General features: G+C 34.6%; 1 protein-coding gene and 1 pseudogene across 4 annotated transcripts; one reads left to right on the forward strand and one right to left on the reverse strand.

Annotated features, from left to right (window-relative positions):
• Window positions 1-29,282: 29,282 nt before the first annotated feature.
• On the reverse strand, window positions 29,283-95,199 carry LOC145261283 (annexin A13-like). 4 transcript variants are annotated; one of them, XM_080119773.1, is made up of 9 exons: window positions 95,039-95,199; window positions 71,350-71,425; window positions 69,697-69,791; window positions 66,034-66,147; window positions 62,879-62,969; window positions 42,864-43,012; window positions 42,445-42,622; window positions 34,144-34,256; window positions 29,283-30,582 (listed from the first exon to the last, which is right to left on the reverse strand). In XM_080119773.1, exons 2-9 carry the CDS (start codon window positions 71,360-71,362, stop codon window positions 30,448-30,450), a joined length of 888 nt encoding a protein of 295 aa, XP_079975899.1. In that variant the 5' UTR covers window positions 71,363-71,425; window positions 95,039-95,199; the 3' UTR covers window positions 29,283-30,447. The 4 variants fall into 4 exon arrangements, with proteins under 4 accessions (XP_079975899.1, XP_079975898.1, XP_079975896.1 ...); XM_080119772.1 differs by lacking the exon at window positions 95,039-95,199 and adding an exon at window positions 85,190-85,422; XM_080119770.1 differs by lacking the exon at window positions 95,039-95,199 and adding an exon at window positions 84,639-84,937.
• LOC145261299 (5S ribosomal RNA) lies at window positions 89,606-89,723 on the forward strand (annotated as a pseudogene).
• Window positions 95,200-107,500: the final 12,301 nt, after the last annotated feature.

The following is a 107,500-nucleotide window of genomic DNA, read 5'->3' on the forward strand; positions in this document are numbered from 1 at the left end:
AACAATTTAATATTTTCGTTTATTTACTTTCAAAATTACAACACTTTTAAAACGTAGTTTTTTAATACTATTTTTTTTTTATCTCTACTGGTCAACGCCGGAATATTTCTTATTCTATGAATTGTTACACCGACGTTTGAATATATATAGAATTTAAAAGAATTTAAATTTCCGATCCCAAACTTTTACTATATATATATATATATATATATATATATATATATATATATATATATATATATATATATATATATATATATATATAGATAGATAGATAGATAGATAGATAGATAGATAGATAGATATGTAATCACACACACACACACACATAGTAAGTTATAAAATATATATGGCAATTAAGCTACACAGAATATTCTGTGTTTAATTCTCGTGGGAATTCGCCAGGCTTATGCCTGTGTAGCTTAATTGGCATATATATTTTTATAACTTACTACCTAGCTCTACCCATGCATTCAGCACTGTTGAAGTAAATACTGAAACTTTACGCATAAAATTATATCTTCATATATTAATTTATGTGATAAAATTAATGAAAGATATATATATATAATTATATATATATATATATATATATATATATATATATATATATATATATATATATATATATAGTTGTGCAGTGTTTAAGAGGAATAATCAGAGGGCTCAAATATATTTATTATGGGTAATCATACACAATGTAAATTCAGTTAGTCTCTGTATACCGGCGGTTTCGAAATGTTTGATAAATCTTATTTGATGGGCTAAGAACGTTACCTTATCATTATTTTCCGTCAGCAGTTCCTAATCTTAGAAGTCAGATTTCCCACACTTTAAAACCGCTGGTATCAATGTGGTAATCTAGTTTTTATTATACAATATTATATATATAATAAATACACACACACACACGCACACACACACGCGCACACAGACGCACGCACACACGCGCACACACACGCACACGCGCGCACACACACACACACATGTATGTATATATATATATATATATATATATATATATATATATATATAATTTTCAGTGTACTGTCTGAAATAAAAGAAAGAATTATGATTTGTCTGTTTGCGAAAAAATAATATTTGTCCTTCAGATTTTCTAATATCTGACGAAGCTGTTTATAAGTGTAAATAGAACGATTAAAAGAAATAAAAACATTTTCAAATGGAGTTTTTAAACAATTAACAAAAATATGCAAGAGCCATCATTAAAATGAAAAGAAACACTGAACTTTAAAAAAAAAATTGTTGAACTCAATGATGCCTGGAAAAAACGAAAAAAATTTATATTCTCTGTTAAAACAAAAAAAAAATCAACAAAATATAACACGGTACTGTTACAGAAAAACAACTCCGTGAAATATTACGAAGTACAGAAGCTTCATCGTTAATTCTCGGTAATTTTCGTTATATCCGAAAGCAAAAATTACGACGCTTAATTTTAAACAAATAAATACATAAATTATCTTTCTCAGATCTTTATGATTACTATATGACTTCCTACAAAATTAATATTCGACTAACGGGAACTGTGGAACGTAGACCCAACGATATGAATTGATCACCTTTGTTAAAACTGAAAAAATATACTTATGTAAATACTCTGATAAATGTGGTTTCAAAATATAATTAATTATGAGAAACTATCTCCGAAATTCTCGTTTGTAACACTTGTCCATTCTATGTACGCCCGATGCGAACGAAAAAATGCACATATATCTGTGAACAGAACAAATAGCACACTTTGATCATAGCCTGAAAGTCAATAAAATGTATTTTAGTTCGAGCTTCATGTTCAATACAATAGAGACACCATGAAATTTATGAAAAAGTATTTTTATTGTATATTTAGCGATCAGGCGATTTCATTTATTAAACAAGAGGTTGAAGGATTATAACGTACATACAACGTGAAATTGTCTTGGCGTGTTATTAATATTTAATTCTGTTTTGTTAATTTATTTATTGAAACATTGCATCTTGATCTTAAAAATTTTTCAATCTCAATTCAATTTGCTTTTTTGTTTTTTTTCAATTTCAATCTAATTTGTTTGAAAAACTAATTAAATTACTTCAAAAATTGTATCCATATAAGGATAGAATTGGGGGGTATTTTTCTACTACTGAATGTGTACTCATACGAACACTCTTTACACCTATATATTAAACTTTACTAACAATCCTATCACTAAGGTTACTACTACTAAAAGCTTCTAACAAATAATTACATTATTGGTTATAGCGTACATGATTATTTAGTCATGTTCCTCATCTAAAACATTAAGTAAATAGATATTGAGGGTACATTTTATTAGCTCTATATTAATAAAATAAAGTCATCACTTCTCCTGAATGTATGTATGTTTCCCGTAATTATGTGACTTACGTATTATATTTTATTTATGTTTACTGTTGATCAATTCAAAAATATTTAAAAACTAAAAATTTTGTAATCGATTTACGTCTACTCATCTTATGACGAGATTTTAACCACATGGACTAAAATAATATTAGTTTTAATACTTTAATGAATAGACAGTATAAATTTAAATTTCATAATCATATTTAAATACAATATAATTTTTTGTAAAAAAAACAAAAAAAACACCATACCTTAAAAAATATTTTTAATGGAAATAAAACCGAAATTAAAAAGATTCCCGACCAACGTCAGGTAAGGACAGGTATTATATCATAGAAGCAGCTAATTCTTATTCCTAGAAAAAAATTCTTTCAATATATATATATATATATATATATATATATATATAATTTGGTATTGACAAAATATATTTCTCTTAAAATAATGCGTCTATGTAAGTTTTTATTCTATAAAGTATAACGTCGTGTGAATAACATCTAAGGTGAGAATAGTAGTCTGAATAATGTTTTAATACGAATGCTGAAGCTTCTTAATGTCGTATTTTTCATGGAGTGTGTTACATCTACATGTACACAAAAACCTCAGAGAATGATGTCAGATAAAAAGAACAAAAGAAAGTCTGTTTGAAACAATGCAAGTACGATAACAACAACGACAATATTTATCTGATAGACATTGGTTACACTAATTCAGAAGACGAACTATTGAAAAAACACACATCTTGAAGATGATTCGAGGTGATTTCTCAGTGATGTCCTATTTTTATCGCTTGTTTTGAGTGTTTCAACATGATAATCTTTCAACCAGAAACCCAACTTTGCTTTGAAACAAACGTATCCTGCTTTGGAACTGAAACCATAGCTGGCTGCTTTACAAACCTTTATAAATACAATGTCAAACTTTATTTTTTAAAAATATGAAACAGAATGACAGAGCTCTACAATAACATTAACCTATATTAAAAATTAGCGTAAAAACAAAAAAAGACAACAAAAAACATTGACTGTAAATATAAAAAAAAACATTTTGCGTACATTTTTATTTAATTCTTAATTTCAGCATAAGAATTGATAAAACAGATTTTAAGTAAAAAGAAAATTGATTTTTTTTTTCATTTTTAAACATTGAATAATTAAAAGAAAACATTGATTTGAATAAGAATGCTGGACATTTATCAGTATCTTAACAATGTATTACTTTTTTACTATCTGCAAATGCTTGGAACTTCTACGCTATCTATTTATCCATGACCACATGGAATGTTTACATCAGCGGTGATTACAAAAGAACAAAAAATAAATAAGTGAAAATTAAAACAATTAAAATATGATGCAATCACACACCAACACAGAAAAAAAAAGAATGAAAAAATAAGAGATTAAAAAAATTAAAAAACAAATATTGAACCAGAATTTTTTTATTTATGAAATCCTGTATTTATTTCTTTTATGTATAGGATCGTCTTAATGTCTTGCTCTGTTTTGCTTTCCTCCCTATAAGAGCAGTTTGAACAAAAGATTGTTTTTTTAATATAGGGAGAATTAACTATCCAAAAAAGGATATTCTGAATTAGAACAATATTAAAAATTGTTTTGATCTAGAAGAATTTCTCGTTCACTGAGGGCAAAAATGATTAAGTGTAGAACAGATACTAGTTTCCTCCGAGACAAAAGAATCAAATTATTTATCCATTAATAATTTAATAACATTTACAAATATTTTACAAAAATTTCACAAAATAGACTGCATAAAGTAAAATATAGATGTTGCACATAACCAAATTGTCTGTGTGTAGTGGAGGTTGTATGTCATTCTTTTTGTCTATTCTTTTAAACTAGTTTTAATCATCACAATACCGCATTCACATTGTGGGTAATCCTGTTTATACCCTGATTTTAACGATTTTATTTACCACAAATAATAATATACAATGTCAATTTCATCACTTGAATAACCCTGATTTTAACGATTTTATTTACTACAAATAATAATATACAATGTCAATTTCATCACTTGAATAACCCTGATTTTAACGATTTTATTTACTACAAATAATAATATACAATGTCAATTTCATCAGTTGAATAAAAAGAACAACAGTATTAGCAAAAGAAAAAGAACAAAAATTTAAATGCTTAGTAAGATCCTCTCAAATAAATTTGGATAGAAATGAGAAATAACTGTTTTCTGTGGGTCTTTCGACCACGATAAACAAGGGAGACAATTCCTAGGTGACGAAGAGAACTAATGAGGTATACAAAAAAAGGTACATTGGAAGGGTGATGTCTTCCGAGATTGTTGCAAGGTCTGAGGCATTTTGGAGGAACTCTAATAAAACAAGAAAGAATGTGGGCCACCGATCATTAATATCACTATCCAAAATGGTTCATCAATATACCATTAGCATCATATCGTATGATTCCAAGATTCTATTATTGCCATTGGTTTCCTCTTAGTTTTCTAGTCAGAATTATTTATAGAAAGGCATTAGGGACTTACGAAATCGACCTTGTGAAGGTTGCCAACATCCTAAGTAAACGTGATTTTTTGTGAAAAGAACTACAGGGTGGTAAAAAAGTCAGGTAACATTTTAAAGAAAAACGATATTAGCAATACACGTATATTTAAGTACCATACATTGAAATATAAAATAAAACAAACATGAAATATGTTTATTTTGTTAATTGTCGGCCATTTCTCTCTATCAATCGCTGGAAGCGATTAACCACTGATTGTGTAACACGTGTAATCATGTCAACTGATATCCGCGCAATCTCCTCTTCAATAAATAACTTTAAAGACGCTATTGTATCAGGCTTCTTGCCATAAACGCTATCCTTTACATAGCCCCAAAGCCAGAAATCAGGAGGGGTAGTTTATATATTACACTCAAATATTTAAACAAATAATATTAAACGAATAGAGATTATAATGGATCATATTGTTTTTTCTACCTTTAACATGTTACCTGACTTTTTGACCACCCTGTAGATTCGAACTTGGGACAGTGAAGTCGTCAGTCTGTGTCGTTATTCACTGAACCACCGTCACTTCTATAGCAAAAAGTAAGCGTAATAGAAGAACAAGTAACACAGCAATACAAAACACATGTGGATTTAGTGTATTCAATTTCATTAACAGTGAGACCACATAACAATTGAGTCATCACTTATCAAAGTCAATCTCCACTCGAGGATATAGGGGAAAGAGGTGAAATGATTGTCAGCAGAGGGATGACGGTACTAATATTGATCAAATGTGTGAACTTTGTATGGCGTTTTATGACAAGAATTTGTTTACATAGGACTTGAAAACGATACGGTTATAATCAACAGAGAAAAACTACTATGGAAATGTGTTCCACGGGAAAATTAGCTTTATCCATGGAAATTCTGCCTCAGGCTAAGGACATGTAGAGAGAATGAAATGTTGCTTTTCATACTGGATAATTTCTTGATGCAAATATCTTACAAGGAAGAAATCAGAGATTGTTGCTAAGTCGAGCATCTCTATGGAGATAAGGATAGAGTATAAATTAACTAGTAATATCTCATTTGTGATAAAAGTGTTGTAAGCAAGGACCAGAGATAAACCCTCACAGTAGATTTTGAAGTCAAGTTTGTACGTTGTCAAGGCACCTACCAAAATATGATGAAAATATTCCATCTTAGGGAATATCTGATTCTCATATGGAGTCAGATAATTTCTGAAATGGTATAATGATCCAGCCAATTTCATAGTGATGTTAGTAACGTCTCCCATTTAAGGTCTGACATAAAAAGCAGTTTAAAAGCTTATGAAAACGGGGAATTATTCAGGAAAATAATTTCTTATCTTTTTTATATAGATTTAATACTATTATTTGTTTTGTATATATATTTAAGAAAATTGAAGATGAAAATAAAAATTGAATATATTACAATATTTATTTTCATCATCAATTTTCTTAAATATATGTGTGTATTTATATATATATATATATATATATATATATATATATATATATAAAGAGAGAGACAGACAGACAGACAGACAGACAGAGACAGACAGAGTTGTAAGCCATTTTAGTTTTAGAAGAGAAATGTTGTTCCAAACAAAATGCCAGTATCAATCCAGAGAAACTTTGAATCGTAAAAGTTTGCAGACGAAGACGAAGAGTTTCCAGTAGGTAGCCGATCCGAAGAAGTGTTGAGACGCAAAGCAGAGTTCCTTTCCGTCTAAAGGCGAAAAGTGATGTGCAGGAATTCTAAAAGATTCATTATATTTTATGGAGTGATTCCGGTTTCTGATTGATCGGTAGAAGAGAATGGTTTCACCTGATTGGTCAGTTCTTATCACTCCTGTCTATAAATAGAACCTTCCAATTTTTTAATCATATCCTTACAATTATACTAAAAAATGTTGCAACAACCCTTTTTTGGTATAATAGAAAAAGTCCTTTGAGTTTCAATTTTGTTTAAAGAATATTTGTAAAAAAAATATAAACAAATTAAAACAAACAAAAAATTAAAACAGGAAAGTAAGTTTTGTTTTAATTTGTTGACATAGATACGAAAGTATGTGTGCGTAAAAAGGTAAAAGTAAAACGAAATCATTTTTCTATTTATATCTTAAGAAGGTGTGCATGTAAAAAACGAAGTTATTTTCATTTTTTCAAAAAATAAATATATACATATTATATGTATTTGTAAAGAAAAGAAGAAAAAAGTATTTTTTAAAAAATGATTTTTGTGAAGTAAAAGTTTTAACATGTGTTACGTATGTAGTATGTTAATAAAAAAGTGTTAAGACAAAAATGGATGTAGTTTTATGTCTTACCCAGGACCATTTATTTATCTTTTGTTCTTAATTAGTGTGGATTCGACTTATTATCTGGACTTCTGAAAATAAAGTGTTTTTAAAGTCCAACTCCAACAAGTTCAGGAACAAAATGTTTTAATTTGATTTTTGTCGCCGGTTCGTAAATATATAGGCTATATTTTCTTCTGATTCTACGTAGTATTCAGTTATGGATTCTTTTTTATTTAATTTCTTATATTTAATATTTATATGCTTCGATCTTAGGTGAATTGCTGGATTTTGTGTCAAGACTATGCTTGCCTGGTTATCGCAATTAAATACTTACGGGACTTCTTAGACTTCCATGGGATAATATGTTCGTCTTTTAATAATCTAAAACGTCCAGTTATACTTTTGCGATATTAACCCTTTGCCTAATCTGAATCTGAACACCCCCCTACTTTTAGGGATATGTAGATTTTCTGATACTAAAGATTGTTCCTTAGTCCCTTTTAGATAACGAAGAATTTGTTTAGCTGGATTTAAATACTTAATTGTCAGTCTTGATGATTTTTTGATAGTTTTGTTTCAAACATATATCAAGCTTTGTGATGGTCATTTAATATGTAAGACTCCCTATGATCTCTTGATATAGTTTATCGACAATTATTTCAGATTCTGTGTCTGTATTTATATTTATATCATTCCAAATGGTGTAGTGCATTTCAATGATATGGTTTTGTCAATGTACCTCGATTGATTCATCTTAATAATTTCTTTTTTATAATTAAATTGTATACTCAGAAACCATGATGTTTGACTAAGATCAGGCATTTTGAATTTTTTACTCCATTCTTAACATCACAATTTGATACGACTAAAATCTCATCAACCCACAAGGCTAAAATCCGTAACTTATTGGTTAAATCTTTAGGGCACAGACAGGATCCACCAAACATTGAAGTTTTGTACAATTAAATAATTATGAAACATATAATTTCAATTTATTCGACTTTGCTTTAACCTATACTGTGAATTGTTACGCTTCCACACTCAAATTTAATTTTTCATTTTGAATCCTTCCAGGGGGATATTTCACAGTTTATAGGTGTATTTAAACAAGCATTTTTACATCCATTTGATTGATGTATAGGTTATACTGCGACGAATAAAATTCTGATTCTGGTTAAATTTGCCGTTAGCGAAAAGGTTGAAAAATATTCTATCCTATAAATTTGAGATGATCCTTTCTCAACAAGTCTTGCTTCATACTGTTTAACGCCTTACACTGTAGTCTTTTTTTGTAAAGACTCATCTGGTAGAAATTACATTTCTACTCTTTTTTTTTGTTTTTACAAGATGGTCACAACTTATCAAGGCCCAGAAGCCACTCGGGGGTAAGGGTTATTGCGTGTACAGTACGTTAGTGTTGAAATTTTATAAAGTGTCTTACTTAAGGGGGCGGTTCATCAGGAATTTGTTTATGCTGGACTTGAAGACATCCAGGTTGTAGTCAGTTGGGAAAAAGGCAGGCGGAACAGAATTCCAAAGGTGTGCACTTCTAAGAGAGAAGCTTTGTTCATGGAATCTACGTTTTGGTTTTGGCACAGATAAAGAGTCGGGAAAATTTTTGACAGTGGTTTCAGCTAGACGGGTGCTCCTCGTGAAAGATTGGCGAAGGGGGACCAGAGATTGGAGCTCAGACGAGCACTTGCCATGGAAGTAACGATTAAAAAAAGACAGGCTCCCAACGTCTCTCCTGTGGGAGAGAGGTTGCAGGGAAGAGAAAAGGGCATCCAACACTAAGCCACGAAGCCTATTTTGTACTCTGCCAAGGCAAGATAGGCTGTTTTTAGCAGCTCCTGCCCAGATGTGGCAACAGTACTCCATCCTTGGACGTACTTGGCTTTTATATGGATAAAGAATTGTATCAGCAGTGAGATATCTTCTGGAGCGGTAAAAGGATCGTACCATTTTTCCAGCGACCTTGGCAATAGACTTGATGTACGCGTTCCATTTCAGGTCAGGAGTAAAGGTCAAGCCCAGAAGCTTATCAAAACATGGAGCTTCCCCTAGTTGAGAGCCATCCATTTCAATTGATGCCAGATGGTAGAAGCACCAACGCATACGTGTTATTTTCTTTTAAAATTTCAATTTTATTTTTCATTACCGCTTTCTACTGTTGGCAATTTTCTGAATTAATTGTGTTAATGAAACTTTTTTTGCCGTACTTTTCATGAAATATCAACAATCTACTTGATAATTCTCGAACTTTCAACCACTAAAATGTTTTACGTTTTCCTATTTCTGGTTGGATACCATTCTGACGTGTTTTCGTCTTTAACATCAGAATCATCATTGTCATCACTATATTTTTGTCTGCATCAGCATTGAAGGTGCTGATTCTTGATGTATGAATTTGAGGAAATATTAATTCGTCTTCTTCGTATAATTAATTTTCGTTTTTCTTTTGGGGGGTGAATTACATGTGTCAGTAAATTTTACACATCGGATTCGTGTTATTGTACTTTTAACTGGGAAAATAATAGATAGGTTGGACTATCTTTATCATAGCCTAATAATATATCCTGTTCAGATTTAATATTTAATTTGCTTTTCTTACCTGTAAATGCAAAGCAAGTTCAACCGAATATGTGCATTCTGCTCAAATTCGTTTTTGTTTTTTATCGAACACGCTTCATGTAAGGTGTTGCTTAGTCTATTATTAAAAGTTCTATTGCGTATATATGTAGCCGCCATTATTGAATATGTCTATAAGTTTTGGGAGAGTTTGGATTTGCCATTTCAGAAACGGTTCGCCACAATCTTTCAGCGGTCCCATTTTGGTGTAGTGAATGAGGCGCTGATTTCTCATTCGATACTATATTAATTAATAAAAATTCAAAGTCTCTATTAGTAAATTCCATTTCATTGTCAGAGGAAATACGCTATACTATTCCATAAGGGGCAATATCGGCTAACTATATTTTTGTTGCTAGCCGAGAATCCGATTTGTTCTTTAAAACAATTATTAAACCAGAATAATTGTCTACAAAATTCAATGTATAACTGATGTTTTCTCTGCCCATCGGTTCCATGGGAGCATTTAAGTCAAAATGCACCAGTGAGAGGATTTTGGTGTCCTTTGTGTCTGGCATCTTGTTTTGATATTTTGCCATTTCCTTGTGTACAAACGTCGCAGTTTGTGAAGTTCTTAGATTTTATATTCAATTCGTCAACCACTATATTTTATGGAGTGATTCCAGTTTCTTATTGCTCGCTTGAAGAGCATGGTTCCATCAAATTGGTCAGTTCTTATCACCTTTGTCTATAAATAAAACCTTTGTGGTTTGTAATTACACCCTCATATTTATGCCCAAAATATTGCATATATATATATATATATATATATATATATATATATATATATATACATATATATATATATATATATATATATATATATATATATATATATATATATATATATATATATATATAAAATGGGGAAGTTAAAGGAAGAAAATAAAATCACTTCTTTAAGAGGAGACTTATCGGGATAATATAAAGCTCAACAAATTATTTTGGAGCTTATACAGGGGTCAGTAAAACAAGAAAATGAAGGTATAAAAACTATATTGCAATATATATATAGAGATTTATTCATTTATTCAATATTTAATAATCAATTATGGGTTTGGGGGTAAAAAGGAACTCTTTATACCATGGTATTTCGAAGCCTAATGCTTTTCATCAGAAGAGTAGAGAATATGTTATGTAACATAATGGGGATGCGACGTCTAGCGATAGTGTCATTAGGAGCGAAATAAATTATTGACGTTGTCTGAGGGAGTTATATTGATCTCTGTGATAAAAGAGGAGTATAATTTGTAATATATAAATATGAGAACATTAGGCTTCGAAATACTATGGTATAAAGAGTTCCTTTTTACCTAAAACCCTCTTGATGTATACCCTTATTAAATAAATGAATAAATCTCTACAGGGGGGGGAATAAATGAATAAATCTCTACAGGGAGGAAAGCTCTACAGTTTAGCTAGCTTATTTAGATGACAGAAAAACTTTATTTAACTATGATACTTAATATAATCAGCCATGCTAAGGCGCTAAAAAACTAATAAATAAAAAAATCTAAAAAAAAAACAGATAAAATTTTAAAAAATAGAAAAAAAATTAAATTAATAAATAAAATCTAAAGTGACCCCCCCTCGCACATTGCCATCTCCTTGTGTTTTCCTAGTTATAAAGCCTATGCTTTTGATCTGTCACTTCATCGAAACACCAGGAAGAGGGGCTCATATATCTTAGTCAGCAATTCATCAATTTTACAATGGTCTGTAAGCTGATATTGTTAAATAATTAGATAAACTCTGTCCATTGCAACAACCTTACACGCTTCTTGTCAAATTAGCCAACCGCATTACAAACGGATTTCCTTTTACGATAGAGGGCAGAACTAAAGCAGTATACTTAATATGTACAATTCGTACATATTAAACTATGACCCTCTTGCTACCTATATCTAATCGCCTATACTGGATCCTCATCAGCTCACAACTTACTTTCAGTATCCTTGTACTGTTAATTCCTCAAATCTTATATCACTAAGGCATTTTCTGAATAGATACAAAATTTTTCCCGGTCAGCTCAACATCCAGTGATCGTACATCTAATCCTCATCTAATTCCTTATATCACTTTGAATTTTACCTTAAATTTTCATTCTATCCCTAAGCTAAGATGAACACCTCACAATACTTTATTCAACTACTTTTAAAAAATTAGATAGACACAATTACAATATCAAAGACTCCCTTGAAGTGCTCTGTGCCTGACCTTGTCTACAGACTAAAACAATAAACCACGACACTATGTACCTATAATTTCTCTCAAAACCGTAAAAATACGGCTGTTAGTATGCTACGTATATCCTATAGATACTTTACCTCCAAGACGACTGCCTTTGTCTGTTTTGCATGACAAATTTTTTTTTAACTCTGCCCTAAACTCTATACCCTAAGGTGTAATTCTACTGTACCCTTATTCAAATCCTTTCTTCTGATCACTAACAAACCAACTGCTCTATTTCCCAAGTTGCCATTAATTCTAATTCCTTGCACGTAATATAGAGGGGTCCTAGCTCTCAACCCTTAATCTTAGTAGACTGACTTTTCGTAATCGATACACATTAACACCGAAAGATTTCTAAGGAATGCTTTAGATTATACTCTTATTCCATAACTAAGCTTTTAAATAAATACTTATTAGCCATAGTTTTATACATAGATTTTAAGTGATCTCTAATGAACAGCAACCCTTCATATCTTTCCTTTTGATAGGAGACAGTATTGAAATAATTAATGCACACTGAACCTATACTCATTGTTACACAAACTTCCGGATTTTAAAAGAAAAGCGAAGCCATCTTCTTCGTTAGAAGTCTGAAGACAACATACTCAATGTCTAAAATTCCATACATTCGTATATACTGAAAACATGCCACTTATCCATCCATCTATATTTAATTATACTTACAGAATATGCCATAACTTATATCTTTCAGGTATACCTGTACTGAACTGTACTCCAAATCAAATGTCTCTTGTATATATATTGAGTATATATCTTATCTTTCAATCATATTAAATACTCAGTTTGGGCACCAAATCTTAATTCCTAATATCAAGTAAATCATACTTTAACATGTTATCCTCTCCTAAACTAACAAAACTATACATAACCATACATTAACTCCTCTCTCTCAAACCAATCCTGTTACAAATTTAGTTGCTTCCACTGCATGAATTTTTACTCATCCCGTCTCCCATTAACAATGAAAATGGAAAGCATAGTAATGTCCTTTTTAATCACTTCGAGGAGTGTAATTTTTCAGTAGATATTAACCTATTTAACCGATTAATATTAACTACCCATGCGAGGTCGCAGAAATACTTTGTTTAGAACCCAGGCGAGGGGCGAACCCTCTCAGTGCTGATGGACCATAGATATTCCCAGGTCATCCGTCTAGTAGAAGGAAAACTCTGAAGCTAAACTTGGGGGAGGGAGGTCTCTTCAGTCCCGGACGACAACCTTCCTAGAGCTGGTAACTCAAACAAATTACTGGTTGGCAAACCTAAACTGCGCTTAAGGAGGAGATAGACTCTGTCTATCACCCAGCTTTCATACTCCTTCTTTGCCTATTAGCCAGGCGTAAAAGTGCTATCACATGTCATAATTCCGGAGGAGAATGCAGATTCCTGATGTCGACATAAGAGAGATCAATATGCGTGCTGAACCCATTCCCGACGCCAAGATCCAGAAGCATTAAAGGGCGACTTGGATATATATATATATATATATATATATATATATATATATATATATATATATATATATATGAGAAATCCCAACTGTAACTCGAATGAGGTGAGAGGAAGTCCTCAGTTGATCAAATTCTTACAAGGTGCTGAACTGTGAATTGCCAGAGTGACATTTATAAATGTTGAATTTTTTTTAGTTATTATTGTAAATTGCAGAAAATATAACTTTCATAATGCATGATGAAAAGAAGAAGAGACTTAATAATCCTAAATAAAGCCATGGACTTCTAATTTTTATCATTTTGATTGACTTTTTTGTTAACTCTTGTATGAAAGAAAGGGAGAACCCTCATTGGAGGGTGGCTATCAGACTATGTGCATACTATCTTTCTTGACAGGTGAAACAACGATGGAATGGGGAATCTGGCGAGCATAGAGAATCTAACTATGCGAGGAGGAAGCGGTGTGTTTGGCTTAGACCTATTGGCCCCGTGGGGAACAATATGCCTAAGGGGGGGGGGAATGTGACGTCACCGTTTAGAGGAGCGATGTGGCTCCCCATTGGTGAGGTTGAGGTCCCCTAAAAATTCTGAGTAAGACCTGGTAAATATGCTGAGATTGTCCGCTAAATGTTTATCAAATCCTGGACAACGGCAGGTGACCTATAAAAAAGGGACGAGTTATTGTGTTTGATAAAAATATAGACAGATATTTTTATTGTTTAAAACAATGACAGGAAATGTCAAAATACTGTAGAAACGAGATTATGTACTTGTTGGCCTGAGGAACCTCGGCTGAGACGTTCTGGGTTTCTGAGCGGAGAAATTGACATGGTTGACCTTTGGGATCGTCTGAACGTGTAGTTGACTTTGGTCCTAGAATCGCCCATTACAAACGACCGATCAAATACACACGTGCAAAGAAGTCGAGTATTCTCTGTTTGACGTGGCTGGCCCTGATTGGTTCAGCAAATCGCCAGACTCAACCCATGACCTTACTATAAGAGCACATACTCGGATCGGAAGAGACAGATTGAAGCCAAATATGGAGAAGGACACATGTTCCAAGAACGCCCCAGACCCCCCACCCTCCATCATGACCGCCATTCAGAGAATGAAGGATAAGATTTTGTGAGAACTTTCATGTTTTGGTGAACTGACGATGTACATATGTAAAAACCTGTAAATTTGTGAAATTCACTTTTTCGTAGTTGGAAACCCTGAGTCTGTCTGTCTTTCTTTCCGGTGCGCATGCGAAGCTTTATTTTTGCTTTTCAACAGAAATCAACACAAAGCTGAGATGCTGAGTATTTTATGTGAAGATTACGAGCCACAGTTTTCGATGAGGTTAGAGGCCAGTTGCTGACCTGAGCGGGAGATCATTTCACATATTTCCTTTATGTTAAGTTTGCTAGTAAGCCAATCAGGTTGTCTGTTTTTCACATCGTACATTTATCAGGAACAGATTAGCTCTTTTCTGTATTTGTTTTTTGAGGGGATAGGTCTTTCCTTTTCTTTATATTAGAAATTGACCGCGTTTTAATCTGGACGTTTTTCGCTTATATTTTAGTTTATATTTGTTCTATTTATATGTTAATTTATTTATTTATATATTATGATAAATCTTCCGAGTCCGAGACAAGCGCTGTATTTATAACACCAGATGATGATCGGTGTTTCACTTTTTTCTCACCCGTCTTGATTGTCCCCATTCTCTAATCCCCCCCACTTTATGACCGCAATACCGGTGTTTTGTAGTCACTTGTTGGGAAAGTTTTGGGTAGTTGTGAGTTGGTCCTCCCAGTTGTAAGGATAATGGTCTTGGTGGTCGTGTTACTCTCATGTCCATAGCTTCTTCCCTAGAACAGCTAGACTTTGAAATTATTTTCCTATTGCTGCTTCTCAAACTGTACTGATAGGCAGAAGGTCAAATGCAACGTAAACCAATATCTTAATCTTAAGCATGGTTCCAATTAGTAGTCCCTTACGTCCAAGAGGCAATATGCCTTGTTTGGGGTGAAGGTGTTAAAAAAAAGTGTTTCTTATCCATGACGTGGTCTTTCCACCATGTAAACCATATGGTCGATTCTGTTTGTGATCATTCTGTGGCCCCATAAAGTCCTATTATCCTTGTTCATCTGGAAGAATATTTTTTCTCACGGCATGTATTTCTTCATTGGAACAGTTGGCTTTGCCTGTTTGGGTTTACCTGTTTTTGGCACTAATTTGTCAAAGACTGGCTGTATTTTTCTAGCGAACATCACTTCTGCAAGAGATATCTGGGATGGTGTAGTCTCGTTAAGAGTTATACGGTACACTTGCAAAAATTGTTGCAAAGCTTTTTCAGATGTAGTAGCCTTTGCCTTTTTCAAAATGCTCTTCAACGTGTCCACGAACCTTTTGGCCTGTCCATATGATGGTGTGTTGGAGTTGTGATATTGTCCACTTGAAAGAACTCTATGAACTCTTTAAAGTCTCCAGATGTAAACTGGGTGCCATTATCTTCCATTATCTGACACTAAGCAGTCGACCACCTCAAACCGTGCAAATAACTCATGAAGATTTTGTATAGGAAAGTCAGTAGTTGGGCTTTTACACCTTAAGGTCTCTGGCGAAGAAACTGTCCACTACTAGGAGATAGTAATATCCATCAAGTGGTCCCGCATAATCCATATGTATCCATGACCATCTGAGGTCCATCTCATTGAAAAATCGTTGTGGAGCCAATCTTTGCATTTTCAAAGAAGGTAGAAAAATATGTTTGTCGTTAATCCATAAGAGATCCTTGTGGGTTTTTTCTAAATTCTTTCGTTGCTAATGTTGTGATCTGGTTTAAGGGGTCGCAATTATAAGATGAAAGAGTCTTGGAGTTCACTACGAGCGATTAAACTACGAGTGTACTCTCTGCTTTGAGTTAGAAATGTCTGGCATTATATAAGCCAGACGAATTGTTCATGGATATATGGGTATTGACTACCCCCTAACAGTTATCCATCTCGCTATCTGTGCCGGATGTGTCGTCTACCATCATTACATCATTATCCGTCTTTTCCACGTCCATCATCTCGTGTATGTCATGCGGGGATACACTGTATAGAGAGGTTATCCCTTATTGTTCGATTATATAACATTTCTGCTGGTGATAATCCGAGGTCCTGGTGGGGTGTGTTCCCATATGTCATCATCGCCAGTACTGCCCGATCATGGCATAGGTGGCCGTAGCCATATATGCAATCCGTGGACATTCTTTTGGCTGTTTTTATGGCCAGTTCGGCTAGGCCATTACTTTGAGGATAATATGTGTATGATATATGTTTCTTTACGACCCAGTCTCCCAGAAACGATTTATACTCCAGTAAGTCAAATGGTGGCTGCCTATCGGATGCTATCTCTGTTGGTCCACCATATGTGCAGAACCAACCCCTCAACACACTGCATACTGCCACAGCCTTCCTTTATGTTTGCGATACAATCTCAATCCAGTTAGTGTATCGATCCGCATATACTATGTAACTATTTCCATGCATATCCACTAGGTCCTTGAAATGTGAACTCTGGGTTTGAGGGTTGGGTTAGTGGTTCTCTCGGTTGGAACAGGGCGATCGAACTGCATTTTTGACATTGTGCCCTTGTTTGACAGATACTAGCGTGTAGACCTGGTCAAAATAATCATTGTCTAGCATTATCCATTCAGCCCTTGATGGGCTGAGTGCAGTGTTTCTAGTACTTCAGCTCTAAGCTGCTTTGGTATCAAAATTTTAACCTCTTTTATGGGTACGCCTTCCAGACAATATAGTTGGTCTACCATGAGCCAAAATTGCCGGACTTTCTAGCGTTATAATCAGGATTCGGTTCTGGGGTTCGGGAAGGAGTGAGTCACTTTCTCGACAACAGCACGTTTCTGCCCTATTCTTTTCCAATCGACCACACCTGGCCTCTCGCCACTAATGTCACACCGCACAATCCGAACGTCAGCAATACGAAATTCTTCTCTCTGCCCTCCTCCAGGGAATTTTTCCCTGCTTTTATATCCTCCTATCTAGAAAAAAAAAGAGACAAGAAAAATAATAGCTTCTCCCAACATGCTCTGCCTTCCCAAGATGCCCTTTGTGTATACAAATGCGCTAGTCATCCTTTCCTTCTTCTTTCCCAAAGAGCGATGCAGATACGCCCGGTACGTTTCTTTTTTTTTTTTTTTCTTTTCTAATCATATACCCCACAGTTTAGAGTAACATCCCAATAGAATTTGTAGTCCTTTGTGCGAAACAATTCTCAAAAGAAGAACAAGCCCGCAAATTCGACTTCGTCGCCTGAAAACTGAAACTTATCAGGATTGAAGACGATTCCATTTCTGCTATAATAGGTGATATAGTCCACTGTGTGCCAGAAAGCAGATTCCATAGTTTTATCCCAGAAAAGTGTATCATCGATGCAACGAGTCTTTCGGGGCATGTTTATCATAATGTTGTTGAACCGGCAAGTGCACCCGTTCCCAGAGACATGGAAATTTTGGAGTGCTTTTGGGGCACTCTGTTATGAATATGGTTGCATCTCGAGCCGTTGGGGAGAGCAGTAAAATATGATATTCGTTCCATGCAGCTAAAACTGTTTTCTGAGTTTGGACGAGCACAACAGATATTTGGTTAAATGGGGACGGAGTGTGATGGGTTTCCCTCATCGTTGCGGCATTCAATTTTTGTAGGTCTATCATCCTTTTTGGTGATCCGTGCTTCTTTGGTACGACCGCCATCCTTGAACACCAGATCGTAGGCGTGCCTGTTGGCACTGGCTCGATGATGACCAATGCAACATCCCTATCTAAATCCTCGTTCGCCTTCTTTTTTCCAATGATGAGAGACAGGAATGGGTGTGTGCACAGTTGATTGTTTCGCTCCCGGGGCGAGCATTATATACAGTGGTCTCCTTGACATCAGTTGTAACAGTTGATGGGGACAGGTATTAAATGTATATGATTTGAAGTGGCCCTGTAACCATTGTTCCAAAGGTTCCCTATTATTTCCGATTCTTGTATTGAGGAAGCGGTAAACAACCCAAATGAAGGAATGACAACTACGAAATTAAGTTTCTATAAAGAAACATGATCTTTTGCCTGTCTAATTACTTATGACACGTTAGAGTGAAAAATGTAACTGTCTCGACACCACAATTATTTAAATCATATAAATTAACTTGTATATTTGTTCACAGACTGTTAATTTGATCATGTAGACGTATATTATATTGAAATAAATAAGCAAACAAATAAATAAATGAGTGAAAATGAGCAATAAACGTATTATCAAAACAAGCAAGAATAAAATGAATAAGTAAATAAATAGCGATGAGTAGCTGGGCAGCGGCTTGGTTTCCATCAGTTTTGGGAAATAACAAACAGGGTCCTGAATAAAATTGTGTGCTCTATCCCAATCATCATCAAAGGACCTAAGGTGATCTCATCAGCATCGGACAACGCCAAACACTTTGCCACAAACTTTGCAGCTGATTCACTCTATGCAATCAAGGCCGCCACCCATATTTCCTCTTGTGTTTGAAATCATCCTATGCAACATACAAATATATGTGCATGATGTTGCGGAGCTAATCTAAACCTTGATTCCAGTAAAGTAACTGGCCCTGACGGCATTCCAATTATAGTGCTCAAAAAGCTTCAACCAGAACTAGCTCCCATACTTGCAAAGCTGTGTAAGCATTTTCTTAAGGAAAATTGTTTCCTAACACCCTGGAAAACCTCATCAGTATGTTCTGTATTTAAATTCAGGTGACTGGTCATCTCCCTCTCAATACAGATCGATCCGTCTCCTGTGTGGCATGAGTAAGTTGCTGGAATTTCTGATAAATAGAGAAGTAGTCAACCCCCTCAGCAAAAATAACCTTTTTAGTGGCATGGAATATGGTTTCCGTTCTGCTAGATCTACAGCAAAGGTGCTGACAGTTATATCCCATAGTATTAGCGAATCTCTCGATGGAGGCTTCCTTTCTAGGGTAATTTCTCTTGACATATCACAGATCTACTCCACAAATTTTCCAGTTAAATTATAGCTGGAAATGTCTTCTCAATTATAAAATCATTTCTCATTGATGGGTTCATAAGAGCAATGGTTGATGTGAGAGTAACATCCAAGATGAGAGCTGTAGTTCGATTAATCAAAATGATACATAGTTCGGACAATTTGTCATTCCCCTATGTTTGACATATGCATCATGATATTGATTCGTGTTCATGGAATGTGCTCTAACAAATTTACTTCATTTGTGCCCCTAAAAATAAATATCCCCAACCCACTCAACTAGTAGCAATATCGCACTTCATTGTAGATTTACCTAGATGCCAGAAGATTTTCTACTCTAACAACTTCTTTCTTCAAATTGCTTAACCTTGGAATTCATTACATGGTTCCTGTTACATTTGACAGTGCCAACATGCAAAAATTTAAATATAATGTGAACACCCACCCAGATTGACTGCCTATAAATCTAACCTCTATCACAGTGAACTCTTCTGCTTCAGTGGCACTAAACCTTGTTTAGGCTGAAAAGAAGGGTAGAACAAGTTGTCATATCAATAAATGTGTCATCTAATGCCATGAGACATATTCTAATAGAACATATCTGTCTGTATTGTATTTCATCTTTTACAGGTTTACTACATTGTGATTTTCAAATAGCACAAGATGCCTCAAAATTAAGGAAAAAAAAAGGTTTGTAATCCATAGCTTCCATTTTGTTTTAATATATTTCAGAAATACTAAGATAAACACTGGGTAACAATTTTTTTACTTTTCGAATATTGTCCAGATTTCTAGAGTTGATTTATGGTATTTTTGCACTGCTAAATAAGGAAATGGCATTCATTTCTCTCCATTATATAAAGATTTTGTTCTAAGTTGATTTGAAAAAGAATCAGTTTTGTGACAAAATTGATTACATTCTTTTGGTATTATCAGCTGATGTTTATCAATGCACATCATCCTAAATCATCTTAAATATGTTTTTAAAAACAATATTATGCCAGCAACATATATTGATTACCTGATAGAAACATAAATTACTGTCAACTGAATGGTGGGTATTGATAAAGGTAAGTATATGTAAATTCCATGTTGCTTCACCATTCAAACTTCAGGGCTTGAACTTCCGTTTTTTCAAACTCCTGGAATGCTCAGCAGCAGGGAGGTCTCTTTTCAGATTACAACAGTATTCAGACATTATGACTGCGTACCCAGTGACCATGATACTTGGTCTTCGATCCTGTATATGACTTTAAACTATATCCGATGGTGAGACCCCAGCTTGCGGGCTTTGGGGAGTGTAGAGCAACCCCTTAATTGCTATTGCCCCCAGGTCCAGTCTGACCCGGAGTGGTAGTACCTGTTAGGGTGCCAACTATGGGTTAAACAGAAACTGACTTTAAAAAAACATATATTCTATTAAAAAATGTTTCTTTCGAATCACTGGATTCAGCATTAAATAACCTGAAAAGGGTTGATATGCCGTAAAACAAAAACAACCAAACCAACCAAACTTAGTTTCCATCCCTTTCAGGTTCTGATGGAATCTCTCATCCTTCTTGTCACTCATTGAACCCTGGTTCTCAGAAAACTGGTCCATATGTGAAAATAGGTAGTGCATCTTGACACTCATGTTGCAGCCCAGGCTTCTGAAAACAGTCAGCATATTGTTGACAAGTTCTGTGTAGTTTCTGACCTTATTGTAACCAAAAAGTTCTTCACTACCAGGACAAATGCCTTGTACGCTTCCAGTTCTGCTTTCTTTACTGTGTTTTTGAACTCTGCATCTCTGAGGAGCTGCCAAATCTGGAAACCATTAAAGATTTCAGCTTTCAATTTCTCCATGGTTAATCTGGAAAAAGCCTAGCACATGTGAGTGAAGCACTCACCGTCCTTATCCAGAGCCTTCATGAACTGCTTGAGTGTCATGTGCAGCAGTGGGAAGAGTATTTTATCTCTATCCATCAGATGGTCGTTAAACACGTTTCTTTCTTTGCAACACACCAATTTCTTCTGCATAGCCCAGTCCATTTTTGTGTATGCCGACACTAATTTTTGGAAGATTTCGAGATGTTATGGCTTCAAACTGATACCTTTTGGACATAATCATCCAGAACTATCGAATGTGAATACTTATTTCAAATCAAAACATGGCATTTTTCCCCACCAACTTCTTCTAAAATTCTTACACATGTGAATAAAAATGTAAAATACGCCATAACTAAAAAAAACTTGACCTGATTGCATAAAAACAATGTGGTTTTTGGATTAAGCCATTCAGATTCGTTCTAAATCAGCTGAATAAATGCAGACAAATTTGTTGTTGATGAGCGTAATCAAAAATACTTTCAAGGCATAAAAGCATATTTTGACAAAGTCATGTACCTTGCAACAAAACCAAGTTTACAAAATGCTCAAACGCATTTTGAAAGTGCTTTTACTTGATACTCAGCATCAAACCAATACACTGTGAAAAGGTCATAGCGTTGCTCAGCTCCTCACATGTAAAACGTGCATTTTACTTCAATGCAACTTTTGAGTTCTTCACAGTTTCTGATTGTGAATAATTCTGGCTTTTAAATTCACAGCATAGCTCAGCTAAGTTAACAGCATTGTTCAGCTCCTCACTTTTGAAATCTATAGCAATGCCTAGGTTCTCATGCATTCCAACTCCTCAGTTTCTTCGATGTCACTTTCAAGTTATTCCAGGTGTCTTGGTTGCTGGTTGTAAATGACTTTAGCTTAGTCCACTAGTGTGAGGTTGAAATAGAGAGGCAACAAACTGCGTGTGTTCTCTCAGAATCACATTTTTCAAATTATATCATGATGTATATATCAAACATAGGGGTAGGGTAAACTGTCTGAATTATGGATTATTTAGATTATTCGAACTATTGTACACATCAGTTAATCATTGAGAGTGGAGTCGGACATATGCATTAAAATGGTCTTATAACCAAGAAATAATAGTCTTTCATTTTCTCCCTATTTTGTCTGAGTGTAAGATTCGAAATAAATAAATGATTTTCTCAAAACTCTCACCTTTCATCTTTCTTGTGATCTGAATGACTGTTGTTGCACTAAAGATGATCTGGTAACCAGCTTTCTCTAGTCCTTTCTTCCGGGCATCCTTTCTTCCTTAGCATTATATTTTTGTAATGGGAATCTCCTCAGATAAGCTTGAAGCCATTTGATGTAAGTAGCTAAAAAATACTAGTTCAAAGTCAAAAACTTGCCAACTATAAGGGTTAGATCAAATAAAATCCGATCCAGAAGACAGCAATTCTTCCCTCTTTGCTAGAAACATTGCTACTGGAATATGAGGACTAAAAAGCAAAATAAAGAAAGCGAGAGTTACATGACTGTTACATTTCATTCATTGCCTGAATCCTTCTTTCCAAAAACTGTTTCATAAAAAATGTTTATACTTTTAATGTTTGCCATAATACACTTTCTGATTTTTATGGATTAAAAGAAACTTTTCCTTCATGTTTAGATTTTGTAATTAAATTTGTTAAAAATAAATAAATAAAAACATAAATAAAAAGTAAAAAAAATCACTTTTTGTCTGATTTTTGCTTACATATATAAAGAAAGCTTGTATTAATTACCTCCTTTTGGTTTAGTGCATGTGTGCTGACCATCTTACGGTTGCAATAACTAACAAAGTGACAAGTTATGACAAAAATTATTAAAAAGAAAACAAAGTGACAAATTTTTCAGAAAATACTTTCTTCACTGTATTACTAATTCTAAATTTGTGTGACAACACCAGCACTCTCCTACAGCCATATAGATGAAAAAAAGAACTACAATAAAATTTTCCTAAGGGTCCTGCTCGTACTTAATTGTAAGTGTATATTATTCAGAAAAGGCTATGTAGATGTTAACTTCCAAATAAAGTGGCCATTTTTGCACAACTAGTTTTGTCGAAAAAACGATGTTGTCTTCTTTAGAAATTTACGTGGACAAATTATTTTTGTGCCTTTCTTTGATACATTTTTTCAGCCATTATTTTTTATTTATTTTTATGAAGGACATCGATTACTGTCTATTGTTAATACATATACATATGAATACACCCAGGTTCTTCCTCACAAGAATATTGTCTGGTGTAAGCCAGAAATATGGACAGGTATAAAAGCCTGAGAGAGACGTCAACACATATGCCAAAAGCCTAAAGCATATTACCAGCTACAACTACAAAAAACTGTTTATTAAGGCAATTTTCGAGATTGTATTACTCAATTTCTGTAGTTAAAAATATATCCATTTTCTAAGACATATCAACAATGTATAAAAAGAAAGTCACTTAACCCTATCACAAATTTTAAGTCCAAGTGACAACACCATCATGTTGCGGACCTATAAAATACCCTGACTCGCTACAAGAAAAAATAATGAAACGAATTGAATGAAGAAAACAAAGAACTCAAATGCTGGAATAAAATAAACATGTCGTTTATTTTCTGTTGAGAAATGAAAGTCTTTGGTGTACACGTGTTCATTCAGCCGTTGACGACTACGTGCGTGGAAGGAAAGGGAATACAATAGGGAAACGTGAAGTGGCAAGCTGTCTGTAGAAAGAAAGGGTTAAGCTCTGTAGAACGTCGCGCACATGTCTGTGTCGATGGGCTAAAGTGAAGGGGAGATAGAGAGAGTAAGTCAATCCAGTTCATGGAGAAGGAAAGCGTATAAAGTATACTTGCGCTTGCCCCACATTACAGTAGCAGGGAAAGTGACGTTAGAACACGTGGTCGGTTCGTCGACTCAACAGGTCGAACGCTGGTCCAGACGAAAAAGAGGGAAGTTGACAGGTTGTGTTGACTTTTATACTGGAGTTAGTGTTCTGACTGCGCATGTCTGGCTTTCACTTTAAAGGAAGTGACGTCACGGCTCGGGGATGTGTGTGTGCGTTAGTGTGTTTGTGTGTATGCGTACGAATGTGTGTGCGCATATGAGGATGTGTATATGCCTGTGTGTGTGCGTGCGTACATGTGGGTGTGTATATGTGTGGGAAAACATGTTTAAACAATCCCCTACCACCCCCAAAACCAACTGAGAAAAAGAGTATCATACGAGGGGCGTGCAATAAGTAATGCCCCTGACCCACTTCCAATTGTCTGATATAGCTGAAATGTTGCATGTGTAATGATTTATATTTCTACAGGTTATGTTTTCCAATTTTCCGGTAATTTTAAGTGTATATAACTTTATTGACGATGTCCTAAAATGCCTAGAAAGGGTCGATTGACAGTTAGTTAAAAAAGAACATGCTGTTGCAGGCCTTGCTTGCTTTAGAAGGAGTGCTACGACTTTGCATCCTTCTCTCACTAGCCACCCTCCCCCCTTGACTTGAATCTGCTGGATTACTTCGTTTGGTCATATGTCAAGACCATTACCAATATGACCACCCACAATACTAAAGCCAGTCTGATCACCGCTATCCGCAGAGTATTAGCCAAGCTCACACCAGAGCTTGTGGAAAAAGCATGCTCCCAGTAACAGACCTGTGTCGAGGGGATGATTAAGGCTGAAGGCGACTACATTGAATAGATCTCGGCTCTACTACAGGGTGGAATGATAAAATTGTCACCATATAAAAGAATACATGATTCTGTTTCAGTTTGAGACAATGTTTAATGAGTGAGAACGGAAATGTGCTGCCACTCTCTACAGATACAAGTATAATCATATGATAGATGTGTAATGTGTTTTAAAGGCAAGCTTGGATCTGATGATCTTAGAAGAAGATAAATCTGGACAATACAGAGAAAAGTGTGCAGAACAGGTGACTTTGTTGGTTTGATTACATTGAAAGAATGGATGAGAATTCTTTGATGAACAGATGTAGAACAGTTGGGAAAACAGAAAGTGTTGATAAAGAAAAGCCAAAAAACCCTGAGAGGAAGTGATTGGTTTAGATTTGAGAGAAAAATAAAGAAAGCACTATGCGCGAGCCTTTTCTAGTCTCATGCAAAAACACACATTCACATTTCAAGCTATATTACTTGTCATATACATACGCACACACAAACATACGCACCCACGTCCACACATGTACATATATTCACGTTCACGTACATACACTCACATTCACATGTATATACACACACGCTAACGTACACACATGTACTCACATACGCGCATACATACGCACACAGATGGACGACGTCACTTCCTTTTAAAGGAAATCCACACATGCGCAAAAGACACACCGGAAAAAACTATAAAAGGAAGAGACAAGCTGTTTCCAGCCCTTTTTTCCGACCTGCCTTTCTGAGGTGGTTGGTCGGCGCACTAGCCACCGCCTTTTTGGCATGCGTGCGCACGCGCGTACCTCATGCCATTTACTACTATGTGGGACAAAAGGCCAACAGACAGTACGTACACTCTTCCTCTCTCTATCTACTACTTGTGCCAGAGAACACCACCGCGTAGCTGATGGCTAACATGGCACACATTTTAACTGATGTCAATCCTCTATCCTTTGTCTTTGTCTACACGCTGGACTATCATTCTCATTTCTACTATATTACTCACTTTTTTCCTACACGCGAACAAACAATAGTGACCCGAACGTGAGATGAAAATACATTTCCTTTTTCCTTCTATAATACCAATCCCGCAACAAATAATGGTTACACCCGCGCGGACATGAACACATGTTATATCTAAAACATTCATTCTTTCAACAGTAAATAAACGACGTTTATCTTATCCCAGCATTTCATTTTTTTGTTCCTCTACTCCATTTCTTTTTCTTGCCACGCACAGCATGAAATGCTGACCCCGTTATTTAAAAATGAAATGGATGCGGTTGAATAAAACACTCATGCACACACTCATTCTCTCTCTATGACAATACACTTTCCTTCTCACCAGTTAACAACGAGAGACGCACGGCAAACTATAAACTCTCCCTCTCACCAGCTAACAACAAGAGACGCACGGCAAACTATAGACTCTTTCGCACCAGTAAACAGTGAGTGACGCACGCCAAACTAAACACGTGTGGTACCCTTTTCTTTCATTTGTTTCTTTCACGAAAGAAATTCCTTTTCGAGACAATTCATTTTCCCTACTTTGTACCACCACCACAAAATGGTGACAAACGAACGCGAGACGAACAAGCATTGCCTCCTATGCCACAAGTCCACAACAAACTGGCGCCTGACTGACACGAAACGAACAAGCATGGCGATCCTACCTTTTTTAAATTAATTGTTTTGAATGAGACGCGCGTTTTATTTGATAAAGAAAAAAACGAATTTTTCAACAAAGAAAAACAAGTTAACCACTACCGACAGGAATAACTACTACAAACAACAATGACGGATCCCTCGTCAGACTCGGAAGAAAACGAACACGGAGCTGTCGACTTCATAGCGAATTTTAAAAAAATTCGAGCTGGACAAACATTTTTCACGGTTTCCTAACATTACCCTGCAACAAACGTGAAGAGCAAAATCACATAGGCCTCTACACATTCTCTCCCGCACAGCAGACACAACAACAAAGAAACAATTACAGGATATCCCTATCAACACATAGGAAGAAGTTGAATCAACAATACGAGTTGAGATGCACCACGCACGCTGATAAACTCACAACTTGGAAGTTTCGTTGACAGCCGGCAACCAGACACTATCGTTCAACCACGAACGAATACACAACAAACGCCCGTACAGACAATGTACACACACTACCGCAGACTCACATGCGAAGACAACGGCAACTGGAAACCCGTTCGACAAGAATGAATGCGCAACTAGCGCCCGTCCAAACAATGCACACACTACCGCAGACTCACATGCGAAGACAATGGCAATTGGACACACGACGTCAACACGAAACAAAAACAATTTTCCTTCCAAACGAACAATTCACTTCTCTGTTCAAGCAACTCGTTGCACATGTCAGCACACAACAAAAACCAAACAAATGTCAGCCTACAAAAAAAAAAAGAGTAAACGCTTTTCCACGTGTAAGTAAATACTTTTTTTAGGAACACACTCCGTTTTTGACATTCCGTTCTTTTTGACGTTTTTCAAACAACCACACCAACAGCAAAAAAAAACAGGACGAAAAGTCAATTGCCGAAAACATTACTTACAAATATATATATATATATATATATATATATATATATATATATATATATATATAAATATATATACACTGCATATATTTTTTTTTCCTAGGAAGGGGAGTATTGCATGAGCCTTTTCTAGTCTGACACAAAAACACACATTCACATTTCAAGCTATATTACTTGTCATATACATACGCACACACAAACATATGCACCCACGTCTACACATGTACATATATTCACGTTCGCATACATACACTCACATTCACATGTATATACACACACACTAACGTACACACGTACTCACACACGCGCACATGTACGCACACAGATGGACGACGTCACTTCCTTTCAAAGGAAATCCACACATGCGCAAAAGACACACCGGGAAAAACTATAAAAGGAAGAGACAAGCTGTTTCCAGCCCTTTTTTCCGACCTGCCTTTCCGAGGTGGTTGGTCGTCGCACTAGCCGCCGCCTTTTTGGCATGCGTGCGCACGCGCGTACCTCATGCCATTTACTACTATGTGGGACAAAAGGCCAACAGACAGTCCGTACACTCTTTCTCTCTCTATCTACTACTTGTGCCAGAGAACACCACCGCGTAGCTGACGGCTAACATAGCACACATTTTAACTGATGTCAATCCTCTATCCTTTGTCTTTGTCTACACGCTGGACTATCATTCTCATTTCTACGCTATTACTCACTTCTTTTCCTACGCGCAAACAAACAATAGTGACCTGAACGTGAGATGAAAACACATTTCCTTTTTCCTTATATAAGACCAATCCCGCAACAAATAATGGTTACACCCGCGCGGACATGAACACATGTTATATCTAAAACATTCATTCTTTCAACAGTAAATAAATGACGTTTATCTTATCCATCAATTGAGTTTTGGTTTCCTTCAATTCCATTCGTTTCATTATTTTTTTTTTTTTTTTTTTTTTTTGTAACGGGATTAGGATTTATATATCCTAGTCCTCTACACCTTACCAGAAATAGGTTAGATTGGAAGTCAATTTATAAAAACCGTTTAATGCGGGCCAGAATGTAAAACAGATGATGATTATCATAAATTGAACAATCCTATTTCAACAATAACATAAAAAAGATATCTTTAAAAATAATTGATTCATTGAAGTGATTATATTCTTCAAATTTCAAAAGGCTCACACTAAAAGAGTATATTTAAGAAAATGACAAAGATTTTTTTTAATATCTATTACTGTATATTTGAACGAAAGTTTGAATGTAAGTTTGAAGAAAAATTATTGAGTAACTAGCGTGTATTCCTTTTTAAAATGTAATCACTATAAAGGGAGCTAACCATGAATTATAATAATTATCTAAGGGGGGTAACTTCATGTTTACCTTGAAAAGCACATGGAGTGACCTCCCTTGATCATTTTTTTTTTTTAATTTCTGTTTCTCCAATGTAAACTTCTTCCCTTATTCCGTAATAACTGGCATCCAAATTTGAAAATAAAAAAATACCGTATTATAGAAATTTTCAAATTTCACATGCGTAATCCTTTTCCATCGGAAGTTTATGAGGATAATTTAGAACAAATAAGACAAATAATTAAAAATGAATTAATTAAATTAAATTAAAAATAATTTAAAAACACATTATTTTAATTAACTTTTTTATTCCATAATGCAACAAAATTATAAATATTTGCAAAGATAAATAAGCCAGTACAAAAAAAACGGACTTAAGCAGATATAAATGGATTATTTTGATATTTTTTAATAATACAAAATGTTGAAATTGGTTTTACATACAGATTCGTCATAAGAATCAAGCAAACATTCTTGATTAACATATTTTTTAAATATTATGCTTTATTAGAAGCATTGTGAAATTTTGCATGATTATATTCGTTCTATATCAGTGCATATTTTGAAAATAAAACCCGTTGAAAAAGTGTCAAATGACTATTATATTCTTCAAACTATATTTCAAGATTACATTCCCTTTCTAAGTAAACAAATCTTTGTTTCTTTATTCATTTTTCTGTATTCACTGTTTCTTAACATTCAACCAAGATCAATATTAAAAATTTTTCTTCAGTTTTATCCGTTTTCTAAATATCATTTAAAAATATAATAATAACCTCTTAACATCATTTTATGGGTTTTAATTTTTAAATTTATTAATACAGCTTTCAAAAAATTAATAAAATTTCGGGCATTTTTTACAATAGTTAACAAACCAAAAAAATGGGGTGAAAAATATACAATAAATAAATGTTACCAAATGCAAAATAAGCTCCTTTTCTGACTGATAGTTTTTTTTTTGTGTTTTAACTTATATTAAAGCGTTTATTTACTTTGAAACAAATGTAGTGTCAGGTCAGTTCAGTTAGAAGAAAAAAATGACGGTTTCATTTCACTCTTTAAATAAACGCTTATTCATTTCACTATTTAAATAAATGCTTAAAATAAGTTAAAGCACAGTACCTTATCATGCCTTTTGTAACATTTATTTGTTGTAAATTTATTTTATTCACCCTTGTTTTATTTGCGATTGGAAAAAATGCCGAAATTTTCCTTTTAATTTAAACAGTTTTTCTCAAAATAAATTTTAAAAGTTAAATATTTTATTTTTAATTTAATTTTTTTTTTTTAACTCAGCATGAAATTGATAAATGGATATTAGGTAAACATATATGAGGAATTATCCACTAGGAACGTTCGGAAAAAGTGTCAGAGTTTTTCAAACTCATTGAAGGGGAATTTTTTCCGATGCTTTATTAGATGGAATTTCGTTTTTGCTTCGGTTTCAAACTCTTTACGATCCCATTCGATGTCCGATCAAGGCCAGCAGAACTTCTTCATAATCTCCCATGGTTTCAGAGCAAATTGCATCAGCAAGAGACGTTTCATATTTCTCTTCATATTCTTGACGCACTTGCACCATATCAATCTGAAAAAATAAAACATTTCAATTTTTTTTTAGTACTGATAATGTATTTGGATTATTTCATCTACTGTTCTCATTTTCATTGGGTAAATATAAACATAGACTGTCTAAACAGAGTGAGATGAAAATTGTCTCTAAACAATAAAAATTGTTTATGTTGCTTATTTTTAATATTATTAAATGAGGAGATATTTCAAGTACAAAATCTATTAAATATTACAGACTTGAAATGCTTAAATATGCTCGAAAAAGCAAGATTTTCACATAATGGAGTTTTACAGAACAGAGAGTGGATTGCTCAATACGAAAAAAGTTTTAAAACATCTTTTTCCCCTATTACTATGTAATACTACATTGATTTTAACTTCAAATCGTTTTTAATGTTATAAACTGTGTGTGTGTGTGTGTGTGTGTGTGTGTGTGTGTGTGTGTGTGTGTGTGTGTGTGTGTGTGTGATATCTTGAGTTGAGCATATTGGGAAATGATAAATAATCTGCCAATAGCATATTAAGCAATGCTCTTTGTGTAACAAATAGAGATTAGGAATTTGGACAATATTTGAATATTGTTAATTCACATACCCATCTTAGCAGCAACCGAGTAGCATAACGGTTAGGAGTTCTGACTATCGCCTAGGCGGTCGAATTTCAAACCTGGCTTGTAGTAGTTGCTAATCTAGCCACATGATACAGTGAAACTACTGTATGTAGATAACTATATATATATATATATATATATATATATATATATATATATAGGTATGTAAATATCGACAGTCTAAATAGTTTCTTTAAAAATTCAGAATAAAATTAGTGTAAAAGTGATAATATATATATATATATATATATATATATATATATATATATATATATATATAGTCATCCACATACAGTACTGTTTCGCTGTTTCACAGCTCATCAGTGCGGCTAGACAGGCAACTACCTCAAGCCAGGATCGAAACCCGACCGTTTATACGGCAGTCAAGGCTTCTAACCATTACGCTATTGGCGGCTGCTTGAACGAGTAGTGAGTTTAACGATGTTTTGATATCGTCCGATATATATATAGTAATTTATAAAATATATATGGCGATTAAGCTACACTGAATATTCGGCGTTTCATCCACTCTAGGATTCCTCAGGCTTATGCGCGAAGTCTGTGGTTGTTTATCGTTTTTATTTGGTCCTCTTCTATTGAGGATTTAGTTAGCCAATCAGTTTTCTAGTATCCATCGTGCCCAATCAGCCAATGGGCATGCATTTTATCGGACAAACTGTCCTGTTTTAAAACTAGGTTAGTGTTTTTTTGTTTTTTTTTTTAAATTAGAATATTTTATTTATTGATCTTTTATCTTCAATTTGTGATATATAAAACTTTGGTACATAAATTAATTATTTAATTTTTAATAGAAATTTCAAAATGGGGAGTTGAATTTAAAAAATAACGTTTGTCTAAAATATTATATTCGGTTTATTAGAAAGCGCATAAAATTTCACATTGACTCTGAAAATATTGAAAAAATTGGACCAATAGAAAAATTTTTATAGATTTTTAAAGTTTAAAAATTGAAAAATATTTAACTCGTAAAATTCAATTGATTTCATTACACAAAAAAAATGGCTGCATGAAGGTGCGTCGGCATTTTGTAAACACTGTTTTTTAAAAAAAAAAAATAATATTTCTATTATTTTTTTAAACAACTTTAATAGTTTATTTTGGAAGTATATTCCATACAGAAAATAAACAATGAACTTTAAAAAGAGAAATTACGAGTTTTTTATATTTTATTCGCAGTTTTCTGTTAGGGGTGTCAAAAATTCCCCCAAATTTCTAATACACCTACCCTAGCACTGCTCTGCGACTTTTAGTTTTGGAAGAGAGAGAGTTTGAAAATATGGAGGCGGACAGACATACTGAGTTTTATAAATTATATTTACAAACACAAAAATCGTGTCACTAGCATCATAAATTCTCATTTTAAAATGAGTTTATTCTCTACTAAGATCGATTTTTAATATAAGGAAAGATTTATTTTATAAACAAAAAAGAGTGGATATTAAAAATATGTATATTTCTAGCAGGGAAGGGGGGGGCGGCTTTGCCCGGTCGTAAAATACACTTTTATATGATATTTTAATTTGTTCAGATTTCGTATATATTATTATAGAGTCGTGATTTTTCAAAAGACTAAGATGAATGTACAAAATTCATAACGAGCTTTTACATTTTGACCCATTTTTGACCTCTTAAAAACTATTTTAACAGGCAAAAGACCCATAAATAATAGGTCATAAAAAACCCAATTTGAGGCCCCTAGAGCCGCTCTGTGACTTTTAGTTTTGGAAGGGATAGAGTTTGAAAATATGGATACAGACAAACAGACAGACAGACATACAGACAAACATATAGCCTTTTACATATTAGACTAAACAAACGAATCTTAATCCTTATTTGTTCACAACAACTCAAGATTATTATGTTTGGTAGCAGTGTACAATCAGAAAAAATCAGTGATTTGTCGTTTTTGACTAGCTTATTTTCTGGGATCCTTGAAATTTAATTGATCAAAATGATTTAATAAAGATTTTAACTCAAAATTCCATATATATTCCAGATAAATTATTAATTAAGCTGAATTTTTAAAAAACTAGATTTTTTTTTTGGGGGGGGGGTGCAGGACAATACAAAATGGGGATGCAGAGATCCACGATTGAAAATAAGACCTTTTAAATCTTCAGTCTGAAACTCGTCTGATATATTGCATGCAGCTGCTTTTATCTCATAATTTGGCAAACACTGTTCTACGTGGTTAATTACTATTAGTGTAACTCCTCCTCTGGATAAATAGAATCCAATTAAAGAAGGAACTGCCCGATTGTGAACAAAGTTAACACTCTTATACAGCCCAACATCACAAGTGCATTTGAGAAGTTTTATCACCATACAAGCTATATAAAATCAATAGTAGGTTCTTTGATAAGACAGGAGCATATTCGAAATGAATGTTTTTATTTAGCACAAGTGGATTATGATACCTGACTTTTGCATTTTAAACTTTAATTCAAGCTATTATATAAAAATAATTTAATAAAATCAACAGGAGGTTCACTACAGTGCAATGTAGACTATAATCCATTGTGGACTAAGTCACTGCAGAGAGACATATAAAGCTTCTTCATATTGCATGACTGTGGGTCCTTGACTAGATCAAGTAATCAATCGATTTAGTTAAAAATTGATTTCACCGATTTTGATGGAAATCACAGGCAACATCGGTTCTCCCTGCTAGTCTTATATAAATAAGAATTAAACGTAGTAAACAAAAATTAGCCTTACAGAATAGTAGAAAATGTGATCTTTCTCATACATATAATTTTAAATTTAAGCTGATGCTTAAAAATGAATCAGAAAATGAAGAGCGTATCTGACACCACATCTACTCTATACGTTAGTACAGATTAGAACACACATGATCTTTTTAATCGATTGCAGTCGAAATCTCTCTCTATTCATATCTTTAAGTTAAAAAGGATTAAGATTTAAAAAATATAAAACAGAGATTACCTCAGATCTGCTGATGAGAATTCGGATCAGGTTAAGGTCCTTGGTTCCAAGACCTTTCATACTTTTATGGGCACGATAAGCAAAATACCCAGGCAGGCTTTTTCCCATTCGAACTAGAAAATAAAAATAAATCACAATTTTTAAAATAATATTTAGATTTGTTTTCAAAGGTAAATAGACAGAAAAATTGAATATATATGCATAAATGCAAAGGTTACTACAGCTATATTATCATCTTAATGCTTCACTGCTATTTAACTTATTACAATAGTCTTGGGAAATATATATTGTTCCAATTTTGTATTAAACTAGCATTTCAGCCCGGCGTTGCCCGGCTGTTTGGAGGTGTATGTTCAGCAAAAAAAAAAGGGGTAGTAGGAAGGCAGGCTCGAACCCGTACTGCAAAGGAGGAAAAGAACAGGGAAAAACTCTGACGTCTTTGCTGTTACAACGACCACCAAACCGGAAGTGATGTACGTTTTAATTAAGGCTAGACAATCTAAAGGAGAAAATGACTTTCGAAAATACAGGCAAAATAAGCGACCCCCGCCTCCTGTAGAAAAGTGTCCAGTTGAAGGCTAAGATATTAATGTTTTTAGTCAATTTTTCGATATTTGGCGTCTGAAGGGTCGAACTTCAAAATGATAATGATCTTGGTAAAATCCGTCGCCTCTATCGAAAGTTTTAGGCACACATGCAAACATACATACATACATTTATATATTGGTAACTAAAAATTTTCGACCGAAACCTATTAAAAAGTTTGCCCTATCTCTAAATACACTTTATGTAAAATTTCAAATGTTTAGACCAGAAATTGTCTGAGTAATTTGATAGAGACCGCAAGGATAAAATTTTTTTAAACTTTGACCCATATTATGACCCGTTAACATTTATTGTTTTGGGCCCAAATCCAGTTATTAAGTTAGATCCATGTCCAAGGGACCTATATCTAAAATTTCAAGTGTTTAGACCCAAAATTGTCGGAGGAGTTTGGTAGAGTTCTCAAAGATACACAGACACACACACAGACACGTTCACTTTTATAGATATACTAGCATTTCAGCCCGGTGTTGCCCGGGTGCTTGGATGTATGTGTTAAGCAAAAAAAAAAAAGTGGTAGTAGGAAGGCAGGCTCGAACCCGCACCATGAAGGAGGAAAAGAATGGGGGAAAACCCTGACGTCTTTGTTGTTACAAATACCGCCAATCCAGAAGTGACTTACGTTTTAATTAAGGCTAGATAATCGAAAAGAGAGGATGACTTTCAAAAATATTGGCGAAAAAAGCTACCCCCTGTAGAAAAGTACCCAGTTGAGAGTGAAGAAATTAATGTTTTTAGCCAATTTTTCGATATTTGTCGTCTGAAGGGTCGAACTTCAAAACGATACTGATCTTGTAAAAATCCGTCGCCTCCATCGAAAGTTTTAGGCAGACATGCAATCATACACACATACATTTATATATTAGTAGCTCAACATTTCGACCCGACCTGATTAAAAAGCTTGCCCTATCTCTGAATACCCTTTATGTAAAATTTCAAATGTTTAGACCAGAAATTGTCTGAATAATTTGGTAGAGACCGCAGAGGTCAAATTTTTTTAACTTTGACCCTATTATAACCCCTTAACATTTATTGTTTTGGGCTCAACTCCAGTTATTAAATTAGATCCATGTCCAAGGAACCTATATCTTAAAATTTCAAGTGTTTGAGGAGTTTGGTAGAGTTCTCAAAGGTCAAATCGTTGAAATTTGACCCTTTAACAGCGAAATTTCTGGTCGAAAACCGATCACATTGATTTTTCCAAATCTCAGTACCCTGTATATCAAATTTCGAGTCTGTAGACTAAAAATTGACAGAGTTATTGCGTAGGGAAATATACACAGACAGACACACACACAGGCACATACACAGACACATTCACTTTTATAGAAAGATAGATAGATAGATAGATAGATAGATAGATACCATCCTGTACAATTTGGCTTTCTTCACTGATCGCACAGCCAGACGTATTCCTTGGTTGGAAATGGATGGAACCAGGATGGCACAAATGGAAATATAGTTCCTCATCTGATGAGTGATTAACCATTGCCAGAGGTTTACCTCAAACTCACACAATGCCAGTGAAAGAATTGTGGATTTCAAAGATGCAGTTGTCATCTGAAGGAACTGAGATGCACCGCCGCTTGTGGTGGTTCTAAGGAAACTTGTCGAAATCCTTTGAATTGTGCCCATGATGACTTAGACTAAATGATATTTTCAAGCTTTTTTGTTATTATAGCATGAGAGTATCTTCAAAATTTTATGATATCATCATAATAAAAAGATCAGTGATTTTGTTATAATTAAGCACTTTCACAATGGTGTTCCTCTTTGATTTGGCTACAAAGTAATAATAGAATCATATTAAATGTATAAAAATAGGGGAATCTATCTGAACTAAGTTCATCATGTATCACATGTGATAATCTTAAACTACAGAAAATTTAATAACATTATCTTAAGTACATATGAAGCTGTGTCATGTTATTATAATTCTGTATTTTCGACAACTGCGCCCATTTTGTTTTTGCTCTAGAAATTTAATAAAAGCCTAATTCAATAGACATCCACCTGAAAAAATTTTTGTGTGGATCACTTTAACAGTTTGAAATGAATGCCAGCTCCTAACATTCTGTAATCCCTAAAGTGATTTTTAGGCCTCTTTTTATATTTTGCCTCTAGTTTATATCAATCTCAGGCATCGCTGACTTGGCATAGAATAAATTCGAAGTCTCCAGAAAGTTGTCCAAAGTTGCCGCAACTGGTATGGCAGTGAGGATGAGATTTCAGTATCCCTAAATAGCTCTTAGATGATCTACATCTCAAATAGTCTCTGACAAACAAGTCCATCTCCTTGCTTGTTTGCATGGCTTAGACATAATCCTGGCAAACTTGCTGCTTGGAATGCAGTCCAGCTAGGGAGATGAAGAAAGAGGAAAGGACAATATTAAAGAAGTAGTTGGATTTATACACTGTTACATAATCAGGGTCATGTAGGAGTTGAAAAGTTTAAAACAATGTGATTTCTGGGCAAAGATTTTTTTCTCTTAGCTGGCAAAAATTCAAAGAGATAGTGTAGATATGGCTGCTTGATCTCCCAAATAGCACAGCAGCACCTTTTTTTTTAATTTATTTAATATTTTCACCCCAAACAAGGCACATTGCCACTTTGATGTAGGAGGCTACTATCAGCATCATAAGCTACAGGGGTACTAGGTGGGGAGTGTGGCAGCAAGATGTCAGTTCATGCTACACTTGACCTTCTGCGTGTCAGTACAGTTGGGGAAGCAGGAACCTGGAAGGGAATTCCAAAGTGTAGCGATTCTGCGGAAGAAAATACTGGAGTAGAAGGCTCTCTTACATCTAGGGATCTCAACTGTGAAGGGGTATTTAAGTTGAGGGGGTACAAGTGCTTGCAGTTTGTCGGAGCATTCACCATTAAAGCACTTGTAGAACAGGCAGAGGGATGCTACATTTTGTCGATGGGACAGAGGTTGAATCTTAGATGATAGTTCAGAACCTATAAGGTTGGCAACTCTCTTTTGAACTTTGTCTAGGAGTGAGAGACTAGTAGCATATGCACCAGCCCAAATGACACACAGAAACTACCACAATACTCCATACATGGGCGAATGGTGGCCTTATAGAGGTACAGTATTGGGTATTAGTAGCTTTCTATAGCACAGTAGAGAGAACCTACCTTTTTAGCAGCAGTCTTGGCAATGCTCTCAATGTAATTGTTCCAACTCATGTTTCCTGTGAACGTTATGCCGAGGAGTTTAAAAGATGTACTTTCAGATAAAGTTTTTGGCCATTGCTATTGGTGGTAGAGAAGGTTTCTTGTAGTCATTGAAGGAAACAAGTTTAGCCTTGGCAGCATTGAATGTGACCATCCATTTTGGTCCCAATTCCACTAGATATTGGAGGTCATCCTCTAGTGTTTCTGCCATTTCTTTAGATATGTGTACATTTGTTTTCCTGTTGTGTCTGTTATAGAGCGTGATGTGATCAGCATATATACCCATCTCACAGACAATTTTGTCAGGGGGGTCATTTATGAATATTAGAAATAATAGAGGTCCAAGGATAGACCCCTGAGGCACTCCCGCATTTATACCATATTGTTTAGATGTATGACCATTGAGAACAACCTGGACTTTTCTCTTATCTAAGAAGGATTTAATTATGTTAAGTATTCTTCCAGTGATACCATATGATCTGATTTTCCTGAGAAAACTTTCATGCTATACCCTGTTAAAAGCCTTAAATATATTTAGAGCTACCGCTCTACCCTCCCCTGCTTTGTCAATTATCATTATCAATTATTTCATTATAGTGATAATGTGATTGGGTTAGGTAAATGTAAGTTTAAAAAACATAAAAGGAGGTAAAAAAATATATATAGTGCTATTTAATCCTATATATAATATTTTGATTGCAGAAATTTCCCTCTGGACCAAATTACAGTAGGTTTGCAATAACAGATGCCACATACAAATTTATTATATCTAAACTTTTACCTACCATCTTATGTAACAGTTGAACGCTGTTACAATTACATTTATTCGTTATAATAAAATCCTCTCTTACTTCCTATGAGTGACAGCACCATAATTGCCAAGATCTATAGACAAAGTAGTTTATATTTTTCCCTCTATCTGAAAAGTCCTCCCACTCTCCCAGTCAAGACTGGGTAAATATATAACTATTATAACTATATTGATCTGACACCCTTATTCACTAGATTAAACACTCATACGCATACAACTACCGTTATACTTCACTAATTGAAAATAATGATTTTTCCCTATGAACATTCTGCCATTTCTCATTGGCTGCAACCATGAAATTCTATTATTTCAGATTATACGTAATCATACAAAAAATGAACACCCTTAATCAGTATGGCCATTCAATTGCCACACATTGTTTTAAATCATTTATACTTTCCTATCGTTGCTTTTCCTCTACTTTACAGACTACTGTTTAGAAAAATTACCATAACACTTACCTTAAAGTTGCACAAACAAAATAGTTTTAACTTTCATATGAATAAGTTAGCACAGCTACCTCAGGTGATGTTTATATCTACTGCAAATACCGTTGAATCAGCGTCATAAATTATGTAATTTTGCATTATTTGGATTAACATTATTTACATATTGTTACATTAAAAAATATGTTGCAGCTTTCTTTTTATCATGTCTGATTTCAGCATCCTAAATTATGCGATGCTAAAATGAAATGATCTCTTAGTAAACGATTACAAACTGTTCTCTGTAACCGAGTATTAACAGAAAAGCAACGAATCTCCAATACTTACATTATATGAAAACATTTTTAAAAAGCGGTACCACGTTTTCCTTTGATTTAGCAGTAAGTGATACAGTACGGTTTTTCAAAACAATTAATGAACCAACAATATTGCCAGCCACTGAAAACATTTACAAAATAAGCTGCGGCAACGATTTCATTTTTTTTTCCTTATACAGTACATGTTATGGTAACGTTTGTAAAACATTTGTCTTCTACATTAATAAAAAAGCAAACATCGTTCCAGTTTTCTTCATTTAATGATTTAATTTAGTAAAACATACTGTTCGATCAAACGTCAAAACTTACGAGATGATAATATGAATGAATCTCTTGCAGACGTTTAGGAAATTACCTCCCTTTAAATTCCACAATTTATACTTTATTAACGTTAGTCTTATCGATTATGAACTTACCTTACAGGTTAATAAATTTCTTACTACTTTTATCGTCAGGGATCAGTTTTCAATTATAACGTTCTACTAAATTGAACATGTACTTTATGACCATCACCGAGAAAAATCCTTGATGATAACTCATAAAATTTTTGTTTTTTTCACTTTTGTTTTTTTTTTTAATCTGAAAGTTAAGTGTGTACTCAATGAGATTAACATGAAAAAGGAAAAACTGTAAATTGTGGAATTTAGAGAGGTGGAGGCAATTTCATAAGTGTCCACCGATTCTTTTAATAAAAGAGAATTGTAGTAGCCCCTACATCAAAGTGGCACCGAGCCTACATTGGGGTAATTAGGCAAAAACAAAAAAATATTTTTCACTTTCGAAATCATAAAAATTATTTCACTATGCACTATGTAGCGATACACCATAGACATTAAAATAAATAAATAAATAACATTCCAGTTATGCACGCATTTTGGTTACACATATATTTGTCATATCCACTCATATAAATTCTGTAGAAGTAAAAAGTAAACTGTGTCTCTTCACATGGACATAGTACAAGACAATACCATGAGACAGGGTTTCCATTTTCTGTCCAATCAATGCTTGAAGACAAACACATTTCTTAAATCTTTTTCTGATGGCTTCGCTCAGAGCTACCCAAAAAGTATAAGAGGACACTGCACACGAAATCCAAACCAGTTCAGAATGCAGTTTTAGGAGTCAACAATACCGCTGCCGACTCCGTCCTTGTGTGTGACGTTAAACCTTCAGCATAACTTTGCACGTCTTTGCCTCTTTTCTCCCTGCAGGCTGACAACAAACCGTTTGGGGGCTTTGGTCCCAGGCTAAGCCACATGGTGGAAACACAAAAGAAAAAATGTTTTTGCAGCTAATATTAACACTCAAACCTCACTGAATTAATTCTCCAAAAAAATAACCTTTTCTCAAATCAGACACATTTAGGGAGAAAAAGTATCACATTACTGGAACTAACTAATGTAACAAATTGTTAATTCTTTTTGTGAAAAAAAAAAGAAGAAACATTTTTCTCTAAAAAGATATGATTTCCTCAGTCGGAGGAGGTTTCTTTTTCCATTTGTTGTTACAATTTTTACTCAAGTTCTATCTGACTCTATGTAAGAAATACATATTAAGTCCTCACACATATGCATCTAACATTTATTTCCAAGAACTTTGAGCATCTTGTAAATCATTTAATGACTTAATCTTTCCATTGCATGTCAACACAGCATGCACATATAAAAAATACACTAAAAAAAGTGATCTTTCCTCCAATAAATTTCTATATTAAATATTGAAACTGGTCTTTATATTGCTAATTACTGACACCTTTTATTTTATTTTTTTGTTGAGGATTGGAAGATGTTTACCTATGCTCACACCACAGCTGTGATACCAGGCATCGGCAGATATCGACCAACCCCCATTAACTGTAATTTACTGTTCTACACACATATGATAAAAAGTGTACTTCTCTTTGCATGACACTGCCATCTATCCCCACTTTTTTTTTGGGGGGGGGGTTTATAGTCTTTGCAGGTGGGTATGCTGACAACATGTATCAAGGTTGAAGTTGGGGCAAATACTTTGATAGTCCGCCCCCACTCAGAAAATTGGGTGTTTATTCATAAAGCCATTCTTACCATGGCGAAGTTGGTCGTGTCTATTCCATATGCTGTTCTTAAAATGAAGAGATTAGAGGTGTCTGTTCCGAAACCTGTACTTAACATTAAGACGTTGGGGTTTGGCCACCAGCAACAACCATAGCTTTTTTGTTTCTTTTGCGAGGAGGGGGCATGCTTACACCGAGCAATGCTGGTTAATGGGTCCTGCTAATATGATATAAAAATGAGTAAAATCACAGATATAATTTGTCTCGCATGCTGATTTAAAATATAGCATAAAAAAAGATAAGAAAATTCTATTCTCTACCCCCCCTTCTGCACCTCATATCCCTAAATTTACACAGAAAGAATACATCAATATCCCAATAAAATAAGACATTTGTAAGAAATAGAGACTTTATATGAATAATGTATAAATAAATATCACTTACATTTGTGTTGGTGGTAGTTTCTGTGTGTCTAGGTGACTGATACCAGAAACGGTTTCTATAGAACAGTGACCAAGATTGGAAAAAGGTCATGCCATTATGGCAAACTGGTTAGACAATATTCTATGGCTTTAAAAGTCCAGCCAAAGAGAGGATAAGATCTCTACCCTAACTTCTGCGCATGTATGGACATGTTTTCTTAACTTTCAATGAGAGCAATACATTTTCCTAACATTAGCCAAGATATAGTTCAAGGGAGATAACTTGGAGATCCGTCAAAGAGAGATCACTCAGAGATTTCTGAGGCAACACTATTAAATTACTGACTCAAAAAATTTCCTATTTAAAATACAACACACTTTTTCACGTAGTTGGAAAGGGACACATAATTGTGGTTCTGGAAATACAGGTGGTCCCTTTAAAAGAAAAAAAATACAAAAAGATAAAAACACTTTGCTATTTACCAATAGCTTTGTAAGCATCACATAAGCAACCACTGGTTTCACTTTCAATTGCTTCTTCAATGTCATGCCCCGCAATCTCATTATACTGAACGCACATTTCCCGCAGATGGAAGAAGCTTCGGGTGCAGAGGATGTTGTTAAATCTTCTTTCACTTGTTCCAAAGCGACCTTCTCCAGCCTGAAGTTAAGGGAGGTGAAACAGAAAAATAGACAAAAATGAATGACCAAATTATTATTTATATTTTTTGTAATAAGAATTCATCCTGTATTAAAAAAAAAATTGTTGTTTAGATATCTCACTGCTGATGCAATTCTCTATCTATATAAGGTTAGTCTCACTTTCATGTCGACAATTTTTTTTATAATTGAGATTCTTTACCTCTCTTATTAGTTTAATCAATTTCATTTAAAACTCTTACCGCATAAAGTTCTTGTGCGTCTTGCCTGGCCAATTCTCTGTTTACTTTGACAGTTGTCTCCCTTTCTCCATTGATCATACATTTTAATAAATCAAGAAAATCGCCGCTTGTATCAGAAGCCAGAGCCATATCCAGGGTTACCTCATACACTAAAATTAAATTGAAAACAGTAGTAAAACGATAACATTCGAATATTGAAATTTTTATTTCATATATTTCCATTGTGGAGACTTTCTCCACTTTGAACAAAACCATCTTGAATAAATATTTTCTTGAGTACGCATGAAAATAAATGAGGAAGAAGACAATGATAAAGAGAATGGTAATGATGAAGAAGTCAACTGTATTTATACAAATAATCATACAGAAATTGGCTTTCGTCTAGAATTCCACCTCTATTAAAAAATAAAACTAAAGAAAAGTCTGGATGATGTATGTACATATGGACAAAACGAAAGTGTCATATTCCAAAAAGTCATATAAAATGATTGAGGAGTCTTATTTTTAAATAAGAAAATCAAATTTTATAAGTAATGGAAGAGTAACTGTTTTGTCCGCCATTTTGAATACGATCTAAAAGAAAACAAAGGGAAGTAACTGAAGAATAATTAAAACTTGAGATTCATGTTGTAACTAGCCTGGGTCTCCGGCGTTGCCCGGGTGTTTGGAGGTGTGTGTTGAGCAAAAAAATAAAAGTGGTATTAGGCAGGCAGACAGGCTTGAACCCCTACCGTGAAGGAGGAAAAGAATGTGAAAAAAAAATGTGACGTTTTTGCTGTTGCGCCCATCGCCAAGCCGGAAGTGACAAATTAAGGCTAGTCAATCGAAAAGAGGATGACTTTCGAAAATATCGGCGGAAAAGGCGACCCCTCCCTGTAGAAATGTGCCCAGTTGAGGGTGAAGGAATTAATGTTTTTGGCCAATTTTTCTATATTTGTCGTCCTAAGGGTTAGACTTCAAAATGTTACAAATCTTGTGAAAATCCATTGCCTCTATCGAAAGTTTTAGGCAGATGTACATACATACATACATGCATACATACATTTAAACAGACAGGTAAGATTTATATTATAGATGAATACAAATTAATTGCTTAAAAAATGATTTTCTTTATAAAAAAGAAAACTACTTGATCAATTTACGTAATTTTTAAAATATGATATTTTCATTTCATAATGGATACATACATAATGCAAATTATTTCCTTCGTTCTTGTTTTTATTTTATATAGAGGGAATTTTGGAAACCACACCAGAAAGTTTATAAATGTACAAGAGACATGAGACACCAAAAAGGGGTGGGCGATTAAATAGATATAATTACTAAGACAAAAGTCTATGTTAACAGTTTCTAACACAAGCAAGAATAGATGTGAATTGCTGGTAAATACACAAGAACTTGAACATAAACTAATGTCTACAGAGAAGCTGTCATGTTGAAATGACTAGACGTCTTGGGATTCGCCATTTTAGTTCTCAGAAGCCATTCTTATCTAGACCAGTGGTGGTCAAATACGGCCTGCCAAAGTTTTTAATCCGGCCCACAGAGCTCTTATGGAAAACATAAAAATATTCATGAAAAATTTAAAAAAATGGAAAAGTGTGAAAATAGTGTGGTGTTTTTCCTTTTTATTCATAAAATGATTATAAGATTGGAGAACCAGTTTCACTAAAAAGTAAAACAATTAAGTAAAACAGTAAAAAACATGTCCAGATATTTTTTTTATTTTGGCCTGCGTAGCTTTAAAGTCAGTAATATGGCGCTCTGTTCGAAAACTTTGGAGACCCTGATCTAGACAATGGGGAGCTAAACGATAGTGTGTAATCAAGTAAAAGTGAACAGTTGAGCTAAATATGTTTGGCCAGCTCAGTAACAGGCTAGAATAAAATAAAGACTTATTTTTCCTTATGAATCAATGTTCTAGCTGGGTAATTTAGTCACAAACTGATCAATTAGCTTGCCAGATGCATTGATTCTATCTATCCTCTGAGGAAGTTCTTTGACCACTTTGCAAAATACAGTTAGTCAGCAGAGAGAACCCAGGCAGTATCAAAAAAAGACATTACTTCTCTCTCTCTCTCTCTCTCTCTCTCTCTCTCTCTCTCTCTCTCTCTCTCTCTCCACTAAATGCTTCAACATTGATGATCTTCACCTGAAGATAACTGTTAGCTGATTTTCAATAGCCCAAAGAACTTTCAACTCTTCATTTTTCTTACTGAGACATCATCCAATGCCACTGAAATAAACCTTTTTGTTTTTGTTTTAAAAGAGGTTTTCTTTTATTTTGCAGGCTATGCTTTTGTGTACTAATAATGTATATATAGGTGCATCTCTCTTTTCTAAAGCTCCAGCCATGGAAAGAAAAAGTCTATCAATATCTCAAACTATGTATGTGCATGACATTTTTGTACTTCAAATCTGAAGATTTATTTCTCACTGTAACCTCATATAGATCAGGGTGATAACTTTAAATTAATTCAAGAGATACCAGTCTGAATATACTGAGCCAGAAAAATTATGCATCCAATGGATTCATGATAATGCTCATTAAAGTATTTAAAGAATCTATGTACTAACGTAGGTATAGTTTAAAGCATAAAATAAGAGTTTATGAGATAGATTAACAGTTAAAATAGCAATTAAAACCATTGTCAGAAACATAGCTTATAGAATGTTAAGACTTGTTGCTTTCTTGGTCGCCATGACCATTGAACAAGTAAAAATAAACTTTTCAAATCAGTTGATAATTTTTGTTGATAAATTTTGAAAAGCTGGTCATGAATGCTAGTGTGCATATTGAATTCTAAATAAAACTCCATGCCATATACTTTCTTATTATATTTATTTCTTGTTAGACTTATATTTTAGTAACAAAGTACAACCACTTGATTATACAGAATAACTTTCCACACAACCCACCGCATTTGGGGGGGTGTTCGTCCGTCGATACGACGAGGACCATCAGATCATCCTGTAGGGTAGGGTAGGGTGGGGGGAGTCATCATCAGTGAGTACGGATATGGCTGATAAGCCGAATCCTTGCTTGAAAAGTTCTATTGCAGTGGGAACAGGGAATCATAGCAGATGTCGAGGGTTTCAAAACATTGTCCTTCCTGTCCTTTCTGCGCTTCTCTGCACTAACCTTTCGGTAGCTTTCATATTTGCAGGCGCCGTCATGAACAGCAGCCTGCCACTTGGCTTTATCTAAAGCTGTCTGCTCCCATGATGACGGATCTATGTTGAAGGCCTTCAGTGATGCCTTTAAATCGTTTTCTTTGACTGCCATGGGAGCGCTTGCCATGTTGGAGCTCAGCAAACAGAAGCTTCTTGGGTAGTCTGTAGTCTGGCATGGGGGCTACATGACCAGCCCAGTGAAGCTGAACCTTCATCAGGATAGTGGGAATGCTTGGGAGTCCAGCACAAGTGAGGACTTCTGTGACTGGTATCCCTTCCTGCCAGCCTATGTCAAGCAGTTTCCTCAGTCTGGTGGTGTGGAAGTGATTTAATTTTCTAGCGTGGCGTTGGTAGACCGTCCATGACTCACATCCATAGAGTAAGGTGGTGAGTATGACAGCTTTATACACTTTGATTTTTGTCATGGAGGTGATACCTCTTCTGTCCCATACATTCTTGTGGAGTCTGGCAAATGCAGCGCTTGCTTTAGCAAGTCTAGTGTTGATTTCATCGTCGGAAGAGCATACTGCCAAGGTAGGTGAACTTGTCAACTGCATTGAGTCTTTGTCCCCCAATTGAAATGTTGGGTTCTGCATATGGTTTTCCCGGAGCAGGCTGATGCATCACCACAGTCTTCTTGGTATTTATTGTGAGGCCAATTTTTCACAAACCTCTGAGAATATATTTGCACTGTGTTGCATGCCTGCTTCAGAGGTAGCGTTAAGGGCACAATCATCGGCATACAGAAGATCATTTACAGTGTCTGATGCAATCCTAGATTTAGCTTGTAGCCTCCTGAGGTTGAAGATTGATCCGTCAAATCTGTACCTGATTCCAATGTCCACATTAGTGTCTCCGAAGGCATCTGTCAGCATTGCAGAGAACATGAGGCTAAACAGGCTGAGAGCCAAAACACACCCCTGTTTCACTCCATTTGTGACTTCAAAAGGGTTAGAGGTCTCCCCACGATCTTGCACTCTGGCTATCATTCCATCATGAAACTGATGTATGATGGCAATGAATTTTCTAGGACACCCATACTTTGCCATTATTCTTCAGAAGCCATTCTCTGCTTACATTGTCAAAGGCTTTGATCAGATCAACAAAGGTGGAGTAAAGGTCTACATCTTGTTCTTGGCACTTTTCTTGGAGCTGCCTGGCAGCAAACACCATATCAGTAGTACCACAATCCTTACGGAATCCACATTGGCTCTCCGGCAAGAGGTTTTTTTCAGATGAACTATGAGCCTGTTCAGCATTACTCTGGGAAGTACCTTGCATACAATGCATGGGATATTCCCCGGTGATTGTCACAGGCCTCATGGTTACCTTTATGCTTGTATAGATGCACGATGGAGGCATCTTTGAAGTCTGAGGGAAGTACCTCCTTCTGCCAGATTATGTGGAAAAGCTGATGGAGTTTTTCAGTCAGGGTCTTGCTGCCCTCTTTATATATCTCAGCTGGGATAGAATCTGAGCCAGGTGCTTTCCCACTGGACAGTAGGTGGATTGATTTCTCAGTCTTTTTGAGGTTTGGGAGTTCATCCAATTCCTTGTTTACAGTAATTTGGGGGAGATGGTCAATAGCCTCATCACTGATGGTAGAGGGATGGTTTAGTACACTTTTAAAATGCTCCGCCCATCTTCTTAGGATCACATCTTTACGAGTGAAGAGAGTGGATCCGTCTGCACTGAGGAGAGGTGATGATTTGGATGAAGTTGGACCATAAATTTCCTTGAGACCATCATAGAAATTCTTCATGTCGTTCCTATCTGCATATATTTGAATTTCTTAGTTTGGAGGATGGATCTTCAATATGGGTTTTGTATGCAGAATGCTTCTCCTCTAGCAACTGGGTAATCTCCATAGCCAGGATATGAGGAAGCTTTACGATGCGCTGAGGGCTGTCTACGGTCCCCAGTCCTCTAGCTCCTCCCCCCTGCTTAGCTCCGATGGAAAAACTGTCTTGAATGACAAAAAGCAAATCCTTGATAGATGGGCGGAGCACTTTAACAGTGTGCTAAACCGACCATCTTCCATCAACGATGAAGCCATCGATCGACTACGCCAGGAGCCTATCAACGAGGAGCTCGACATCCCACCCTCGTCAGAGGAAGTAAGCAAAGCCATCAAGCAACTTTCCTCTGGGAAGGCCCCCGGCCCCGACTCAATTCCAGCAGAAGTATATAAAGCTGGTGGACCTACACTGCTTTTAAGACTAACAGAACTCTTCCAATCCATGTGGGAGAGTGAAGAATTACCGCAAGATTTTCGTGATGCTACTATCGTTCACATTTACAAATGCAAGGGAAATCGTCAGTCATGTGACAACCACCGCGGGATATCCCTTCTTTCCATCGCCGGGAAAATCCTGGCCCGCGTCCTTCTCAACCGCCTGCTGGTGCACCTTGAAGATGGTCTTCTTCCCGAGAGCCAGTGTGGCTTTCGAGCGGGCCGCACGACGACTGATATGATCTTTGCTGCACGCCAACTGCAGGAGAAGTGTGTCGAGCAGCACCGGGGCCTCTACACCACGTTCGTCGACCTGACCAAGGCCTTCGACACTGTTTGCCGAAATGGCCCCTGGCGGATCATGAAAAAATTTGGCTGTCTAGACAGGTTCATCGCCATTGTCAGGCAGTTCCATGAGGGCATCACCGCTCGTGTCCTGGATGATGGCGACCCCTCAGAACCCTTCCCTGTGACCAACGGGGTCAAGCAGGGCTGTGTCTTGGCCCCGACGCTCTTCAGCATGGTTTTCTCTGCCATGCTCCAGGACGCTTTCAAAGACAGTCACTCTGGCATTGTCATCAAGTACAGATGTGACGGGGAATTGTTTAACATCAGGCGAATGCAGGCAGTCACAAAAGTGAGGGAAACCATCATCAGAGACCTTCTCTTTACCGATGACTGTGCCCTTAATGCCCCAAATGAGATAGAGATGCAACGTCAAATGGACGGATTTTCCACCAGTTGTGACAACTTTGGTCTCACCATCAGTACAAAGAAGACAGAAGTTATGTACCAACCCGCCCCAGGAGATGCATACCATGAACCCGGCATCACTGTCAAAGGACAGAAGATCCATGCTGTGGAGCAATTCACCTACCTTGGCAGCACCCTCTCCCGCACCGCCAACATTGACATTGAGGTTAACCATAGGATCTCCACAGCGAGCAGTGCATTTGGAAGACTTAGAGACAATGTGTGGAAGAGGAGAGGCATTACACTCGCAACCAAACTGAAAGTATACCGAGCGGTCGTCCTGACAACCCTACTCTACGCCTGCGAAACTTGGACGCCATATAAAAGACATGAAAAACAGTTGAATGGCTTCCACTTCAGATGCCTCCGTAATCTTCTCAACATCCGCTGGCAAGACAGAATTCCTGACACAGAAGTCTTGAAGCGCACGGGGCTCCATACCATCACCACCATAATCCGCAAAACCCAGCTCCGGTGGGCAGGCCATGTCTATCGCATGCACGACAGCCGAATCCCCAAACAACTTTTCTATGGGGAACTCAGCCAGGGAAAGCGGAATGCAGGGGGCCAAAAGAAACGATATAAAGACTGTCTGAGAACGTCCCTAAAAGACTTTGACATCAGCCCCCAGTCTTGGGAGAGTCGCGCTGCTAAACGTTCGGCCTGGCGTTGTGTCATCAGCCTAGGAGCCGACAGGGCAGAGAATCAACGCATGACACACAACCAGCAGAAGCGCAAGAGGAGGAAGGAGAGAGCTGCCTGTTCACAGCCTGCCGATACCGCCTTCACGTGTCCAGAGTGTGGAAGAGTCTGCCGAGCACGGATTGGCCTCATCAGCCATCTCAGGACCCAAAAACCCCTGACGCCGAATTGATTGATACCTTGGTCATCGTCGATTCCGACGGACGAGCAAGAAGAAGAAAATATTTGAATTTCTTAGTTTGGAGGATGGATCTTCAATATGGGTTTTGTATGCAGAATGCTTCTCCTCTAGCAACTGGGTAATCTCCAGGCAGTTCTCATCAAACCAGTCCTTGTGTTTCCTAGAAACTGGCCCTAGACACTCCATGGCTGTGTTGTACACTGTCATGCTGTTTCCATATCTCGGTTGTTTATTCCAGCAGGTTCAAGGCGCTCAGACAGAGTTTCAGAGAAAGATTTCTGGACAGTTTTTATATTCAATTTGTTGATATTAAATCGTTTTGGAACTCTCTTTACTTGAAGTCTTCTCTTTGATTGGCTATACAGATTGAGCTTAGCCACTATGAGACGGTTGTCTGTCCAGCACTCGGCTCCACACATGGCCCTAATGATACGTATATCTCGTCTGTCCCGTTTCCTGATGATAATATAATCAATTAGATGCCAGTGATTTGAACGAGGGTGCATCCACGATGTCCTTTTGTGAAGAGGGAGGTGAAACACAATGTTTGTTATCAGCAGGTCATGCTCAGAGCAGGTTTGAAGGAGAAGAAGACCATTGCTATTACATTTTCCAGTACCATGTTTTCCTATAACACCTTCCCAAGAAGCACTGTCACAGCCTACTCATGCATTGAAATCACCAAGTATTATAAGTTTGTCTGGAGTTGGTGTTGCACCTATGATGTTATTCAAGTCTTCGTAAAACTTGTCTTTGATGTCATCAGGGTTTGTCATCGTAGGAGCGTATGCACTGACAAGAGCAGCAAACTTCTTTCCATTTGAGAGAGGGAGTCTCAGTGTCATTAGATGGTCATTCACTTCTTTTGGAGGTCCAGCCAGTTTACTCACAAGCGCATTTTTCACTGCAAAGCCAACTCCTGCCTTACGTCTCTCCTCAGGTCCTCTGCCACTCCACAAAAAGGTATAGCCCTGACCACTTTCATTAATTTCACCTTTACCTGCCAGTCTTGTCTCACTTAGAGCAGCAATGTCAATATTGTACCTGGCGAGTTCGCCTGCAATGAGTGCAGTGCATCTTTGTAATCTGTCTAGGTTATTTCTGTCCAAAAGAGTATGAACATTCCATGTCGCAATCTTGATAAGTATTTTTCTTTTTCTTTATTTCAACCACATTATTAGGGTTCCTACTGACCACGGTAAGCCAGCCAGGATATAATGGAGTGGGCAATGTTTGGAGCACCTTTTCTAGCCCGTTCCCCATGCCACGGGGGTGAACAGTGATGTCCTAAAGAGGGCTGCTAAGACACTCAGATGGCTGCCGAACTCCATTTCTGCTCCCGTTAATGAAGAGCGACCCTATGGCCTGAGCTGCCTGTGTTCAGGTTTGCGGTTACAACTTCCAGTGTATCCACACCTATCGCTTTGTTGCTCGCCAAAAGCCACAGGACTTGAAGGAAGTGATGATGGATGATGGATGACATGCACTGGGAGTTTCTATAAAGTGAAGCTGGTTTACGCAGAGCCATTCTCACTCTCTCGTCCCAAACCAGCCTGGTCCAGCGGCAAGACAGGATCGAGACAGCTGGGGGCCAGTTAGAGATGCAGGAGCTGCCAGAAGGAGATGAGCATGTCAGCCAACCATCTACAGGGCTCCACTCCGAGGTCCACGGCCGAAGTCCTCCTCCTTGGTGGTTCGTCCTGCTCATGGATGCATGGAAGTTACTCTAAACAGAGTTCAATCCTGGCTGTTGGTCCAGTCCGGTGAACTCTCCGCCCAACGGTGCTGCACCAGCACCATCCCCTCACAAGGTTTGGCAAGCCTGCTGAGGCCAGTATCCAGGATATAGCTCTTGAGGCTAACATGTGAGAGATTTAGGAGATACGTAAGGGCCAGTGACCCTTATCCGCCCTCTTGGACGCAGTAGCTAGGAATCAAAATGTGCTACCTCTACCAGAGTTCCCTATACCCTGCGGTATCGAATTGGTAAAAGGGAAAATTATTCTCAAGTCCCATTTAGAAAAATGCACTTTTGTATAAATAATTGAATTTATTCAAAACATATCACAAAAACAAAAACAAATAAATAAGATCTATGTAAATCGCGATATATCCAAACAGTTGTGCAAGATGGTCCAGTGGTAGGAGTTTAGGCTTCTTACCATGGGGTCCCAATTACGAATCTCACTAGATTCAGCCACTCTGATGAGTGGTAGATGAAGAAACATGTGCCAGTGGATAATTATATTTTAAAAATAATATATATATATGACCATCCCTCTTGAAAAAGCTTGCATAAATCGGGCGAAACGTTGAGTATTTAGTTCCTTTCAACTCCATTTTATTTCATATATATATATATATATATATATATATATATATATATATATATGTTGCAATAATAACATATTCTAAAGCCACAATAAACGCCAAAAATGAGCTAATCTCGTTATGCAAATGCAGGAAAAAATTCAAGTATAGCCAGTTCAAAATTACTTAAGTCATCCTACTTACACTAGCAATAACAATATGTATGTATATATATATATATATATATATATATATATAAAATAAATTACGTGATTTCCTTGTGCAAATGGAAATTCAATTAATTTTCTTGGAGTTATATTTTTGGATTTTACCGTCATTGGATTATTTACCTTTCACCAGACTATCCATTCACGTGTGATCGCCTTTTTCTTCACCATATTCCCTCTGTTTCACTTTTTGTTATCAAGTAAGATCATTGACTTACTTGCAGTTTCATCAAATACTTTTGTATGCAAAATCCGATCCCGCATTTTGCTAATTCCTACCCTCTGATGAGAAGGAAAGTATTTCTTCGAAACTCCACGGATTAAGGACTATCCACTTATCAAGTGTTTCCTTTTCAGATTAAATATGTTTTTACCTCTTTTTCAAAGTGTTTTTAACATGTTTTATTAACTGTTTGCAGCGTACCATTTGTACATGCAGATATATTGGGAACACACTCCCAATCTAGAGGAAATACTATTAGAAAGACCCAAATAATTACTAATGTATATATATATATATATGTAACTGTGTGGTGCATGCGCGTGGTTATATGTATAGATATGCTTGTGTGTATCTGTGTGTAGTTGCATATATGTATATGTATATATATGCATGTGTATGTATATATATGTATGTATATATATATGAGAACAATAGGAATGGGAAATGAAGTCACAAAACTATATATTGGTGGATATAGATTGGTTCATTAATAAGGGAATACAAACAATTAGTTGGGGGATAGAAGGCACTCTTTATGCCAAGGCATTTCGAAGCCTAATGCTTCTCATCAGAAGAGTAAGAGACATGCTAGGTAATATAGTGGAGATGCAGCGTCTAGCGTGGGATTCATTAGGAACAAAATAGATCAAATAAAATAATAGATGATGTTGGGGGGAGCTTTATCGAATTCTAGATAAAGGAGGTGCGTATTATATATAGTATGATGTAAAAAGGTGTATAGGGTCTTTATCATATTCCTAAATGTATGGAGTATATGTTTTAGGGTTAAAGTAGAGGTATAGCGTGGATGGATGGTAATTCTATTGTAACGGTGTGTAAGGTGCCTATTATCTATGGAGGGGCATTTTTGACAGATGCAATGAAGACGACAAACAGCACTAAAAAGTTGTGTATAATTTTGGGAGGGGTAGTTGTAAGGCTATAATACTGAATTTCAGTATATGTTAGGTAATATGTGGCAATATTTTTAAGTTTTCTTTGTCATTAGATATACAGAGATGGGGTTTGGGTATAAGGCAGAGGTAGAAGGATAAGGTAGCCAAGTCTTTGGATGTGCCTAACAGGACAAAATAGATTTTTGGATGTAGATAATTGGCGCGGTGGAGAAATAGGGGGAAATGTACTATTAACAATAATAATGCTAATAATAACAATAATAATAATAATAGTAATAATACCGATAGCAATAATAACAATAATACCAATGATGATGATAATCACAATAATAATGATGATAATAATAACGATAATAATAGCAATGACGACGATAATAATAATAATAACAATAATAATATTAATTACTAAAAGGTGAATAAAAATGTCAAAAGAACACATGAAATGCATTTAAGAGGTGAAGAGTGAAGTGAAAGAACAAAAAAAATGGAAAAATAAAAATAAAAATAAAAAATAAAAAATAAAGTGTTGCTATATTTTGAACGTATAATGGGGTATGATCCCACACAGTCGGACGATCCTATTTATAAATGATGCTGCTAGGAACTGACGAATCAAATTAATTCACGTTCTGCTACCAACCAATCAGAAACCTTTTATGTACCAATTTCACATGTTTTTTCCGTCTCGACACGATAAGAATATTTTGCTCTATGGAACTGTCTACTGCAAACAAGTCACCTCTCAGGACTTGTGTATAACAACAAACCATCGGAAACTGTTCTGTCTACTCCAAACCAGTCATCTCTCAAAACTTGTTTAGAACAACAAACCATTGGAAACTGTTCTGCCTACTGCAAATCAGTCACCTCTCAAGACTTGTTTAGAACAACGAACCATCTGAAACTGTCCTGAAACTAAACATGGCTTACACCTCTAGAGGTTATGCGCCCAGCGTGCGTCTTTATTTCGATGGATCTGAATCAAAATTTGAATTGTGGCAAATAAAATTTCTAGGATATCTACGAATCCAAAAGCTACACAAAGTACTTCAAACACAATCTGAAAACAGAAACGACCCCGACTTCATTGAAAAGAACGCAACTGTCTTTGCGGAATTAATACAATGTTTAGATGACCGATGTCTATCACTGGTAATGAGAGAAGCCCTGGACGATGGCTGCAAAACATTGACCATATTAAGAGAGCATTATTTATCGAAAGGAAAACCCAAAATTATTTCTTTATACACTGAACTGACCTTTCTAAAACGAATGGAAGCCGAAAATATTACTGATTATATTATAAGAGCCGAAACGACTGCAAATTCTTTAAAAATGTCTGGTGAAGTTATAAGTGACAGTCTGTTAATTTCCATGGTCCTTAAGGGATTACCGAGTGATTTCAAGCCATTTACCACCGTGATAACCCAGAAAGAAAAACCTATGCCTTTTGGCCAATTCAAGGTAGCACTCAGAAGTTACGAAGAAACTGAAAAAATGATCACAGAAAAAAACGAATTCACAAATATCATGAAATTTAAAAATACACACATAAAAACACCAAAATTAAATCATACCCATGCCAGGAATAAAAACCGCAACTTTGCCAAAAACAATTTTTCTCCTAAGAAAAGTACAAAAATTATTTGCTATAATTGTGGACGACCTACTCACAAGAGTTTCCAATGTAGATAAAGGACTCAAAATGGCGACTCCATTAAAAATGTAGAGAGCTCTGTTAGCGAACATACATTTTTATTTTCATGTACGTTTAATGCTTCAACAAACAATAATAATTTTTCTTGTTTATTGTGGGGCCACGGCATATGTGATTACAAAAGAATCTGATTTTATCAATTTTGACCCCACCTTTAAGCCACAAAATCATTTTGTAGAACTAGCTGACGGGAGTCGAGTAAATGATATCGTTTTGAAAAGAGGCAATGCGAAAATCTTGCTAAAAAACAATAAAGGTGAACTATGTTTCTGTATTCTAGAAAACGCTCTTCTAATCCCAAAATTTAAACAAAATATATTTTCTGTACAAGCTGCCACAAAACAAGGTGCAAATATAAACTTTAACCCCAATAAATCAAAACTGGTATACCCGAATGGAACTGTATTCGACATTAAAGAAAATGGAAGACTATATTATTTAAATAGCATAGTCCCATCAAAAACCGCCTGCCATGATCTACAGACATGGCATAAAATTCTTGGACACTGCAATATTCCTGATATCAAAAAGTTGCCGACTGTAGTTGATGGAATGAAAATACAAACATCAAAAAACTTCAACTGCGACGTCTGTACGCAAGGGAAAATGACAAACTATCAAAGCAAGATACCAGACAAAAAGGCCAAAAAAATCTTATCAATGGTGCATTGTGACTTGAATGGTCCTGTGGAACCGATGGCCAGAGGACATTATAGATATGGTTTGAATTTCGTAGATGACTATTCAGGTTTAATAATGGTTTACTTTTTAAAGAACAAATCTGATACCCTGTTAGCAACTAAAAACTGTCTAGCTGACATGGCTCCCTATGGTGAAGTCAAGTGTATTCGCTCTGACAACGGGGAATTCACTAATAAAGACTTTGAACTTTTAATAATTAAAACCTCTGGACGTACACACTTATGGCAGCAGCCTATATACGCAACGCACTATCTAAAACTCCATATGAATCTTTCTGTGGTAAAAAAACAAATTTAAGCAGAATGCATATATTTGGTTCAACTTGCTTCGCATATATAGATAAAAAGAGTAAATTGAATATTAAAACCGACAGAGGTATATTTCTTGGATACAATAAAAACAGTCCAGTCAATTTAGTATTTTTCCAGAAAAAAATAAAATAAAAAGAATCCGATGTGTAAAATTCACAGACTCGTTTAATTTTACAGACAAAACCCTGTGATATGAAGAAGATGAAATTATATTCTCTCAAATAATTAAAACAAACAAAGACAATAAAAATGAGGGAGACAAGAGTGTCCATGATGATGATGATGATAAAGTCAAAAGATATGCCAAAAGAAATAGAAGGTGACCCGATTTTTTGTGGTCGACAATATAAAAGATTATCAAATCGACTATTGCTATTCAATGGAAAATGCGCCAAAAAGCTTTAACAAAGCAATTAATTCAGAACATTGTGATGAATGGAAAATTGCCATAAAAAAAGAAATAGATGCCTTAACCGAAAATGATACCTATACGGTAGTGCCTCTCCCAAAAGATAAACATGCTATTTCTACAAGATGGGTCTTTACAAAAAAGACTACAGCATCAGGCATAGAACAGTACAAAGCTAGATTTTTTGCTAAAGGGTACTCTCAGATTAACGGTATAGAATATTTTTCTACGTTTTCACCGACCACAAACCTAATGACAATCAGAATTTTACTGCAAATCGCATCACAATATGACCTAAACATCCATCAAATGGACGTAAAAAATGCTTATTTGAATGCCCCAATAGACTGTGAAATGTATATTACCCCTTCAGAGGGATTTATAATGAAAAATACAAATAGTATGTGGCGACTTAACAAGTCATTATATGGTCTAAAGCAAAGTGCTCAGTGTTGGAATACATTATTTCATGATTATATTATTAAACAACAATTTAAACAATGCACTGTAGACCCCTGTTTATATACCCAACACAAAGACGATAAACTACTGATTTTGGTTTTGTGGGTCGATGATATTCTAATCGCATCAAATTGTGACATAATGCTAACAAATGTTAAGAACAAATTAAGTAAAAGATTCAAAATGATCGATCTTGGCAAAATATCCTGGTTTCTGGGGATAGAATTTACTCAAAGCAAAGGACTTGTTACGATGACTCAATCGAGATACATCGACAAAATACTATTAAAATTTGGAATGGGAGAGTGCAAGAAACGCTCTACACCGGTCTGAAATGATATTAATTAAAATATACACACAGAATCTGAAATAATAAATGACAAATAATACCGCGGAATTATAGGTAGTCTTGTATATTTAATGACTGCAACCAGGCCCGACATATGCTATACAGTAACAAAACTGTCACAAAAATTATCACGACCGACAATGAAGAATTTAAACAGAGCTAAACAAGTCCTGCGTTATTTAAAAGGAACTAAAGAACAGAAGTTAGTATTTAAAAAATCAAGAAATCCCCTAAAATTAGAAGGTTTTTTGGATTCAGACTGAGGGAATCGACGAAGATCGCAAGAGTATATCTTGATATTGTTTCCGACTCTCAGAAAATGGGTCTATTATTTCATGGAAATCTAAAAAGCAACAGATTGTATTCTCTACGTGTGAAACAGAATTTATCGCGATCACACACACGACACAGGAAGCACTCTACCTTAAAAATACCCTAAAGACTATTTTAGAGCCAGAATTAACTAAAAGCCCTGTAGTAATTAATTGTGATAATCAAGCCAGTATAGTCTTAGCACAGAACACGATAATCAACCAAAGATCTAAGTATATATATATAAAATACCATTTCATAAAAAACGAGGTGAAAAAGGAATCCATTATTTTGAATTACATATCATCAGAACAAAATATCGCTGATGTATTCACAAAACCCGCAACAAGAATAAACGTACAGCGTTTTTTCTCAAAACTTGTTGGGGGATTCGACTGAATAATGTTTTTTATTTTTTCACGGCCCTGTATGTATATAAGTTTCTATATATCAAAAAAAAAAAATTAATCCTGGACAAGACGTTAAACTGTATCCATTTTATTTGTATTAACACCTTAACCTACTAATGCATAACTAATACTTTTGCTGACAAAAAAAAACAAACTCTTTGTAATTTTCCTTTTCGACAAAATACTTTTTGCATGCTTATTTTAAGGTGCGCAGAAATTACAATTGACTTTTATTTTTTTTTGTGCACATTAGATTTTTCTTATTTTTCAAAAATGTCCTATCTTTTTTTGCATTATTTTCATTAATAAAAAAAAAAACCCTCTTTAAACGGGTACATATTGCATGTATGCTTATTTTTATGTATATTTATTTATATGCATGCGTTTTTCTTTTCTTTTCATTTTTTTTTTTTACAAAACTGCATAATTAAATTTAAGAAATGGCTTCTTTTTTCACATACCCACCCCTTTTTAATGTTAAAATACCTTCCATTACTTTTATTTCTCTTCTCTGTACACATATATCTGTTTTGACATTTGAACACAATTAAAAATGGAGTCTTTTTACATGCTAAAATTCTAAGATCCAAATGATTTCTAATTTTTGTTATGTATAATTGAATATAAAAATATATATTTATTTTTGAGCAGAACAAACACAAAGGACTTCAACAATATAAAAAATAGGGAGGATGTTGCAATATTTTGGACGTGTAATGGGGTAGCTATTTATTTGGTGTCTGCCACACCAAAATGTGGCACAAGACCGGAAGGTGGAAATAGGCAAGCTCCCCTAAAGGAGGGGCACTCTTGCCTCATCAAAAATTGCCTGGGCGACAAGCAATTAACTTGCCCCGCCAGAAAGCCCGGTGGCAAGGCCTGGGAGGGTGGACCTCCTAGGTAGTACCCAGGCGGCGTACCTCAGTCCAATAGGTGCTGGGCCGGTTCCCGGCTCCTCACCTGTTGGGCTAAGTGTCAAGAACGAATCCTTGACGAGTACTACTACCCTGTCTCCTTGCAGCCGAAGCCGCTAGGAGACACATCCCATCACACTGGACGTGTAATGGGGTATGATCCCACACAGTCGGATGATTCTATTTATAAACGATGCTGCTAGGAACTGACAAATCGAATTAATTCATGTTCTGCTACCAACCAATCAGAAACCAGAATTGCTCCATAAATATTAAACCTTTTCTGTACCAATTTCACATTTTTTTTTCGTCTCGACACTGTAAGAATATTTTGCTCTGTGGAACTGTCTACTGCAAACAAGTCACCTCTCAGGAATTGTGTATAACAACAAACCATCGGAAACTGTTCTGTCTACTGGCAAACCAGTCACCTCTCAAAACTTGTTTAGAACAACAAATCCTCTGAAACTGTTCTGAAACTAAACATGGCTTACACTTCTAGATAAAGTTTTTTTAAATGGGGGCAAAGTTGGATAACTAGGGTGCATGCACACAAGAAAGTGGTACATGGGATTAGAATAGTATATATGTACCCATACATATACACACGCACATATATATATATATATATATATATATATATAAATATATATATATATATATATATATATATATTTATATATATATGCATACACACACACATACACATATACATATGGAATTAGCTGGCAAAACAAAATAGTTCGGAGAACAATATCCTGCGATGTTTAAAACTCCTTTACAGGAAAATTCTGCAAAAGTCCACAATAAAGTTCTGAATTACCCGATTGCAAGGGCCAGCGATCTATGTTATTTATGCATGAGCAAGAGATAAACAGCAGAATACATACATGCTCGTTTTTAAACGAGGGGCAGGTTTCTTCTTGAATGTTGTTTCGTTGAATAGTCTTATTATTCTTAGAGATATGTTGAGGAAAGCTAATTTACCTCTGTCCGTTAAAGTTTCCATGTTTGTCGTGCAAATTTTCTGTTATATTGTTATGTTGGTATTGCTTAGATGTGCTGGTGAAATGTAGTCTTTATTCCTCCTTTATGCATGGCGAAATCGTTTTTTGTTCAAAGACTGTGACGGATTATCTTGAACTGGGCGCGTTCATCTGTTTTCCATTCTAGTGAAAGAATAAGTTAGTAATGGCAACAAGTAGAGATGATGCTCTCAGCTGGCGTGTGGGGGTGGTTGAATCGACCTTAGCTGACAGTCGTGAGGCATAGATGGGAGATGGGAGTGTGTCTGTGTGGATGGCGGGGGTGGGAGGGGCTATATTGGAGGGGAGTGAAGGTCGAAAATCCTTATCGTAAAGTATTTTTCAGTAAATTTAAATATTTAAATACATATATTTTTGGATTGAAAGGGTTAGTATTATTTTAATTGCAAAAGTTTATATGTGCTGGTTTTTGAATTAGTTTGATTTGGGGGAGGGAGCGTTGCAAGTTGGAGGTGCGGGGGGAGGTATTTAAGGGTTCCTATTTTTGGTTTTAGATTTGAGGCCCAGAGGGGGGGCAGGGGATTTCTAAGTTACTTTTCATTAAGCTTTGACTTTAAATTGGTAGGGGCATATACTTGGTGCAACTGGTGCTAATTGCTAGTTTGGTTGCAGTTTAATAGGTGGTGTTAAGTGTAAGATTTTGCTGGATGAGATTTGGTTAGGAATAATTGTCTGAGAAGCTATGAATAAAGTAGTTATATCGTTAGTAAGATCTTGCCAGGAGGTTTTTTTTGTTTTTTTTTAATTAATGTTATATAATCGTTATATATTAAGAGAGTGTGCTAATAGTTTATATTAAAAAGTTAAAATTTTTTGTGGCGATCACAGCAGATAAAAAAGGCTTAGTGGCGATTGCAGAGGAGGGGAAAAAAAGTTTTAAATTTGGGGTATTAGCCATTAGCCCTTGTCTAGGGGAGAGGGTCAGCGAGGGAGAGTGTTACATTTTTTTCATGGTTAGTGTTAAAAGTGCTAAAATATTAGTTCTTGTCTGGTGGTGCATTTTCAACGGGGTTATTTGCATTTTCGTACCTGAACTAATATATATGTGTGTGTGTGTGGGTGTGTGTGTGTGTGTGTGTGTGTGTGTGTGTGTGTGTGTGTGTGTGTGTGTGTGTGTGTGTGTGTGCATTTGTGTGCAAGTGTGTATCTATGCATGGATGTGTGCTCATACGTGTGGGTTTATATATATATATGTATATGTGTGTGCATGTATTTGTGTATGTATGTGCATATATAGATCTGTATATATATGTATTGTGTATGTGTGCATATGCATATATCGATAGATAAATAGATATATGTATGGTTATATAGATAGTCAGATCTAACCGCTTCTAGACCAACTTGCACAGAACTCTGCATGCGCATTAAATTTCCCCCACTCTAAGAATAGCAAATTAAATCCGGATATATAATGCCTTTAGTCCAATAAGGAATAATCGTTCTTATTACTTGGGTCTGTACCGAAACGTTGTGTAAACACTCAAACTAAGAACAGTAGTCCAAAGAATCCAAATAATATGACCACATATATATATATATATATATATATATATATATACGCATATATATACACATATATATACACACATATATATACACACACAAATATATATATATACAGATATATTTACATACACATATACACATATGCACATATATATATATACATACACATATATATACACACATATATATACATACACATATGTATATATACACACACAGATATATATATATACATACACACATATATACAAATATATACAGACATATATATATATACATACATTTATATACACATACATATATATACACACACATATATATGTATACACACACACATATATATACACATATACACATATACACTTATTTTATATACAGGGTGGCCACAAAGTCTGGCTACATAATCTACCGGATTTGGATTATCTTACATGAATCAAGCCTCAGTTTTTGAGTGGCATAAGAGATTCAAGGAAGGCAGAGAGTCTTTGAGGGATGGTGAGAGATATGAGAGAAGTAAGGAAGTCAGAACACCAGAGTTGGTTGGTCAAATGTAGATTATGTAGCCAGACTTTGTGGCCACCCTATATATATATATATATATATATATATATATATATACAGGGTGACCGAAAAAAACAGACTCCAACTCTAATTAGGCCCCGTTTCTTAGTGTTTTGTCCAAATGAAATGAAACTTTGGTCATAACTAGATTATTATATTCAAAACATTACATCAAAACACTAGGGTCTTTGGCCTTTTTTTCTTCGTTCTACAGCATATGTTCTAGATGGCCTCCATTTAGCTTTTGTTTTATTTTGAGGTCACCCTGTACTTATATATACACATATATACACACGCATATATATATATATATATCTATTGTTTTCTATTTTAGCTTAAAACTGATATATATATATATATATATATATATATATATATATATATATATATATATATATATATATATATCAGTTTTACGCTGAAATAGAAAACAATAGAGTAAGGAAAGAGAAAGATATATCCCAAGGGAGATAACGTTGATCGAACTGCCAAGGGAGATAACGCGGATATATTCTCCAAGGGAGATAACTCAAACATTCCTGCAACTAAGCAAATCTCTTCATTCTAATTAAGACTAAACAAAAAATACTTACGGGCTTCATATTGTTCCTTAATCTTACAAATTTCTTCTGCTGATCTGGTGAAAAGAATTTCCACCAAAGTACTTTCATCAGTTCCAAGTCTCTGTTAAATAAATTAGGAATTTTTAAGATTTTTAACTTAGTAAATTTTCCAAAATAAATATATATTTCAGATCCATGTTTATTTGCTTTATTATGAGGAAAGAGTTAAACAATTTTTTTTCTAATGTAGAGAAAATTCAGCACTCTAGATGACAAACATAAATATTGTATCAGTCTAAAAGTAGTTCACCTTCACTGACCAAGGACAGAAAGAGTGAAGTGTAGTATCAGATAGATATTACATAGGTATGACACTAATTTTCGATACTCATAACAAAAACTACAAATAAAAATTAATAAAATGAAATTAATCCATCGTAGTTTGTACACTATATTGAAGAAATATCAGTGTTTAAATCGCATATAAACATTCTTTATTTTACACTTCATAGAACTAACGAAATTTGATTTTAAGGTTGCATAAAACGTTTTTAAAAAATGAGAAAAGTATAATGGTAGAAGCGAATTTCGATATATACGAAAAAAACATGGCACATTAAAGATTAAAAATATAGGAAAAAACTGAGTACAAATCTGCATCATATCTTGTTAAATTTTTTGTTCAATTATTAGTCAAGTGAAATATAACAGTAACAGTTTTGCCCTTGGCTTAAAATATATTGAAAAATACATGTGTAGCTGCGTTAGGCCAAAACAAAAAATGTCATGTTTGAGCAGACCACAGCTAAAACGATTAGTGGAAACATGATGAGAATTAGCAGCGAACCGGATGTTAACGCATCCACCATGAGAGACAAAATGAAAAATCATCTTTTGCACATGGCTCCACGCATCGCTTCCGCTTGGGAAAAAAAAAATAAGATAACCACAAAATAATTATCGACCAATGGCAGATAATAAACACCTCAAATATCACAGTCACTGGGAGCCAGTTTGTGACTATAAAACGAGGGATTTGAGGGAACCAAAAGGAGGAAAGAGGATATTCGCCCTGCTGCATCAGTGAACGCACGGACAGATTCTCCCACTCAACCTAAAGAGATGAAGAGAAGAGAACTCGCCCCGCTGCATCAGTGAACATATGGATGGATTCTGTCACCAAACCTGAAGAGACATAATGAAGAAGCAAAAGAAATAAGGCACCAGTGAACTGAAGCCGATTACACTCTCATGTTGTGGGCCAAACGCCTTCAATTCTAAACACTGCCTAATTCACACAAACTAAAGAAGAGAGGAGGAAAAAAGAAGATGAAGATGCTGGGCTGCTAGCTGCTGATGAAAGAAGTCACCCGCTTTCCAGTTACAAGCCAGGACATGCATTACCGACAGCAGGATGACCAGCCGACCCCTACCATCTCCATCGTTCAAAAGATAAGTTACATTTTACGAACATTCATTCCTTGTCAATTTATACATACCTACATTTCCCCATAATACACAGTTAGTAGTAAATAAAATCGGTTCTCAACCTTCAATACTCGTCTGTCTTTAATTATATGGAGCCAGAATCTACCCACTTCCAACGTTGTTCATTTCATGTATTCTTTGTTGTGACCCCTATGGCATCCTTTCCCACCCCTAATCCTTTTCATAAAAGCCGAGGCCATACAGGCTATTAACTGACAAAATTGTTATTATTATTAATTTTTAATACCATAATTTGTAGCGCGAAAAAGTAACATTTAAATTATTTTTATTAAATTCCCTTTTATTCTAGGAAATATCAATTTTTAATCCGGAAATCTGAGCTTTTTTAAAATCTGAACTAAATCCTTAAATTAACTTTCGGAAACTTATTTTCAATGCAAAATTTTTGTGGAATTATAAACTAAAAGTCACATTTTTATTTAATATTAACAGATTGTAAAACACGCCGTGCACTAAGAAATATAATAAACTCTTAAATCATTATTTCAGTTACTTGGTTTAGAAATTATATTTTTGTTCTGACAAAAAAAAAACAAGTAATGCTATGATTTTTATCTGAGGCATGTAAGCAGATTATTGGGTCATTGGCTTTCTGTAGAAAAAAATTATTCACATTTGATTTCTAAATATATTTTTAATTATTCACTATTCAAAAACGGCATCCATTTAAAAAAAAATTATTATTTATAGTAAGGTTGCTTGTTTATTCAAAATAAGTTTTAAGACCGAGTCTTACACATTTTTTTCATGAACCTTGAAACATTCAATCATTAAAAAGAAATAATTTGGGAAATCGTTTGAAATTACATAAGTAGAAATTGCCAAATGTAAATAATAATAATAATTTTAAAAGATTTTGTAAAACTTAAATAATTTTAATATATTTTTCACTTTCTTTTTTCTGAAAATCGATAAAAATCTTATAAATCAACAACGGTTGTGACTCCAAATTAAATATATTTATTTCATTATTCCATTATATTTTAATATGTAAAAAAATTAAGATGTAAATACCCCAAAATAAAATGCTAATAAGATCACATTAGTGGGGTGAGGCTGGAAGTAAAATATGAGAATTTTTGTATCTTATTTTATTTCATTTTATGTATAGTTTGGTCTTTTTTAAATAAGCCTGTGAAAAAATTAATGAAATTTACCAATTATTTGATTTTTGAGAGAATTTTAAAAATTGCATTGTAATACGTTGTAAAGGATTTTTACATCAAAATATGTAGAAATAATATGTGGGTCCAATTTTAGTTTTAGATTTTGGGGAATTTTTTGAAAATTCACCGGTTTTACGAAGAGTGAAAAAAAAGTATTGAGATTTTTTTTTAATCTTTATTCTTGAGAAGACTGTAAAAATTATAATGAATATAAATTTCCACTTTTATTAATGGATTCAACGTCTATCCACTGTGCCACGATGATGGCAGTTTCAATCTATCCCAAAGCCGGCCAGAGAATTAGTTGGCCAAAAACGTGATTAGACAACAACAGTTACAGAAAGCAGTAATTATTGAAAATACAGTTGAAGATTCAGCATTCCTATCCCATCACAGTTAACAACCTGATGAAGGCCAGAGGAATAGTTGGCCAAAACGTCATGAAGCTATATACAAGCGAGGAGAAGATAATGGTTTATTGCTGACTTAAAAATATAAAGCAATTCTTACTTCGATGGCACGATGCAGTTCTTTGCAATCGTAAACTGCGGGCGGGTCCATAAGTGCCAGACAAATATCTTCATAGTGGCCGCTCAGTTCAGACTTGAAGTCATCTCGCAACACCTGAAAAAAAAAAAGCATTACATCTAAAAAAAAATAGAAAGAAAACTAAATAATCAAATTTTATAGAATAATGTAATTGGAGGTAGGATTGGTTCTCTGACCTTTTTTTATAATTCAGTTGAAGGAAGACTAATGTCAATGAGAGTAAGGTGACTTTTGTTGTTATCATGCTCTATCTCTCACTTTTTTTCTTGGACTTCACAGAAATTGGACACAGCTAGTATCTAGCCTATTGGGAGCTTAAAACAATCACAGTTTACTGCATTTTTTTAAAACATTTATACATATTATTGCGTGTATAAACTTATATAATGGTCTAAGTTTACACCTTGGTGTCTAAAATGAAATGACTAAACTTCTTTGTACACACATCGATTGTGCATATACTATTCTGAATAAAAACATATAATTAAATTTAGGACTAATCAGAGAACTTTCTGAATTTATTTGTAATAGCTTTGCTGGGAGGCACTTCGATCCCTTAAAAGGCCAAATGTTTCTTCAATGAACCAGTTGAGTCCAATGGACCAGCATCCTCAGTGCCCCTCCGTTGGGCTTCGAGCCTGCTTGTATGTCAACTCATGCATACTCACACTTACAAAGCACCACACACACACACACACACACACACACACACACACACACACACACACAAACACACACACACACACACACACACACACACAAACTGTTTGAGTTCCTTCTTGCCGTCTGCTCACTTATAACCAACTCATCCATTTAAATATTTCCAACTTTTCTCACAACTTCTTTTCTAATATAAAAACAACATTGATTCATATTCACAACTTTTAATGAAATATAATATATATAATCGACTTCTTCGATATCTCAATAATGTCATCAGAAGCCCAACAGTTTTTCATTGTCTGCAGAAAAATCACTCATTTTGTTTGTTGGATATTGATGTTTTTTTGTAAAAAGGCTTATTAATATAAATTATTTGGATCATTTATAAAGTAAGATTATTTTTTTATGATAATCGTTCCAGACAAGGCATGAAGTTACATGATGTAAGGAACTAACAAGAATCAATGATGATTTTTGTAAAGACAGCAGACACCTATTGGAGTTAGTTTTAAAAAACAAGGCTGTAAGTAGGAAGGAAACAGCAGGAAGAGAGTTCCACAAGCTTGCAGTTCTTGGAAATAAACTACTGGAATGAGAAGCTATATTACAATGAGGTACCAAAATAGCAAATTGATGAAGACCACTAGGCCAAGGAGTAAAACGAGCTGGAACAAAAGAAAGTAGGTGTTTGATATTGACCGGTCAATGCCAAAAGGTGACTGGTCAAGGATTATTATGATTATTTAAGCCAAAAAATTTTGTCAGCTAAAATATGTTTCAGAATAATCAAAATATTTAGAATAAATATTAATTCACATTAATTTAGGAATGTAACTTAAAAATGGTATCAATTTAGTTGACAATTTAGAAATAATGACATGTAAAAACATCAGGTAATTATCTTAGTAATGTATACTAATGCCGTAATTTAGAAGGAGAGATGGTCATTTTGAGATATGTGGAAATTAGTTAGTGTTTAGAGCTTAAAAGAGACAGACTGCACCTGGAGAAACGAGAGGTTCAATGCCTAAGAATCAACGTTGCAACTTTTCAAAAGGGGAAAAAACACCCTGGAATAAAAATTGCCGAAAATAAAACCCTAGGCTCTGTTGTTTTTGAGGAGAATTTCCATTTCAGCTTTTCCATCAAAACAAGATTAAAAATGGACCAGATATGTTCCCTATTCGCCAAATCTTGAAATCCGAAATAAGTGTTATTCATCCTTTGTTTTGTAAAGGTATTTATGCATATTATTGGTCCTGTCATGAACTGTATTTAAATGTACATACACACACAACGAGCTATAGCTACACGGTCATAGATACATTATATAAACATGTATATACACTTGCATGCAATCATATACTAGACGATAATAGAAACTCGTAAATATATACACGATTTACATTCCCCACGCTATAGACTCCCAGAACACAGCATAATCATTCTGGAGCTATAAACATACACATGTTATATAGATTGCTGTGATTTACAGTTATATGTATATACACACACTACCCACAACACAACACAGGGAATAGATCAGAACATTCTGAAGAACTCATACCATAATAGTATTTATATGAAAGACTGGGACTAGTAACATCACATCTGTACGAGAAATGTTGCAGAGAAGAAAAGGAGGGTCCAATCAAGTTACAGATACGTTTCTGCACTTTACAAGGACGCTTAAATAGGACAAATTTACCAGTCCAAATATGACAACACTACTCAAAACATGGCCAGATATTGCTTCTTAAATGATAAATTACACTATTAAATATTTTGTATTAAACTTATTTTAAGTTTTTTAGGGTGGTTAGGTGAAAGGTTGAGTGGTAGCAAACCCTAAATGGTAAAGTTTACAAAAAAATAATGTGCCTATGTCACTCACCATGTTGCCTAGAATATATATTCCCAAATTCATTCGTTATTAGATTATTTTGCACAAAGAAAAAATATATGTGTGTACACATGTGTGTATGTGTTAAGATTTTTCGTCCCAAATGCTACACAATTATGCACAATGTAGAAAATATACATCTATAGAAGTGTGCGTCATAATTAAAGAAAACAAATCATACCATAAGAAAATAGAAAAAACAATAATGAATTAACGAGAATTCATTTTTAAAAGAAATAGGAAAATTTTTTAGACTTTTCGAAATCGCTTGTATATCCATGATTAAATATATTAGGAAGATGTTCTTGCTTTTTAATAGATAAAGTGGGCTTTTCATATAGACTATAGAGCCACAAATAATTCAGTTTTGTGTGTGTGTGTGTGTGTGTGTGTGTGTATGTGTGTGTGTGTGTGTGTGTGTGTGTGTGTGTGTGTGTGTTTTGCTCATATATTTATGACACAGTATATTAGAAAGTTGTTTTTACTTTGGAAATATGGAAAGAGGTTTTGATATAAATGGGAGTGCAACAAATATATCAATTTAAGAGAAAATAGATAAATAAACAGCTTCATTCATTATTAAACACTTTTATAGAAATGCAATAAGGATCCTCTGGAATTTTAATCCATAAAGGTACACTTGTAATATTATTCCTTATTATTGAGTTATACATACATCACTCAATTACGAGTTTCCCAACTTCATTCCTGATGTTCTCCTTCAATTCATGTAGAATTTCAGGTTTATTGATGTGAACTATTATATCCTTGCAAGAAAAAGTCGCTAAAAAAGACTAAAAATGGAAACCATTTAAAAGATGTTATTTTTCATAAATAAATTCTTTTTACTTTTTGTTTTCTTTTGCAAACAAATCTCTATTATCTTTGTTATATTATATTCAAATTCCGTCAATGTATCATTAAAAATTTTAAAAAAATCCATTCAAGATGAAAATCCCTTGAAGACTTTTCGGACACCCTATATTTGATCAACCAATATGCAACCTACACTTTCCTCTTCTTATTTATATACAAAGTAATCATGAATATTAACTCACTCTTCCAAACTTTTCATTGTAAGTTGTTTCAATCGCCTGCCGTTGTTCATTGGTATGATGTGTAAGGACGGAAATCAGCTTTCTATCATTTGTGCCTACAAAACAAAAACAAACAAATAAAATATGATAAAATAAAATAATTGCAGATTTTAGAAACGCAGGAAGACTTTGAATTTAATCAGTTGATAGTTTTAAAATATTTTCCAAATTTTTATAAACACGCCCTTTCTCTCTCTTGCTATATATATATATATATATATATATATAGTATTCCATGTATCGATATATAATATTTAAGGCGATATAATATTTTATATCTGCTATGTAGTTCTCAAAGATAATGAGGATGTAAACCTAAGGGAGTTAGTCTTTACTGAAAACGGTAAGCAGATAAGTTTTACCACATATACCATCTCCCTCAATGGCCAGTTTTTTCCTAATAGCCAGTGGAGCTTCAGAGTTTAGGTAGGTTTCAGATATATTTAAAAAAATCATCTTGAATAACAACAGCTATTATAATTGATAAAGTCACAAAGAGAGACAGAAATAGAGAGAGAGAAAGAGAGAAAAACAGATGGACATTTTTAAAACCTTTTAGGGAGGAAAAATTGTAAAGAAAAATAAATTTTCCAAGTATTTTTAAATCTCATTGCTAAGTAGAATCTTTTGTTTTAACTTTCTTACTTTCATATTCATTTACACCATCTGCTTTCAATACACCATTTCCCCTACAACCATCCAAAACACAATGCACAAACAACCTATAGGATTATCATAACTTTTAGTATTCTACTAGACCCCTAAGTATCTACACATTAGTCTAATAGAGTATTATACAGTCAAGACAAAAACTGTTGTAAAACTCGTAATTGAGTGATGTATGTATAACTCAAACCTCAGACATTGGGTATTGATATAATCATGAAATGTGATATGCAATTAACACTACACAACAGATGTAATACATGTAGCAATACACATGAAAAAAATTAAATGGCTTTAAATATTTCAATATTGGTATATATATATATATATATAGAAAGAGCTTGATAAGCTAAGAAATAATCTTTTTAAATTTTTTAAATCCAATTAAAACCAAGGAAGTTATGACTATTTTTATGCCCTGCGTGTTTGGATATTTTCCCCTCTTTAAGACCATATGCGTTTTGTCACATTTTTTGCACTACTTTTTCAGTAAAAATGCTATATCTTTGTTAAAACACAAGACTAAGCAATGAAATTTGCCATATAAGTGTATTTTTGTGCAAGGAATCTGAATATGCTATTGAAAATCTCCAGAAACGAATGGTTTCCAAATAATCTGCAGTAAATGCACATAAATATCCTGCGATTGCTTAAAAATGCCATGTATTTATTAAAAGAAAAGAAGTTAGAGAACTCAAAGTTTAGTTGTAATGCATTTTATGGGCCAAAAACTGAAATTGAAATCTAGGATTGATTAAAAATGAATATATTGCAATATTTCTTTGATATTATTGTAGATTAATACCTTCTGCTACCTCTCCCCCATCTGACCGCCTCTCCAAAATATGTGATTCTACCTTTATAGACAATTGCATGTGAACAACCTGAAAAACTTTAAAAGATAAACAAAAATTATTTTAGATCCAATTATTTTAGAAGCTTCCTTACCAAATCCTTCCATGGCATCCCTGAGATCCTGGGCAGACACATCAGCATCGAAATTTGGATTAGCAATCACAGAGCCCTAAAATAATAATAAAGATTTAGTTGCATTTTTAAAATGTACTTTAGTTTTTAAATTGATTTTTTTTGTGGACATATGTATATATATATCCCTTACTCCTCCAACAACGTCCAGTGAACAACATCACCAAATTCGGCCATTCTGGGTCTCAGTTGGTTGGTCACTTGGTCCTCGGCAGTCACTGAGTGTTAAAAAGTACTATCTGATGAATCATCACTCCCGTCCACATTGTAAAAAGATTGAGAAGGCAATTCGTCCGTATCACTGGAAAGCAAAGGTTATTTCTTAGCTTAAAGAAGAAAGAATAACACTTCAACGATTGGTCTTTTTGGATAAAGTAAAAATAATTATTTGTAAAAAGACTTTACTACCATGGGCATTCACAAGTGTCAAACTTAAGCTCTTAATATTCGTCATCACCAATTGTTACGATGTTGTCTCACCGTCCACCTAACACTTATTATCTGATCAGACTTCCAAAGAATACTGGCTTCCTGACCTAAAATTTACCAAAGATTGATATTATTTTTGCCCTTTGCAAAACTCAATCATGTTCTGAAAAATCCAAAACAAAAACAACAATTTTCCTCTGCAAAACAACAAAACCAAACACCATGAATAAATATTTGAAAATAAAAAGAACTTGAAGCATAAAACCTTTTAATAAAATTACACCGTTCTGCATTAAATAACTCATAAAGGTTGATATGCCATTAACCAAACAGCCAACTGACACTCATCAACCTTATCCTCGTGGCCTTTTGGTCTTGATAAGTGGTGGCTCTTTAGTAAAAATAAAAATGTCATTGTTTCTATATCTTTAGAATATGAGGCTGATCATCATCATCATCATCATCACCATCATATGTTATCATGTGTTGCCATTTCATTTTTAGGACTGATGTTGTAATCAGTTCAAAATTATAACTATAACCTGCTATGTACATATAAGACACTGTATTTAGCAAAGCCAATCACCTCTAAAGAAAATGACGATAAAATCTAAAAATGCTTGATCAGAAAAAAGAAAATGTAGAAAGGCTGATTTGAATTGTCTCGGTTTCATTTTTTTATGGAAATCGCTGGAGACATGGCATGAACTCACTAGATGTAAGAAGTTAAAAAATAGTACTTCAGTCAAAAACTTGCTAACAATAAGTGTTAGATACATTAGATTCTGACCAAAAAAACAGCAATTCTTCCTTCTTTATCAGAAACAAAACATGAGGATTAAAGGGCAGAATAAGGGAAGCGATAGTTATGCAGCTACTGAAAGTAAACCCAGGATCCATTTTCTACTCGACCATTTGAGAGTTCTTAACAAAATACAGAAACGTATCTGTAATCTGACTGGCCCACTAATTTTTTCTTCTCTTCAACCTCTCTCTTACAAACATGATGCTGTTAGTCTTAATCTTTTTTATAAACACTATTCTGGCATGTGTTCTTCAAATTTGTCTGATCTATTGCCTGCTTTCTTTATTCCAGTTCATTTGACTTGTTGATCTTGTGATCTCCATCAATTTGTTGTTTTTGATACTTCCGATTCCAGTAGATTTTTTCCAAGGAGCTTGTGGAATTCTCTTCCTGCTGACTGTTTTTCTCCAATTTATAGACTATGGTCAATAGGCATCTCTTGCCTTTGTGATAAATTATCTTTTGTTCTTATCAGCTCCTTACATCAGCTGGCTTCAAGTCTTGTTGAAGCGATTTCCATTCAAAAATAAATAAATAAAAAAGATGAGATAAGATAGATGAGATAAGATAAATGAGAGAAAGAGATGAGAGAGAGAGAGAGAGTGGGAAGTGATAGTAGATGAAATAGATGAGATAAGATAGATTATAGAGAAAAATGAGATAATGATAGACCAGAGAGAGAGAGAGAGAGAGAGAGAGAGAGAGAGAGAGAGAGAGGGGGGGATAAACCAGCAATAGATAAGACAAAATAAATGAGACAGATAGATAGATAGATAGATAGATAGATAGATAGATAGATAGATAGATAGATAGATAGATAGATAGATAGATAGATAGATAGCCTACCATTGTAACTATGGCATTAAAAAATAGATGTAATGGAGTTCAAAATAATAATGAATTGATAATTCAAATAATTATTATGGCAAGTATGTTTATATATTTGCATGTACAGGATTCACTCTTAAACTAATGATCATAACAGACTTTAGAAGACAGCTGCTTAGCATAAGGGGTCAGAATCTGGATTATGTTTAGTATGATTTAGTTTCATGCAAAACGGCATGGAAACTCTTTGTGAAAAAGGAGATACTTCAGCATTTCTGTAAAATTTAAATAATAACTATTAGACATCAATTAATAAATTTTCCCAAAATTTTAGTTTCTTTAGAGCATTTTAAAAGGATTTTAAAGGGCATAATATGAGTACAACTTTGCCTTTGAAAATTCAAATATTGGAAATTAAAAATGCATTTTAACCATATCCATTTAACACAAATTAAGCTAGATTCCTGAATTTGAACATCTTTTAAGACCTCTTAAGCTTAATTTTTACACATTTTATAGGATCAAAATTATGTAATTGGATTAGTATCATTATATCTTGATATTATTCTTTGTAAGGGGACATAAAATGGTGCAAAATTGTGTTTTTAACAGAATTAATTTTACCTATACTGGAACTTACGTTTTAGTTTATTATATTTATTGTTCAAAAATAAGTAAAAGAATTGAATTACAAAACAAAAATACTACTGGGTACTTGCTAGGTTACCTCATTTTAGGGATGATCCCTCTCCTCATTAGAGGTATCAGGTATTTTTCATATTATCATATTTTTCCCTTAATAAATACTTTAAGACATAAAGAATTTCAAGCATAAAAACATTTTTTCAAAAATTACTGGATTCGACATTAAATAATCAAGAAAATTTGGTATACAGTAAAATAAAACAACCAAATCACGTCATCCATTGAGCCCAATTATCTCTTATTTCTATTTCAATACTTCGTGATATCATCATGTGTGCAAGGAAACAAGATCAGCAGTTCGAGTCATGTTTAAATAGATGCTTGTACTGATAATTTATTGATTGTATAAAGAAAATAATTGTAGACCATTGACCTATAAACGAATCAATCAATAATTGATTTGTGCATGCAAGCCTGTTGCAATATCACCATTTCAACCTAATTTTAGTCCTCGTTTGATGGGTCTTTGCAATCAATGGCCAGAGAGTGTGTTGTCTTTTATATTACGGTCGACATTACAGCTGCAGTTGTAGGGTATTAGCTTACTGAAGCCAGTGATCAGTGTTAAATACTGATCACCCTTGTCCATTTCACACCATGTCACCCTTTTAAGATTACTTAATTCCAAAACACACGAGTGTTGTACACAGACTCATGATATACGATTAATTAACCACAAGTTGCTATTTTTGTTCGTAACCGAGATAATTGTGGATTAATACCTTCCCCACGTTTGCATTTCTTTTTTTTATATCTTTATTAGTAAGGAATTCTATGCTTCAAATCTGTATTATTGAAGAAATTATTGGAGATTTATTGAATAAAACTCATAAATTCTTAGCCATGTATAATTTTAAGAGTGAACTTGAGTGAAAAAGCTGCAACCAAGAGAAAACTTACCGAAATGATCAGGAAATGTACTGAATCACAGAAATTAGGAACTCGTGATTTCTGAGAAAATTTATAATAGTGTGATCACTATTAGGCAATCAAAAATTCTCCTATTATTCAACAAACATGAGGCCGCTTGCACAGCAACTGAGCCACAACAAACCACTCCCTCCCAAATTTTCCTTTGCAGACACAAGCCACCTTTGATGATCTGAAAATTATCCCTCCTCATATCCATGATATCAAAAAAACTAAACACCTCAAGGCGTGTGGGCCTGATCTACCTACTATACTAATAAAAAAATTCGCTGTTGAGCTAGACCCTGTTTTCTCTAAACTCGTCAATAAATTCCTTGCCGAGTTTTTATCCCTGATAGTTTGGAAATTGCCTCTGTGATACCAGTATTCAATAATTCTAATTAAAAACTTAATCCACAATTATCGCTCTCTCAGTTTCATCTCCTTCTAAAAGCTTGGAGCCATTAATAAATCAAGCGCTAGTTCACCACCTCGTAAATGCTAAACTTCTTTCAAACCGAGTGGATTTAGGCAAGCCCATTCTACTGCATGTATTTTAATAGTCATTTCTGAATGCATATACCATGAACTTGATAAGGCAGGGGAAGCTAGTGCGGAAGCCTATGATATATTCAAACCCTTTGATAAGGTCTGGCATCAAGGGCTTCTCATGAAAATTAAATCATATGGTATTTTGGATGAATACTTAACATATTCAGATCATTCTTAGACAAGAGAAAAATCGAAGTTGTCCTCGATCGCTTCACAATCTACATGATATTAATATAAGTGTACCTCAGGAGCTGATCCTTGGACCTTTACTATTCCTGATATTCATAAACGACCTCCCAGATGAAACTGTATGTGAAACGGATATATTTGTTGATGATACCATGCTCTATAATAACCGTGAAATAAAAACAATCTTCAGTCTATAGTGAAATGGAATTATAAATCGATGATAATTTATCTATACTCCTAGAAATTTGCTTTTGTGTGTATTGATATTCATGTTAAAAACCCTTTTTTTCTATTTATTTAAAAAGATAATACGACTTTGTTATAAATGGGTCGTTGAATTACATTCACTAGCAAAAGATGTAGCTAATTTGTATATTCTTTTTGCACATTCATTTTAATTCATTCCCTAATAGATTTTTAGTGGGGTGATCATCTTTAGTTAACTATTTCGTGTAATTATATTAATACAGATATTTTTCACAATTTATACTTGCATAATATTTGCATAAAGAGTTTATAGTAAACACAAACTGTTTCCATATATATATTTATGTCTATGTATATAATTTTGTTTAAAAAATTTTGTCTTCCAAACTCCTCCTAGAGTTTTTGGTCTGCAGACATGAAACTTCATATATAAGGCATTTGAACCAATACGAAACTGTATATTTGGGTTTTAGCCTGAGAAAATCTGTACAAAAGCGTGAAAATTTAAAAAAGAAATTAAATTTACCAGGTGAAGGTCAAACGCCAGTATTACAAATATGCATGCATAACGTAGTAGTTATTGGTTCATGTTTTAATTTTTAGTCTTGCAGCAAACGTGTCTTCATAGCTTAGTCACTAATGTCAGAGGAAAAAATAAATCATAAGCTAAACGTTTTGGTTTTGATTCTTGGTGGTGACACACAAGTCATTTTTTTTTTTTTTTACTTTTTAAATCATTACTATATATTGGGTCCAATATAATATAATAATAAATACGAAATCTGCATTAATCAAAATATCATTTTAAGTGTATTTTACGACCGAACAATCCTGGGCACCCTGCTAGTATTTAATACAATTAAGCTTCTTTCCTTTAACAATTATAAGAAACTTTCTCAACCACCGATTGACATGACTAACTACACCCTAACTGAAAGCTTGTTGTTCAAACTCTTCCGTTTAACATTCACAGATAACATGAATTGCAACAAATACATTGAGGACATTGCCAAGACTGCTGCAAAGAAGGTGGGCTACCTCTATGGTGCTAGAAAATTACTCACACATGAATCTATTCTATATCTCTACATATATGGAGTATTGTTGTCACATCTGGGTTGATGCATTTAGCACTAGTATATCCCTGTTAAACAGGGTCCAAAAAAGAGTCTCCAATCTAATAGGTCCCACACTATCAGCCAAGCTTCAACCTCTGCCTCATCACTTCAAAATTGCATCCCTGTGCCTGTTATACAAGTATTTTAATTGAATGTACTCTGAATCTACTCTGATGAACTCATAGCAGCAATATTCCATCTAGGGTCTCTAAATGCCGGAAGGCTTTTTACTCTAATAGGTTCTTCCCTCAGACTGTTATACTTTGGAATTCTCTCCCTGTTTTTTGCTTTCCTGAATATATTAATATGCAGAAGTTTAAATGTAATGTGACCAGATATTTTGCAGCTCAACTCCCACAATCACCAGCAGACATAATTCCAATTAGTAGACCTTTATGCCCAAATGGCAATACACCTTGCTTGAGCTGAAAAAAGAGTAGCAAAGAAGAAGTTTTAATTAGAACCATGAAAAACTAGCAACAAATATAAACATTTTAAAAGAGAGTAGAAAAAAGATTGCTTTATAATTTCGTTAAAAAAACACGCAATATCTTTAGAACTTATCAAAAAATAAGATATCAAAAATAACAATGTATAAACCACATCTAAGACTTTTGATAAAACCATATCTAAGACTTTTGACAAAACCATATCTAAGACTTTCGATAAAACCATATCTAAGTCTTTTGATAAAACCATATCTATGACTTTTGATAAAATCATATCTATGACTTTTGATAAAATCATATCTAAGACTTTCGATAAAACTATATCTAAAACATTCACTAAAACCACATCTAAAACAATCTATAAAACTATTTCTAAAACATTCTATAAAAATACATGCTAGAAAACCACACTTAAGGTATTCTATAATAACACAATTAAGACATTCTATAAAAACATATTTTATACCTTCTATGGAACCATGTCTACAACATACTATAAAATTATAGTACAAACCATCTCAAAAACTTCATATAAAACCCTCTAAAAACATCACTAAACTATATGTAAAAATAACTATAAATGTATTTATAAAACTATATCTAAAACATTCTGTAAAACACATTCTATAAAAATATATCAAAGCAGAATTTTATATGCAATTTTTGTTTATAAAACTTTACTCGTCAAAGAAAATAGGAGAAATATTCGCTTTATGTGATAAGATTTAATCTCTGAAGATCTCCAACAGCTAAGAGAGGACCATGGTCTTTAGCTCCAAGAATCTAGCTCATATGCAACCTATCACTAAATGTATGTAACCGAATTAAATATCCTGCTGTGCTGTAAGGAGATAACCATGAAGACTGCATACTCAGTAAATCAATCCTTATTTCTGAAGAATAAACAAAATCAAAAAATATTTTGCAGGGTGTTACCAAGAACAACATTGCAGACATTGCAGTAATGGAATCACTTGTAAGACAATCAGACCAAGGTTTTAGAACGATGTTACTGACAATTTGATAGCTAAAGTTGGTAGGCTTTTAAAACAGTTTAAAAGTAAAGAAGAAAAGAAAAGAAAATCACAAACATTATATCAAGTCAGTGCAAAAGTTGTCAGTTTTTAAAAAATTGTATTTTACACCATTGTCATTTATTTTATGCATATTTTTATTTTATAATTTTTTTTTTTTACATGGTGGTCACCACTTATCAAGGCCCGAGAGCCACTTGGGGATAAGGGTTATTGCATGTACAGTAATCAATGGGATAGTATTGTAATAATTGTTAGTATTGGAGATTTTATAAAATGTCTAACTAAAGAGGGGGTGTTCATCAGGAATTTGTTTGTGTTGGACTTGAAGACATCCAAATTGTAGTCAGATGAGAAACAGGCAAACGGAAGAGAGTTTTACAGGCGTGCACTTCTAAGAAAGAAGCTTTGTTCATGGAATCTACATTTTGATTTAGGCACAGATAAAGAGTGGGGAAAATTATTGACAGTGGTTTCAGCCAGACGGTTGTTTATCATGAAAGATTAGCAAGGGGGGGACCAGAGATTGGAGCTCAGATGAGCACATGCCATGGAAATAACGATAAAACAAAGACAGGCTCGCAACATCTCTCCCGTGGGAGAGACGTTGCAGGTAAAAGAAAAGGGCATCCCCCACTGAGCCACAAAGTCTATTTTGTACTCTGTCAAGGCAGGATAGGTGTTTTTAGCAACTCCTGTCCAGATGTGGCAGCAGTACTCCATCCTTGGACGTACTTGGTTTTTATATAGATAGAGAATTGCATCAGTAGTGAGATATCTTCTGGAGCAGTAGAAGGATCCCACCATTTTCCCAGTGACCTTGGCAACAGACTTGATGTACGTGTTCCATTTCAGATCAGGAGTAAAGCTCAAACCCAGAAGCTTGTCAAAACATGGAGCCTCCCCAAGACGAGAGCCATCCATTTCAATTGATGCCAGCTGGGGATCAGAGCGTTGATGATGTAAAGATAGGAGCCTGGTTTTGGATGAATTAAAAGTAACCAGCCACCTCTTCCCCCACTGTAACACGCGCTCAAGATCAGAGGAGAGAAAATCAGAAAGAACTTTGTTATTTACGGCCTTTGATGTGTTGCCATAGATGGCCGTGTCATCAGCATAGGTCAACGAATGATTTAAGTATGTGTTTTGGGAGATCATTGATGTAAATCAGAAAGAGAGTTGGGTCCAGGATGGACCCCTGCATTAATACTGTGGGCCTCTGATGTCCACCCATCAACCACTACTCTTATGAGCCTATCAGAGAGAAAAAATTTAATAATTGAGAAAACATTTCCAGTTATACCGTAGCTGGAAATCTTGCGAAGTAGGCCTTTATGCCATACCTTATCGAAGGCCTTTGATATGTCAAGAGCAATTGCCCTAGAAAGGAAACCTTTGTAGAGGGATTCACTAATCCTATGAGTATAACCATTAGCACATCTGCTGTAGCTTTAGCAGAACGGAAACCATATTGTGTGTCACTAAGAAGGTTATTTCTGCTGAGGTGGTTGACTACTCCTCTATTTAATATGGATTCGAGCAGCTTACTCATGACACACAAGAGACTTATTGGTCTGCACTGAGAAGGAGATGACTTATCACCTGAATTCTTAAATATGGGGCATACTGATGAGGTTTTCCAGGGTGTAGGGAAGTACTTCTCTTTAAGCCAACGCTTAAACAGTTTTGTAAGTATGGGGACAAGTTCTGGTTGAAGTTTTTCAGCACTATAATTGGAATGCCGTCAGGGCTAGTTGCTTTACTGGAGCCAAGGTTCTTGATTACCTTGGCGACCTCCTGCACAGATATTTGTATGTTGCATAGAGTGTTGTCTGTTATAAGAGGAAATACAGGGAGTTGATACTTAAACATATCACCATGATTGATGTATAACTTTTTCTTTCAGATTATAAAGCATCATTCATATTTTTCTACAATATTCTCACTCACGTTGATCCAAAAACAACCTTCTATAGTCAACAGAAAGTGATATCATTTTCCATCATGATAATGTTCATCCTCACACAACATTACTGACCAAAGATCTGTTAGGAGAATTTGGTTGAGAAATTTTGCCTCGATTTGCATCTGATTTAGCTCCTTCAGATTATCACTTTGAGGATTAGGAAAGCATTTAGATGGCCTTAGGTTAACACCACGAAAGGAAATTGAAAACGAATTCATATTTCACATCAAAATCTAAAGAATTTTACAAGCTAGACATTTATAAGCTTGCTGGCAGATGGAATCAAGTTATAGTAATTTTCTTCTTCTTCTTCTTCTTCTTCTTATTATTATTATTATTCTTATTATTATTATTATTATTATTATTAGCTGAAAAAGAAGTCAGTGCGTAAATAAATGTTGGTGCTTATATAAATCAACCTCCAGTAACGAGTTACAAAAGCGTAAAGGCTGCTACACAAACTGAAAGCAGGGTTACTGAAACAAATAAAATAGTAAACGGAGTGGCCGTAGTCGAGGGCGACCAAAAGACTCCTTTTTTAGACATAGATGTAGGGGAGGACGATACTATTCTCCCTGGATTACTTAATTTCCTGTGATCCCTTATAGTGTTGATTGTTTATCAGAAATGCACCAGATATCATTTTTGTATGATATGGGGTTGGGGTGGCGACCTTTAACTATTTTGCTCCGTCACCGTAATTTTTTTTGCCGTGAAAGAAAAAGAAATATGTTCATCGTCATAGAATTTAATTTTATTTGTTGCTAAAATACGGTGGGTGTGACCGTGCCCCTCCTCCCCAAAAATAGAGCAGTGTTTATCTCCAGAAAAAAAAAAAAAAAAAATGGTTAACTGCTCTAAAAGGAAAGAATGCCTCTTAAATGAGTGATAATTTTACCTTAAATGTATACACGAAACTAATCACTACGCTAAAATAATTGTCATGTTTTTTTTCTGTGCTCTCGAGTCTCCACCAAGTTTTTCACGGTATTTATGCGTAATCGCTTAAAATGTAGAATCTTATTGAGTGGGTAGCTTAGGGCGCTCTCCGCTCCGCTCCGCTAAGGAAGCTACAATAATACCAACAGTAAACTATACAATATAACAACAATATAAAGATATAAAATATGACTAAATAAAATTCAATGTAAATAAATGATTCACGTTGTTTGTTTCAGGAAATTGAGTTTTTTTTTGTTTTTGTTTTTTTTTGTTTTGTTTTATATATACTCGCTTTTCGGCTATTACCGTAATCACTCGCAGCCGCCACCGGATTTTACCGAAACAAATGTTGCAGCTGTCGTATTGAGAAAAAAAAAACATCTTTTGTTTTAGTTCAAAAGGCTTAATTTTTTTTATGCCCAGATTATTTTTATGCGCATCGCATGTGTCACTAAAATCACAAACGGATTTATTTCGATTTAAACTGTTTTTCGTAATCATACAGAATACAGGCGGTGTTTTTTGTTTTTTTTTTAGATTGGATTTTCAGGTTAAATGCAATTTTTACGATCACTTGTTTATTAAATTGGTAGGTAAAAGTACAAAATAGCTATATATATATATATATATATATATATATATATATATATATATATATATATATATATATATATATATATATATATTAGGCACCGCCAAAAATGGCCGCAAAATCAAGTTGTTGTTGTTTTTTAAAACTAAATTACATTTATTAAAATCCATTATTTCTGAGTAACTTTTTTTTTTCCAGAAAGATAAAACCCTGAATTTTATTATATAGAAAACAGAATAATGTAAAACTTTTTTTACTATTTTTAATTCAATTTTAAATGTTAAATTTTCCCAAAAAGTTAACAATTGTTATTTTTTGTCTTGCACAAAAAACGTACTTAAATATTTAAAAAAAAGGGTTTTTGAAATTATTTATTTATTCATTTATTGTCTAACTAAGATTTAGGATGATTTTCTAAGAGAATATGCAAAAATATTATAATATAAGTACCTGAATTTCAAATAATTCCACTTATTCATATATGTAACCAAATATTTCGCGTCGCCGAAGAGTTCAGATCGAGTCTGTTTACGTTTTCTTTCGATGAGACGAAAACTATGGAAGACTAAACAGGCCAAAAAAACTTATTTTTCAGTGACGAAAATTTCAATGTATTATTAAGCTGAGGCTGGCCAGTACCAGATGGGTGACCATTTGTATGAGTTTGGTTTTTAATGTGTATGTGTGTGGGGGCCAGGCTCCCCAAAATGGGGGGAGGAGGCAATTTAAAGCAGAATAAAAAAAAATTATTTCAGCGCGTTTGGTCCACCGTAGTCGAAAGGCGGCAAACGTTTTCAAACGAGATCGAAAAAAATGATGCTATTTTTAACACAAAGGGCACAATATTTATCGAATTTTTTTTTTTTTGTATCGATTATTCAAAGCATGCTCTGTTTAATAATGGTCATGCATTATTCGGCTCGCTAAAAAAAAATTGTTAATTTATTTATCAAAAATTTTAAAATGGCTTTTTTCGTATAAATATAAAAAAATTTTTTTTTTTGTTTTGCTTAACTTAAATTAATTATTTTACTTAACATATTCACCGAATTTCATACTTCAAAACTCAAAAGCGGGATAATTAAACACAATCGAAGTTCTGATATTCAGACGTCAAAATAAGGTATGCAAACAATTTTTTTTTTTTTTTTTTTTTTTTAATCTATAATTCTGTCCCTTACAACAACACAATATGTTTTGTTCAGTTTCAGATGATTATTTTAAGCATATTTGTTCCCACTTCAAAACAAGGGGGGGTTTTGTAAGCAAAAAAAATATATATGTAAATATCGTTTATGAAAAATAAGTACACTGTTATAAAGTTCATTCTTCTCCTAATAATCGCTGAAAATTTCGTATTGATCGGATAATTACCTGATTTTTGGTAGATTTTTAAAAAGACGGTCCGTCAAAAAGTACTGACCTGCCCCCCCAGTTTTGGCGGTGCCTAATATATATATATATATATATATATATATATATATATATATATATATATATATATAAGCCCCTTCTCCATGTTTCGCATAGAGTTCTAAGTAATAATGTTATTATTTCAGTACGGTTCGTAAACGGCAAGAGTAGCCTACTCGTTTTTATTTCCCAGCAAAACACATCCTACCTAAAAGAAAAATAAATGAATGTCAGTTTAAATAAAAAATATTTTTTTACGAACTTAGACGATACACCTTCCGACCCTGTACGTCATCTTTTCTGTCTTCGGTCAGTGTATGAGAAATCTTTCTAGACCAGGACAGTGTTTAATTTTGACGTACTATTTTGGGAAGTTGAATTTTCTACAGATTAAAAACTAACCTTGTATATATTTCTATCTTCATGGAGAAGTAAGTAAATGGGGACAAATATGCGTTATTATAGTTTTTAAAGAAAAAAAAAAGATTTAAATGTTCACTCTTTGCTGCCACATTTTTACGTGATTACACGCTAACACCCTGGAACTACTTGATATATATATATATATATATATATATATATATATATATATATATATATATATATATAACTACTTCATTTACTCACATAAATTAATATACGAAAGTATAAATTTATGCGTAAACTTTAAGCATTTACTTCAGCAGTGCTCAATACGTAGGTAGAGATAGTTAGTAAGTTATAAAATATATATGGCGATTAAGCTACACAGAATATTCCGCGTTAGGTTATTAATTTAATACTGGATTATTTTAGATTAAAATTGATGATTTGGTTGTAACTCCACCGAGCGAGACCGTTCAAAACTGGAGTGACGGATAGAAAGTAATTTCTAGCTTGAACTGAAGTTATTTTAACTAAATAGAAAAAAAGGTCAAGTATTATGGTCCAGTGGTTGTGTGTGTCCCTCACCCCACCCCACCCAAAAGAAATCGCTCCGGTCGTACAAAAAAGTCGCACTTTTCAATCTATTCCTGAGTTTGTAAGTTTGGAAGAGAGGGATGGAATGAATTACAGAAAAAAGTAAAATAGGTTATAAATAAATAAAGTAGGTGAGGAGCGTCAGTTTTTACCTGAAATTTCGGAAGGAGGGGCACTTTAACAAGGACACTATCTCCGGGAATAGGTTCCATAATGATTCAAGAAACGAAAAAAACGCGCTGTGGTGTGGAAACTTCCGAGATGATAAAATCGGAAGGTTTTATGTAGTACTCTGGAATTCGAATAGAATAGAGAGAGAGAGAGAGAGAGAGAGAGAGAGAGAGAGAGAGTCAAAAGAGAGAGAAAGGTTCTTTCTTTAAAGGCTTTGAACTATTTTTACTGCTGTGAATATTTAAGGAGTGGCAGTCGTGGTGGTAGTATTACTGACCCTAGGTTGGGAGAATTAATGAAAGAGAGAAAAGAGAAAAAACAGCCAACAAAAATGTCTTCTTTTTTCCCCTCCTACTCGCGTCACACTTCAATACATTTTCGATGTATAAGAAAAACATGAAAAATAAAAATGTCAACTTGTGTTACTATATAAAAGCAATAATAAAATATGCACGAAACTTGTTCCCTATTCAATATGCAATACTTGCAACTACAAATACACTTTTTCTCATGAGTCATACAGCAAACTTACCAACAGTTCCTCAAGAATCCAGTTTCTCAGGAATTACCACTTCCTTTAGGAATTAACAATCGCCCGAGGTCCTCTAATGTTGCCCCATTCCACTTCTCATAACTCATTGTACATTTGCTTTTTATAAATAAAATTTAATTGAAACTATTTAGAGATTTCTTCACTAAAAAAACTTAATCTTTTCTCTCTTAAGCGCCGACGATTATGCAGATTTCATTTTGACCTACAATCTCATCATTATTATATGCCTCAGAACTTATTCACTCCTGCACCAGAAAGAGGTCTATGCGGACACTACAAGCAACTATTTCAGCACTCATTTCAATTAAATCGAAGAAGGGCCACTTTCTCAATCAGATCGATGGACATTGGAATAAATATCCAAGTGAGTTAATAAATGCATTAACAACACTTCAATGTGAATATGGGCAGATTCTGGGCTACTCTGTCCTCTTCTGTGTAAATTGCTACTACCATTTCCTTACATGAAAATTGAAACATGATTGTTTTATTTTTTGATAAATAAATTGAATTGAATACAAAGTAGGATCAAACCATAGAGTGTATGTGGAATTTTGTTGAGAGTGTCTAGCCTTAAGTATGTCCGAAAGATAATTGCCAGAATGTATGACAACAAAGTAGATTTGGCTTGTAAAATATATAATTTATTGAATGAAATAAATGAAATTTAATCAAAATAGGCTAATTCTGAGATTTTGGAGTTTAAAAAAGGAATTTGTTTACAAAGGATAACCTCTTGATGTGTATTAACCCTCACCCATTATCATAGATATGAGAAGAATATGGGGTCCGAGTGGATGCATAGCGTTCATGCTCTAGACAAGTATAATAATAATGCAACCTCCTGATTGAGACCAGACTAGATACTACACTTTGATCCTGTTTGGAGAGATGCCATCTAGAACTAGAAATGTTTCACTTTTTATTCTGCATTTTTAAAGGCTAAAGTGGTGAGAGATATTTAATTGAAGCTGTGACACAATGTTGAGTTCTAAGTTGACTCATACACATGATGGTTGAGTCAGACAATCAAATCTAAATTTACAAGAATAACGTCTCTCACTTTTAAAAATTCAATTTGTTCTTAGAGATGAATCAATTCCCTCTGAAAGAATTAAAATAGAGATCTGCCTCCCCGATTACAAAATAAATATTAAGAACCAATGTGGCACAATGACGTAGCCCCTTTTGAGGGAGCTGAGGGCTTCTACATTAATGAACCTTGTGCCTAACTTGATCTGCACTTGTGCGGTGCAAATGTGTTAAACAGGTGTTTGTGATTTTGAAAATCTTCTGCTATGACTCAAGCCAAGAATGACAGTTTGTTTATAATATTGAACCAAGGCAAAACGATATAAGACCTTAGAATTTGAAAGGTCAAACCCGAAGAACTCGTCAACGAGGCATTCAAAAACAAAACATTGTGTACAACGCATCTCTCTCTCTCTCTCTCTCCCTTTCTCTCTCTCCCTATCTCTCTCTCTCTTTCTCTCTTTCAATCCCCTTCTCTCTCTTTCAATGAAGATAGAGAGAATTAAATATAATTTCATTGTTTTAAACAGTTGACGCTTGCATTCTGGGGTCGGCAGACACAACATAAGCATGTGTCTGGTTTCAACTGGTCTTCATAAAAATATGCTCCTCATTGTTAAATTTTAAATAAATTATATATATTTTTATAAAAATGCATTTGTTCGATATTTTTGTACCAGCATTCGATTTCAGCATGCCATTAATGCTGATAATGGGAAGATGCCTGTAACGACACAATGAAGAAGCAACCCACGCCAACCAGTTATAGCCGACAACATATCGACCCATTTTTGTTGATGTTTCCAATATGCGCCTATCGTTTGATATCATTTATTCCCCGGGGAGCTGGTTACGTTCCCAAGACGTTCCTCAACCAAGTAACTTTCTCCGGGGAAGTGATAGTATCATACCAAAGAGGAATCTATTGTGATAATTATTGAGAGAATATACAAAACAAAAACAGGTACTGATATGTCCTAAGGTGGCCTATTATTCGGACAATCAAAAATAAAGTATTCCGTGAAAGGAATAAATAAATATACACTGTGGTTTGAATACTGAAAGAGAAGTTAATTTACATATTTACATAGAGACAAATGCAGCATGTTAACGTTCAGGGGGAAATCTCTGTTTTACAAGAGTCTGGTGAAATCAGGTGACTTGATTCCTTATATAGAATGTTCCGGGTTTGTTACCTATCTCCACATAACACCTCCCCTCAAGCCAATTTCTCCTTGGAGAATTTTGCTTAATACCGTTTGTTTTTAAGTTTGGGGCTCAGTCAGTTAACTTTTCTTTTCACCCTTGTACTTTTTCTCCTCAACACCATTTGAGGGGGGAGCTGATGGTGAAACTAGTACTCTCTGAGCTGGACTAGAATATACTACTCTCGGAGTAGGTTGTGCTATAGGTAGAGGAATATTAAAAGAGTCATACAATACCTCTAAGGGCAATTCATTAAAATCTTCCTGTTTGTAGTCACCAGCGTTTCGAAGTCTTAGCTGATTCATATGCCTGCGACAGTCAAATTTACTACTTCTTACCGAATATAGCATGTGCCCAATTCTTTTCATAATCATCACTTCCTCCCAAAAGCTTTTCCCAGTCCTATAGTTCCAGAAGAATATTTTGTCACCAGGTTTGTAGGACCTTGTCGAATGATTTTCTCTCGTTGCTGTTGTCTTGGTTGCATTTGGTAAAATCCTGTCAAATACGGATCTGATTTTCTGTGCGAACATTAGTTCAGCTGGTGACAAACCAGCATTCGTGTTTGGGTTAGGAGTGATCCTGTATACAGACAAAATTTTTCAAGACTCTTCTCATCAGTGTCCATGCCTTGGTGTTTTCTTAAAGCTCTTTTGAACGTGTCAACAAATCTCACTGCGAGGCCGATTGACCTTGGATGGCATATTGCAGTTGTAAAATGTTCAATAGATAGGGCCTTACAGAATTCTTCAAACTCTTTGCTGGTAAATTGGGTGCCGTTGTCACTGACAATAGTTTTAGGTACTCCAAAACGACTGAAGAGATGTCTTAATGTATCTATAGTACTAGTCGATGTCGGATATTTACACTTAAGCACTTCCGGCCATTTTGTAAAGCTGTCGACAACCACTAAGAAGTAATGTCCATTCAACGGACCTGCATAGTCAATGTGTAACCACATTTTAGTTATAGACACATGTCAAAATATTTTATTTTATATTATTGTAGATCTTATCACCCATTTTAAACGAGATCTAGAGAAAATTTTTAAGTTTAAAATTTTAAATGTTTTAAAACGTGTTTTTATATAGAGCGAGATCATGTTATACTTAATATACTTAAATATAAAAACACCAATTTTTGACACCGTTTAGACCTATTTCAATCTAAGATTTATTACCGTTTTTAAAACGAAATTACGTATAATTTTAAAATAACGTTTTAAATAATTTTAAACGTGAAACAACACTTAAATATAAACATATGCCATATTTTTACACATTTTAAGTCTATTTTAACTAAATATTATTACTGTAATTAAAACGAAACTAGAGATTATTTTAAAATAAATCTTAAACGTTTTTAAACGCAAAGCGATACTTAAATATTAGTATATACCATCCCCTGGGCACTTCCTAGGTCTATTTCAATCTAAATTTTATTACCCTATTTTTAAACGAGATTAGACATAACTTCAAAATGAATTTTTAAAACGCTTTTAAACGAGACTTAAACTGAATGATAGGGGGGGTGCTTAAAGAAAAATAATAATACAGAAGGCATCATCCCATACTTTTTAATTTATTGCTTCAAATTGATTACCTTATTAAAGTAGCATACAAAAAATAAAAAATTAAAAAAAATAAAGGATAAAATAAATAAATAAATAAATAAAAATTATGGTGTGCATATATAGAGTTCCGGTTCCGGTTAAAGACAGATGAGAGTCGGCTGAAGAAAGCCTGAGGCGGACATTAAGAGTAGTCCTCAACTACCGGGCTTGAAACCGTCGGTACCGACTACCGATATAAATGTAAATTCCTGTATATATTATACAGAATATATATATATATATATATATATATATATATATATATATATATATATATATATATTAGTAGCCTGGTTAGACCAAAGCAGCAAAACTGAAGCTGACTATATACACAAATTTTAGGAAAATTTGGGCATATTTATTGGTTTGAAATTGGTTTGAAAATAAAAACTCTTTTTTACCAATTCTCACAAAATTTTAACCGTAGAATAGTATTATAATCTTCAAAAAGCCTGCACATTTTCATGTACTTTCGTCTCATAAGACCAAAGATATGAGCATTTCAACCAGGTCACTTATATATATATATATATATATATATATATATATATATATATAATCACGTTGATACACCGGTTCTCGTCAGATCACCGAAGTTAAGCAACGTTGAACCTGGCTAATACCAGATGGGTGACCATTTGGGAATTCTAGGCTCTGTATGTGCTCTCCGCTTATCTCGGCATTGTTTCCAGTCGTCTTGTACCTCAACTTGCCATTGGTATGCAACAATGTCGACTCAGGAGAGGCGTGGTTAGAGGTTGCGCAACTCTTGCCACACAAATTTCACGCGCAGGCACCCTTACAGTGGGTATCCATAGTCTGTCAAGACTGAAGGAAGCCTTCATATATATATATGCATATATATATATATATATATATATATATATATATATATATATATATATATATATTTAAAATAAAAAAATTGAAAAAAATAAGTTACATTAAATAAAGGAATATAGAAATTTAATTTAAGAAATCAATGAATAGTATTAATAAAACATAGTGAATGGGCATAGGTAATTAGTGGTAACATCATATGATATTTACTTTGATTTTTCTTTTTAAATAGAGGTACGAAAATAGGTAAATATATAAATATTTAAAAATACTTTTCAAGGATGCGATAGAGTTGTTTTCTTTTCCTTATAAAGGAAATTTTTTCCATAATGTTTTATTGTTAAAGTGTTTTTATTCAATAAGTCTGAAGAAAGGCTGTTCTTGTGAAAATTTTCAAACAACATAATGTTTGAATTTGTCCAAATGGTCTTGAAACAATTGTAACTAACAATGAAATACACTTTTTATTGCTATCAACCCATTCTTTGAAGTCTTGGTTTTTGTTAAACCAGTATATATATATATATATATATATATATATATATATATATATATATATATATATATATATATATATATATATATACCAAATATTTCTCATGTATTATATCTCCCCTCTTCGATTTTCATACATAAAGTAAATTTAACAGTGTATAAGGATTAATTGATACTGGATATATTCATAATCGTACCCTACTTCAAGAAGAGGAGAGATATAACATATGAGAAATATTTGGAATCAAGTCTCCCCTTGCTGTTATTCAAGATCATTTAAAACCTTAGTCTATCAAGGCCAGAGGTTTTGAAAATATATACAGTAGCGTCCAAAACTAAGGGACACCATTTTAAAACCTAATATTTGTTAGAAATAACAACTGTGAAAAGCTGAAATTTTGACAACTGGTAGTTGTTATCGTCCATAATAACATACTAAAATTTGAATCATTTGCAAAGAATAGAAAAAGAATTATAAAAATTATTTATTTATTTTCAAAATAGGAACGTTCAAAAGTAAGGGACAAAATTGAGAAAAACAATGTAAACAGTATGCTATATTCAATTTTTTTTTATTTCCTCTAAAGAATAAGTCTTACTTAGTCATTTGTAAAGGTTGCATCAGCCGGCACCATGGCGAAATACCAAAAACTTGACTACTCTGTGAGACAAGCTATTGTGAAGCTATACAAGGAAAAGCACACCATTAGAGAGATTTCAGAGAAAGTGAAACGTTCCAAGAGTGTTGTAGGCAGGGTTATTAAATCCTGGCAAAATAGTGCTTTTAAAATCGGCAGACCCTGCAAAACTTTGGCAAGAGAAGATCGAATAATACAGCATATGTCATTAAAGGACCTTTTAAGTCTTGCACAGAAAGTAAAAGGGTTATGAATAGTACCTCATGTGTTAATGTGTCAAGACAGACTGTTTCTAGACGACTGCAAGAAATAGGGCTGTTTAATTGAACCCCAGGGAAGAAACCACTTGTTAGTTTGAAGAATAAGAAGAGATTAGAGTCTGAAAACAAGTATGTAATTTGGACATATGAAAATTGGGTAAAAGTATTTTTCAGTGATGAAAGTAAGTTTAATTTATTTGGAAATGATGGAAAAAATAATGTAAAGAGACGTATCGGCGAAAGATGAAGTGCAAAGTGTACTAAGAAAACTTTCAAGTTTGGGGGTGGAAACGTCATGGTATTTGGAATGTTTTCTAGCCAAGGTACAACGCCTCTTGTCCGGTTTCAAACTCGTGTAAACGCGCAGATCTGTTGTGCCAATCATACAGAATTCAGTTTTCAATAGGGCTATCTTTATGCAAGGAAATGCCCAATATCACAAGGCAAACGTGGTAATGAGTTACCTTAGCGAACAAAATTCCGAAATTATGGATTGGCCACCGCAAAAACCTGACTTAAATCCAATGGAAAATCTCTGGAAGACCTTAGGAGTGAAAGTTATGGACAGAAATCCCACTAACACGGAGGATTTGTGGGTAAAGCTTCAAGGAGAATAGTCTAAAATTAGTATCGAGGATTGTCAAGAACTGATTCGTTCTTGTAGTCGAAGATGTGCAGCTGCCATTGAGAGCAAGGGCTCATTTTCTAAATATTGATTGTACATATATATATATATTTTTTTTTGGCTGTTTACATTGTTTTTCCAAATTTTGTCCCTTACTTTTGGACGTTCCTATTTTGAAAATAAATAAATGATTGCTATAATTCTTTTTCTATCCTTTGCAAATGATTCAAATTTTAGTATGTTATTATGAATGATAACGACTGCCAGTTGTCAAAATTTCAGCTTTTTACAGTTATTATTTCTAACAAATATTAGGTTTTAAAATTTTGTCCTTTAGTTTTGGACGCTACTGTATATATATATATATATATACTAGCTGTACCCGGCCACGCGTTGCTGTGGCTCAGTTTGTTAAAATGGAACACATGTGAAAGTAGAGAAAAGTTTGATTCTTTTTTTCAAGAGAATGTACAAATTATTTATTTTTTTTTAACAGATGTTAAGAAAATAAACAGAAAAATACTTCCATCATTAATTATGCAAAAAAATAAATAAAATGTTCATTTAGTGTTTCAATATGCTTATAAATTACAATAAAACTTGCTGAGTATGCACTGTTTTACGGTTGTTGTAAAAATGGAACGGAAACTTGAATTTCGCTTCATTTTAATCTTTCTTAATTATTTAATTGTGCCCCCCCAAACGAATATAATCAAACAGTAACATTCAACAATTGTACTTTATGTATATAAAACACAAAATGGGTGTTTGTATTACTGTACACATAGATTCGAAAAAGTTGTCAAAAAACAAATATATAACAAATAAATGTTATCAAAGGCAAGATAAGTTACTTTTCTGCCAAACTGGATATATTTTTTGTGTTTTGATTCAATGTAACATATTTATTCAGCTCGAAAAACATACAGTGTTTACCGATGTATTCAAAAATTCAAGATGGCGTCTCACACCCTCTTTAACACCGTAAGTATGGAAAAAGGTGTTATAAATAAAAAACTATACAAAATACTATTAAAAACCCACCGAATATATGTCAACCTATGTCACGGTAACATATATTGAGCGAGTTTTTAACAGTATTTTATCCGGTTTTTTATTTATAACATCTTTTCCCACACTTACCGTGTTAAAGAGAGAATCAGACGCCATCTTGAATGTTCCAATACATCGGTAAACACTGTATGATTTTCGAGCTGAATAAACATGTTACATTGAATAAAAACACGAAAAATATATCCAGTTTGGTAGAAAAGTAACTTATCTTGCCTTTGATAACATTTATTTGTTATATATTTCTTTTTGGACAACTTTTTCGAATCTATGTGTACAGTAATACAAACCCCACAAAATATTTATTTAAAAAAAAAATTTGTTTTTTAAAAAGTTAATAACGAAAGGGAAATAATTCCATTTTAAACGAAAAAGTCAGTTTACCTAACTTACTATATTAATGCTATTTTTTAAGCAAGAAAAAAAAAAAAGGTAAATATCCAGATACGCTACTACAGAACACCGACCACTCTAATTTGTTTTTTTATAGGTAATTGAGGTCGCTGAGAACGAATCTGATAGTCAAACTTGGGGCAAATTTACCGTTTGCATGGTATTTACCCCTGGACCCACGAACTTCTTTCCACCATTTTGCAGCATCCGTTTATGCTACATGCATGCACGCTGTAGCATAAACGACGGCTTCACCAAGCAAACTATGTTGGGGGGAGGGGGATTTTTTTTTCCAGGACATAGAATTTTCTAATTTTCAAAAATACATTATAGCGCTTTTTGGGTGAAAAATTTAAAATTAGCTGAAAATGAAATAAAATAAGAAAAGGAAAGCACACCAAGTTGGAGTAGGGGGGGGGGTAATTTATCTGTTTTTTTTTTTGTTTTTTTTACCTGGAACATCGAATTTTCAAATTTTCCGTAAGTAACGCACCGACATTTACCTATTAGAACACCATTTAACATTTTCCGAAGATTTTACTTTGTACATTGGGGACGCGAGCGGGGGGGGGGGAGCGGATGTGATGTTGGCGCGCGCGCCCCAACATCACATCCCCCCCCCCGAACAAATTAGAGTGGTCGGTGTTCTGTAGTAGCGTATCTGGATATTTACCAAAAAAAAAATATTTAGGTTTGGCTATAAATTCCTAAACTCTTCACCCTAAATAATTTAGGTGACTGAAATAGGAATCTAATTGAATCTTTAATTTCCTGAATAGTATCCGATAATTCATTTTTCTTCGAGTTATATCGAATACATTAATACGGACTTTAGGGGCTTTTTTCGTAATGTTACTGTAAAAATTATTTTTTATTGTTACAAATTACGATGCTTTAAACAAAAGCAAAAATAAATTCTTGCGTTTTTTATTTACTACTGAAAACTTAACTTTAGTAAAGGTATTTTTTGTTTAAACAAAATAAAACATTTTCACCAAGAGTTAAGTAAAAATAATTAGTTCATTATATTCTGCGATCATTATTTGAAAAATACTGCAATTTTCATTAAAATTCGTTAATTTCCTGATTTTTGGTGAATTTTTAAGTAAAGGGAGGAATCAAAATGTGTATACACTTTGAGCGTCGGCATTCATTTTGCGACCACGTGTGGTTAATTTAAATTAAAGTTCAATCACATGGTTACATTATCAATAAACCCTTTGAAAATTTACCGATATTGTAAACACATTCTGTTTACATTAAGCCTGTGGTGTTCTTTTAGTTATGCAATGTTGTCAACTGAGATTTAAAAAAAAACCGCGAGATCAGGAGAAAGAAATGCCCAGAAAATCGCTAGCCAGTTTGGCAGAAAAGTAACTTATCTTGCCTTTGATAACATTTATTTGACAACTTTGATAACATTTATTTTGACAACTTTTTCGAATCTATGTGTACAGTAATACAAACCCGCGTACAGTAATACAAACCCCTTCAGGGAGATTGGAATGCCCCCGCCCCCACCTAAAATGTACTTGGAAAAATCGATTTTATAGTGAGATTTAAGAATGGTTAGTCGAAAAAAAGATGAAAAACAAAACAAATAATCAATAAATAACTGTTACCAAAGGCAATAAATGCTACTTTTTTTTTACTTACATGAATGAGTTTATTTTATGTTTTAAAGTATTTTCAAGCAATCTCATGCGGGTGTCTGACTGTCTGGGTGCCAAATACCTCCAGATTTTCTAGAATTTCCCGCTAGATTGTAAACGAAATCTCCAGATCAAGCAGGAAAACCGCTAAATTGTAACACTGTTCACGTGACAGGAAGCGGTAATAAATAATTGTCCCTAAATAAAAAAATGGCCTCTCGATACAAAGAAATCCAGCTATTTATCATAGAAAAATTAAGTATAATGTTATAATTAAAAAGAAATATATAAGAACACACATGGATATAGTAAACATATTATACCAAAACGTGGAAGCCATCCGTTCAGTGGTTGTTTAGACAATTAACTCCGAACGAACCAACATTTACATTTTTATATATATATATATATATATATATATATATATATATATATATATATATATATATATATATATATATATATATATTGAGGAAAACCAGAGGTTTGTATTCCTGCAGGTCCTTAATAGAAAACGAATAATGAAAAATTATAAACTTTTATACTTTTAGTATTATTATTTATACATTTTCACAATATATATATATATATATATATATATATATATATATATATATATATATACATATATATATATATATATATATATATATATATAAATCAATAAAGAAATCAAATGACGATATGAAACTATATAGTCATATATAGATATTTATTCATTTATTCAATAAGGTGGGGTGTAGAGTAAGTAAGGATTCTTTATATCATGATATTTCGAAGCCTAATGCTTCTCATCAAAAGAGGAGAGAAGATGCTATGTAACATAATAGGGTTGCGACGTCTAGCAATAATTACATTAGGAGCAAAATAAAATATTTAGCTTATTTGAGGGAGCTAAATTGATCTTGGTGATATAGGAGGAGTATAGTTTTTATTATACAATGCTGGTAGGTGCATGGCATATCTGTCATAGTGGGTTTAATGTTGACAAAATATGTGATTAGACTCTATGAGAAAATATAGAGTACGTTAATTGAAGTAAGATGCTTGTTTAATTATATATATTAAAGGGTTATAGCTGTGGAAGGGGTTTACATTAAATATGGTGTTTATGCTATGTCAGTATGTTTTAGAGCATTATCTGAAATTATAACAGTGCTTAAATGAAATGAATTATTAGGAATAATATTAACATAATAAATGTGAGAGGATAAATTATAAAGGAAGATTTTACTTGAATACGATTGAGGATAAACAAATGTTAGAATAGGGAGATGATACAAAAGAGTATGGGACGAAAAATATAAAAATATAAGGACTATATAGTGAAAATCGTCATTTTCTTTCTTTATTGATTTTTATATAAGCTCCAATACAATTTGTTGAGCTTGGCATTATCCCGATATGTCTTGATATTATTCTCTTCCTTTAAATCCCCTATGAATAAAAATTATATATATATAACTTTATTATATCATCAGAAGAATGAGGAAAAGTAACAGAAAAAAAAGACTTTATAAGCCAAAACCAGTTTCTATCTATATATCTGTGTGTGTGTGTGTGTGTGTGTGTGTGTGTGTGTGTGTGTGTGTGTGTGTGTGTGTGTGTGTGTGTGTGTGTGTGTGTGTGTGTGTGTGTGCGCGCGCGCGTGTGTGTGTGTGTGAGCCTGGGTGCATGTGTGTCAGTCAGTTTTTTCTGTATTTTTATAAAGAAACATATCCATTGTTTAATTGCAGTATTCATATGCAATGTGAATGTAATTCGTATCGCTATTATTAAGTGTTTTGTAATGCCTTTGTTTATTAATAGGTTAGGAATGTCTCATGAAAAAAGGCATTTTCCATCAGCAAAAAAATATTTGGATAATTTTTCATGAATATAATGTCCTGTTAACCTTTTTATAGTACATTATAGAATGAAAACACATAGTTTCTGTCCTTCTTCATGGAAGTGAATGTGCAGGTTTAGCCTGATATATATATATATACTCACATACTATGGAATAAGCTGAAATCTCTTAATGAAAGAAGACAACATTTCAATAGTGCAAAAGCAAATCTTTATGTGAATTATAAGATTCTATAATCCGATAATAATATGTAGAAAAAGGATTGTTAAGAAGAAAAAGAAAAGGCTTTTCTATTAAAAAAAATAAGTACATAAATATCTAAATGAACAGATCATAAAGGTGGGCTCATTTCTTGCATTAACAATAAAGTTCAAAATGCCCTATTTCAAATTAATTCAGCTTTATACAAAAGATGTACAATCATTTTTATATACCGCTTATATACTCTATGCGAGTTGCAAGGTTAACTAATTTGCATTTTGATTTTAAAAAAGAGTAGTTCACTAATCAACTATTGTTTTTTGTTTCTTTAATTCAGTTATTGCTTTGATTTTGATACAATAAATAGTTCTGTTTCACAGTATTGTTCTATTTACTGGAAAAATATTTAGCATTTGTATTAAAATGTTCCTTTCCTTAGAGGGACCGATTTGATTTTTAACAAAATACAATGTATTTTTAATTACTAGTGAAAAGACGATTTGATCTCTTTATTCTTAACTTCACTTGAACCATCCATGTGTGTATTTTTGTGCGTATATCATGAAAAATTTCAAACAAGATTTCAGTCAGAACGCCCCAGTAATTTCTGATGAAAAGTGAAATTGACAGACAGACAGACAGACAGACAAATTAATATATATATATATATATATATATATGCATATATATATATATAATCAAGAAGTAAAAATTAAGTTTACAAGCCAAAAATTCTGTAAACTTAAAGAGAATATAAATATTAATATTTATATAGTAAACCCAACCAAATAAAAAGTTCAATAAAACAAGAATAGGAAATAGAGCTTGTCATAAAAGTACACAATTAAAGATTGTAAATGATAATTTATAACAATTTATTGCTCAGCAAAATACAGAAAAAGAAATATCAAGAGTTCCGTAATCCACAGAACCATAATAATTCTAGCTTACTTTAAATATCATTTTAAAGGGCGTTTTTCATTCTATACAATCGTTTTAATTACAATCGTTTATAGACAATTATGTCTTTTTTTAGAACGGTGAATACAAGATGGACAAAAAGCAAATCCACACAATTTTCTTATTTTAATTCAAGCTAGCCCGAAAAGCTGCTGAAACAGTTTGTGGTATCAATGAACCGTTTGGGCCAGGAACGACTACTGAACGCACAATGGTTGTTTAAGAAATTTTGTGGCAGCCACGAGTTTCTTGAAGATGATGTGTGTAGTGGTCGGCCATCGGATGTTGGCAACGATTAATTAAGAGCCTCAGTCGAAGCCAATCTATGCACAACTCTTCGAAAACTTGCTTCTGAATTAGACATAACGCATACAATAATTTTCAACCACTAGAGAGAGATTGGAAAAACAAAAAAAATTTGCTAAATAGGTCTCATGGATTGAATGACAACCAAAAGAAACGCCATTACGAAGTATCATCTTCTCTTCTTTTATGCAACAAGAATGGCATGTTTCTCGCCCAGGTTGTGACTTGCAATGAAAAGTGGGTTTTTACAACAACTGCCGCACTCAGCTCAATGGTTAGACACCGACGAAGCTCCACATCAATTCCTGAAGCCGGAGTTGCACCAAAAGGTCACGCTAACTGTTTGGTTATCTGTGACAGATCTCATCCATTACAGTTTTTTAATACAGGCGAAATTATTACGTGAAGAAGTATTGTCAACAAATGAATGAAATGCATCAGAAACCGACAACAGCACCCAGCATTAGTCAACAGAAAAGGCCCAATTCTTCTTCATGACAATGCCCAACTGCACGTTGCGATACCAACGCCACAGAAGTTGAAGGAATTGGGCTACAAAACTCTGCTTCATTCGCCATATTCTCCAGACCTCTCACCTATTGACTACCATTTTATCAAGCATCTCAACAACATTTAGTGTGAGAAATACTTTAAAAACAAATGATATCAAAATCGCGTTCAGTGACTTCATCAACACCAGAATGCAAAATTTTTATGTTACTCGCATAAATACACTTATTTTGCATTGAAAAAAGTGTGTTAATACTAAGGATGTTCATTTCGATCCAAAAAAATTTGTTTTGAGTCGTGATATGTTCATCTAAATTTAAAAGGTTTAAATCACAAGAACTTTCTTGTCAACCTGATAGTTGCAAACACTGTGTTTTTTCCACGCAGAGCTTGAACTTATTTTTTTTTCAATACAAAGATGTTGCTTCATTGTTTGCTTACTTCATACTTTTGGACACTTAGTTGGTTTATCACAAATTCACGAATCCTTCGTTCGTCAGTCTTATCAGAACACTGGGGCATTTAACTCGGTATCTGCCATAGTTCTTTGAGTCCTTGTTTCGCCAGTGGTATACAAACACTGGGGTGTTTAAACTCGACTTCCTTCATGGATTCTGTGAATTTGGTTGCCACTGTTATAACCCTATTTATAAACGAAACAAGGGAAAAAAGTAGCAAGAAAAATGGAACACAGGAATAGAGTAGCAAAATGTATTAAAAATAACATACAAAAGTGTTATATGTCCATCTAGCCAATGAATACCTTGGTTGGTCCACCAGATATCGACTCCCACCTTGCAGCTTTGTCTTCCAGTATTTATTGCGTATGGATCAGTTCATTCATAGGTAACATATGTAGTTCGCCACAACAATTACTTATAGTGAAATAAGCAATGCAAAAACATGAATAAATATTATTTTAATCACCTAAATAGTTACAGTGAAATAGGTTATACACAAACATGAGTACATAGTCTATAGGCCCCATAACAGCGGAGTTACTATCTTTAAGAGCATATCTGAGAAAATAAACCACATACTGTCTTCACATCCCTCGGCTAACATCCACATCTGTGGTGACTTCAACGTCCATAACGTGGAATGGCTGACCCATTCAAATAAGACCGATGATGAGGGGAGGTTTTGTCATGATTTTGCCATTGCTCATGACCTCACTCAGATTGTTCGCGAACCCAGCCGTGTGCCCAATACACCCGGTCAATATGCAAGCCTCTTAGACCTTTTTCTCTCAACTTCCCCTGAGCTATGTTCATGTTCCGTTCATTCTCCTCTAGGATCCTCCGACCACTCCGTCGTATCAGTTAAGATAAAAACGAAATGTAAGAAGCCTCCAGACGTACCCCTCCACCGTATTGTATACCAATACTCTATGGCTGACTGGGATAGCTTCCGTACATTCATATCTGATTTACCTCTGCACTCCATGTTTAAAAAGGAAGTGTCCTCTATAGTATCAGATCTGACCGAATGGTTAATTGTAGGCATAGACCAATTCATACCATCTAAAAAATTCCAACAAAAACCTAACAGCCAGCCATGGTTCTCCCCAGAATGTGCTGCTGCTATCGCGCACAGATATCACTTTTTCCATAGCTACCAACGTAATAGATGCACTGAGACTAAAGCTGCTTTAAGGTCTGCCAGCAACCACTGTAAAAGAGTAATAAAAAATGCAACAGAGCTATATGCCCAGTCTGTTAAATCCAAGGTAGCTGATCAACGGCTTGGATCCCACCAGTTTTGGCAAATAACAAATAGGATCCTGAAGAGAAGTGTGCGTTCTATCCCAACCATTATCAATGGACCAGAGGTCATCTCGTCAGCGTCAGACAAAGCCAAACTATTTGCAAAGAACTTTGCAGCTAATTCTACCCTATGCGACGAAGGCCATCAACTCCCCATATTTCCTCCTAAAACACAGAACAAGCTAGGTAACATACAAATATCCGTGCATGAGGTCGCCAAGCTAATAACGAACCTAGATTCCAGTAAAGCAACTGGCCCTGATGGCATCCCAATTATAGTGTTAAAAAAGCTTCAACCAGAACTTGCTCCCATACTTACGAAACTATTTAAGCGCTGCCTTAAGGAGAAGTGCTTTCTGACTCCCTGGAAGACCTCATCAGTATGCCCTGTATTTAAGAATTCAGGTGATAAGTCATCTCCCTCTCAGTACAGACCTATAAGTCTCCTGCGTGTTATGAGTAAGTTGCTGGAATCCATATTAAATAGAGAAATAGTCAACCACCTCAGCAGGAATAACCTTCTTAGTGACACACAATATGGTTTCCGCTCTGCAAGATCTACCGCAGATGTGCTGACGGTTATATCCCACAGGATTAGTGAATCTCTTGACAAAGGCTTCCTTTCTAGGGCAATTGCTCTTGATATATCAAAGGCCTTCGACAAGATATGGCATAAGGGTCTACTTCACAAGATTTCCAGCTACGGTATAACTGGAAATGTTTTCTCAATCATTAAATCATTTCTCTCCAATAGGCTCATAAGAGTAGTGGTAGATGGACAAAAATCGGAGGCCTGCAATATAAATGCTGGAGTCCCTCAGGGGTCAATCCTGGGCCCAACTCTCTTCCTGATCTACATCAATGACCTCCCTAAACATATACTTAAATCATTCGTTGACATCTATGCTGATGACACGACCATCTACGGCAACACATCAAAGGCTGTAAATGACAAAGTTCTCTCTGATTCTCTCTCCTCTGATCTCGAGCGGGTGGTTCAGTGGGGGAAGATGTGGCTGGTTACCTTTAATGCATCTAAAACCAAACTCCTATCCTTACATCATCAACGCTCTGATCCCCAGCTGGCATTAATTGTGATGGATGGCTCTCGTCTGGGTGAGGCCCCGTGTTTTGACAAGCTTCTGGGTTTGACCTTTACTCCTGATCTGAAATGGAACACGTACATCAAGTCTGTTGCCAAGGTCGCTGGAAAGATGGTGGGATCCTTCTACCGCTCCAGAAGATATCTCACTACTGATGCAATTCTCTATCTATATAAAAACCAAGTACGTCCAAGGATGGAATACTGTTGCCATATCTGGGCAGGAGCTGCTAAAAACAGCCTATCCTGCCTTGACAGAGTACAAAATAGACTTTGTGGCTTAGTGGGGGATGCCCTTTTCTCTACCCTGCAACCTCTCTCCCACAGAAAAGATGTTGCGAGCCTATCCTTGTTTTATCGTTATTTCCATGGCAGGTGCTCGTCTGAACTCCAATCTCTGGTCCCCCCTCACCAATCTGTCACAAAAAACACCCGTCTAGCTGAATCCACTGTGAAAAATTTCCCTCACTCTGTGCCTAAATCAAAACGCGGATTCCATGAACAAAGCTTCTTTCTTAGAACTGCACACATGTGGAACTCTGTTCCGTCTGCCTGCTTCCCTCCGGACTACAACTTGGATGTCTTCAAGTCCAATGTTAACAAATTCCTAATGAACCGCCCCCTTAATCAAACACTTCATCAAATCTCCACATTAACGTAATGTACTTGCAATAACCCTTATCCCTGAGTGGCTTCCGGGCCTTGATAAGTGGTGATCACTGTGTAAAAAAAAAAAAAAAAAGTCACCTAATTTTTTTCAATGAAATATGTAATGAAAACACATAGTTTTTTAGTCAACAAAATTACAATGAAATATGTATGCTAAAAACATGTATGCTAAAACATGGTTACATATCATTTTATTCATGTATATTACTTACGTCAAGCTAGCAGTTCCAGTGCTAACTGACGTCCAGCTACCTGTTCCAGTCAACACTGATGTTCAGCTACCAGTTCCAGTACTCACATACGTCTGGCTACCAGTTTCCAGCATTAGATCGACTGTACGACTCGGATCAACCTGAGGCACATCATCCTATCTAAACAACACAAGAATTTCAACCCTGTTAAAGCGCGTTCTCACACTGGATGTTCCTGAGTCATGACCTCCATTGCTATATAATTTACCTCTTTCTCTAGTTAAAACATGATACCTATCATCTTTAACCGATCATCAGTGTTTGTTGTTTATCTTTGCTATTGACGTCGCTGTCCTTGGCTTGTATTTATTTTCTTAGTTCTATGGCACCTTCACATTTCGAATCTCTACATAGTTAAATAGATAAATAGAGTTATTTTTTTGTTCTATTTTTAGCTGTTAACAGCGAAAAATAGTGGATCTAATTGCCGATTACATTATTAAAGCACAGTTAAGACGAGTTATTTTCCTTATACTATTCTTACATTAGCGATGAAAAATAGAAGATATAATTGCCAATTAGATTGAAAGAGTGAAGTTAGATTTATGTTAATGTTAGGGTCAGGGTTAGTGTAAAGGCTTAGAGTTAGGGTTAGGCTAAGTAGGATTAGCAATAAGGGCAAAGGTTAGAGTAAAAGTTTAGAGATCGGGTTGAGCTCAAGTTCAGGATAATATTCAGGATTAGGATTAGTGTTAAGGTTAGGGTTATGGTTAGGAATAGTCTTGAGGGTAAATTAAAGGTTGGGCCAGGATCAGAGTTAGGATGAGTACTAGAGTTGTTGTTAGTGTTTTGGGAGGTTGGAGTTAGGTTTAGGATCAAGGTTAATGTTAAAGTTAGATAAAGGGTGAGAGTTTAGGGTGATGGGTTTAGGTTTAGGGTTAAGGTTAGTGTTAGGATTTAAGATTAAGGTTTGGGGGTAAGGTTTGGGTTAGGATTAGGGTAATGGTTTTTCCCAATAGTCTCACGTTCTCAAGTGTTCGGGTTTGGCTTAAGATTAGTGTTAAGTTTAGTGTGTAAGGTTTAAGGTAAGCTTTATTTAGTCGTTGAGGGGCTCTTTTTAAGTTGGAATTAACATAGACTGTTCATCTGCTTGTGGGATTATCTTTGAAAATAGGAATTTAAGTTTGAAATTTTAATTTCATAAAATAGTTCTCCATTTTTATAAACATTGGCAGTAATTGCGGACAGTTCTTTTTTTAATCCAAAGATGGTTACAAGAAGCTAGTGGTCTTTTTGAAGCGTAAAATTTCCAAACTTGGAAATAAGGGATAAACTTTGAAACTGCATAAATAATGCCGAAATCTTCTTTCTCTATTTGAGAGTATCGTTTTCTTTTTTTCGCCAGAAGTATTGTTCTGGATGCATTAGCAATTGTTTTTTTTTCATCCATTTGGCACGTCTCGACACGGTAAGAATCTTTTGCTCTGAGGAACTGTCTACTGCAAACCAGTCACCTCTCAGGACTTGTGTTGAACAATGAACCATCGGAAACTGTTCTGAAACTAAACATGGCTTACACTTCTAGAGAAAGAGCTGGAAGGTGCAGGTCAGCATCATTACGAGGTGTGTGAGAAGTAGATGTAACAACGAAATCTGAACTAGAGGTGACGGTTGTATTTGGGTTGGGTGCAATGATTGATTCTGAGTTAGAAAAATTTGTTGCAGGAAATGCTGAATCATATAAGCATTCTAAGAAGGCTGGTTTGATATGATCTATTGTTTACCATTGCAGTCAAGGATGAAGTATTTTTCAGAGCATTTCAACACTAGATGTAGTCCATTGTAGAATGGCTGTAAAGGTTTGCATATCGAGCCGACACAGACAAAAGCATATTTACATGAATGGAGATCAGGTGGATAGTATGGTTTGAAAGTAACAGAGCACAGTGGAGTGTACATCACTTGAGATATTGTGAGTTTCAGATGATCAGCATAACCGAAGGTGGTTGTGGGTATGGACCTGTCGACTGTGAAAAATTCACTGAGAAGGCAAAGGGTGGTTCTAAAAAATTATTTCTGCTGGTGTAGTGTTCAAATCTTCTTTCATGATCGATCGAAGTTCGAGAAGAACGAACAGCAAATGTTCGCTCAAGGAATGTGCTTCAGGCTGAACAGCTAGGGCAACTTTAATCATCAATGAAATCGCACTACCATTCTGTTAGTGGAAGGATCATAGGCAGTTGTCAGAGTGTGGGAAATTCTTAAAAACTGAAGGTGTGCGATGTAAACTGGAAACCTCTATCAGTGGTAACAGTGGTGAATGCACTAAAGTTAGAGATACAGTTCTCTATGAATGTGTGACATACAATTTCTGTAGGAATGTCATGCAAGGAGATTGCTGCTGACCAACGACCATAGTGAGAATGTAACGATGACCAGAGGAAAGTGGCAGTGGTCCAACAATGTCTAGGTGAACATGGGAGGAATGAGCATTAGGTATTGAAAAGTTGCTTGGGGTGGAGTTAGTATGGCAATGTATTTTTGTAGTTTGGCAGGAAATACATGCCTGAGTCCATCGGCATATATCGACGTTCATATTGTGCAAAAAAAAAAACGAGCTCAGATTAACTAGACTGTTGCGCACTTGATGGATTTTGTGAGGTTGTAAAAGTCACCAAAAATTTTCCACTAACAAGAATGAGGCAAGTATGGTCTTGGATGTGCAATAGACGTATTGTACCAGATTAGCGTGTCCAAATAAGGGATTGCAGTTGTTTCGGTGGAATAGATGAAGACCACATAAAGTCTATTAGTGACATGTCTCATTCCTGTTTGGCTGCAATGTAGTCCAACCCAAGTCTAGAGCCTTCTCAAGACTGTTGAGATCACAAAAGCAGAAAAAGGGTGTCAGCTACAATATTCGTTTTACCTGGTAAATATTGAATGCCAGCAGAATATTGCATCATAAAATCCATCTGTCAAAGTTCTCTTGGCGTATTTTTACCAGAGATGGAAGATGCAAGGGAAGCGATCATAGGTTTGTGGTCGGTGAAAATCGTGAATTGTCTCCCTTCCAACATGAAGCAAAAATTTTTTACTGCTATGTACATGGCAAGTACATGGCGAGTTGTTCAACCAGAAACACTGTATTTGCGTTTAGGAATGCTCAGCCTAGCAGAAAAGAAAGACAGTGTTTGTGTTTGACCGTTTACGACTTGATTGAGCTACATCAGAAGCATTTGTCGAAAGAAAAAGCTTAGCTGTCGAGTCAGGGCTGATGTAAGAAAGTTTTGTGTAGTATACTAAAGAAGTTTTGGATGCGTGGAAAGATGAAAGTGCTTCATCTGAGAGAGACAGAGTCTTCTTACGCATGTGAAGTAAATCTTTGATCTTGGACAGATGATGCAAACAGTTGGGAATGAATCGGTGGTAATAGTTCATATATATATATATATCGACAGTTCATGCAAGGAAATGGGTACAAGGAAATCCTGGACTACTTTCACTTTTGAAGGCAAGGGTTTAAGCCCAGATTCGTTGATCCTTTGTCTAAGGACATCCAGGGACGACACTGAATTCATTGACTTTTAATCCAAAGAATTGTAAACGTTGGAAGACTTAAGTTACATTGGCCAGGTGTTCTTCCTGTGAGGAGATTGCCATCAGGATGTCGTCGATGTATTCAAAAATGAAGGATAGTCTACGAAATACTTTGTTGATAAATCTTTGGAATGCCTGGACAGCATTACACAGTCCAAAAGGTAGACGAGTGAACTCGAGTAGTCTGAAAGGGGTGCATATCATAGTCTTAGGAGTATTTTCCTCAGTGACTGGAATTTGGTGTGGATACTGGTACTGCTGTTAGTGTGATTCCGCCCACACGATATGACAATACAGCAGCAGACCTCTTTTCACTTCCAGCTGTGAATGGCAGTTCCATCCGAACTTCTAATACGTTGTCACTTACTCTGGACCTTGGACTTCAATGAAGATGTAGATTATCATCATCACTGATGTAAATACACCTATTATTGGCACTGATTTCCTTTACCAGTTTCAACTTTCTGTCGATCTGAAAACCGTCATTTATCCAACACAAGGATATCTCTTTCTATTCACTGTGGTATGCTTTCATGTGACACACCAAGTATCTGCACAGCAAGTCCATCAAATGCAATTTTCGTTGAACCAATTCCATGAACTCACCAAACCCTTTTACCACACAGACACTATCAAGCATCATGTGCAACATCATATCACAACTCGTGGTGTTCCTGTACATGCAAAACCTGGATGATTGTGTGCAGAAAGCTAGATTCGCCTGATCAGAATTTCAACATACGATGGATCTCGGCATTATACAACCCTCAAGCAGTCCATTGTCATCCCCTCTTCACATAGTACACAAGAAATCAAAGGGAGACTAGAAACCCAGCAGAGATTATCACTTTCTCAATGCAGCAACTGTTCCTAAGAGATACCCCATTCCACACCTGCACAATTTTTCCGCATTCTTATCCGGCGCTACACTTTTCTCATGTACCGATTTAGTGCGAGGGTGGGGATATATCTCTCATCACAGAAAATAATGATGAAACCTGTACATATTTTTTGTTGTACTCGGTAACACAACAAGAGGACAATTATAATGTGTGTTTCAATGTTTAGATGCCGGTCAGAGGATAAAGTTGAAAATCAGTGGTCATAGTTGAAAGGCCCGAGTTGAAACAATTAAGATCAACAATTATAATCCTGCACCTAGTCTGCTTTTCCAAGTTAAGAAAGGCCCAAAGTTCATGTTCTTACATGAGATATACCTATAACAACTTTGAATAACTTTTGAATAATTGATGTTACTAAAAAGACTGCTTTTGTGATTTTTTGTTTTCCCTGTGATTGTGAAATGAATTCT

Source organism: Euprymna scolopes, chromosome 37, assembly GCF_053919585.1.
Source record: "Euprymna scolopes isolate OS-2025 chromosome 37, ASM5391958v1, whole genome shotgun sequence".
Classification (NCBI taxonomy): Eukaryota; Metazoa; Mollusca; class Cephalopoda; order Sepiida; family Sepiolidae; genus Euprymna; species Euprymna scolopes.

Coding starts and splice junctions, on each gene's coding strand:
- LOC145261283 (XM_080119770.1), bottom strand. CDS start 84,698: ATGGAACCTATTCCCGGAGATAGTGTCCTTGTTAAAGTGCCCCTCCTT. Junction 71,426..84,638: donor CCCTCCTTCCGAAATTTCAG/GTAAAAACTGAC, acceptor TTATTATTTTAG/GGCTCTGTGATTGCTAATCC. Junction 34,257..42,444: donor TGATGCTTACAAAGCTATTG/GTAAATAGCAAA, acceptor TTTATTTTCTAG/TTCGAATGGGAAAAAGCCTG.